The sequence below is a fragment of the Nyctereutes procyonoides genome, unplaced genomic scaffold (genome assembly GCF_905146905.1).
Source record: "Nyctereutes procyonoides isolate TBG_1078 unplaced genomic scaffold, NYPRO_anot_genome, whole genome shotgun sequence".
NCBI classification, from domain to species: Eukaryota; Metazoa; Chordata; class Mammalia; order Carnivora; family Canidae; genus Nyctereutes; species Nyctereutes procyonoides.
The window spans coordinates 4,567,428-4,681,244 of NW_026575040.1; the positions used below are offsets into that span (position 1 = coordinate 4,567,428).

The window sequence follows — 113,817 nt, forward strand, 5'->3', positions numbered from 1 at the left end:
GAGCTGGACTTCAATACACATCTGTTCTTGTAATCAGACAAAAGCTCAGAAATAGCCTGAGGAGCCTCTGAAATAAAGCCCCTTGAAGTAAGGAAGCATCAGTCATTTTGCTATAACTAAGATCCCCTGGTAGAAAGAGGAGCCAACATGAAGAGTTTTCTAAGGTAGGGTCAAAGTGAAATGCATATATATGTGTGTGTTTGTATTTGTGTCCCCATGGATGGGTGCACACATGCATGTGCTGTTAAAGTCCTATCCTTAGGAATAAAAACTAAAATATTGATCTAATAGGCTTTCAGTTACCACCTGGAAATGTTTGGGACTTCCTAATTAGGGAGCAGGATTATAAAAACTACATAAAATGTAAGAATCACTCAAATGCCTCTTAAAAAGACAGAAACGAAAACAAAAAACTACATAATTACTCCATGTTTGCTATGTTTTCCACAAAGGTTACCAGTAGATTTCTAAATTAAATACAAAGTACCAAAAAGCTTATCTTTAAGAGCAACAAGGGTGGAAGCTGGGCATTTTAGTCCATTCCATTGCTAGGTTTGCGGAGGAGAAGTATGGACCTCAACCAATAGAGTAGTGGTGGTAGCTTTTACAAGGAATAAAGGACAAAATGAATGTCAAGCATTTTCTGCATGGAATCTGGTTTGTTTTTTTTTTAATTGATTTATGATAGTCACACAGAGATAGAGAGGTAGAGACACAGGCAGAGGGAGAAGCAGGCTCCATGCACCGGGAGCCTGACATGGGATTCGATCTTGGGTCTCCAGGATTGCACCCTGGGCCAAAGGCAGGCGCCAAACCGCTGCACCACCCAGGGATCCCTCTGGTTTGGGTTTGAAAGGGATCTTTAGCCATCAAAATACTTAGGTGATGGCCTGAAATCACCACCACCCCCACTGCCACACTTACTTAGTTTTACAATGGTATAAATAGAAAAATCTTTAAACTTGGTTCACATATATATTTAGGTTGGAGAAAGTCCTTTGGTCTCATTTGGCTCATGAAAATGAAATTGATGCTTACGGAATCAAAAGAGTCAGAGGCCTATCAAGAATCTGATGGAGTCTGTGGCCCTCTTCACAGAAAAGTGCATACACAGATTTTGTGTAGAATTTCAGAGAGGCTATTGGAGGCCTGGTTAAGATATTTCCCCACCTAGGGAGAAGCAGTGGGTTCACATAATAAGACTGTAAAGGTTTCAAATGACCAATCCTCATAGGAAATGGGACCTCACGGATGCCCCAGGATACCTCACCCCCACTCCCGCACCTTTCAGCTGCTTTGGATGGTAGGTACTATCTCCACTAGTTGCTAGTAGTGATCTGAAATTCAGACACAACAATATTGGCCAAGTGCCTTCCACCCTGAGTGTGCCCAAGGCCACACATTAAAAGAAAATTTCAAGCAGAATTAGTTGATGTCTTTCTCCATGAATCACTCTGATCTGTAAGATCTCTGATGCCCAAAGAGATCTCTGATCCACACACTGCTTCTGTTGCTAGTTTCTTTCATTCATGACCCTAACCACTGATTTTTCCTTAGAAATTTTAAGTGAATTTTTATTATTTTCTTTATGACTATAATACATATTTTTGATCCAGTGCACACAAAAGGTATTTCAGCAGCTTTAATGCTTTCCCCCTCAGTAACATTGACATGATATTAGGACAGTTTCCTAGAATCTGCACCATCATTTCCAACTCAGCCTCTCCTCCATTTTTAAGACAAGCGCAGTTGGGTTTTCCTATTATCATCACAGTTCCATTCTTGAGTCTGTTTTCACTTCCTCAGTTGGAGATTCCTTTTCAGGGCTTAACTTTCCACCATCTTCATCAGGTAATACTGTAGTCACTGGACCAACCCCCAGCCTTGACTTCTCTGTGGGAATCGCACTGACATTTCGATCAAGGGAAGGAAAGCTGAAAGTCATGTAGTTGAGGAAGGAGATGATCCCTAGAGGAGAAGAATTTGAGGTCAGTTTCAGTAGATAGATAGTCTTTGGACTTTTAAATTTTTTACTCATGCTTCCTTCAGTTCTAAAGACCTCTTTTCAGTGAAGCCAACCCTCCACTCTCCCAGCAGTTGCTTTACCCTCCAATGCTTCCATTTCATTATAGTATTTCTCACATGGTGAGGACAAAGCTTGAACCTCCTGGATTCAAATGATATTTCTGTGACTTTCTATGTGGTTTTAGACAAGTCTCTCAACCTATGCACACCTCAGTTAATGGTAGAATAGATTGCTAAATCTAAGCTTCAAGACTCCAAAATCCATGCTTTCTTCACCATACCATGCTGCTTCTCCATATATGAATGTTCTAAATAGGAACAGTTAGTGCCTCTATTTCTCCTAGACTCTACCTCCCTTTTAAGAAGTGACTTCCTCTTCCATCTTTCTAGCATAAGGCAGGGGACTGACTCACCAGAAAACATGTATAAGAAGTCACTCCACCAATTAATATGATAGGTCCAGAGGAGATCTGGCTCCAAGGCATCCTTAGCATGCCAGTAAACCTGTGCCAGAAATAGGACGAGGCAGAGGAGCAAGGAGATGGCTAGGACCAGAAGAAAAGATGTTACAACCCATCAGTATCTTCCCTCTGCCTTGACCATCATCCCCAACTCTTCTTCTGCTTCCAGATGCCATATGTATGGCAGGATTAAAATTTAGGGATTAACCAAGACGGGAAAGAGAAAGTGGCCTCTACCTCTCCCCTGGGCTAAATGAGCTGAAGTGTATTTTATACAGTAAGGTAGGGCAGGCAGCTAGCCACCTGATGTGATAGTGAAGAAGAGGAAAAGAACAAGAAAAAGAGGATGAAAGCCCCATGGACAACTTGGTTCCCTTGACAATTTCACCCTGGTAGTACCCTGCCAATCTAGGTCTGTACCTGAGATGAAGCTGAGTATGGATACCTTCAGATCCAAGTTGGTGGTTATGCTTCCTCTTCTAGACAGGCAAGAACTGATGAGCCAGACAAGGGCAACAAGTGTGGCAAAGACAGAGATGAGGAAGAAAGCTCTGGAAAACTGAAGGTAATCTGCCAAGGAGAATGAGAAAGGGAAGGCTTGGTTAGTCCAGCAGGGGACCTCTCTTAAGAAAACCAAACAGAGTCTTAGAGAAGAGCATGAGGACTAAAGAGGATGAAGCAGAGCTTGACGTGTGGCATCCAGGGCACATATAAATATCTTATTTCCCAGCTTTTCATTGATAGTTGGAATTTATTTACTGTGAAGGCAAAGCCTTCACTGTAAAACTGAAGAGAATATACAGATAGTTTTGGATGCATTAACACATTTAACTCAGTTGTAAACTAGCCTATAAGACTTTAACATCACAACACAGATTAAAACATTTCCTTGTTCCTAATTCTAATTCTAAAAGTAATACATATTCAATATAAGCATTGGAAAAGCAAGAAAAGTACCAAGAAGCAGGGGAAAGTACCCAGAGGCAGCTACTGTTAGCCTTTTATATTATTTCTTCCCAGTATTTTTCTATCCTCTATACATAGCGAATATGATACTGAGTATCAAGTGAATTTTTTCTTAAGATTGTATGATGAGGGCACTTGGCTTGTTCAGTGGTTGAGCAACTGCCTTCAGTTCAGGGCATGATCCCGGGGTCCTGGGATTAAGTCTCACACTGGGCTCCCCTCAGGGAGCCTACTTCTGCTTCTGCCTGTGTCTTTGCCTCTCTGTGTGTCTCTCATGAATAAATAATAAAGTCTTTTAAAAAAAGATTATATGATGAGATTTTTTCCCCAAATTACCTGTTGTAAATACAATTTTTAATGGCTACCAGTTTACTATATTAACATATTTTGCTTAATGATTTAACCATTGTTGGACTTGTAGTTTGTTTCTATTTGTTTTTTCTCTTTCAATATATCTGGCGTGCATACGCTTTGCCAACCTGTGGCTACAAAATCAAGTCCCATCTACTTAAACTCCCACATTGTTATGATTTCAAGCCTGAGTTTACCGGATTGCAGGAATTTAATACCCTAAAAATATATTCTATTTGTTTGTTTGTTTGTTTGTTTCCTGAGAGTCCCTCAAGGCTCTGCCTCACATTTGCTCAGGGAGATGTCTTCTAATGTTCTTTAGCTCTAAAGCCCTTACCCAAGTACCATAACACTGCTTCTTCCCTCATCTCCTGGCTCAAGATCTCTGCTCTCTGCAGATTGGATGTTGGTAAGAGAGAAGAGGCATGCTAAAAATTACTTTTTGCTACCATCTGCAAAACATATCCTTCCCTTGACTTCCACAGCAATTCTTTAAGATATAAGCACCCCAATGTCCAGAGCAGCATTATCTACAATAGCCAAATTATGGCAACAGCCCATGTCCATCAGCTGATAAATGGATAAAGAAGACTATATATACATATATGTAAATATAAAATATAGTGGAATATTACTCAGCCATAAAAAACAATGAAATTTTGCCATCTGCAATTGCATGGATGGAGCTAGAGAGTACCATGTTAAGCAAAAAAGTCAGTCAGGAAAAGAGAAATACTATATGATTTCACTCATATGTGGAACTGAAGAGACAAATAAGCAAACAGAAAAAGAGAAAGAAAGAGGCAAACCAAGAAATGGACTCTTAACTCTATAGAACAAACCGATGGTTACTAGAGAGGAGGTAGGTGGGGGGATGGGTGAAATAGGTGATGGGAATTAAGGAGTGCAATTGTTGTAATGTATGGAAGTGCTGAATCACTATATTGTACACCTGAAACTAATATAACACTGTATGTTAACTAACTGGAATTTAAAACCTTAAAAAAAGAAATAAAGAATAATACACAACTGCAAGTAAATATAGCTCTTCTGAGATGCCACAGATCCTGCAGTCTCTTCAATACCATTTGCTTCGACGTGGATGGAACTGGAGGGTATGATGTTGAGTGAAGTAAGTCAATCGGAGAAGGACAAACATTATATGGTCTCATTCATTTGGGGGGAATATAAAAAATAGCGAAAGGGAATAAAGGGGAAAGGAGAAAAAAATGAGTGGGAAATATCAGAGAGGGAGACAGAACCTGAAAGACCCCTAACTCTGGGAAACGAACTAGGGGTAGTGGAAGGGGAGGTGGGCGGGGGGTTGGGGTGACTGGATGATGGGCCCTGAGGGGGGCACTTGACGGGATGAGCACTGAGTGATATGCTATATGTTGGCAAATTGAACTCCAATAAAAAATTAAAAAAATATATCCTTTAGAGGGTGCCTCCTAGTCTAGCTTTTTTCCTGTTTCAAGGTAGCAGGGGCCAACTCATCTCTACCACTGAAAATTCTCTAAGCACTTCCATGACTGAGATTCCAGTTCAGCTTCCAAGTAACCCAGAGAGAAGAAATTATGTCAAAGCCTATCCCAGTTTAAAATCTGCCTCTTAAGTCTTATTTTGTTCTCTAGAACTGACCACTTTCTAACATCACCAATAATATTAAAGCCTCTGAAGAGAAACCACACGCCTACCCACAGAGGTGAGTTGTCCTGTGGTCCAAACAAGTTAACCACATTAAAACACGATAACCCAAGAGCAACGTATTTCCTGAAACCTTGGTCATTCAGAATTAGCAGGATGTGTAGCCAGTTAGAACCATCAGCTCGCACTGAGCTTCATGAAGCCCAGTGTGATAGGTATCGTTCCTGGTATTTAGCCCACAATCCCCCACAGGACCTAGCAGCCCTTGCCTATAGTCCTGGACCTTTGCTTGTAGTCCCTTGATTAGAGCTAATTGGAAGAGGGAAGATCTGACCCATGTTGGACCAATTTTATTCTTATGCTTGGAAATTTGGATTCAAGACTGATTGATGCTCTTTTGTTTGCTTGAACCAAGAAGATACAAAGCTAGACTGGGATATCACTTTTTGAGTACTTGCATACTAATAAATAGGAAAACTGAGCAGAAGTGATGAAATATAAACAAAAATGAACTATAAAGCAACTGTAGAGTAACTGAGTGGCAGGCTTGATTTTCTTTGACTGAGATCTCTCAAGGTACAACAAACTTCTTGCCTTTGGGAATCCCTGAGATTCTTCTGAATCATTACAAATAGATTCACTCTTTAGTTTGTGCTAGTTCAAATGAAATAAAACACATAAATGTACAAAGATATGGATATCCAAGTCCTATCTAAGATATGTTACAGTCCAGTCTTTCTTTCACCATGATGGGAAGATTTGCCTTCATGTTCTTACAATCTTCTCTGTCTTAGTGACTCATCTCCTGAAATTACACAAACAAGAGCACTCACAATCCAAAGGAACAACTAAAGGTTTGCAGCATAGGATAGTCTCACCTCCAAAGGAAGCAAGTCTGCTAGTCATAGTCATACACAATTTATTATCTGACCAAACTAAACACTTAGCCCCATAGTATAAAATGATGGCATTTGGTTAATGTCATAGTTTTTTTTTCTAAATAATTGAACAAGACAAAACAAGCTTCCCAAAGCTGAGTTTGAGCCTCTATCTCCTGTAAGATCAAAGGCTATTTCACCTTTTACATGTCAGCTTTTACAGCAGCTTACTTGTCAAAGTTTCAAAGATCCTAGGACCTATGTTAGGTCTTAGGCCTGACGAGGCTCTGCTTGTCAGTAAGAAGCTTTGGTCCAGGAAAAGAGAAGTGCCCTAGATACAAGGAACGCCCACATGGGTCACCTATATCCAAACATTTCTGAAGATTTCCTTAGTAATATTTGGTGTGGCCTCCAGTTGGAGGAATAGCAAGGCAAACATCCCAGTTTACTGAAAGCCATGAAGCTAATGGCCTGGAAGAGAGAAGATATGACTCAATTTGGAGAGGAAGAAGTCCAAATCATTTGAAAAGTTTGGTAAGATCCTTAGTAGTGTTCTCGGGGTCATCCCAGTCAGTGATTCTATACCTCAGAGCACCATCAGGTGGGACATAAAAGCGACTGAGGCTGGAAGGGATACTACCCTACCAGAAAACAGTAATGATTCTCAGTGGATTGAACATTCATCACTTGGCAGTTTGTAATTGGTGGGCAAGATCTCCTTCTACTGTTATGAAAGTAAAACTTTGTCCTGGAAGTTTTGGACAGTGACGGGCAGGGCTAGAAGTCACCTTGCTCTTGTGAACAAATAAGCTTAGTTAACAATAGATATTCTTTTCTTTTACAGCTGTTGACACCCTGGAAGGAATCAGTGGGTGAAGCCAAGTGACATGAGAAGAAAGAAGCATAGGAGAGGATCCAGCCATAGGAAGAGCTAAGCACCTGATACTCAGGGGTCCCAAAGAGACTTGGGAGTGGGATTCCTCTCACTGTACCCCAGGTCCTTCAGCAAAAATCAAAGCCAGGATAGGAGGGCAGTGCTTCACAAGGATCTAGCTCCTTTGAATTATGAAGGAGCTAGACCGAGTGAGTTGAGGTGAGGTGTGGATATGGATTTAGAAAATGAAGAAGGTGCTGCTGAGGGATTGGCTCACTTATTTAGCCAAATCTAAACTTCCGTGCTGTTGCCACTGCACCTTCGTTCCAGCCACATAAGGCCGAGACAAACCTCTCCAGGCTCATGGAAGAGGCGGTGGTTTGGGAATGGAAAAGATCCTGGATGGAGACCTAGAACCCTAGAGAGGAGGCTGTGAAATCAGCCTAGGATTTAGGATCCCTGGTAACCCAGTTAGAGTGCCAGAGTTAAGCATCCCTATGCAACTTGGCTGTATTTCTCATGCAGTGGCTTCCACTGGAGGCTCCAGTGCTCCGACTAAAAGACCTACTCTTCTTCCCCACAGTCTCCAGGCAGTTCAAGTTACTCTGTGCAGCAATACATTCCTTTACACCATGGTCTGATCTCACCCATGCTACAGGGGAGTTAACAGAAGGGGCTGTTCCACTCTTGAGACCTAGCAATAAAAGTGAAGGATGGGGTCTGCTACTCCCCACTCCTCCATTTCATTAGCAACAGCCACAGCAGAGAGGCTCTCAGTCATCTTGAATGAGGTGAAGGCAGAGGCCAAGCAGAGAGGCTCAATGGCCTAATGTGAGTTCAGGACAGAGAATCATGAGCATACACATTATTGAATCCACCTGAGAGAGTCCCCATGAAACTCTCAGAAATGACAAGGGGTACCATGGGAAAGGGGGCTAAATAGGTAAAAAGTTTAAAGTTCTTGAATTTGGACAATAATAACATACTGTCACAGGTTGATGAGGTCATAGACACCTGACTTATAATTGAATACTTAGAGGACTCAGTTGACCTTCTCTAAATCATTAACAGTTGGCCTCTTAGGTGAATTGCAGGCCCCAAGAAAGAAACTATTTGCTACTATTAAGTGACAAAATTCCAAGATTCTGACTCACTAGATATTTAAATAATAATCCCAAGTCATGAATTTTAGGTTGGGGACAATTACATAAATATGACTGCAGTTTAATTTTTATATCTGTATCTTTAATTCCATTTCCCTAGAAATGGAATTTGTGAGTGTAAATCTCTGGATACCCATAATCATATTGCTTTAGTTATACCCATTTACATGGTGCTCAGTGTATATGAGGGTGTCTGGCGTTGTGCATTATCATTTTAAAAACTCTGCTAATGTCATGTTTGAAAAATCTTGTCTCACTGTTCGTTTGGTTTGCCTTTCTTTAGTGACTGATTAAGGTTAAAACAGTTTTTTCTTACATTTATTAGACATTTTTAGTTTCTGTTCTGTGAACTATCAAGAATTTATAATAAATAAGGGTATTTGCCTTTTTTATTAATGTTTTTTTAAATATTAAGGCTGTTAGTCTTTTATTTTTCTTATTTGTTGCAAATATTTTCCCTAGTTTTTCTCTTAAGTTGAAGATGCAGTTGAATTGTCGGCCTGCCTTTGTTTTTAGTTTCTTCCCAAGATCTGTATTAGGGTCCTGCCCCTTAATTCCATATGCCATAGGTGCTCCAGCTTAGGGTCGAGCCTCAGTGCAACCCCCAACCCCACTTCCAGCATCTGGGGCCCTTGCTTATCTGAGAAAAAGAAATAAATGCTTTATTACATGCATTTTTTCTTTCACAATACCTGTTTCTCCGTGTAAATGTATCTTTTGTGGATGATGGGGAAACTGTTTAGCGTAGTTATGTCTTTCCTCGAAGTCTTGGTCCTGATTGAAAAAAACTCATGCATATGGTATCTTCTAGCCCCAGAAAATTTTTTTTTCAGAAACTTATTTGTAAATGTATTATTTATGCATTTAAAATACTTATTTGTATTGCATTTTCAGATTTACCTAAATGCATTATTATACATTTAAAATACTTATTTGTATTGCATTTTCAGATTTACCTAAATTCACATAAAATTCGACGTTAAGAATTTACTCTAAGTAGCTGACATTTTTATAACATCTGTCTGACATGCATTTACATTCTCTTCAACTATTAGCCAAAGAATAAGTTGACCTTAAAAGTTAAATCTGGGGCAGCCCAGGTGGCGCAGCGGTTTAGCGCTGCCTTCGGCCCAGGGCGTGATCCTGGAGACCCGGAATCGAGTCCCAAGTTGGTCTCCCTGCATGGAGCCTGCTTTTCCCTCTGCCTGTGTCTCTGCCTCTCTCTGTCTCTCTCTCTTTCTCATGAATAAATAAATAAAATCTTAAAAAAAATAAAATAAAGTTAAATCTGATAGAGGCTGAGACACTTTGCTTTGTTTCCCAGTTCTGATCAATTACTTCTATTTCTGCAAGCCACATTAGAATACTAATCACAATGCTTCACAGTGACAGCTTATAAAGGCCCAACCAGTTCTTATCAGAAAGTAAAAAACTACTAATCTGGGAGATGAAACAACCAAGAAATGGTGGGGGTGGGGGAAAAAAGGTACACTGAGAACACCAAAGAAAAGCATGGCTATATTCACAATTTGGCTGAGATCCATCACTTCTCATGGAGAGGTGAGGGCAAAGAGATCTTGGAGGAAGAAAGATGAAGAGCCTATATGGCAGAAAGCTCTGGAACTGTGGGACCTGTGGTGTTTAGTTTGGTGGCACTCACAGGGTGACTTGGGTGTGTGGCTCCAGCACAGCTCATGGTTGCATGTGATCCAGAGTCCTGCGTAGAGCTCAAGGCCATTCTTGATCACCAGGAACTGCACCCAGTTCAGTGAGGATGTGCAGGTCAGCATTAGGAGACCAAAACCACACAGGCTGCCACAGAACATTCGGATGTAGATGTGTATCTGATCCACATGCTGCTGCTGCCTCTGGGGTGGCATCGAGTCACTCGGATGTTGGTTGATGGGGAGGGTAGGCTACAAGGATGAGGGAAATATTGCCGCCCAGAAAGACCCTTGATCCCCAGGGTCTCTTATTCATCTCTACCTTAAGCATCCCGTGTGGGTTTGATCTGTGGATGTCTGTCCCTACCCAGGGTGATCTCTTCTCTATCTCTAGAACACTGTCTAGGCCCACCTTTAAGTAAGTCCTCTTCCTCCCATCTGACCTAATTGTAATTAGGTACCTCCTTACCCTTTGGTAGTTCCGGTTCCCCTTAAGTTTGGGAACCTTAGGATTATAGAAGGTCAAGACTAATTGTTCCCTCTTCTCCATCTTGGCAGCCAGCTCGCTTTCTAACTGCCACGGAATTTGTCTCAGCCCCTCTCACACGTGCTGGCAGGACCAAAAGGGGCCAGATCCCATGGCCCAGATTCCATTTCTGTTTCATATTTTGGGTCTAATCAGATCAGGAACAAATCATCACATTTAATCAGGTGGGATGCTCCCCGCCTCCCTTCTCTGACTCCTTTCAACTCCCTCATTTAAATAAATCCATAAATACCTTGTCAGCAGTTGCTGTGTCAGGCTTTGTGTTAGGTCTGGGGGTATAAAGATGAATGAAACACAGCTCCCTAATGGCAAATAAAAAAGCTAACCGGATGTCTTCAGGACTCAATAGCTTGTGGTTAGAATTCAAGATTGCCAGTAGTCTGGATGGAATTCCCGCTCTTGCTCCAACGCCAGGTGGAAGGCTCCAGGTAAGTCTCCGCAGGCTCAGGAACCAATCTGCCAGCCACAGTTCGGCATGCAGCATCCGCCCTCTGCTTCCTTTCTTGCTCCATTTCCCTCTGCTCGTGAAGCCATCCCAGGCTGTTAGGCCCCTGGCCCTGCCAGTGCCCACGGGGCCCACTGCAAAGGTGCCAGGACCCCAGCGCAGGCGGCTGCCAGCCAGGGTGCTGAAAGCTACCATTCACGATAACGCAGCAGGGTCGGGTTCTGTGTGGAAGCGAGGAGAATGGCCTTTCCCTGGTTCCACAGCCAGCACAGCTTGTGCCCAGACCAGCTCCAAGTCTCCTTTTCAAACAACTCTCTCAGCGTTGGTCCTCACTCCTCCTCCCACAAGGGCTCAAAATTAGTCCAAGATGCTGAACAGATGCCATCCTGTTCCACATCACGGACATTTATTCCAATAAATGCCCAGCTGCGTTGCCAGCTCTTGTTTTCCATGAACAGATAAACTCTGATTCCTAAATTTGGGCTGAATCAGAATTCCCTATCACACTCTTCTCCTAGCCTACCCTCTCCTGGCCTGCCCCAACCTGTCGAAACCTATACTTTATGTCATCTGGTGGGAACAACCGGCAGTCAGTGAGTTTATGTCCCTGCCTTAGCGTGAAGTCCGCTTTCTCCAGAAGGGTTATTTGACTCTCGGTTTCCCAGTACTTAGCCTAGTGCCTGGAAAGAATAGTATTTAGTGTTAAGTGAATGAAAGGGCAATATATTTTTCTATAAAGGACAGAGGCTGGTACAGAGGACAGAATAGTTGATATTGTCAGAGGAAAATTAGGGGAGGCCTACTGGAAGAGGTGATGTATTGGCTGGATTTCAAAAGAATTTTCCAGGTAATAGAGGTGACAGGGCATTTGAGGTGAGGATAATAGTATGTCTCAAGGCAGGAAGCCATGGACAGCACGGGGCACTAGAAGCAGTGTGGTTCTACTAGGTATAAACCCAAAGTGGGGGCAGCCTGGGTGGCTCAGCAGTTTAGCGCCACCTTCAGCCCAGGGCCGGATCCTGGAGACCTGGGATTGAGTCCCACATCGGGCTCCCTGCATGGTGCCTGCTTCTCCCTCTGCCTGGGTCTCTGCCTCTCTGTCTCTCTCTGTCTCTCATGAATAAATAAATAAGAATCTTAAAAAAACAAACAAACTCAAAGTGGGAGGTTGAGGGTTGCAGATATAGGTTGCAGATACAGGCCAGAACTAGATCAAAAGAGTCCTTTAGGCCACGCTATGCAAATAAATTGTAAAGTTTCAATTAATGTAATACGCTCGCACTATTGGCATGGTGATAGGAAAAACTGTTCCATCTATAGCAAACTGGCTTGTATGGCATGACTATTAGATGCATTTGCATGCTTAATGAGCGAGACACAGGCATTGAATACACAGGCCTGCTTTTCAATCCCCGTTCTAGCACTTACTTAGTTCCAACACTCACTGGCTGGGTTCCTTGGGGACAATTTCCTTAACCTCACTAAACATCAGTTTCTTCATGTCTAAAACTGGGTCAATAATTATTCCTGTCTCATAAAATTTTGTGAGCATTAAATGAGATAACATGCATAAAACTCTTAGCACAGTGTCTTAATATGTGCTCAGTAAATACTATTACTTTTTAAATTTATTTTATTATTTTAAAGATCTTATTTATTCATCTGAGACAGAGGGATACCGAGAGAGAGAGAGCATGAGGAGGAGGAGAGGAAGAAGGAGGAGAAGCAGATTCCCCACTGAGCCAGGAGCCAGATGTGTGGCTCAACGCCAGGACCCTGAGATCATGACCTGAGCCAAAGGCAGATGCTTAACCATCTGAGCCACCCAGGCACCCCCTTTAATTTTTTTATGTTTATTTATTTTTATAATAATCTCTACACCCAATGTGGGGCTCAAACTCATGACCTTGGGATAAAGAGTCGCATGCTCTCTTGACTGAGCCAGCTAGGCATCCCTTATTATTATTTTTTAAACTGTCTTCCCAAGTTTGCTTGAGCATGACCTTGGCACAGGCCACGCTGAGACAGGTGGAATACTAATGTTGATGGTTAGAACATGTCACCCCTGCCTGGTTCACCAGTAGCACTGAACCGGAACACTTCCAAAGAGATGAAATTGATGCAATGTGGGCTAACAGGTCATTTTGTGAACAGTGGTAAATGATGCAACTCTCCAGGGATTGAAGGAACAGGTCAGACGCCGCTGGACTGTCAGGCCGACTGAAAGGTAGGATGCTCTGGCGAGCTGGGAACTTGCTGGGGCCTGCATGCCTATGACAAAACAAGCATTTGTCCTTAACTGGTGGCTGGGTATGTTGCCATTTCCCTACTTTATTTTTTCCTACTTTCTTTTCTTTTTTTAAGATTTATTTATTTATTCTATCACAGACATAGAGAGAGAGAGAGAAGCAGAGACATAGGAAGAGGGAGAAGCCAGTTCCCTGCAGGGAGCCCCATGCAGGACTTCATCCTGGATCCCAGATCCCAGGATCAAAGCTCAACCACTGAGCCACCCAAGAGTCCCACCATTTCCCCCACTTTAAAAAGCAGTTTGGGGTCCCCCACCTGTGTGGCAGCCACTGTCCTGGAGCCTGCGGGGTCCAGGAGGGGCATGGCTGAAACCGGTGGAACTTGAGCCTCTAGCATCAGCTTGACACAACGTGGAGCTGCTGCAGAAACCAGATTATGGGGGCTATTTATGCTCCCACACCCTCCCTGCAGAACCCTGGAGCTCTGCTCTTGCACTGATGCCCTTCGATGTGGAACTGGCTCAGGCTGGTTAAGGACTCAGACTCTCAGAAAACAATGGGACTGATGTGAATGCAGTTTTGGAAAAACATGTGGATGGTGTATAGTGTAACATTCCACCACAGTAGCCAGTGGCCAGTGAACTCGGGGAGGCACCAGCAGAGGCAGGCCCCACTCCTGGGCCCCAGACTGACCTCACAGAGCCCCAGGGTGAATGAAAAGTCAGATCCCCATCACAGGGGACTTAGAAGAAAAAGTGACTGGCAAGCTGCTATCAAAAGATATACTCTGACCAAAATATGGCTTATGAAAACCATTGGTAGAGGAGACAAAATTCGGATGACAAAACATATCATAACATCCAAGAACTGAAAAATTATGCTGAAAATGCACAAAACTCTCTCTTCATTTAACACTGGAAGTATGGGGTAAAAAGGAACTTCTTACAGACCATGCCCACGTCACACTGGAAAAGCACAGGGCATTGTCACATGCTTGAGAACAATGCCCTATCATGGTAGCAGAAGAAGGGTGTTCCTTCCCTTGGATATTTGCATGTTTGACAAACACAATACATGGTGTTTCTCTGGAAGAACCAAGATATAAATCTGGGAGATGAAATATTTATGTCCTTGCTGGCCCAGCATACTGGGCACTTAAAGCATGCTAGACCTTTCGACAAAAGTGTTCTCATGAAAATATTTCCTGCTTTTTTTTGAGTTGCTCTGGAGGACTGCTTAAAGAAAGTTCAACAGGGATCCCTGGGTGGCGCAGCGGTTTGGTGCCTGCCTTTGGCCCAGGGCGCGATCCTGGAGACCCGGGATCGAATCCCACGTCAGGCTCCCGGTGCATGGAGCCTGCTTCTCCCTCTGCCTGTGTCTCTGCCTCTCTCTCTCTCTCTGTATGACTATCGTAAATAAAAAAAAAAAAAGATTTAAAACCTGAAAAAAAAAGAAAGTTCAACAAAGAATTTTTATATATTCCATCCATCTTCACAGCAGAAGAATGCTTCCATTACTTCCATTATCTGTGTATGTTTCATCATGAAGAAAAAGGACTCAAAATAACTTCATAACTTTGAAAAAAAGCAGTGTTGTTAGGAGAAAACAGAGTTATATGTTTGTGACTTTGTAGTAAGCCAAGAATTGTTTTTATTTTTTATTTTTTAAAAGAGTTCATGTATTTATTTGATAGAAAGTGAGACAGAGCATAAGCAGTGGGGAGCAAAAAGGGGAGAGGAAGAAGCAGACTCCTCAATGAGCAGGGAGCCCCATTCAGGGCTTGATCCCAGGACCCCAGGATCACGACCTGAGCTGAAGGCAGACACTTCACCGACTGAGCCACCCAGGCGCCCTCAAGAATTTTTTTTAAACAGAACTTCTGTTCACTAGAAGACACCACTGAGAACGTAAAGAGGCAATCCAGAGTGGGGTAAAATCTTTTCAATATGTGTATCTAATAAAAAAAAACTCATAGTAGGAATATATAAAGAACATTTACAAATCAATGAGAGAGACAACCCAATAGAAAAAGGAGCAAAGTCCTTGATTGACATTTTGCCGGATATGACAATGGCCAATAAACATACAAAAAGGTGCTCAGAAAACAAAACAAAACAAAACAAAAAATAAAAAGGTGCTCAGGGTAATTTATTAGTCATGAGGGAAAAGCAAATTTAAACTATAACGCACTGGGACACCTGGGAATTTTGGATTGGCTTAACAATGAATGACTTTTGAGATACATGATTCTTAATAAGAATAGAGTAGTAGTTATGATTGTGCCTTGATTAAAATGGTGGTACTACTTGCTAGCTCTCTGATGTTGAACCCATTATCTAACCTTCCGTACACCAATTTCCTTATATGTGAAATGGGAGTAATGGTACCTTTCTCCCAGGGTAGTTATGAGATTTACATGAATTAATATTTGAAAAGCATTAGAATGGTGTTTAGTGCATAGTATATTTGGACTTCTTAGTCAAATAACACCTAAAATTAAGTAAATCATGATCATGAATACATAGAGAAAATAATACTTTAACTTATTCAAAATTTTATTTCATCCTTTTCGATATGTTGGCAAATTGAACTCCAATAAAAAATTATACAAAAAAAAATAATGGCTTTCGGCAAAGTCCTGGGATCAAGTCCCATATCAGGCTCTCTCCATGGAGCCTGCTTTTCCCTCTGCCTGTGTCTCTGCCTCTCTCTCTCTCTCTCTGTGTCTCTCATGAATAAATAAAATCTTTTTTAAAAAAAGACATAATGCAATATCACTACACATCCACCAGAATGGCTCAAATGAAAAAGTGTTGCCAAGTATGTAGACCAACTAGAACCCTCATACGTTCCTGTTGGGAGTGTAAATCTGTATAATCACTAAAAAACTACATGGCAATATCTGCTGGAGCTGAATAAACACATGACCTTCTTATTATAGGTAGGTAGGCAACAGAAAAGTGTCCACATGTCCACCAAAAGACATGTATTACAATGTTCAGAGCGGCACTTGTCATAATAGTCCAACTGGAAACTACTCAATTGGCCATCAACAGAAGAATGGAAAACTGTGGTACATACATACATAAAATAAATACTATATAGCAATATGAATAATTTACAAGCATACAAGCCATATGGATGAATCTCAGGAACACAATACTGAGCAAAAGAAACCAGATTGATCTGTGTTGTCAGAAGTCAGAAATACCCTTGGGAGGAAGATGACTAGGCATAGGAGGGAACACACAAGAGGATTTGGAGGAGCAGGAAATTGTTCTATTTCTTGATTTGGGCATTGATTACCAGAGTTCTGTATGTATAATACTTTAATAATTTAAAAGTTAAAATAATTATTTGCATATATAAAATCAAGAATCTTAAATTTAAATTTCTTCTCAGTATTTTTGCCTCTAGGAATCTGAAATCAATATTTATTTATTTATTTATTTATTTATTTATTTATTTATTTATTTATTTATTTTAAACAGAGAGAGAGAGAGAGAGGCAGAGAGACAGGAGGAGGGAGAAGCAGGCTCCATGCCGGGAGCCCCACGTGGGACTCGATCCTGGGACTCCAGGATCGCGCCCTGGGCCAAAGGCAGGTGCCAAACCACTGAGCCACCCAGGGATCCCCTCAATATTATTTTTATAGCTTGTTAATACAACCTCTTAACTACTAGTAGCCACGCTAAGTGTTTTACATACATTAGCCCATTTGCTCTTATGAATCACATTTTTCCTATTTCATCTTCTAATTTATTATCGCTAACATATAAATCAGCTACTTTTGTCTATGTATTTATCTTTATCAAGCCACTTGACTGAGTTATTTGGCTACTTCTCTAGGGTTTTCTAAGTAAACATTATTATTATTGTCAAATAGTAATAATTCTGTCTCTTCCTTTACAAAACTTGCCTTATTGAATTCATTGGACCTTCCAAAACAAAGTTCGTGAAGGATAGTGGACAACCTTCTTGTTTGTTTCAAGTTTTTATTTAAACTCTAGTTAGTTGGGACGCCTGGGTGGCTCAGTGGTTGAGTGTCTGCCTTCGGCTCAGGGTGTGATCCTGGGGTCCCGGGATCAAGTCCCACATGGGGTTCCCTGCAGGGAGCCTGCTTCTCCCTCTGCCTGTGTCTCTGCCTCTCTCTCTCTCTCTCTCTCTCTCTCTCTCGGTGTCTCTCATGAATAAATAAATAAATAAAATCTAAAAAAAAATCCTAGGTAGTTAATATATAGGGTAATATTGGATTCAAGAGTAGAATTTAGTGATTTATCACTTACATAGGATACCCAGTGCTCATCACAAGTGCCCTCCTTAATACCCACCACTCATTTAGCCCATGCCCCACTCCCCTCCCTCCATCAACCCTCAGTTTGTTCTCTGTAGTTAAGGGTCTCTTATGGTTTGGTTCCCCCCTCTTCTCTCTTTTTCCCCCCCGCTCTCCCTGTGTTCATCCATTTTGTTTCTTAAATCCCACGTAGCCCCCATATAGGGGGGCCCAGGTGGCTCAGTTGGTTAAGTGGCTGACTCTTGCTTTTGACTCAGGTCATGATCTCAAGGTCTTGGGATCAATTCCCACATGGGACTCCACACTCAGTAGGGACTCTGTTTGAGGATTTCTCTCCCTCTCCCTATCCCCCTCCCTCCGCTTGCATGCAACTTCTCCCACAAATAAATAAATATGTTTAAGAAATTCCACATATGAGTTAAATCAGATGGTATTTGTCTCTCTCTGACTTATTTCACTTAGCATAATATTCTCTAGCTCCATCCATGTTGTTGTAAATGACATTTCATTCTTTTTTATGGGTTAGGTGCTTGGGTTGTGAAGTTATGACAAAAAACTATCCTGGAAAACAAAATTGTAATTCTTGTATAGCTGAGTTTGTGATCAGAGAGTCATATCTTCTACCCACAATGTTGTGCTTTTTGAATTTTTATTTATTTTTATTTATTTATGATAGTCAGAGAGAGAGAGAGAGAGAGAGAGAGAGAGAGAGAGAGAGGCAGAGACATAGGCAGAGGGAGAAGCAGGCTCCATGCACCTGGAGCCCGATGTGGGATTCGATCCCGGGTCTCCAGGATCGCGCCCTGGGCCAAAGGCAGGCGCCAAACTGCTGCGCCACCCAGGGATCCCATGCTTTTTGAATTTTAAAAAACAAATATACATTGCTTTTGTAATAAAGAAATGACAGTCAGTACCTCTGCACATAGTCCCTTCTAAGTTAATCTATTCCCTCACTAGCATCTGCTCAAAGATGGAGCTTTGATCTTCTAGGGATTAGATAACTCTGTCACATCTTACCTACAGCTGCAGCTGTTTTGATCAAGAATGACATCTCTTTGTGGCTGAACCAATCACATTTTCTCTCTGGAGAACTTAAAACTGGAATACTAAGGGAGTAAAATAGGAAGAGAAGGAGAGTGAAACAGATGCAGGGACAGGAATGACAGGCTGGATTGGTCTTGAGAGACCAAAGGGTGACTTTGATTCCTGATAGATCTTACAACTCATTTGACCTTGGTATAACTAGCTTCTTTATGTCTAGATGCTTGTGAAGATAATAAATGACTCACTGTTGAGCTAGTTGGGGGTTCTCTTCCCTTGTAACTAAAAGATCTCTAGCAAAAATATCAAGTGTTAAACCTTTTGTACATAGAACATAAAACATCATTTTGATTTCTGAGGCATTCTTATGTTACATACAATCACTCATAGTAATTGCAAGGATCACTGTTTATTTGACCTTTATCTCCGTGGATAGAGCTCTAATTACTTCATAATTACCTGTGTGTTCGCTTGTTGACTCTGAACAATTCTTTATCCTTCCACTGGCCTCTTCTCACTATCTGGTTAATGTGGATTCAAGGAAGGTTAACAGATTTTATTATTTTCCTAAGCAAACTTTAGGAAGTCAGCTGTTGTCAAGGGAGAGAAGCACTGGCCACACCCAGGGATTTTGGCTTCTTTGTAGTTTTAAAGTTAATTTATTCCTGATAAACAAATGCCAAGAAAACTTATCACTGAAAGTTGCCATGCACATTCAAATCCAGTGATCATTCTTTTCTAGAATAAGGCTGACGGCTAAGAACAGGATGTAGGCTTAGTAGACTCCATGATTAAACCGCATTCAATTTCAAGGAGACTAGATGACTGCAGGCATTTCCAGAGGCACAATCAGGTGAGGTAGAGAGAGTTCCAACCAGGAAGCCCACACATTTGTGGTCTGGTTCCAGCCTTACCACTCTCTGGCTATATTTGCACCTGGTTGAATAATGGCAATATAAAAATGTATTGGTGTGCCTACCGCATGCAAAGCATTGTATTATGTGTAGCAAGGAATGGATTTAGCCATTTGACAAACTTTTACTGAGCACTTGCCATGTACGTGTCACTAGGTGCTGAAAGTTTCACTATGAACAATATCCCATTCTTGCTCTTGAGGAACAGCACTTCACCTCTGTGGTTCCCAGTTCTCTTAGCTCAAATGAGAAGTAAACTAGATAATTTCTAAGATCATACCTAAGTCTAAAACTTCTATGCCTCTTAGAATTTCCCCTAGATTTCTATACCCCTCCGGGGGGTGGCGGAGGCAAAGAGGTTGCTTTTTTGCTGTTTTAATTCAAGCAAAAATTTACAATAAAGGATTACTTTTCAGTCACACATTGCAAACTATATATATATTTTTTCAAATAGCATATAGTGATTGAGTTCAATAGTGTAGTGTTTCTCGCTAAATCTTTGTTAGAAGTTGAACCTATATCTGTGGATTTTCATAAATGGTTGATCTTTACTCATGATAGTATGAGGCCAGGAGGAGAATATTCAAATCATTGAATTTTGACCAAGTGCCTAATGTGGTTATAACCCTGCCAGGTCACTACGGAGGAGATATGCTGAGGATACTCCAGGCCAAGGAACACTGTAGCTGGGGCCTTGACCCAGATCTTGAATGAATACTTTATACAGGCAAGCTAGACATTACTACCCTGGTGCCACAGGTACTCCTGTCTAACCTATATCTGCATCATGCTCCCCTCTTGCTTCTGGACACTTCCTGACTCATCTCCCCAGTTCTCTCTCAAATGGGAAGAAGCCCCAGGGCATCTTCTGTGCCACCCACATAGCAGAAAAATTCTAAGAAGGGGGATTTATTTATTTATTTATAATAAATCCTGATATAAAAAAAAGAAATCCAAGAGAAAGATCCAAAAGGCACTCCCAACAGAAGACATTTGAACTGTGCTCTTATGACACAGAAGTCTACCCATAGCATCAGTGAAATTGAAACCTGAATCATAGTAATATGCCAGTAATATTTTCTGAAGTCAAATGTTAGTAGATGGCCAAAGAACAGAAATATTGAAGTGATCTGTGCTCTAGATTTCTCGGAGGCTATAGCCTGGCTCTAAACCAAGTAAGGAAAATAAGACATGGAGGACTCAAGCAGGAGAATGGTAAGAAGGCAAGGAAATAAGCGATAAATCTTTTAGAACTGATTGGGGAATCCAGTGGGAAAAGGGGGTAAATTATTTTCTGTAAGGGATTTACACAATCAGTTTAAGGTTTCATCAATGCCCCACCTCCCTGAAGCGGGTTGCAGATTACATCTGTGGGTTTGGCCAGCACGAGCATTTATAACCACTGAGGCCCTAGGCAGAAGGTTTAAGAGATTAGACTGGAGCCAAAATAATCCTAGTCCAGAGCAGCTCTCAGGTTGCCTGGAGCAGGATGTGGTTGAAGCAAAAGGGATCCCCATTGAAAGGGCCTTACATACCACATAAAGGTCTTAACTATATAAACTTGCCTTTTTTTTTTTTTTTTGGTCTAAAAAATCCCAATATCAGAGGCTGTTGCCCCAACGCTGGAGAGGATTTCTGATGTTTTTCCATGAATTTATCTGACTTAGATATAAGCTTAAAGTAGGCAAAAGCCTTAATCAAACCAGGGTAAAGGGGGAAGCTAACATATTTGTCAGTATTCCTCTTCATGCACTATTGATTCTAGACAAACAGAATTTTCTTTTTTTTTTTTTATAAATTAATTTTTATTGGTGTTCAATTTACCAACATACAGAATAACACCCAGTGCTCATCCCGTCAAGTGTCCCCCTCCGTGCCCGTCACCCATTCACCCCCACCCCCCGCCCTCCTCCCCTTCCACCACCCCTAGTTCATTTCCCAGAGTTAGAAGTCTTTATGTTCTGTGTCCCTTTCTGATATCTCCCACACATTTCTTCTCCCTTCCCTTATATTCCCCTTCACTATTATTCATATTCCCCAAATAAGTGAGAACATACACTGTTTGTCCTTCTCCGATTGACTTACTTCACTCAGCATAATACCCTCCAGTTCCATCCACGTTGAAGCAAATGGTGGGTATTTGTTGTTTCTAATGGCTGAGTAATATTCCATTGTATACATAAACCACATCTTCTTTATCCATTCATCTTTCGATGGGCACCGAGGCTCCTTCCACAGTTTGGCTATTGTGGACATGGCTGCTAGAAACATCGGGGTGCAGGTGCCCCGGCGTTTCATTGCATCTGAATCTTCGGGGTAAATCCCTAACAGTGCAATTGCTGGGTCGTAGGGCAGGTCTATTTTTAATTCTTTGAGGAACCTCCACACAGTTTTCCAGAGTGGCTGCACCAGTTCACATTCCCACCAACAGTGTAAGAGGGTTCCCTTTTCTCCGCATCCTCTCCAACATTTGTTGTTTCCTGCCTTGTTAATTTTCCCCATTCTCACTGGTGTGAGGTGGTATCTCATTGTGGTTTTGATGACAAACAGAATTTTCACCTCCCCCAAATCACTCCAGATTCTTTGGAGATCTCTGCCTAGATTCAGTACCATTTCATTCTATTCATTCAAAAATATCCATTAAATGTCTGTGTGCCAGATGCTGTTCTAGGACCTGCTGGATCCTAAATTAAACAAGTTAGGTGAAGTTCTCCTTCAAATGTGTAGTCCTCCATGGACTGCTCTTTTTGCCTACACACTGAAATTCTGTCTTTAAAATTTTTAATATGCAAGGCACCTGGGTGGCTCAGTTGGTTAAGCAGCTGACTTTGGCTTAGGTCATGCTCCCGAGGGCCTGGGATTGAGCTCCATGCGGTTCCCTGCTCAGGGAGGGAACTGCTTCTCCCTCTCCCTTTGCTGCTTCCCCTGCTTGTGCTTGCACTCTTGCTCTCTCTCTCTCAAATAAAATCTTTAAAAAATAAAATTTGAATACAAATGCTCCCTCATTCATATATTCTTTCAACAAACACTCGTTGAATACTTCCTATGTGCAGAGTCCTGGCTCCGGCAGTAAGGCTACAACTGTGAAAAAGATACCATTCACTCAGCATGTGGTCTGTGAGGCATACAAACAAGAAGCTAAAGTGAGGGTGCCACAAAGAAGTACCCAAAAAAAGAGTTAATGGCTAAGTGCTTCTCAAAGTTTCTCACAGCACATACAGTAGATTGCTCTTGGCTGGAGGTGACTGGCTAGGATGTCTAGCTGTCCCGAGCTCTGCCTGGCGGCCCTAAGGACTGAGAGGATCACTACCTCAGCCCACTTGTGTCCCATTCACAGCATACTTGTTGGTCTGGTCTAGGCTAAGGCCTGAAGGAGAAGTAGATGCTAAACTGGTGAAGAGGTATTCAGACCCCTGTGTGTGTTCATTTAACAAGTCTTTATTGAGCACCTGGGGCTAGGAATACAACAGGAGCTTACTCTAGTGGGGAAGACAGACAAACGTATGAGGAATTACAATGTTATGACCTAAATGCTCTAATGGAGATAAAATCAAGGGTTATAGGACTTCACCCAGGTCTGGGAAGTCAGACACTGATGGGGTGGTAAAAGAGAAGTTAAGACCTTCAAGTAGGTGAAGTGGGAGTGAGAGGTTAGGAAAGGCATTCCGGGGAGAAGAGGGGATAATAAGATAATCATGGCACATCTCCTTTTGCTATCCCCATAAACCCTATGCTCGATACAGATTCCTCGCTATCTAAAAGCAGAGCATTCTCCGACACCTTTCATAAATCAAAATAGTGTGTAAAGCAAAGAAGCAATTACCATTAATTTATATGGAAATTTTTTTGAGCATTTGCAGCCCCCAAAAATAACCTCTCTTAGGATTTTCTGAAACCTTAGGACACATCTTGCTAATGGATGCACAAAATACATTAAGATAAAACACCTGTTCACAGACACAGTTCAAAGCTATGGTGGCTGCGGGTAGTTCCCAAGGAAGGAGCTTGATGAGGCCACTGTTGCTGCTTGGGGCGCACACTGCCTCTATAATGGCTGGCTGCAAAACAAATGCTGAACACTATTTTTGTTTTTTGCTTTTTTTTTTTTTTTTTTTGTAAAAACAAAAGTCCTCCAGATCCTTCTCTGCTTGGCTAACTCATGCTTTAGAAGCCAGCTCAAAGGTCACCTCCTTTGTGAAAGACTTCCCCGGGCAAAATTAGTCATTCCCTCCTCTCTGCCTCTATAGTGATGATTGGACGAACTAAAAATCTGGACACAGCTGATAGTGAATTCTTTTTTTTTTTTAATGATTTTATTTACTCATGAGAGACAGAGAGAGGCAGAGACACAGGCAGAGGGAGAAGCAGGCTCCATGCATGGAGCCCAACTTGGGACTCAATCCCCGGACTCCAGGATCAGGCCCTGGGCTGAAGGCGGCACCAAACCGCTGAGCCACCCAGGTGTCCCATGATAGTGAATTCTTTTTCTGATATGTAAGCTAGTTTTATAAGAAGCCACGGATAAAAAATAAAGTTCAAAAAAATTTTAAAAAGAAGCCATAGGGACGCCTGGGTGGCTCAGCGGTTGAGCATCCGCCTTGGGCTCAGGGCATGATCCCAGGGTTAGGAGATCAAGTCCCATATCGGGCTCCCTGCATGGAGCCTGCTTCTCCCTCTGCCTGTGTCTCTGCCTCTCTCTGTCTCTCATGAGTAAATAAATAAATAAATATTTTTATTTTATTATTTTTTAAAGATTTATTTATCTATTTATGATAGAGAGAGAGAGAGGCAGAGACACAGGAGGAGGGAGATGCAGGCTCTATGCCAGGAGCCCGACGTGGGACTCGATCCCGGGACCCCAGGATCACGCCCTAGGCCAAAGGCAGGCGCTAAACCGCTGAGCCACCCAGGGATCCCCAATAAATATTTTTTTAAAAAAGAAGCCATAGGTACAAATTTAAATCGTGTTTTATCCATTTAACCAGCTCTCTTCAATAAAAAGAAAAATAGAGGGGTGCCTGGGTGGCTCAGGTCATGATCCCACAGTCCTGGGATCAAGCCCCACATCCGCCTCCCTGAAGAAACAGTCTCCTTCTCCCTCTCCATCTGCCCTCCTGACCCCCCACCTCATCCCCCGACTGTCCCATTCTTTGGAAAAATAGAGAAAGCAGCTAAATATCACATATTATCTGTGTCATCAGTCTTGCTAGCCCTCTGTTAAAATTAATGGCAATGTTGAATATGTACTAACTTAAAGAATTCATATTGTCAAATAATTGTCCAATTTTAACCTTGGCCCCTACCTCTACGCTAGGCTCTAAACATTTATATGGATTATAATGGTGTGTTTTTTTTTAAACTTTTATTGGTTGCCCATTACTTTTCTGATTGTCTGATACACAGGCCAGAGAGCGGGTCATTGGAACAATATGTTTGCAACATTCTCTCAACAAAAGTCTCTGTATTTTCATTAGTAATTTTCAGAGTCTTTATCCAGGGTCCAGCGCCTTCATTCTGTAAGTTAAGTAAATGACTCCTCTCCCTTAGGTGCAGCGGGATATCACACACAGGGGGGCCTTGGCGCAGGCAGAGTCCTGAAATCATACCTGACATTGTATTACCCCGAGGCTTCTGGATGCCCACTCTCTCCTGGGCCTGCAGGCCTCTTCCTTCCCCCACTGCTGCAGCTCAGCCTCTCCTTACCTTCCACCCCCAATAAAATAGGGCCCCTTAGCTGGTTCATCCACCCAGCCCTTCCACGTGTGCTGCGTAAAATGCAAGCTCTGGGGATGCTTCTCAGCTGCCCAGGGAGTAAAGCGGGGACCCCCGGGCTCGCTGCTACGTGAGCAGGTGCAAGGGCCGGTCTCATTTCTGGGCGTTCTCCTCCCTGCACCCAAAGCCCAAGCAATGGCTGAGCGCTCGCAGTACGAACAGACTTTTGCTTCGGGGGGAGGGGACCTGGGGGCGATTCCCAGGAGATGACCAAGCATCAGCGGAGGCGGGAAATGGGAGGAGGAGGCCGCCGGCTGGCTCTGGCAGCACACCTCCCACCTGCGCCATCCTGTGATGCGTCGCGGCGGAACCAGACCACCCGGCCCCCCCCCGCCCGCGGAGAGCTCCCCATCCTCCCCGCCCTCCTCGCCCTCCCCGCGGCCGCCCAGGGGGCGTGGCCTCCCCGCGCGGCGGCCGCAGGGGGCGGGGCCTCGGCGGTCACGTGCCGCGCCGGTAGTCACGCGGGCGCCGGTCAGCTGACCGGGGGCTCACGTGGCCCGGCCGGCCGGAGCGGGGAGAGCGGCGGCCCATGGCGGCCTCGGGGCTCTGCCTTCCGCTGCTGCTGGCGGCAGCGCTCGCCGGCCGGGCGGCGGCCCTGTGGCCCTGGCCGCAGTACATCCAGACCTCCGAGGCGCACTACGCCATCTTCCCGCACGACTTCCAGTTCCGGTACCACAGCAGTTCGGCCGCGCAGCCAGGCTGCTCCGTCCTGGACGAGGCTTTCCAGCGCTACCGCGACCTGCTCTTCAGCTCCCGCGCTTGGTACCCTCCTGAGCCCACAAGTGAGTCGGACCTGCCCCGGCTCCGAGGGAGCCCGCCCGAGCCTCCCGCGACGCCCTTCCTTGGGCTTCGGCCCCCCACCCCCGTGGCCCAGCCCCCGGCCCCTGGTCTTCCCCTGTCTGCAGCTGCCGTCGCGGCCTCCCCGGCGTTTAGTCCCCAGCTCCGTGCTCCGCCGCTCGGAGCCGCCTGCTGGAGCCAGGATTTCCCCGGAATCCTGCCCCCGGGCGCTGTGCCGCCAAGAATCCCTGCTGCGGGACTGTAGTTCAACCAGGATGTCCAATTGCCGCGAATTCCGTGCCGGGAGACCTCGAAGGGGATCCCCCTGCCTGTGCGCAGGTGTCGCAGGGCCCCGGTGAGGCTGCGACCCGGGGGCGGCTAGAGGACACCAGGGCGGACAGCGAACACTGGCAAGACGAGACATTACAAGTGACGTGACCCACGCAGAGTTACACAAGCGTGTCTGACACGTGGCGTGTCCAGTAAATGCTTAAAACAGAGAGAGATCCGAGAAGGCTGCCGTAGGAGAATGGATTCTGGAGCAGCCGCTTCAAGTGGGGGTGGTGGGTGTAATTGGCCAGGACTGAACAAGGAGAGTATTCCAGGGAGAAGCAAGGCCACGCTTGAGCTCAGGGTGCCTTAGGGTGTATGTGATGAGGGTGGGGGAGTAGGGAAGAAAGAGGTCGGGGAGGGGCGCGGGGGTGCGGCGTTGAAGGAAGTCAGGAGTGCTTTGGGTGTTGGTTTCCTCTAAGACAGGGGCGGGCAGTTTGCTTTAAGGCCGTTGCTGAAAATTGTGTTTTGAGGGTTGTTTCACGGCAAATTGGTTAAGTAGAGTCAGCAACACAAAGGAATGACATTCTGCTTTCTGGGCTCAAAATTTAGGGTTTTCTTCACCCTGTTTTGGAATCTGGTTCTCCGGTTACGGTGTACGGGTACTTAGCGGGAGAAGCCACGCTCATGATTGGGCCATATGGTAACATCATCTTGTACTATGTTTTAGGCGTGATTAAATTACTCTCACAAATGTTCTCGTTTGATTTATAGACTTAACGGCATTTCATTAAACAGATGGTACTTAGGGAGTGATAGATAATTTAGGGAAAGAAAGGGAGTCTCAGCATCAGGGTCGTTCTGGCAAGGTGGATCAGGCTGGGGAGGATGAAAGGCCTGCTATTGCGTGTGGGGCAGATCACCGATTTCTCCGAATCTTTAATGACAAGTAATGCCTTAGACAAGATTGGCACTCAGAATGTATTTATTTTGGTATAGAACAGTTAGGGCTTGACTTGCAGGTGGAAAAAAAAAATCTGTCATCTAATTGGTATATACCTATTCCAGTACTGGGCACTCTGGAGATTACAAGAAAAGTTTGCTCAAAAGTAGACTCAGGGAGCATAGGTGGTGCAGTTAGCTAAGTCTGACTCTTGGTTTCAGCCTAGGTGGTGATCTCAGGGTGGTGAGATCACCCCTTGCTCAGCGCCAAGTCTGCTTGAGCTTCTCTCCCCCCCCCCACTCCTCGCATTTGTGCTTTCTCTCTCTCTCTTTCCCTCTCTAAAATAAATCTTTAAAAAAAAAAAGTAGGCTTAAAAAAAAAGTAGGCTTAAGCTTTGCAGCCCAATTAAAGAAATAGAAGCAAAAGGACACACTGTGTTATAAAATGCTCAAAAGATAATTAGAACGTTTGCTACTATTGTATAAATTAGGATAATTCCTATACTTCTAAATCAAGCTGTTACCTCCGTTGCTATAGGTCTACAGTTTAATGAAGGAAATAGAAACGGATGGATATGTGGCAATGGTGTCCTGTAAATTCCCTAATGAAAGATTTAGAGACATAAAAAAAACTAAATAAGATGTTTATTTCAATTTGTTACCTTACTGTGAATTAATTTGCTGTATTTGAGGGTTCTTCTTCATTAAGAGAACGAAAACTGGTTTGGATCAACATAACCAAAGACACAGAAATAACTTCCTTCTCTGTTGTTCTTCCATGGAGCCTTCCATTTGGAACATTCGTTTCCTGGAAGGCTTTCAGATGAACTGTAATCTTCTTTCTGCAAAAACGAGGATGAATCTCTGGAGGAAAAAGCAACGCCTGCACAACCCAAACCAGACTGTATTTCTCTGTGGGGCTGATTATAGTAAAGAAAACACGTGCAGTTTAAATCTTAGCTTTAAACAGCTTTGCATCTCCTCCATAGGTTCTGGGCCAGTGTACTTCTTAATATAACACAACTTCTGGTTTTGATCTGAACCTAGAATTCAGTGGAATCTATACTTCCTTGAAAAACAAATCTGTTATTGAGGTTTGATTTAATTCTGAATTCACCTTCAAGGATTAGCTGTGGTCTACCACCATTTGCTGAATGGTCAATGAAGGTGTTGACTATTTGCTACCTGTCTATGTCGTTGAGAGGTGTTTCTGCCAACCGGAGGGTGTGTGTTGCATGTTGTTAAGCCTGTTAAATGGAATTAGTTTAAGCTCTGGATACTTCAGTGAACCTAATTCTGTTTTGATTATTGAGCCACATCTTGTTTATGAATCAAAGATCTGATCTGATGTTGCCCCAGATACTTTTCTGGGTACCTGATGGAGTTGATAAAGCCTATATTTTTCAAGTAAAGTGGCTAAATCCGATTATGTCATTTGACTGAATTCTTCTTTGCTCTCCTGAAACTAGTTGATTGAAGCCATAGTGTTTAATGGCTTTTACAAAGTTTGCGTCCAGTTGTGATATTCACACACATTTCCCTATGAGTTACTTAGGATGCCATTGTCCCTAAATAGAATAACTCCTTTTATTTTAGAATGGAAGGAAGATTATTATGAGTATCTGGATCCTTCTGCAGCCCTTATCAATATTTGATTTGCTCATCCTCAGGTGTGAATCAAGTGACTGATAAGTGACATAGTTCATTACAATCTAAATCTCCTAAAATACCTCCTTTGGCCATTCCTTCTATTACAATGCCTGGAACATAAGAGATATTTAATTATTTGTTGGATATATTAACTTAAAAGGACTACTTCATATAAAAGTAAAAAGTCTTACGATTTTTGTCTAAGATTATCAAAAAAGGAGATGATTTGCAGGTTTCATTTAGAAATGATTGCCTTTTCAATTTCAAATTTGGGATGTTATGTGGATTCCAGAGAAAGGAGGATCACACTATGCAGTAGTCCCAGCTCAAATGCCTCTTATCTCATTACAAAATTGGAGATGCCTTGGGAATGCACCTAGGGAATGTAGGAGGGAAACGGATAAAAGTTGGGCACCTGGGCTGGGAAGAAGAAACAATGGTGATTCATGCTCCACTCTAATTGCATAGTGATTATGTATCTTTAACCTTTTCTGTGACAAGGACAAGTTATTCCAGAGAAAACTTGATTGCCACTAAATTTATTATTTGAAAGCAAACAGGAAGAAAACCATACAGGGAGAATGTTTTGTAGTAGGGTTACTTTTCTTGTGAAGGGGTATGTGGAGAACATACGTAAGGAGGTGAAATACAAGAATTTGGAAGGAGACAGGTAGCAGGAGCAAAGTTTGTAGTGAAGGCCAGAATAATTGTGCTCCATTTTGAATCCCAAGGCCTAGCTTAGCCTCCAATCCTCAACCAGGCTCTATTCCCACAGCCTTGTTTTTTCTTTCTGGTTAAATCATAACACTTTCCCAATAGCCCAGGATAGTACTGAGCCCAAGAAGGTCAGGTTGATGAGGGTGTATGTGGGTACCTTGGGCCTGGTTTATGAAAAATTCAAGTCTTACTTCCTTGAACTATCATTGCTACCTCTGCCCTGGATACTCTGCTTGAAAACCTGTACCGTGGAGGACTCAGGGTCTGGAACAAGATTTACTCTGGAGTCGGCCAGAGAATCACTTAACAATGTGCCTTCATGTAAATTGCCTAATTTCCAAGTAGCTGCTGCTGCTTTTTTAATCTGCCTCCATTTCAAGCATTTCTGAAGTTAACAGGGAGATAGTGATGACTATATCTTTACAATCTTTGAAGAAAGGTACAGTAGAAGGAAGAATTTGATGATTTTAAAATAAAACAATAAAATTAAGTCTGAGCCCCAGAGCTACTGTTCCTCCCATCTCCTTCCACCTCACTTCCTCATCTTCAAATAGAAGAGTGAAGCAAGGCATTGCAGGTTTTTTTGTTTGTTTGTTTGTTTTTGGCCAGTTGGTACTTTTGTTTTCAATAGCAATGGTGAACTATTTTTTTTCTTACAGTTACACAGTTTTTTGCTGGAGCACATTGTCAATTTCTTAGCAAGATAAAGGCATAAACTTCAATCCCTTTCCTGCCATTACACAGAAGGAAAGGAGTTTTACTGCCCAACCAACACTTTTAGAAATTAAAGAGGTTACTTTTATATTTCTGCATCTTCCTAAATTTCCCCTGCTGGCCCTGGTAATAATAAGAGAGACAATGTGCATCAACAGGAGAGTTAGCCAGTTGGATTAGGAGTTCTCTCCCTCCTTTGTGGAGCCACTGACTAGGAGGTCAGCTTAGGAGAGGAGGTTGGATCTGTAGAGGATAGAGTTTAATGTGTGACAGCTTTTCTGGGATCTGCTTCAAGGTTTATGGAGCTGTAATCCATCGTAATAGAGAAATGGATTTGCTTTTCTTCTCAATTCCTGGCTATAATGAGTAAGACCCAATACTGTATCAACTTCTCTCTTTTGTTTCCTTTGCTTTTGTTATTGCCAAAGTTTCCTTAGCCTTGCACTCGGCTGATCTCTAGCAAATATAATGTGCTATTGTTATGTCCACTTCTTCAAGGTGATTGGACTTGGGTATGGTGTAGAGTTCTTTCCTTTGGAAGTGTATGCTTGGATGCAGGAAGTTTGGGTGCTTATCACCTTGGGTATCAGTAAGCAGCCTCCTCTTCTTTTGTAAAGCTTTGAGAGCAAGGGAGATGGCTTACCAGGTACACTGTGTCCTAGGTGAAAAGTTTAACTATTGTCCTATTTGACCTTGCCCTGCTAGTAACTAGTACTAAGATCCCACATTAGTGGTTTTGGTCTTTGAACTAGAGCCATAGTCCTAGTTTGAGGCAGATTCAGAGTACCAAGCTTATGTCCTTTTTGTATATTGGAGTCTCAGCCTGTTTGCCATACAGGGTGCCATCAAACAGTAGTGGAGCCTTCAGGCTCCTGCGAGAAGCTCATGAAAAGCCCTCAGAGAAACTGTTCTCGTGGTGTGGTTATCTCACAAGGTACTCTGGGCTTCTCCAGCCAAGTGGCAAAACTGACTTTTTAAGAAAAAGTAGAAGGTGGAAGGAAACTAGCATTTATTGAGTGGCATTTGCTGTATATTACACCCTTTAGTCTTTATTATAGCTGTATGAGGTTGGTGTTACCCCATCTTTCAGAACTGAGGCTCACAGAAGCTAAGTAACATGTGCAGAGTTTCACAGCTAGTGGTAGAGCAGAATTTCCGGTCAGGTCTCTTTGTCTACAAAGATTTGCTCTTTTCAGTGTGCAATCTTGGGGCAATCTACTGCTCTTAAGTATTTTCACTAAGCATTATACAGATTAGTGATTTGGAAAACTACTGGCCTTTGCTAGGAGTAAGCCCTGATCATACTACAGTGTTAATTACCTCAGATAGTAACTTCTAACATCTCATTGCTTAATCATTAGCAGTCAAGTTATGAAAGTTTTGATCCTGGACCCATCATTATCAAATTCCAGTAGTATTTCTGGTCAGCTTCCTTCTTTCCATCCATCCTTAGTACAAGTAGTATTTATTAAGCAACTATAATTTGTCAGTAACATTTGTCCAAGAATATTGACTGAACTGTCCTTGTCCTTAAAGAATTTATAGTCTCTGGAAGTGGGAATACAGACATCCAGTAAAGTATCAGTAAAGTCATTTTTGCTGATAAGTACAAGGTACTCTGGGAACACCTGACCCACAAGGGTGTTTTGGGGTGGAGATGGCACATTTTGAGAAGGCTTCCGTAAAGAGCTGTCCAATCATATTTGAAAGTAGGAATTGGTGGAGATGCAGGTAGTACTCTGAATAGAAAGAACTGCATGTGAAAAAAGCCTTCAGGAAAGAAGCCTTCATGTCATATATTTAAGAAACTCATTGTCACTGTGTTTGAAGCACACAGATCTAGGATGGTTCAGTAGGTTAGTTGTATGGTACAGAAGCTTGAGAGAATGAGTTGGAATACCTCTAGGGGACAGGAAGGTCTAAAAGGTGACCACAGGAGGGTGATAAGGTATTGTTGGATAACTGCTAAGCTAGAATGTGGGTTAATTCTTCCTCTTGAATGTTGAAATCACCTAGGATGAAAGCCAGCCTTGGAATGGAGAGGAGGAAGACTGGGGACCAGGATCCAAAGTCTTGGGTAAATAAAGAGGTGACCAGTTGTTGCAGAGTGTTAGTAACAAGGAAAGGTTTGAGATTTTACAACTGAATGTCATAAGCCGCAGAAGAGAGGTGTTTTGTTCACTTGATGGTAGAGGATAATTGTCCTGGAAGCAACTGAGAAGAAGCTGCCTCTCAGAGCAAGTTGTAGGGAAAATAGTATTCCTAGGGACAGCCAGGTGTTGGTTAAGGAGGAAATAGAAGAGACTGAAGATGTTGGTAGTTCAATAATTGAATTCCAAAAAGCATTTGGGCGTGGGTGATGTTGTAGACCAGGTGGCTTGGTGGAGGAGAAGAAACAACATTTATAGGAATGAGAGTGTGGTTCCAGAACAGAAATGAACAGAAGTGTCTATATACTGGGCAGCATGACAAAAGATGATTGCAGTATGACATGATAGATCCTCCTGACTATAAGATAGCCGCGAAAATAAGCTCCAGAGACAAGCAAAGAGTTCATATACATGGAAGAATTTAATACATGGTAAAGGAAACATTTCTAATCAAAAGTGAAAAGCTGTTTAGTCAATAAATATAAAGGGATGATTGGTTATCCATTTGGGGAAAAACTTAAATCTGTATCTCATATCAAACACAAAAATAAATTCCAGGTAGTTAAAGATTTAAAGATAAAGACCATGCCATTAAACTATTAGAAGTACAGGAAACTGTTCATATGGTCTTAGAAGCAGAGGAGGCTTTTCTAAGCAAGCAGACAAAAGAAATCATAAAGGAAAAGATGAACAAATTTGACTACATAAAAGTCAAAGCAAGAGAATCATAAGGTTAAAAAAAATAAGGACAAAATGGGGGAATATTTGCAATCTTAAAAGACAGATTAAAATCTAAAAAGAGCTCTGTAAATCCATAAAAATAAAAATTTTTTAAAGTGCAAAGACTATGACCATTAAAGGGGCACCTGGGTGACTTAGTTGGTTAAGCATCTGATTCTTGATTTTGGCTCAGATCATGATTGCATGGTCATGGGATTGAGTCCAGTGTTGGCCTCTGTACTGGGCTTTGAGTCTGCTTAAGATTTCCCTCTCACTCTACCTCTCTCCACCCTGCTCACTCCCTTTCTCTCTCTCTCTCTCTTAAAAAACAAACAAAACACACACACACACACACACACACATATATATACACATATATATGTGTGTGTTTATATATTACATATATATAACTAGTAAATGCAAAGTGATTCTCAAATTCAGTCATTATACTTAAAATACAGATTAAAACAATGGTATATTTCTTTATCAGGCTGCCACAAATGAAAAAGAATCGAGAAGTCTAGTTTGGGAAGGATGTGGAGGGATGGGCCCATGTATGTTGGTTCAGATATAAATCAGTACAGTAATTTGGAAGAGTAAATTGGCAGTGTCAAAACCAAAAATTTTCCTATCTTTAGCTTACCTCTAGGAATTTTCCTATAGAAATCTCTCCAACAAATGTTTTCTCCATGCTGCTGTGAATGTTTACTGAAGCATTGTTTATAATATTAAAGCTTAGAAGCATTCTATAATGTCCATAAAGAGGAGAGAAGTTAGGACTTCCCACTTTTTAAAGTACATTTCAAAAATGGAATTTTATTCAGCATTTATAAGTAAAGATGTAGGTCTGTATATTTTGACATTAAAAGGTCTGCAAATCATTTGGTAAGTGGGAAAAAGTTACAAACTATTATGTATTAGGATTGCATTTTTGCTTTAGAAATAATCTGTGTATTTAGGAAAAAAATTGGAAGACTTCGCAAAAATGTTAACCTGAGTCATTTTTGGGGATCCAGAATTATAGGGAGGTGCTCTCTTGAGGGTGGGGAGAGAGAGGAAGAGAACAAGTTGAAACTTTAAAAGTAGGGGGGAAAAAAACTTTTAACCAGAACATTTACAAAGAAGATAGGCAAGAGAACATTCGTTTATGGGCTGGATCAATTGCATTCTGAGTGGGTATTAATAGCTAGAGGGTGAAAAATCTTGGGACTCATGAGGACTGAATGGTTCTCGAACAGTGAATTTAGCAGCACTGTAGAAGAGCTTCAGGCTCAGGAGCATTTGGGTTCTCAGACTCCTACTTTGCCGGGATAAGAAGTTTGACAGGGGCGGCCTCACCTCTTTGCCTAGCCACCACAGTGTACTTTTGCATCAGTTGCTTCCCAGGCTTCGAGTGCCTTTTCCCTTGTTGGTAGCCTGGCAAACACCATCTCAGGGTTGAAGGTTGTGCTCAGAAGTCCTCTCCTAGGAAGCATCCCTTTCTTTCTGGAGGTAGCTATAATATCCACCCTAGCCCTTATCACTCTGCTTTGTAATTGTTGTTTGTATTTGTCTCTCCTACTAGACTGTGAGCTCCTCAAGGGCAGGGACCAGGGCTTGTTTTTATTTTGAACTGCCCCAGCGCCTAGCACAGTTCCAGACGTACAGTAAGTGCTCAGTATATCCTGGTTGGAATAAAGAAATCATTGGTAAATGAGTGATTTCTAGGACTTTCATTGGACTGACTATGGGGAGAGAGAGCCTGGATGTGAAGATATAAAGGTGGGACGGGGCAGGGAACAATGTGGGCACGGAGAAGCAAAACGGCACCAACCTAGGAGAACACCAGGACAGAAAGGGGCAGGGTACACCTGAAGGAGCAGGAAGGTGCCTAAGCTGGCACCTTGACTTTCCTAGTGTGCACCCCAGAAGCCAAACCAAATGCCACTCTATACCTGAAATGAATGTTTTCTCCATGCTGCTAAAGTTCTGTGAATTAAAAACACATTGATAAGATGGAAATATTTTGGTTCAGGGAGGAGCAGGTTGTGTGCAAGGAGATGCTATTGTGCACTGAAATAAAGATACAGTTTCTGGGTACCCTGATGCAGGAATGATCTCTCCCTTCCAGAGTAGTTGAAAGATCCAAATCTTTGGATTAATGAAGCCAAGAGTCTTCATAGCAGTGTCTGAAGAGACACTTCCTCTATGCCTGGGTGTCTTCTTACCATTCCCCACCCTAATCCCAGGACTTCACAAATCCTAGGTTTAGGGGTATAAAAGTAAACTCTCCATTAACTACTTGCCCTTTATGCCTAATTATCATGTAGCACAATCATTATGCATACATAGCATTTAAATGTGCATTTTTTAATTCTAGCATCATTCATTTTTTCAGCAAACATTTATTGAATGACTACCGTGTGTCAGGCTCTGGAAATACAAAGGCCCTGAGATTGGCCCCTGCTGTTGAGGAACTTACAGCCTCGGTGAGGAGATAGACAAATAAACAGCATATATTAAGATAAGTGTTACAAAAAATGTATGTATACGTTGCTTCACAATCTCATAGGAAGATCTCTTAGGAAAGGGTGGGGGAATGACAGAAAAGTTTTATAAAAGGAAGAACCAGCTGTTTGATAATTAAGTGAGATGTGGAGGCAATGTGAAGTTTGCTTCACTTGGAGGGAAGCAAAATGTGCAAAGGAAAGTATGGAGAAAATGTGGCACTCTCAAGATTCTGTAGAGTTCATCGTGTTACCGTGAGAATTCCTGCACAGGAGCAGAGAAAAGACCTTCATATTCAAAGATCACAAAGGATGGTAGATTGAAATGGAGTATATGTGAAGGCAGGAAGAACAACTGGGAGATTTTTTAGTCCTTCAGGTGAGAATTTACAAGAGGCTGCTTAAGACATTGACTCAGTGGAGGTGGGAAGATGGTAATGATGTTGAGATAATAAGGCTTTTGTAATTATGAGACTTAACTTGGCTGTCTCTTTTTTAGTGTGGTACTCTCAGTGCTTAGCACAGTGCTTGACACAGAGTAGACCATCGATAAATATTATGGGTGTGTGAATTTTTAATCTAGTCAGAAAGGTGGAAGAAGGAGGAGGTTTCTGGTTTAGATAAATCAATACACGGTACAGTTACCAAACTGAGAGAGAAGATCAGCCAGCAAGAGGAATGAAGAGTTAGTTCAACTTAGTATTTAATATTTGAAGGACTTTTAAGCCATTTGAGTGTAGGCCTATGAGCCTAAAGTCTCAGAAGAAGAGTTGGTGTGGAAAGGTAGATTTGAGAATCATCAACCTACTATGGGGTAGGTGACATTATCCAAGGAGAGTATAAGTGAAGAGAAAAGGGGAAGCCTGGAAACCTTGGGGAATACTTGCATGTAGGGGCTGGTGAAGAAAGGGGAGAACAAGGAAGCATATTTAGAGAGTTTGAAGGAAAACCAAGAGAGAGCCATGTCCCCTAAGCTAAGGGAGTTTGGTTTCAGGAACATCAGGGATGTCTGATGCTGCTGAGGTCCCAGAAGAAGTGCATGGCCACCAGAATATTACCTCTGTCACAGCAGGGATTTTTGTCTGTTTTGATCATTGCTGTGTCCCCAGCACCTAGAACATCCTGGCACATAGTAAGCACTCAGTAAATAACTGTTTAATGAATGAATGAAGAATGAATTGAAAAGGGTCCCTTGAATTTAGTTATAGAACCACAGGACCTTGGTGAAGGCATTTGCAGAGGAGTGGTGGAAAGGGAAGCCATGTTGTTATAGAGGGCTAAGGAGTAGATAGGGTGTCAGAAGTAGCTACCAAGAGAGGACTGGGATGGCCAACTTCATGAGCACTTGTGTGCCAGGCATTGACGAAGTCCTTTACCTGTACGGACTCATTTAATCTTCCCAACAGCCCAGTAAGGTAGGGACTAATCACAATCCCCATTTTTTTGGATGAGGAAACTGCAGCACAGCGAGAAAATAACTTGCCCAGGGTCCCACAGCTAGAAAGTGTTGAAACCAAGGTTTGAACCCAGATCTGCCTGGCTTTGAAGTTCAGCACCTAACTACTTAGGCTGCATTTCCTCTGGGGTTCCTTTGGGACCAGAAGCAAGAGGAAGAATCTGTTGGAGATGACATAGAGGTGCAACCAAGAAGACTTGGAAATATTTGAATGCTGATGGGAAAGAACCAGTAGAAAGAAATAATTTGAAGATTTGGGGGAAAGGGGAAATTATTTATCGAAGAGGAGCCTAAGGAGAGATCCAGAGGACAGGTGAAACGAAACGCCTTCCACCAGGATAGGAGACGAAGATAAAGATTAGGCATGTGTTGCAAATGTTTTTGTCAGGGAGGAGAGGAGAAGTAAAGTAAAAATCTTTAAAGATTAAAGAGGAGTTCTCTTCTAATTGTCTACTTAGAGTAAAGGTGGGGGGGGTGATCAAGTTACAGACTTGAAGAAAGTGGCTCAAAATTGAAATAGCTGTCGCAGAGGGTAGAAGAACGCAGTGGTGGAAATGGGGGATTTTCAGGGCAACATCAAGGGCCCAGCCAAAATGAGAGACCATGATTGTACAGCAGCCAAATCCTGCCATTATATGACTTTCTGTCTTCCCTCCAGTAGGTTGCAGTAGCCAGGGTCAGTGCACAAAAGGTAGATGTTAGATTGATCCAGGGTTGAAGGTTTTGCCCACTGGATGAGCAGAAGAAAAGGACAGGTTGCTGAGAGTACTGGCTAGATTGTGTTTGAGGTGAGGGATATGCACACATAGGCCAGGAGGGAAGCAAGTGAAGGTGGGAGAGAACAGAAGAGTGATGGAGTTGATCCCTGGGTGGCTTAGCAGTTTCGTGCCTGCCTTTGGCCCAGGGCCTGATCCCGGATTCCCGGGATCGAGTCCCGTGTTGGGCTCCCGGCATGGAGCCTGCTTCTCCCTCTGCCTGTGTCTGTGCCCCCCCTCCATGTCTATCATAAATAAATACAAATAAATCTTAAAAAAAAAAAAAGACTGATGGAAGGGTCATAGCACTGGCATGTGGAGAAAGTTCCAACAGTGGGACTTGTAGAAAAAGGGTCTCAAGAGTTCCACATCCAGAGCTGGCCTGTCTGTGAGGCATAGGCTAAATTATGCTAAAAGGGGAGAGGTGCCAAAGGTAACTAATGTTTTCGTTGTAAACACTCCTGTACTGTGTGAAATTTTCCCCCTTTTTAAGTTTAGAAGATGCAAACTTTTACGGTGAACTAGAGGAAGAGAGCAGCTCTGCATGAAAGCAGGAGGACAACAGGGCTGTGGAGATAGGAGGTGATGGCCATGGCATGGGACCCTGAAGCACACTATCTGTGCGTGGAGTCACAAGGTGTCATCTCTTTGGAGGAGTAGCCAGGATGTGGCCCTGCCTTGCCATTACTTGCAGAGGAGAAAAATAGGAGCCCCGAGACGTGCTCAGCTTAGCAGCCACAGAACTGGAACCAGCCTTTCCTGATTTCCCAACTCAGTGCTCTGTTTGCCATGTTTTTTTCCTGAGCACCTGAGGCATCAGACTTTCCTGTTGTGCCAGCTGGGCTCACTGTGACTGTGCCATGCCATGCTTCCTACACACCTCCATTCTTCCCAGTGCAGAGCATGTGGGTGCATGGGAGGAAGCTGGCCTGTCCCCTGCCTATTTCCTGCTTGCTTCAGGGTAGCAACTTGGATACGGAAAACCGCAGTGGTGATATACTATTTACATCCTTTTAAATGATCCAGTGTCCCTCCTGTTTTGCCAGTTCTCACATTGCTGCCTCCCCTAGAACTTCCCCCTCATGGCTTGTTGAAATAGCAGCCATGATTCTGTACCTCCTTTATCAGCCTAAACCCAAATGAGTCCCTGAGAGCACTTAGGACAGGGATTCTTCACCTAAGATTAGAGGCAGGGGGTGGAGGGATGAGCCTTTAGTTAGGGCCATTATTCTAGGGGAAAAAAGTCTTTTCATTTTCATCAGATCTTGTAAGGAGTCTACAACCTGGATGGAATGAGAGTGTGTTCTAGAAAAATAAAAATACACTATCAACAACAACAAAAGTTACAGTTTTCTTATGCTCCAGGCAATAGTTCAGATAAACCTGCTGTTGGTGCTGCCCCTAAGTGTCATTTGGACAGTGACTGTGGCAGTTGCACGTGGATAGTTGTGGTTTCTCCTCAGTTTGGTAGGCTGAGGTCCAGGGAATTAATGCTCAAACTCAGGATGTTGCCCTTTTTTGGATGGCCACCTGGGTAGATATGCAAATGAACTCTCCACACATTGATATTGGGGCTCTGTGATATGGGGGATTGGAGTAGGGGCGAGGAGGCGAGGGATGAGGGCATAGTTTAAGGGGGAATATTCTCTTACAGTTTTATTCGCTCCTTCCTCTCTGTGAAGTCTTCCTCAGTCTTGGGGATTTGTAGAGATGGCCTCTCTGCTTGGAGAGCTTGGGAGGGCCTTATAGATTCTGCTTTGAGAGTAGTCTCTGTCCTGACAGTCTGGCTCTTCTCTGTTGCTGGAGATGAGTTTTCAGGGTTTAGAATGGAGTTGTGAATTGTTGTGGCCCAGAGTAGACTCAAAATTCCCTTTTCCCTATAGGATTTAGGTAGGTATTAGTGTGGATACAGAGTATTGACAGGAAGGGGAAAGGATACATTTTGTTCTTATGGTAGCAAAGGGCCCCTTACTGGCTTGCTTCTTGGCAAGCCCAAGAGCTGACATGAGACCATGTGGCATAGTGTTCGGAGGGTTGAGCAGGCTTCATTGAAATGGCTCAAGGCTCTTGGGTTACTTCTGCCTAGAGATTGGATAACATTTGGGATCCGGTTTGGTTCTAAATTCACTCTCCCTGCCTTTTCCCAGGCTATCCTATCCCTAACTCTGTGGTTCCATACGAAGTCATGGTTGTTGTGGAGCCAGTATAGATGCATATAGCTCCAAAAAAGAATAGAAAGTGCGAGTTCGGTGAGGTTCAGGCTTGGAGCTGTACAATCAGAACCACCTTGAAGGTCACAAAGAAGAACCATTAGGAGGATGGGAAGGGACAATGCATTAGTATTTTGGCTTTGGCTCTTTTGGATTTGGGAGGGGTGCTGGCATAGGGTGCATCTGTGGAACTGTGCTAGATGTTGGCCCACTGGGTGGCTTTCCGCTGTTGGGCAGAAGGCTGCCTCAGACAGAGAAGCCGTTTGGGAAGAGGGAAGGAAGCAGGATGGGAGAGTGACCATGTACCTTTGCGGGGGCAGCAGCTAGATGATCTCAGACCTCCTTTGCTGAGGAGATCCTCCTGTCATCTGCTTGCATCAGCTCCTGGGCTTTTACAAAATCGGAAACCTTTCACCTGGAGCCCTGAAGAACAGTGCTACTCCAAGTGACCGTCTGCAGTGAGAGGAGCAGTACACACACCAGAATGTAAAACTGTCCCTTTATCAAAAAATGTGTTATGAAAAAATGTTAGAACTAAATAATGCATTTATTCTGACATAATCGATTTATATTCTGGCATCATATAAGCTTCCTATCTATCAGTGTCTTTCCTTCCTTTCACCTGGTATTACAGATTGCAAGTCAGGTCAGGAGTTAATCTGCAGACCACACTTTGAGTAGAAATGCTCTCAAGCTGCCTCTAGTTTAGAAGCAGTTGTCCAGGTATTGGAATCGTGCTTACTGTACCAAACTAGAAATATAGAACCCTGGTTACAAGGAGCTGCTGCCAGACCTTTGGTACTTGGGTCAGGGCAGGTTACTGGGGAGAGAGGGGAGCACAACTGAAATGAGAAACAATTGAACAGGTGATGGGGGAGTGCCTGCGACAAGAGGGTAAATGCCCTCTTCTCCCTTGCCTCTTCCCACACACATTTGAGCCGTAAGGGACTAGAGCTAGGGACCTTTCTATAGGATTTTGGTTTTGCCTGTTCCTTCTGATGGCAGGTCAGCCACACTGAGATTACCCTGTCCTTTCAGGAAAACTGCATGCACTGGAAAAGAATTCATTGGTTGTCCTTGTGATCACTCCAGGATGTAACCAGCTTCCTTCTTTGGAGTCACTGGAAAATTGTAAGTATCACCCTGTTTCCTGTTGTAGAGAGCAAGTGGTTGTCTGGAGCTGTAACTCTGCTTGGCCTGGCCTAAGTTTCCTCATGCTAGGCCTAGAGCCCTCCATGATGTGGAAACCCAGGGTCACCAAAGGCTGAGAGCTGTAGAAGGTGAATTTGTCATGCACTCTAACCAGTGTCTTAAGGTTGGCTGTGGAACGTCACAGTGGCTTTTCACTGAGTCCCACAGGACATCTGCCTTCTGGACTACATATAGTTCCATTGCCATTGTACGAATTTGTACACTTGGCTGATTTTCTTTGAGAGACCCCACTCTGGGGAGAGAAGAAATGTTTGGTCATAATGTTTTTGGATATGACTGAAATGAAGCCAAGTCATTAGCCCTGTGCTGTGTGCTGTCCTCCCGGAGCAGCAGCATTTGGGAACTTCTCAGTCTCCAAAGTGAACATTATGGCTTGAACAGTCTTGGCTTCTTCCTCACATTCTTGGATGAAGTAGCGAATGAAGCCTAGAGACAAAGGGAAAGGAGGGGGATTACAAAGGCTTTGGGAACATCGTAACCTGGACACACCCTCCAACCATCCCTATCCCCCTCATACTTTCAGCTACAGGCTGGCAGGAACTCATGTTTCTGGAAGGGGGAGACAACCACAAGGCAAGTGGGCTTTTCTGTTCTAGTCTGACCCTCATCCGGCATTGTCTTCTAGGGCCTGCAGAGTCTCTGGGTGACCACCCTCCCACCCTGGCCCAAGACCTAGCTGACCTTCAGCTGCTCTGCTCTGGGGATGTCTTCTCTTTGAAAGGAAAAAAAGAATTTGATCTTGCTATTGTTTTTTGATTCAAGGATTTACACAGGACGTGGGATATGTAATCTGAGAGTAGAAGTCTTTAACCAGTGGGGTCATTTCTGTCATTTCAGACACTCTGACCATAAATGATGATCATTGTTTCCTCCTGTCTGAGACTGTCTGGGGAGCTCTCCGAGGTAACATGGGGACTGATCCTGGCGGGGGGTGGGGGGTGGCGGGAGAGAAAGACATGAAGTGCGAAGGTCAGTGTTGGTGGGTTGGGAGAACAAGACGGGGGCGGGGGGCAGCACATACCGCCACTTGAGGAAGCTTTCTTTATGGAGACCAATTGGAGTGTTTTCCCATGTCCCTAAAGGGAGTATTCTCCTTACACCTACCCTTCAAAGTTGACAGGTATCAGCACATGCAGTGGCAACAGCAGCTCGCCTGGGCAGGTGCTCTGGGGAAGCAGGGAGAGACCCTGCAGGCTGATGCTGAGGGTGCCAGCAGGGAACAGGCTGCTTGGGACTCTGCCACAAACACTGCCTGTTCAGCTCTCACTTAACACACATAATTGGAGAGGTTCTTTAAAAAGAAAAACTATATCACAAGAAATAGATAAATGTCAAAGAAGAAAAAGGAAGTAAATAATAAGATGTATAGAACTATAGTATTTCATGAGAAAATTAGCACTTAACTGGCTAACACGTGATGGGCCTGTACCCTTCCTCTTGGTTTACTGAAAAGTAACCAAGGTTGCTTGGTTACTGAAAAGGTATTTGATCATTAGATAAAGACTTAGTCAAGTACCTATACTACTTTTGCAAAACCCCTGCTGTTGAATGAGGAGGGAAATTCTCACAGGATTTCAAACCTTGTTTGGGTTCCTCTTTGTCCCCTTACCTGTCCTCTTCTCCTCTCTTGTATTTTGGAGAACAGGGGACTGACTCCCCTCTTTGCTCTCTTACACTTTTTGTACAGGTGCTATGATTAGGTTGGGGCTGGGGGAAATCTGAGGACTCCAGAATTCTGGATGTCAGAATCAGAGAAGAAAGAAGCCAAAGCAGTATAGGAATAGTCGACCTCGAAGCAGATGCTGAAAAAGATCTCAAATTCTTTCATTCTGAAATCTGGGGACTCTGGAAATCCTCCTAATGGGTTTTCAGAAAAGGGACTCCAGCTCTTGGGAACATATAATGCTCTGGACTCAGGATGCCTGCACTCAGGCCTTGCCAGAATCCAGTAGGAGTTTGTGTCCAGTGGACTAGGGCAGTCCTTCTGGGCCAGTTGCTGCTGGCTATACCTCAGCTCCCTATAGCTGGTTCCCTTCTCAAGGTCTCAAGAAGAAAGGTGGATGATTCTTTGTCTTCTGGATCCTGCTGTGGACCCAGGCTCCTTGGAAACTTAAGCTTACGATCACTTTTCCATAATTCAGTCTGGGATAATAGCAGGGGTAGTAGGTTGAGGATCTCTTTTTCTCAGCTCCTGATCAGTATTAATCATGGAAAGCCTTAACCCATGTGAGCTGGCTTGTCCCTGCATCTGTACTCACAAGTAGACATTTTGGCCTCTCTCAATGCTCTTGTGAGTTCAAGGCTTAGGGAATATGGATAAGAAGTATGTGGATTTTGAAGGTTAGTGTGTTCCTACAAGAGGCACTAAAACCCCTTACACTGCCACCTCCCAAAATAAGAGAGTAAAAATAAATACTGGCTTCGTAGTATCCCCTTTGCATCAGTGTTGAGACTCATCAAGCCCATACTATATCCACTTTTACTGTGTGCCCAAGCATTCTCCTCTGCCACATTGGGAACCTGCCAAATGGGTGCATCTCTTTTCCCACCTCCCTAAGCCTTTACCGTGCCTCTCTACTTCCCCATAGGTCTGGAGACTTTTAGCCAACTTGTTTGGAGATCTCCGGAGGGCATGGTAAGTGGGGGCCCTCAAAAAGGGTTCCTTTTAAATCTCTGGGATTTGCTCCCAGTGTTGAGAGTCCTAGGAATAATTTACTTTGCCTTAGACAGATTCCTGGTAGTTCAAAATGGCCCCAATAAGAATTAGAAGAAGACATGGGTGGAAACTGGTTTGGTAGATTTGGCCTGTTTGGAATCACTGTAATTTAGTTCCTCTGAGTCATTATTTAGTAATGATCTTGAGACCACACTGCTTTAAAGAAAACAGATTAACAGTTAAAATCCAGAAATTGTAGGCTGAGTGGTGTATGGGACAGCTATATCTAGCTAGCATGGGACTCTTGCCCTCTGACAGTGCCTGCTTGTGGTCCTTGAGATGTGGGGCATTTGGGGAGATAGTTGCTCTGCAGAACAGTCATAGATTGACTTTTGAAGGATCAGGAGACTTTTCCTCATCCCCCTCCACCCTCCATGGTGAGTTCCCATTGAATCCTGACATGTTCAATGTTTGGTCTGCACAGTTCCTTATCAACAAGACTGAGATTGAAGATTTCCCCCGCTTCTCCCACCGGGGGTTGTTGTTGGATACGTCTCGCCATTACCTGCCACTGACTACCATCATGGACACTCTGGTACCCGGGCCTTAAGGCCATCTTTGCCCTTAGTGTTCTGGGGTGATGCGGTAAGGGGTAGACCCATTGCCACATTCCTAAAGAGTTACAGAGGGAATATGTGTAACTTTACAAGCTCCTAGAGAAAATGGAAAAGATGATCCGCTGTAAGAAAAAAAGGAATGATTTAAAGCTACCTCACTGGCTACTCTGGACCAATGTCCTTGTCATCTTCAGGAATGCAGAAGGTGGTTTGAGGAATTGGCTTCTTTTGATCAAGCCGAGCTTATTTTTGTTTAGTTAAGGACAAGGTCATAGGAAACAGATGTTCAAAAGCCATAGCTCAGGATGTTCCTATCTTTCTTGAGTTTGGTGGCCAGTCTTATCTTACAGTTGCGATCCAGCTTGTGTCTACCTTTGCTCCTCTGGTGGAATCAAAGGAGTGGACACATTCATCAGTCCTGGCCTCTGAGATTTGTGGGTTATGGGGCTACTAAATTCAACAATAGACTTCACAGTTTGGATAAATGTTAGGCAACTCAGAACAAATGGTGGGAAGAAATATTAGTCTTTGAGGTATTGTGGTGCTTTTGGAAGACCAGGGTACCACATAGTTTCAGCTGTCCTCTCAATGTGGCTAAAACACATCTCAAAAAAGGGAAGTAATGCCTCTGTCAGACATCTTTGGATGTGCCCTGGGAGGAGAAATGTGCTAGGTCTTCCCTCTATGGGAAGATTTGATAGATAGACCCTATAAACATTTATCAGGAAGCTGGGGCAGATTGAGCCTATCGGGGTATGTGGAGCAGCCTGCCAGTCTGCCTACCTTCCCAAGTTTGAGGCCCAAACTGGAGAAGCTGTGATGAGTTCACAGTGTGTGCTCTGATCTACAGGACGCCATGGCATACAATAAATTCAATGTGTTCCACTGGCATCTGGTTGATGACTCTTCCTTCCCATATGACAGCTACACTTTTCCAGAGCTCACCAGAAAGGTATGTCTTAATTTCTCCAAGAGCAAGTTTATGGATTGATGTCTGAGCCTGGCTCTGGCCCTGCTGGCAAGGACACTGGCTCTCATCCTAACCAGCCAGATTCAGGAAGGGCCCTGGATTTGGAACCAGGAGACCTAAGTTTGAGTGTCCGAACTTTGCCATTAATTTTCTCTGTGAAAGATAATCTCACCTGGTCTCATTTTCTTTTTGTTTGTTTATATCCTGCTGTGTGCCTGCCTTATTGTCTCATTGGCATTATGATGCTCAGATAAAGCAATAGATGTGCTAGCTTGTGGGAAATTAAAAGATCCTAGGAGATGGTCCCTGATACCAAAGAGCTGTGGGTAGACTTTCTGAGGTGCAGGGAGTCCTGGATGCATTTTTAGTATCTTCTATTCTGCTAGCCTTCAAGAATTGATATTGTTAAGGGTGTCTTGTGCCTTTCAGGGATCCTACAATCCTGCCACCCATATCTACACAGCACAGGATGTAAAGATGGTGATTGAATATGCACGGCTTCGGGGTATCCGTGTGTTGGCAGAGTTTGACACTCCTGGCCACACTCTGTCCTGGGGACCAGGTAAGAATAATGTCGGATTGAGAGAATCTACTGATCCCCCTAGGTGGGCTTCAGGGCATTGGACTCTTGGATGTGCTATGCCCCTGCCCTGGTCCCTGGAAGAATGTTTCCCATCACCATCTTCCACCTGGGAATTTAGATAACCAGAACCTACTTTGGACAAAAGAGGCCACTGTTTACTATTAAACTATGGGCAGATTCTTCTCAGATGTCCTTGTGATGCTCTTGCACGTTGTGCCCTAGAGTGGAAGAAAGATCTTGCCAATTTGGCTGAATTGGGCAGTCTCCTTCCCGCCCAAAGGTGGTACGAGAGCCCCCTTAGGGAACAAGGGTGACCCCTGCTGGAAGCAGTGTGTCAGGGCCAAAGTATGTGATAGCTGTCTGGCTGTAACCCAACCTCTGATTATGATCGAGGATATATTTTTATTTCTTTGTGACTAAAGACTCATGATCACCAGTGTCTGTGTATGCCTGGTGGTCCCTCCCTACGTGCATGTAATGTTTATGAACACGATTATCTTACGTTGTACACCTTAATGTCCATAAGTGTATGACTGCTTGGGGGTCTATGTATTTGTGACACTTATGTGGGGTTCTCTGTCGGCTTAGGTGTCCCTGGATTATTGACTCCTTGCTACTCTGGGTCTCATCCTTCTGGCACCTTTGGACCAGTGAATCCCATTCTCAACAGTACCTATGAATTCATGAGCTCATTTTTCTTGGAGGTCAGCTCTGTCTTTCCAGATTTTTATCTTCACCTTGGAGGAGATGAGGTTGATTTCACCTGCTGGTATGATCCCTTTGATCTTCTCATCCCTGCCTCATGAGCTGCTCACTCAGCATAGAGGTTAGCGCCTAAGAGGCTACCTATCTCAGGTGCTCCTCAGGGGCTAACCTCTCTGAACAGTCTGTCTCAGTCCAGACAGCTCAGGTCTTGGGCTATTCCTCTGTCGACCTACATCGGGGCCCTACCTGATTTTGGCAAGGCTGTAAATGTGAAACTGTCCCTTCCTCCTTTCATATCCTCGATATACTTACAGAAGAACCAGGTCTGAGCAGAGAATTGTCTTGGGAAAGTCCAAGATAGAGAAAAATAATCCTCGCCTTTCTGAAATAGTCTGGTTAAAGAGTCAAAACACAGATGAATTTGAGACTAATATATGAAAGTGTCTAGTCAGTATTAAACTGTAAGGTCCAAACCATCAGATCTACTTAGCTCAAAGGAGGTTGATGGGCTTCTCTGAGAAGTGGACCATAGAGCTGGATCTGGGGAAATAGGCTTTTTGAGAAGTGGAGGGAGGGGGAAAACATTCCAGGAGGAAATGTGAGTGAAATGTAAACGTTCTTGGGAGAAGGAGCTGCAGCAGGTAACAGCAAGACTTGTGGCCAGCTGGAATAAAGAATAAATGGTAAGGGGGAAAAAAGCAGAATATGCCTGAGTAGAGAGTTAAACAGGGAAACCAGAATCTGGTGCCAGAGCCTCAAACCCACGACCACAGAGCAGTAGACCAGGCAGGTTAATATATGTTCTTGTTGAGAGTTTATATTTAAAGCTCTTGGGATCCAAACTCCTCCTTTCTCAGCCTGTGTCAGTGGCTCCCTTCACATAGCTTTGGTCGGCCACACCTGCATATTTGGGGCCTCTGAGATCCAAAGTTGATTGGTTTCTCAAGTGAAAAAAGAAGTTGTGGGAAGCCAGGTGACTAATCCCCAAGCTTTAGGCTTTGGGGATGTTGAAATAATTAATCTTCATTTTCTCTTGGGATTTAGGAAGTCCAACCCAGATATCCAGAACTTTATGAAGGAAAAAGGCTTTGGCAGTGACTTTAAGCAGCTGGAGTCCTACTACATCCAGACGTGAGGAAGGAAGGAGGGTGGGCAGGGTTTCTTGGTGTTATGTCTTGGGTCCTCACTTTCCATACCAGGGCCAGGTCCTGCTTGACCACTTTCTGGGCCCTTGAAGGGATACTTTGCCCTATATTTGCAGTTGTGGAGTAGTCAGTTCCCAACTAGGGAAGACACTGCTCAATCAGGAGTGGGCTCTTAGCCTCAACCCCTGGAGCACTGGCACCAACATCCTAGAACCTATTTGAGCTGAGCAGACCCTTTCTTTACTCTCTAGGCTGCTGAACATCGTCTCTGCCTATGACAAGGGCTATGTGGTGTGGCAGGAAGTGTTTGATAATAAAGTAAAGGTGAGCCAGGGGCAGAGAGAGAAGGAGCCACCTGTAGTACCTCCCTCTGGTCTCTCAGCCCTTTCCTGCCTCTGCACAGATCGATCCTTCCTGGCTTTGGATTAGGCTTTAATGTTTAGAGCACTGAGGGGCCATCTCTCCTTTCCCCCCAGAAAGGTCGCAGAGGTATGAGCCCTGGGTGTGAGTGTCAGAACATCTGTCCATCTTCCCTCACCACAAACTGAGGCTACTTAGGATTCCTGAGCCTGGCATGCTGGGTTAGGTTTTCCTTTCTGAGTCATAGACTAAGGTCTTCCAGATCTGGGAACAGGGCTGCTTCCCTTCATTGCTGATCACTTAGGTCCCAGCCTCTTGCCAGATACAGGAGCTCTGCAGGAACCTTGTCTCATCCTCAGAAACATCTGGAGATTCTTGGGCGTGTTAGTTCTTGATGAGTATGCTAGGCCCCACTGCTTGTCTCCCTTAGCTCATAGCCGGTATTACTGTCCCATTATGGCTGCAGAAGGACTGGGGGTGGAAGCAGCGGGGAGGACTCCTAGGGCCTACAGAATCCTTGGCCTCTGCACCGGGCTAGGAGCTCAATGGTTAGGAGTCACAGAGAAATACTTGCTGCATGAGAGCAGAGCGGGCACGTACCACTTGGCCTGGTTAGTTTGCATAAGCATGAGGGCCAGAAATACCCTCAGCTATGTGCCATTATCTTGTGACAGGTTCGGCCGGATACAATCATTCAGGTATGGCGAGAAGAGATGCCAGTACACTATGCGAAGGAGATGGAGCTGATCACCAAAGCTGGCTTCCGTGCCCTGCTCTCTGCCCCCTGGTACCTGAATCACATAACTTATGGCCCTGACTGGAGTGAAATCTACATGGTGGAGCCCCTGGAATTTAAAGGTGAAAGCAGGAAGCTCTCCTTGCTGACCAAAGGAGGCTGGGCTGGTGCACAGTGCAGGAGACGGAGGGTCTGGGCTAGACCTTTCAGGTTAGCTGAGACGACCAATCTGAAGAGAGGGCTACATTGGGAAGGTAGTTGAAGGGAAACCCTAGGGTTGCACCCTCCCAACCCCCTCCCGCCCCAGCAGCCTGTTGTTTTTTGTTTTCTCTCAGGAAGTCCTCAGCAGAAGGCTCTAGTGATTGGTGGAGAGGCCTGTATGTGGGGAGAGTATGTGGACAGCACAAATCTGGCCCCCAGACTCTGGTAAGGGTTTCCTGAGTATGTGGGTGGTTGTGTTTATGGATGTGGGTTCTCCCCTATAGACTCACTCCTGTCCAATCACCCCCAGACAAGTACCCTCCTTCCAGGCCTGAGAAAGAAGGAGCTGTACATTTTGAGAACACCTGCTGCTACTGTCAATAACAGTTCATGATGCCTTTACAACTTACTCTGGTTCCATATCTTTGGGAGAGGAGGAAAGTGTGATCACGACCCACATCTTAATGAAGTTGGAGCTGAGCCCTAGAAATCCCTAGGAGCCCCCTCCCCTGCCCCCCAGCCAGGTTGTCGCTGTGAATAACCTTGGCCCGGAATCCAGGGCACCTAAATAAGAGGCGGCAGCCTGTGGGTGTCCAGCACCCTTGCAGGGAATACAGAAGCTGACCTGGTGCGTGATCTTTCCCTCTAGGCCCAGAGCAGGGGCTGTGGCTGAGAGGCTGTGGAGCAACAAGTTGGTGACTAACCTGGACTCTGCCTTTAAACGTTTGACACAATTCCGCTGTGAGCTACTAAGGTAAGCAGGCAGGCTGTGGGGGGGCCCTTCCCGCAGTAGGGGGAGCCAGTTGGGGGCATACTGACTGGAAAAAAAATACCAATAAAAGCTGATGCTTACAGAGGCTGACTTTGTGGCAAGCACCGTGCTGAGCCCTTTATAGGCATTATTTCATTGAGTCTTGACCACAACTCTGGAAGGTAGGTAGTTTAGCCTCACTTTAGAGATAGGCATCTGAGGTGCCGAGAAGTTAAGCCCCAAATCACTCAGAACCAGAATTCGGTCCAAGTCAACTTCAAAGTCTATGCCCTTAGCCATCATGCGTTTATGGCCTCTCATGACGCCTGTGCCACTGTTGGGGTTGGGCCTGCATAAGATGGTCCATTTCCCTAATTTATTCGTTGACTAAGTGTTGAGAACCTGGAGGACTCAGCCTAGTGCAGAGCTGAGAGCCAGCATGGCAAGGTCTAGGCTTCAAGCGTGTGCACTTCAATGGGCAACTTTGAGCTAGTCCCTTACCATCTCTTAGCACGTTGCACATGTGAATAATGAAGCAGGCATGCCCAGAGGTCCCCTATGGAGATTGGTCACATCCTGGAACTTGCGCAGCTGAACTGGATTTCATGTCCACGCCCTGTGCATGAACAGGACAGCGCATTGGTCCCCCACCGCTGCTGCATTTATAGGATTTGAGCCATTAAAGGGGGGCTCTGGGCCTGGAGCACTAGGTACCCCTTAGACATGAGCTCTTTCTAACGGTATTGCATTGTTTGGGACTCAGGTACAGTGACTGGCAGGGTAGAAATAGAGAGGTGTTTCCCAAAATTCCTGGACATCCCTGTGTCGGAATCACCTCGGGGGCCTGTTCTTGCCAACATGTGACCCCAGGCCAAGTAAGACTCTCTGGAAATGAGAGTCCCTGAGTCCTTCTGGTGTACAGCCGCAGTTAGAGATCCACCGAAATAGGGAAAAAGGGAGACTGTTGGTTGTGACAGAGGTGTTGCTGGGGCCTTGGACTGACCCCATCTGAGTGGCTCATCTTGCCCTGTTTCTTCATGTCCTCTTGCAGGCGAGGTGTCCAGGCCCAGCCCCTCAATGTAGGCTACTGTGAACAGGAGTTTGAACAAACCTGAGCAAGCAGCCCCAGGCACTGAGGAGAGGGTGCTGGCCCTAGGAGAGCAGTAATGGGGCCAGGCTTCCACTGCATCCCGCCCGGGGAACGCAGCCCCTTGCTCACGTGCCCCTGTCCATGGAGAGAAGGGGGCCAGTGTTGGCACTAGCACCTAATAAAGAGTGATGTGGCATATTTCCATAATGAACGTGGATTACCTGTGTGAGAGAAATGTGAATGGCCCTGGGGTAGGGAGCTACCTGCACTGGCCTTCTGCTCCTGAAAGCGATAGGCACAGCAGCCCCGGGCACCAGGCTGGCCTCAGTGTCTGCCCCTGGACTGGGAATGAGACCCTGTGCAGCCTGAGTCCTGTGATGCTTCTCCCGCCCCCAGCCCGCAGTCTAAACACAAAATCTCATCCTCAGTCTGCTCACTTCCCTGTGAGTGTAGAGGTCCCATAGACCTCCAAGGCTTCTGTGTATGGAAGAAGGCATTAGAGTGGCCCAAGGAAGTTCTGGGGAGCGGCAAGGGCTCCAGACCCAAGCTAGTTATGGAGCAGCCCTCCCCCATGCATCCTTACACACTTCCTTCCTCTAGAACTTTTTTTTTTTCCTTTGGGTTTGGGTTTCTTGTTAATTCAGTTTCATGCAATCATTATTTCAATATTATTGAACATATGTTGTGGTCTTGACACTATGGTAGGTGCTGCGTTTGAAGGACTTGGTCCCCAGAGACCATAGTCCACTCCCTAGTATCCAGCAACTTCCACCCACCTCCTCCCGGCAGCCCAGTAGCATCTTCTCAAAGAATTGATGGCACAGCTGAAGCCAGGAGGAAAGCCCCTGAGGGCCAGGAGGTGGCTGTGTGGCTCTGAAAGAGGTCTTTGCGCATGTGGCCAGGTTTGCCTGAGAGGAAATGGCTCCTTGTTTGGCCAGATCGCCCCTTGGTGCTTTTGTGTTCAGAAGCAGTGACTCAGTCCGGAGTCTGAGGTCATGTAGCAACTGTTTTAGATGAGGATTTCTTTGACCCTTATTTAATTCTTTTACCTGGTCCTGGGCTGAAAGGGCAGTGGGGTCTCAGGCATTTCTTTCACGTTTCCAGTGTGGTAGATACAGAAATTTGGGGAAGGCAGGCTGAGAGGGGATCTGAGTAGTGTGGTCCTTAGCACCTTTAGTCTCTTTCTCATGCTCCCTTGGGGACCTGAGTGGAGGTGCACCAGGCGGGCCTTCCTGTGCTGCTTTTACAGGAACGGGGGTTAGAATCCTCCTGGGGACGAGGTCTCCACACAGCCCAGGTTAGCCACGCCCAGGGCTCTAGTGTAGAGAGGCCCAGGCTAAGCCTCTAGCATTTGCACCACCAAAGGAACCCCTTACCTGGGACCCTGAAATGCTGCTTACTTCAGACGCCCCTCCTTTCTTAACTAATCATAACTAATATCGTTACTTTTGAGATAATGTTAAATTAAAAAATTGGACACTTAGGTCGTTTCAAGTCAGTGAAGGAAAAGTCCAGGGAAACACTGTTGCAGCAGTAAGTTTCTATGATTTTTTTAAAATTATTATAAACATTTCTATAATGTTATTTTTACTATTAAAAAAAAATCCAATCCATGTGGCCCAGTCAAGACGTTGACTTGTGGGCTGTCCTGCTCCCCACCCTCCACCATTGCTCCTGTGGGCCCACTGACCCTGAGCGCGTTGACCTGAAGATCCTCATCAGACCTGGAACTGCTGAGAGGTGGGAGGCAGGGCCTGCAGCAGCCCCTGCTGTGGTGCACAGAATCACTGCTTCTCCATCTCCTCCGCCGCTGTGAATTGTGCCCCGCCCAGCACAGGGCCCCCTGCTGCGGCCTGCGGTGTTCCCTGCGCTCCACCAGGGGGCAGGCAAGTGCCTAGGCGGACTCTTCATCTACGTGCAGACTCCTCCCTGCTCTCCTGTGCTGCTTACTGAGGATGCAAAGCAGACCTAACAGGGATAAAAATAAAGGAGTGAACGGAGACCGGGAGGACATGCAGTGTCCCCTCTTCCGTTGGAGTTGAGATCGAGTGGCAGATAGCACCGCACCCCTCCTCTACCCCGCCCTTGGAATCTAGGGTTTTCAAGTGCCCGTTAGTGCACTAGCGTAGGGATAGGAAAGCAGAGGGCTTGAGGGCATCGGAGCTCCGCAGCACTAATGATGAGGATGGCAAGGTGTTAGTTAGGAAGGCCTAGTGATAATGTGGGAGGGGGGACTATTATGTGGATATAGACTGTACTTAATTTATATTGGGATGCTTGGGTGGCTCAGCAGTTGAACATCTGCCATTGGCTTGGGGCATGATCCCGGAGGCCCGGGATTGAGTCCTGCATAGGGCTCCCTGCATGGAGCCTGCTTCTCCCTCTGCCTGTGTCTCTGCCTCTCTCTATGTGTGTCTCATGAATAAATAAATAAAATCTTTTTTTAAAAAAATTCATACTAATGTACATATACACACGTGGTAACATTAATGCACTCTGAGGTTTAGATTTTTATAGTTTTTGTCAACATCACTTGTAAGATTAATGAATACAGGCCATGACAATTGTGTTTCCCCACTAAGAAAGAAAATAAATAGGAAGTGGATACTTTGTCTATTAAAATCATTCTGTATTTTTTCTTACAAATAAACTCTGAAAATTTGAAAAGTAGTCTTCTTTTATTCCAACTGTTAATAATAAGTGTAAAACATAAATGTATATTAACCAATTTCAGTGAAATGTTTACTTGTTGAATTTTCTCATTACTGTTCACTCTGTATATAAATCTTCACAGTCCAGTTTTTAAAAATCCTTTTTGTAGCAGTCCTTGTGTGTGTGTGTTCTCCATTTTTAAAGAGATTTTAAAAATGAAATGGTCCGTGAGTCTTGTTTATTTTCACAGTAATTACTATACTTTAACCACATCCATGTTATGTGTTCTCTATCAGTCACTACTTACATTTTTTCATGATTTCACATGTTTCGAACAAATGGAAAAATGTAGGTAATAAAATAATAAACACAGTATAACCACCACCCAAGTTTATCACATCTCGGTAGTTATATTTGCTTCGGATTTTTTTAAAGAGATGTTATGTATGTCCCCTTTCCCAGTCCCAGTTCCCTTCCCAAAATAACCGCTTTCTAGAATTTTAAATCTCATTTCCTTTGGAGTATCTGATACTTAGCTGTGATTTTTCTTCATTGTTAATAAATTTTTTTTACAGCTCACTTTGTAACAAATTAGGGATGTTTTAGAAGGCACCCCCAAAAGAGGAGACAGAGTGAATGTGTATGTTAGACCAGCTGGGCCGCAGACATGGCCTGAGAAGAGGGGCATCTCTGCAGTCCTGGTGTGCTGCTGAATGTAAGAGAAAGCATTTTGGAAGTGTCTGGATAATCTAATATAAAAGAGGAAATCCTGAACATAGGAATTTTAAGAAAACTGAACATTTATCTAGACTCACATAAATCAGAAATTTGAAGATGCTTGTGAAGATCTATCTAGGGGAACAGTGCTTCTTCATTTTTATGTGCTTTCTGTGTCCGGTAATGTTATAAGTACTTTATTGGATATTAACTTATTTAACCCTCATCCTAAGCAGTGACTTAGGTATCAATATTATCCTCACTTTTTATTTTTTATCATCATCAGACAAGGAAACAGATCAAATGGCTACACAGTTGGGCTCAGTCAGGATTTGTACTTAGGCAGTATGGATCGAGGCTCCCCTGGCTAACTGTACCTTACACTGTACCTGGCCGTTGGCCACTGGCCCACACTGCACTCGTCCTGCTCTTGGACACTACACTCAGCCACTCAGATAAAGCTGGGTACTCGGCTATATCTGGGATCGAGTTCATTTCCTCCCGCTTTGCTCTTCAAATCTTTTCCTTATGGATGACTTCTTTCTCTCTGCACACAAACAGGCATAATATGTCAGTTTTCTGCTTTTAATTTTTCAAAATCGCCCCATTGTCAAATTCACTTAGGGTATGCTAGTGCTCCCTTTCAAAATGATGTGTCTCTTGACCTCTCCATCATTCCCTGACATTCTACTTGTCATAGGACTCTAGTTGCAAGGGAAAAAAAGGTTTAAGCAAAATAATATTGCCTCATGTAACTGCATACTTCATGTAATAGGAGTCAACACGTAATAGGAGTCAACAATTATATGATCTAATGAAAGATACAACTTTATAGAGAGAACTATTACGTTTCTGAAGAATACAAGAAGACCCAGATGTAGATAGGTAACATGTTCATGAATAAGAAGACTCAAAATTGTAAGGATTTAAATATCTATCGATTCAATGTGATCCCAATTAAAATACAAATTTTACTTTTTATTCTAAATTGGTCTAACAGGTAATTGTTCAGAATGATACCAACAGGGCAGCCCAGGTGGCTCAGCGGTTTAGCGCCGCCTTCAGCCCAGGGTGTGATCCTGGAGACCTGGGATCTAGTCCCACATTGGGCTCCCTGCATGGAGCCTGCTTCTCCCTCTGCCTGTGTCTCTGCCTCTCTCTCTCTCTCTCTCTCTCTCTCTCTCTCTCTCTCTCTGTGTGTGTGTGTATCTCTCATGAATAAATAAATAAAATCTTTTAAAAAATGATACCAACAATGTATTTGATTATTGTATCCTATAAATGAAATAAATGACTAATGTTATTAAGGATGGGAGGGAAGAATTGGAAATACTCTGTTATAAGGCTCTTATACTACTTGTGAAGAAGTATAGTGTTATTTAAAAGTGGAATTGCATTAGTTACAAATGTATTTCACAAAATCTAGGGCAGCCACTAAAAAGGTTATAAAAGAAAGTGTAACTGATAAAGTGGCTAATAAAGGAGAGAAAATATAAAATGCCCAATTAAAACCATAAGAGGCAGGAAAAGAGTAAAATACCAAAAATAGAAACAACAAAGAAGGGCAACAAATGAAAAACAGTAACCAACATGTTAGTAATCTAACATCAATAATCACTTTAAATATGAATAGCCTAAACACACCAATTAAAAAGACAAATTGCCAGAGACGATTAAAAAAGGCTCAACTACACATTATAAGAAACTCACTTTTTTTTTTTTTAAAGATTTTATTTATTCATGAGAGACACAGGCAGAGGGAGGAGCGGGCAGGGAGCCCGTCGTGGGACTCTATCCCGGGACTCCAGGATCACGCCCTGGGCTGAAGGCGGCGCTAAACCACTGAGCCATCCAGGGATCCCCAGGAACTCACTTTAAATATAAAGACACAGGGATCCCTGGGTGGCGCAGCGGTTTGGCGCCTGCCTTTGGCCCAGGGCGCGATCCTGGAGACCCGGGATTGAGTCCCACGTCGGGCTCCCGGTGCATGGAGCCTGCTTCTCCCTCTGCCTGTGTCTCTGTGCCTCTCTCTCTCTCTGTGTGACTATCATAAATAAATAAAAATTAAAAATAAATAAATAAATATAAAGACACAGATGAATTACAAGTAAAGGAATGGGAAAAGATATACAAGGCTAACATTAATTGAAAGAAAAGCTGGAAAACTAATTTTAATTTCAGACAGAGCCAGCTTGAGAGCAAGGAATATTAGGAGGAAAAAGAAGGCATTACATGATGATAAAGGAGTCAGTTCCCCAAGAAGACATAATCCTTAATGTGTATGGCCTAACAATAAAGCATAAAAGTATATTAGGGGAATTTTTATGAAATTGCAAGAAGACACATGCACTATTATAGTTGGAGTCTTCAACTTTATCAACTGAAGACTCTCAGTAACTGACACATAGAAAATTAGTGACATCATTTAACATAATTTAGCATCCTCAGTCAACTGGATCTATACATTCCCCTTGAGTTCACATGGAACATTTACCAAGATATGCCACATTCTGGGACATAAAACACACCTTAACAAATTTCTAAAAGTTGAACTCATACAATGTATGCTCTCGGACCACAATGGAATTAAACTAGAATCCAGTAATGAATGTACCAAAAATCTGAAAATATTTGAGAAGCAACAGTTCTAAATAACACTGGTCAAGAGAAAATTTTAAAATATTTTAAACTAAATGAGGGGCTCAGTCAGTTAAGCACCCAACTCTTGACCTCAGCTCAAGTCTTGATCTCAGGGTTGTGAATTCATGTCCTCCATGCTGGGCATGGAGCCCATGTAAATATATATATGTATATTTTAATTAAATGAATATAAGAACTTATCAAAATTTGTGAGATGCAGGAAAAGCAGTACTTAGGAACTTACAACACTGAATATATATTAGAAAAAAAGAAAGCTAACCTCAATAAGCTTTCACCTCAGGAAACTAGAAAAAAATCCAAAGTAAGCAGAGAAAATAAATAATAAAAATTAGAGCAGAAATCAATGAAATAGGAAAAATAGAAGTAGAGAAAAATCAGTAAAACCAAAAGCTATTTCTTTCAAAACATCAATAAAATCAGTAAACCTCCAGCCAATCTAACCAAGAAAAAAAAAGACACAAATTATTCTTATCAGAAATGAAAGAGGTGCATCACTATTGGCTCCATGGACATTAAAAGGATAATAAAGGAACAGTATAGATAACTCTATGCCCACAAATTCGATAACCTAGTTGAAACGAACCAGTTACTTGAAAGACACAACCTACCAGAATCCTCACAAGGAAAATTAGATACCTGAATAGGCCTATATGTATTAAAGAAATTGAATCAATAATTAATATTGTTCCAAAATAGAAAGCACTAGGCCCAGATGGGTTCATCAGTGAATTTTAACTTCACTTATATTTGAAGAAGAAACTGACACCAGTTCTCTACAGTCTCTTCTTGAAAGTAAAGGGCACGGGATGCCTGGGTGGCTCAGTGGTTGAGCCTCTGCCTTTGGCTCAGGACATGATCCTGGGGTCCTGGGATCGAGTCCCACATCAGGCTCCCTGCATGGAGCCTGTTTCTCCCTCTGCCTGTATGTGTGTGTGTGTCATAAATAAATAAAATCTTTTAAAAAGTACAGGGCAAGCTTTATCCTAATACCAAAACCAGATAAATACATTACAAGAAAGGAAAACTACAAACCAATATCCCTCCTAAACATGGATACAAAATACTCAACAAAATATTAGCAAATCAAATCCAACAATGTATACAAAGAATTACAGAACATAATCAATGAGGTTAACTCCAGGATACAAAGGTAGCTCGACATTTGTAAATCAATGAATGTAATCCATTGCATCAACATGCTAAAGAAAAAAATTATATGATCATATCAACAGAAATACAAAAAGCATTTGACAAAATCCAAAACCTATTCATGATAAAAACTCTCAGTAAACTAGGAATTGAGGGAAACTTCCTCAACTTGATAAAGAACGTCTACAAAAAACCTACAGCTACCATCATACTTAATTGTGAAAAGCTAGATGTTTTCCCAAGAGGAACATGTTTTCCCCCTTTCACCACTCCTCTTCAACATTGTACTAGAAGTCCTTGCTAATGCAATAAGAACAAGTAAAGGAAATAGATACAGATATGGGGAAGGAAGGAATAAAACTGCAGATGACATGATTGTCTATGAAGGAAATTCCAAAGAATCAACAAACTCCTAGAACCAATAAGAAATTGGAGTAAGGTTTTAGGATGCAAGAATAATATACAAATGTCAGTTGCGGGGATCCCTGGGTGGCGCAGTGGTTTGGCACCTGCCTTTGGCCCAGGGCCCGATCCTGGAGACCCAGGATCGAATCCCACATCGGGCTCCCGGTGCATGGAGCCTGCTTCTCCCTCTGCCTGTGTCTCTGCCTCTCTCTCTCTCTCTCTCTATCATAAATAAAAAAAAAAAACAAATGTCAGTTGCTATCCTATATATCAACAATAAATAATTGGAATTTGACCTTGAAACACAACACAATTTATGTTAGCACCAAAAAATTAAATATTTAAGAATAAATATGTACAAAATCTATGTGAGGAAAACTACAAAACTTTGATGAAAGAAATCAAAGAAGATTTAAGAGGTATTCTATGTTCTTGGATAGGAAAATTGAATATTGTTATCAGTTCCTCCTCCCAATGTGATCTATAGATTCAATGTAATCCCAGTCAAAATCACATAAAGTTATTTTATGGACATTAACAAGATTTGAAGCTAAACAGAAATGCAAAAGACCTAGAACAGCTAACACTATATTGAAAGAGAAGAACAAAGTTGGAGGTCTGACAACATCTAATTTCAAGACTTACTACAGTCTCCATAATTAAGATAGTTTGGCATTTGGCGAAAGACTAGACAAATAAATCAATGGAACGGAACAGAGAACTCAGACATAGACTAACACAATATAATCAATTGATCTTTAACAAAGGAGTAAAGGTAACTTAATGGAGAAAGCATATTCTATTCAACAAATGGTCCTGGAACAATTGGACACCCACATGCAAAAAAGAAAAGAAACATCCAAAATTAGTTAGTATAGTACAGGGGATCCCTGGGTGGCGCAGCGGTTTGGCGCCTGCCTTTGGCCCAGGGCACGATCCTGGAGACCCGGGATCGAATCCCACATCGGGCTCCCGGTGCAGGAAGCCTGCTTCTCCCTCTGCCTATGTCTCTGCCTCTCTCTCTTTCTCTCTCTGTGACTATCATAAAATAAATAAAAATTAAAAAAAAAGAAGTTAGTATAGTACAGTATATTAATAGAATAAAAGACCCACATTCTAATCTCAACAGCCACAGAAAAAGCACTGGATAAAATAGAAAACATAATAAAAACTCTCAACGATATATTCATAGGAAGGAATTTCCACAACCTGACAAAAAAAATCTAAAAAAAAAAAAATCTACAGTTGACATCATACTTAATGATGAAAGACTAAATGTTTTCCCCTAATATCGGGAACAAAGCAAGGATTTCTGTTCTTGGCTCTTGTATTCAAGATTGTAGTGGAGGGGAACCAAATGTTCCAGTTTTATAAATTATATTACTTCAGTTTTGGTAATTCTTATTGCAGATGTGTGCTATAGACATTTATGTCATAGTAATATAGTGTATACTAAAAACAAAAGTGCCTAAGGAAGAGTTTATATATCATACATGATCTTATGAGTATTGCCACTATGTAGGAGAAAGAACTCCCTGCCAGAGATCTGGATTCCATCAGTATCTTATTTTTTAAATACATAAAAAGACGGGGACACCCAGGTGGCTCAGCGGTTGAGTGCCTGCCTTTGGCCCAGGGCGTGATCCTGAAGTCCCGGGACTGAGTCCCACATCGGGCTCCTTGCATGGAGCCTGCTTCTCCCTCTGCCTGTGCCTCTGCCTCTGCCTCTTCCTCTCTCTCTCTGTGTCTCTCATGAATAAATTAATAAAATCTTAAATAAATACATACATACATAAAAAGAGGAAACAACTAGATACAGCTAAACTTTGTTGGGTCCTTTAATTCTGTGATTATTCCTTGATAATTTATTTTGAAATACAACTAAAAAGAGAAATACTAAAACACCTTTTAAAAAAGATTGTACTGGAAGTTCTCATCAGTGCAATCAGGCAAGAAAAAGAAATTAAACGCATACAGATTAAACAGGAAGCCGTAAAACTGTCTTTATTTGCAGATTATGTGGTTGTTTATGGAGAATATCCAAACGAATCTATAAAAAAGCCACTAGAACTAATGTCTGAGTTTAGCAACACTGTAGGATATAGATCAATATCCAGAAATCAGTTACATTTTTACATACAAGCAACAAACTACTAGAAATTGCAGTTTTTTAAAAAAGATACCATTTCCAATTAAAAATTTGAAATTCGACAAAATATATAAAAAACCTTATACACTGAAAACTACAAAATACTTTTGAGAGAAAAGCCTAAATAAATAAAAAGACATATTTTCTTCAGGGAGCAAAAGTCTCAGTTTTGTTAAGATATGGATTCTTCTCCAGATTGATGTGTAGATCCGGGCAAAATCTTAGCAGGCTTTTTTTGTAGAAATTGAAAAGCTGATTCTAAAATTTATATGGAAATGCAAAGGTCCTAGGATAATCAAAACAACTCTGAAAAATAGCAAAGTTGGAGGTCTCACACTGATTTCAAAAATTACAGTAAAGCAATAGTAGTCAAAACCGTGTAGCATTGGCATAAAGATAGAAAAATAGATCAAGGGGGCCAAATAGTCCAGAAATAAATACACACATATTCATATAATTGATTTTTGACAAAGGCAATTCAGTGGAGAAAGGATAGCATTTTTCAACAAATAGTGCTAGAACAAATGGATATCCATATGCAAAAATACATGTGTATTTTTAATTAGCTCAATCTCTATCTCACACCATATACAAACTGACTAAAAATGATGCATAGACCTAAATGCAAAACTGAATGCTATAAAACTAGAAGAGAACATGGGAAATCTTTGTGTCCTGGCTTAGGCAAAGATGTCTTAGATATGCAGGCACCTGGGTGGCTCAGTGGGTTAAGCGTCGGCCTTTGACTCAGGTCCTGATCCCAGGGTCCTGGGATTGAGCCCCACATTGGGCTCCCTGCTCAGTGGGGAGCCTGCTTCTCCCTCTCCCTCTGCCTGCAGCTCCCCCTGCTTGTGCTCTCTGGCTCTATCTATCTCTCTGTCAGTTAAATAAGTAACATCTTTTTTTAAAAAAATATGTCGGGATCCCTGGGTGGCGCAGGGGTTTGGCGCCTGCCTTTGGCCCAGGGCGCAATCCTGGAGACCCGGGATCGAATCCCACGTCGGGCTCCCGGTGCGTGGAGCCTGCTTCTCCCTCTGCCTGTGTCTCTGCCTCTCTCTCTCTCTCTGTGACTATCATAAATAAATTTAAAAAAATAAAAAAAATATGTCTTAGATATGCTACCAAAAGCTCTATCCTTTAAATTATATATTGATAAATTGTTCATCATATAAATTAAAGTTAAAAACTGCTCTTCAAATGTTGCTGTTACAAGAATGAAAAAATAAGCCACAGCCTGGCAGAAAAGTCTTTGCAAAGCATAAATTTGACAAAGGACTGGAGCTGATTAAAGAATATCTAAGGAATCCCCAAAACATAACAAGAAGGAAACAATCCAGTTTTTCTTCCTGGGGAAAAGATTGTGGTAGATTGTAAATAAGCACATGAAAAGATTCTCAACATAGCAATCATTAGGGAAATGGAAATTAATGAAATATCACTACATGCCTATCAGAATGGCTAAAATTTTTAAAACTGACTATAAAAACCATTGACAAGAATGTTCCGGAAGAACTTGGATTCTCATACACTGTGAGAATGTAAAATGTAACAACCACTTTGGAAAACAGTTTGACATTTTCTTAAAAAGCTAACCATACACCTGTGACATGATTCAGCCATTCTAGTCCTTGGTATTGATGCAAGAGAAAAATAGATATATGTCTATAAGCAGTGTTCATAGCAACTTAGCTTATAATAGTTAAAAGCTGGAAATAATTCAAACATCCATCAAAAGGTGAATGAATAAACAAATAGTGGTATATACATACAATGAAATAGTACTCAGCAATAAAAAGGAGTGAACTATTGAATCACACAACAACATGGATGATTCTAAAAATAATTTGCTAAGTAAAGAACCCAGGAAAAAAAAGATACATACTGTATGGTTCCATTTATATAAAACAATAGCAAGTAAAAACTAATCTATATCGGCAACAAAAATGTGTCATTGATTGCTTGAGGATAGGATAGGCAGGAAGGAGCAGGAGGGGAAATAACAGCACAACTAAACCTTTGAATGTGATGGATCTATTCAGTATCTTGATCATAGTGACTTCATAGGTTTATATGTCACCGCTTATGAAATTATATATTCTAGGGGTGCCTAGCTGGCTCAGTCGGTAGAGAACGTGACTCTTGATCTTGGGGTTGTAAGTTGGAGCTCCACATTGGGTGTAGAGATTACTTAAATAAAATCTTTTGAAAAATTATATATTCTAAATATGTATTCAATCATACCTCAATAAAACTATTTTTTAAAACAAGTTATCACTCTACAATCCCCCAAAATACTAGCATTTGGGGATGAATAAATGCCTATACAACCAAAATGTATTCAGTATCTATGCAGGAAAAAGCAAGGGAAGGCAATGAGGAGTAAAATCTTTTTTAAAAATACTTTATTTATTCGTGAGAGACACACAGAGAGAGGCACAGACATAGGCAGAGGGAGAAGCAGGGGAGACTGATGTGAGACTTGATCTGGGGATTCCGGGATCACACCCTGAGCCAAAGGTAGACATCAACCACTGAGCCACCCAGGCGTACTGAGGGGTATAATAGTCTTGAGAATAAGAGAATCCACAAATCACTGACAGGAACTAAATGGTTAAGTACAATCTGAGAATTAGTCCAAAACTGGGAGAAAGTCATGCAGACTCAATTTGCAAGTGAATGCAAAAGGATCTTCAGTAATTTCTGGAGATGTTGAAGTGGTCTGAGCACTTAAACTATCTTGATAGTAACAAATAACAACTTCCTACCAGGACAAAGCCAAACTGTGGAGAAACTGATGACAGTGGAATCCAAATAGAGCTGGGTAGAGACTATCAAGGCAAAAGACAGACAAGGCCCTGATAAAAGTGGGTGGGATAGTGGAGGATGCAGATCTTAGAAGTCAGAAGCCATATTTTTATTAAAGAAAAATACAGAAAACTCTATAGCTTTGAAGCTAAAATATCTATTCTTCCCATTGTTCCTCATAACCAGAAAAGCTGCCTGAACTTAAATATGAGCAACTGAAACTGATCTCAGCTGAATCCCATACATAGTCATTATAAAAAAAGAAGAGAATATAGTAATGTCCCCATTGACAATGAAAACATGACAGAAGGATTTATCCAGAAAGAAATAAAGAAGAAAAGCATTAAGAAAATGAAAAAAGCAGTAAAAATCAGCACATAAGTAAGAATTAGAATATTTCAGAAATGTGATAATAGGGAAAAAATTGAGATTTTTAGAAGTCAGTTTACAGAACTCAGGAAAGAATGAACTGAAAATTATTTCTGAAATTAAACAAGAAGGAACACAAGAGAAAATGAAAATGTGTAATATTTTTAGACAAACAAGATAAAATAAAGGACATTTTTAAAAAGACAGAAACACCTGGGTGGCTCAGTGGTTGAGCATCTGCATTTGGCTCAGATCCTGATCCTGGGGGTCCTGGGATCAAGTCCCACATCGGGTTCCCTGCAAGGAGCCTGCTTCTCCCTCTACTTGTGTCTCTGCCTCTGTGTCTCTCATGAATAAATAAACTCTTTAAAAAATAAAATACAGAAGAATGAAAAATGAATTTGAGAGAAAGTAATAGAAAAAGAAGATAGTCAAAGAAGATCTAACACATGTATGACAGGATTTACTAAAAAGGAAAACCAAAGCAATGGAACAGAATATGTACTAAAAATGTACTTTAATAATATTTCTCTGATATAAAAAGACTTCAAATCAAACTACAGGTTGAAGAGACACACATGCACCTGGAAGAACAAACCCGGGTTGACCAACATAGAAGAAATGGTAATACCCATCTGCAGTGCCTGAGCTGGGACCCTTAACCAAAGACAGTCTCTGTTCACTAGCTGCTATGTTGTGTGATTCTTCAGACAGACGAGGACCTACTGGCCCCAAAGCCCACTGGCAACACTTTTACGTTAAATTATTTTATTTTTTTTTAAGATTTTATTTATTCATTCACGAGAGACACACAGAGTGAGGCAGAGACACAGGCAGAGGGAGAAGCAGGCTCCATGCAAGGAGCCTGATGTGAGACTCCATCCCGGGTCTCCAGGATCACGCCCTGGGCTGAAGGTGGCGCTAAACCACTGAACCACTGGGGCTGCCCTACATTGAATTATTTTAAAGAGCATTCACATAAGCAGATTTTTAGCCATTTACAACCTGCCCGCTTTAGGTAATGTTAACCTCAAAAAGAACTGCCTGTTATTTACCATCAAAATTGAGTTTATGCGGGAATAACAGAGAATTGCAGTTCAGGACAAGCAAACTACAGCAAGCCCATAGGCAAGTAACGGAAAACAAAGGAGAGGAAAGCTGTTTTGTAGAAGAAAGGGGGCAGTTGGGAGGGTGGTGGAGTAAAACTGGGAATTAAAAAAACAAAAACAAAAAACAACAACAACAGTGGAGTAAATGGGAGTTTGAAGTAAAGTGGAATTTCATTGGCTGAGTTGTGAACAGTCTTTTATTGGCTGGGCTGTTCCCCGAGAAAAGAAAAACCTTTTTTTCCTCCTTCTGGGGGTAATACAGTAGTAGCTAAAGTAGTATTGACTTGCAAAGCATGTCATTTCCTGTTGGATCTGCCAACATCTAGGAGCATGAGCACTCCCCCTCCTGGTCTCCTTACTCCATTCTAAGTGAGGTTTTATTTCACTGATCTTCATAATGCCTGTGAAACAGAAGCTGACACTAAAAAGCTTATTTATATAAGATAAACCCCAGGGCTACAAAGACCCCAAGCCACTGTTGACTTGTAAACCCCTTCTTTTGGTCTTCTTCTCAGGAGTTCTCTTGTTCTCCTTCCCCTTCTGGCTGGTGGCTCCCATGCAGTTGCCCTTGGAAGGTCTCCAGCTCTGAGAAGTATCACCCCCACCCCCCCAAATGCCCCTTGCAAACCTGTGAAAACTCCAGGCAAATAAAACTCATCGTGTGCTACTGCCACCCTGTGGTCACACCCTTTACATTGATCAAACTTTAAATCTTTCAAACGGGGACGCCTGGGTGGCTCAATGGTTGAGCATCTGCCTTTGGCTCAGGGCATGATCCCGGGGTCCTAGGATCAAGTCCCTCATCTGGCTCCCTGCATGGAGCCTGCTTCTCCCTCTGCCTATGTCGCTGCCTCTCTCTGTGTCTCTCATGAATAAATACATAAAATCTTTTAAAAAACAAAATCAAACTCATTATAGGCCAGCATCCCTGATTTTTTTTAAGATTCTATTTATTTATTCATGAGGGACACAGAGAGGCAGAGACATAGGCAGAGGGAGAAGCAGGCTTCCTGTGGAATCCCAATGAGGGACTTGATCCCAGGATCCCGGGATCACGACCTGAGCTAAAGGCAGATGCTCAACGACTGAGCCACCCAGGTGCCCCAGCACCCCCGATTATTGAGCGAACTAGGTCCTACAGAAACCCTACTGCATTCCCTGGGGTTTGATTGGAGACATTACCAATTGGATTACAGATTCCTCCACCTGATTCTCAGGCTACCTCCTTGGAGACAAGCTGTCCTCTTCATCATAAGACCTTACTCAATAATTACATTTACTGGGTTTTGTTTTTGTTTTTGTTTTTTTGACACATGGTTATTACCACAACAGAAATAGATGGGGAAGCACAAAACTCCTCGCTCAGCTTGGGCCCTGTGGCTCATCACATCCCTTTCCTGTCTCAGGATTGATTCTCACTGTTACTGTTCAACGTCCACAGGTCAGTCACACTAATTTATGAACAGTGAGCTCTTACTACTATCTAGTCAATCTCAGTGTTTCATTCCTTTTTAGGTCTGTAAAAGTAACAAAATGTTGGTCAAAGATATGTCTACCAAGTTCGAAGTAAAAGAGAGTGTGGATGGTGAAACAAATCAGAATTAAATGCAAATTATTTGAGACCTGATTGTGAGGATAATTTCATGTTGTAAGGGTACACTCTCAATGCAGACATACCTCTATAAATCTCAAAACTCTCCAACCATATAACACAAGAACTGGTTGAAAAATACACGTGTGCAAAATGGAAAGACATAAAGCTGTTAGGGGAGTTGCTGGGAGAATGTGACCTACCTTTTCCAAAATGATATTCCATGTAACGGATGTAGGATATAGAGGATATGCAAACTATAACTGAATTGCCACATATCTGTAGAACTTTACATCCCAGAAACAGAGAATCAATGTTTTATCAGGTTGACAAGCTAAATACAAGTTTCAGCTTCCCTCTGCGTCCCAAATTATATAAATATTATTACATATATTCCATAATTAGAGCACATAAAAGTATCAGATTAAATAAATAAATAAATAAATAAATAAAATAAAAGTATCAGATTAAAGTTATGTATGAGTAATTTCTCTAAGACAGAAATGAAATGGGTTAGGATTAAAGATGAAATCTCAAACCAGAAAAAATTACTGCAATAAGTGGGAATGGTTTCAGTGTATCTTACAGAGAAGATATGCAGGCATACATCATTTTACTCTTTAATTTCATGTGCTTCACAGCTTCACATATATTTCTTATGCTTTTTTTTTTTTTTTCCAAATTGAAGGTTTGTGGCACACTTGCCTTGAGGAGGTCTATTGGCACAATTTTTCCAACACCATTTGCTCACTTCATGTCTGTGTCACATTTTGGTAACTTTGATAATATTTAAAACTTTTTCTTTATTATTGTATTTGTTATCATGATCCATGATCAGTGATTATGACTTGCTGAAAGCTCGTATAGTGATTAGCATTTTTTAGCAATAAAGTACGCTTATGGGGATCCCTGGGTGGCGCAGCAGTTTAGCGCCTGCCTTTGGCCCAAGGCGCGATCCTGGAGATCCAGGATCGAATCCCACGTCGGGCTCCCGTTGCATGGAGCCTGCTTCTCCCTCTGCCTGTGTCTCTCTCTGTGTGTGACTATCTTAAATAAATAAATAAATAAATAAATAAATAAATAAATAAATAAATAAATATTTTTAAAAAATAAAGTATGCTTAATTATGCATTTTTAAAGATAATGCTATTGCACACTTAAGAGATTACAGTATAATCTCAAATATAACTTTCTTTTTTTTAAGATTGTATTTATTTATTCATAAGAGACACAGAGAGAAAGGCAGAGACATAGGCAGAGGGAGAAGCAGGCTCCCATGGGGAGCCCTATGCGGGACTTGATTCCCAGGACCCAGGGATCACGACCTGAGCCAAAGGCAGATGCTCAACTGAGATGCTCAACTGAGCCACCCAGGCGTCCCTTAAATATAACTTTCATATGACCTGGGAAACAAAAAAAATTATTTGGCTCACTTTATTGTGATATTCACTTCATTGCAGTGTTGTGGAATTGAACCTGCAGTGTCTCTAAGGTATGCGTGTATAGGGTAAAATCAGCATAATACCAGGTATATCAGTAAAATCAGAGTAGTTGCAACTAGCTGCTATAGAGAACCAATCCCTATCTTATGCCAAGCAGTAAGTAGTAAAAAATTCAGTAAAGATGAATATAGAAATCAATGAAAAATTTCAACAGAGTTAGTCAATAATACAAAAAGACCGTTGTTTGGACAATGCAAGCATTAGTAAACCATGATCAAGGGGGGAAAAAGAGAGGAGGGTACCTGGATGGCTCAGTCAGTTAAACATTCCACTCTTGATCTCAGGGTTGTGAATTCAAGTCTCATGTTGGGCTCCATGCTGGGCATGGAGTCTACTTAAAAAAAAAAAAAAGGAAAAAGAAAAAAACTTTAGGAATGAAAAACAAGATATAGCACAGGAAGAGAAGAGATTAAAAAATGATACATAAGGTTAAGTATTGTGCAAATAGGGACGCCTTGGTGGCTCAGCGGTTGAGCATCTGCCTTAGGCTCAGGGCATGATCCCAGGATCTGGGATCAAGTGCCACATCGGGCTCCCTATGGGGAGCCTGCTTCTCCCTCTGCCTGTGTGTCTCTGCCTCTCTCTCTGTGTCTCTCATGAGTAAATTAGTAAATCTTTTTTTTTTATAAAAGTATCGTGCAAATACATTTAGCACTGCAGCACAAGTTTTGAAAGGAATTATTAATTAACAAAATTGACTCATGAAGAAGTATGAGATATTTGTGTGGCACCAGATATTTGAATGGAAGCGATGTACCATACCAAAACATTAAGCCTTTTAAAAATCAGTTTTATGGGCAGCCTGGGTGGCTCAGCGGTTTAGCACCACCTTTGGCCCAGGGTGTGATCCTGGAGACCTGGGATCGAGTCCCATGTTGGGCTCCCTGCATGGAGCCTGCTTCTCCCTCTGCCTGTGTCTCTGCCTCTCTCTCTCTTTCTGTGTTTCTCATGAATAAATAAATAAAATCTTTTAAAAAATAAATTAAAAAAATAAAAATCAGTTTCATGCTTTTTTCCTAAAACACATTTTATTAAATTTTTCCAAGTCAATGTGCTAGAAACTTTTGTAAAGAAGTATCTTAAAATAATAATTCATAATAAAAATAGCTGAAAAGAAAATTAGTGAGCTAATCTAAAACAATAGTTCTTAGGAAATTGCCCAAAATGCATCAAAGAAAGTCAAGGTGATGGAAATTGTGAAAGACATAAAGAGTTAGGGAGAAAGAATGAGACCATCTGACATATCTAATCAGATTTTCTGAGAGAGTGACTAGAAAGAATGGAATATTGAAGGTTTGGTTCACTGGGAAGTGACCTCTTAGACCAAGTTTAGCATTCAGGATGTTTATTAAGGAGCATCATTGGAGTCAATTTCCATAAAAGGGAAAGTGAGAGGAAGCAGGAATCGATAGAGGGAGAAGATGAGCTATAATTCAGGGCCACAGATACAGATGACCCCACAGGAGAACTGTTGGCCTTCAGAATTGTTCTGATATGACCTGAGACATGTAGGCTCTTATAATCTTATGTTGATCAGTCACTGGGTGTGGATTGCCCTGGAAGGGACATGACTTGAAGCAATCTCTGAAGGTGCTGACAGCTGAAGGCTGCCTGCCCACAGCACTTCCAGGAACTATAACAACAGATTCTTCACCAAAGGGAAGGTAAGGAGGCCTGGACAGCAAATCATACCACAGGGGAGAAAGCCACTAATTAAGAAAACAATGACTGAGGATTCTCTAGAATTTAAGAAAAATATAAATATGCAGATTTAGGAAGCACAAGAAATTTAGGAAGTAATTTAAAGAAAAAGAATTATACACAAATGCATTTCAGAAGTAAAGATTATTAAAAAAAGAAAAAAGTAAAAAAGAGAAAAGATTTTAAGAGCAGCCATAAAGAACCCAATTACCTGCAGAGAAATGACAAGTTGACTGCTAGTTGACTTCTCGTAAGCAAAAAAAGAAACCAAAGGATGGTGAAATATCTTCAAAACATTGAGAGAAAATAACTGTACACTCATTAACCTATCATTCAAGACATGGGCCAAAATACAACATTTCCAGATAAGCATGACAAAGTTTACTACCAACAGACTCCTCACTAAAGGAAATTCTAAAGCAGTAGTTTTTAAACTTGTTTGCAAGCACATTGAAATTAACAGGGCAGGGATCCCTGGGTGGCGCAGCGGTTTGGCGCCTGCCTTTGGCCCAGGGCGCGATCCTGGAGACCCGGGATCGAATCCCACGTCGGGCTCCCGGTGCATGGAGCCTGCTTCTCCCTCTGCCTCTCTCTCTCTCTCTCTCTCTCTCTCTCTCTCTCTCTCTGACTATCATAAATAATAAAAAAAAGAAAAGAAATTAACAGGGCAGCTTTGAAACACCATGCCCATGTACCACCCCAGCAATTAGTACTACTAGACTAATTCAATTAGTCTAGCCTATGGCTGTAAAAAGGTACCCCTTCTCCTCCCACCTCCAGGGTGGTGTCAGAGGAGGTCAAAAGGGGAAGTAAGACTTTCAACCCTACCCAATATTAACAAGCTCCTTTTCCCTGGGTTCCTTGAAGACCAACTGGGACTCATCTCCCTCCTTGCTGGAATGGTGTCTAAGGGGCCTATTTGGGAGTTCCTACCTCCATCCAGTAGTAATAAGACCCCGTTCCCTCCCATTCAGGGTGGTTTCAGCTGAGAGCTAGTAGGAAACCTGAACTTAAACACCCACCTGTCAGTAACAAGGCTGTGTCCCTGTTTCTCAACTAGTGTAGGGTCAAAGGAGACCTGCTAAAAAAGAAATTGTAAATATTAAGAGTTTCATTAAAAAAATACCCAGAGTCTCATATTAGGAATCAACACTGAGATGAAATAGATACTGGAATTAACTGCCCAAAATTTTAAAACAGCCATCATAGAGATGCCTGGGTGGCTCAGTGGTTGAGCATCTGCCTTTGGCTCAGGGCATGATCCTGGAACCCCAGGATTGAGTCCCACATCGGGCTTCCTGCATGGAGCCTGCTTCTCCCTCTGCCTATGTCTCTGCCTCTCTCTCTCTCTCTGTGTGTCTCTCAAGGATAAATAAAATCTAAAAAAAAAAAAGCCATCATAAAATACTTGAACAAGCAATTACAAACACACTTGAAACAGATTTTTAAAAAATAAAAATTCTCAGCAAAGAAATAGAAGATATTAATAAGAACCACATGGAAAACTGAGAACTGAAAAAATACCACAACCAAAATGAATAACTCACCAGATGGGCTCAACATTGGAATGTAGATAAACAGAGGAAAAAATCAGTGAACTTGAAGGTGGAATAGAACTTACTCAATCTAGGGATGCCTGGGTTGCTCAGTGGTTGAGCGTCTGCCTTCAGCTCAGGGCGTGATCCTGGAGACCTGGGATCAAGTCCCACATCGGGCTCCCTGCATGGAGCCTGCTCCTTCCTCTGCCTGTGTCTCTGCCTCTCTCTGTCTCTGTCTCTCATGAATAAATAAATAAAATCTTAAAAAAAAGGACTTATCCAATCTGAATAACAGAGGGAAAAATAGACTTTTAAAATTCGACAGAGCCTCAGGGACCTATGGGATTATAACAAAAAAGCTAACATTCCCGTCATTGTAATCCTGGAGAAAATGGGGAAAGAGGAAGGGGCTGTAAAACTACTTGAAGAAATAATGGCTAAAGATGATCAAAATTTAGCAAAAGGCAAAAATCTATAGATTAAAGAATCAGAGCAAAGCCAAAGAGGATAAAGCCAAAGAAATGCACATCAAAACACATCATAGGGGTTACCTGGGTGGCTCAGTGGTTGAGCGTCTGCCTTCAGTTCAGGGCATGATCCCAGAGACCTGGGATTGAGTCCTGCATTGGGCTCCCCATAGGGAGCCTGCGTCTCCCTTTGCCTGTCTCTGTGGTCTCTCATGAAAAAAATGAAATCTTAAAAAGGAACAAAACACATCATAGTCAGGGGCACCTTGAGTGGTTCAGTTAGGTGTCAGACTTTTGGTTTCAGCTCAGGTCACCATCTCAGGGTCATGAGATCAAGTCCAGCACTGGGCTCTGCAGTGGACATGGAGCCTGCTTAAGATCCTCTCTCTTCCTCTGTCACCACCTACTCACGTTCTCGTTCTCTCTCTCTCTCTCTCTCTAAAGGAAAGGACTCATTACAATCAAACTTCTGAAAACTAAAGACAAAGATAGAATTGTGAAAGCAGGAAAAAAGAGATGACACCTTACCTATGGTGGTGGTGGTGGGAAACAATTTGAATGATAAAAGATTTCTCATGAGAAGCTATGGATGCCATTTTTTTTAAGTGGCACATTTGAAAAGTGTTGAAAGAAAAGAACTGTCAAACTAGAATTTATATCTGCAAAAATTTCCTTAAGGAAAAAAGAGATCAAAACATTTTCAGATTAAGGAAAATTTAGAGAATTTGTCACCAATACAACACCTTTCAAAGAATGGCTAAAGAAGTTTTATTTTTTATACATAAATTAAATGATAAAAGAATCTTGGGTTGTCTGGAAACAAGGAAAGAACAATGGAAAAAACAAAAGTATGGGTGTATACAAGAAGCTTTACTGCTCCTCTTGAGTTTTTCAAATTGTTCTTGAATAACATTGTCTTATGTGCCTCTCAAAGTATGAAGAGGGCATATTTAAGTCACTTATACCATAAATGAGAGAATATAAAAGGACTTAAAAGTAGGTAAGTTTTCTATACTTCACTCGAACTGATAAAATCTTAACACCAGCAAACTGTTATATTTATTATGTGTGATATACTAGAATAAGGAACAAATAACCTTAGGAAGGCAAAAGAAAAAAGAAAACAAAAAAAAAAAAAACTAAGTGGCAGACTTAAGCCCTAACTTATGGATATTTACATTAAACATAAATGGTCTAAATACAGCAGTTAAAAGATGAAGATTGGCAGCTTGGATTTTAAAATGACCCAATTATATGCTGTCTACAAGAAATTCTCTTCAAATGTAACAGTATAGGTAGGCTGAAAATAAAAGGATGGCAAAAGATATACTATGCGGACATTAAACAGAATAAATCAGGAGTGGACAGATAAAGCAGATCTCAGAGCAAGAAACTTATCTAGAACAGAAAATGACATTATGTAATGATCAAAGAGTCAGTTCACTAAGAAGACATAACAATTCTAAATTTGTATGAACCAATAAACAAAACTGTAAGATATGTGAAGCAAAAACTAACGGAACTGAAAGGAGAAATAGTTAAATTCACAAGTAAAATTGGATACATCAACAACATCCCTCTCTTAAGAGTTTATGAAGCATCTGCCCATAAAGTCAGCAAAGATACAGAACTCCACATCATCAAGCAACAGGTTCTAATGATCACTTATAGAACACTCCACCCAACTACAACAGAATGTACATTCTTTTCAAGCACCAACAAATCATTTACCAAGTTTGATCATATTCTGAGGGTCACAGAACCTCAACAAACGTAAAAGAATTGAAATCATACCGATTATTTCTGACCAAAATGAACTCAAACTAGAAATTAATGACAGAACGATAACAGGAAAGTCTCCAAACACTTGGAAACTAAACAATACGCTTTATAAATAATCCATGGCGTCAAAGAGGAAGTTTTGAGGAAGTTAAAAAATACATCGGGGGATCCCTGGGTGGCGCAGCGGTTTGGCGCCTGCCTTTGGCCCAGGGCGCGATCCTGGAGACCCGGGATCGAATCCCACGTCGGGCTCCCGGTGCATGGAGCCTACTTCTCCCTCTGCCTATGTCTCTGCCTATCTCTCTCTCTCTCTCTCTCATGTGACTATCATAAATAAATAAAAATTAAAAAAAAATTTTTTTTTTAAAAATACGTCGAACTGAGTGAAAGTGAAATGTTCTGATAATGCATTTCAAAATTAGGTAACTAAAAGGTGTAGCTTTTATTAAAAGTCAAAAAAATACAAAAATCACAATTTATTTCTGAATTTGAATGTTTCTGTAAGAATATTTTGTTAATTCCGATTGCTACTGCTGCTAAGTTTCTTGGAGTGGTCGATCGGCAGAGGGTAGCTATTTTATTGAAAGAAAGCAGAGCAAAGTTTTATGAAATAATTATAGAATTTATAAACTATTTATCCCTATTGATTCTTCCGTTCAAACATCACTAGCCTATCAAGAGAACATTCAGACATAAACAAGAAAATGGAATTCCATCAGCTCTGATATTTTTGCCAACTTTTAGCCATATAAAAAACACCTTTACACATACTTTTCATTTTTTAAAGGTTTTAGTTATTTAATCATGGAAGACACACAGAGAGAGGCGGAGACACAGGGAGAGGGAGAAGCAGGCTCCCTGCAGGGGAGCCCACTGGGGACTCGGGACCAGAGCCTCCCCGGTGCTCTTTTTTTCATTTTCACTGTGAACGTGTATTTGTGAAAATAAGAGGCGAAAAGATGCAACAAACTGTAGCTTGATTTGTATCTTTTCAATATTTAGATACACGGTGTGTCTATTTCCCTTTCTCCTCTTACCCTGGGCCCAGCCCACGTTAGGGCCCCTCCCCCCCCCCCCATCCTAACCATCCTGACCCTCAGACCCGCAGCTCCCTTTTCCGGCAAAGGAGCTCACGGAATCGGGGTGGAAGAGGCCACCGAGCCAATACGGCTACTCTAAGAAGTTGCCTCGCTCTCCGCGTCCGAGGAGTGGTCGGGAGTTCTGTTTTATTCTTCCGTGTCTCGTTATAGAATTCATTTTCACTTTTACTTTGGGGGGGCAGGGGGGAACGAACGTGCTTGAGGTTCGGGGCTCAGGAAGCGCAGACGCGGAGGGGACGGATGCTGCGGGGCGGGTGGGAGCGGCTCGGGAGCTGGCTCGGGAGCTGGCTGGGGCGGGGGGGCGGGGGGGCGACGGACGGGATCCCCGCGCGGCCCCGCAGGAAGCGCTCGGGCGGCTGGGGGCGCGCGAGGCTGCGCGGGGGCCCGGGCGCCAGGCGGGGCAGCTCGGCCCCCGCAGACGGCCGCTCGCATGACGAAGCTCCTTCCCCCCGCGGCCACGCCCGCACACCCCGGGCGCACTCGGGGCGTCCGAGGGTCCGGTTGCCATGGCGAACGCGAGCGCGTGAGCCCCGCCGCCCCTCCCGCCCCCGGCCGAGCCCGGGCAGCTCCGACGCTGATTGGTCGCTGCGTCCTCATTATGCAAATCACTTGCGTGGCCTCGGCGGCCGGCTGCCTGACGTCACCAAGCACGGGGGCTGGGGCGCGGGGCTCGGCTCCGGGAGAGCTCGGGCGGGAGCCCGCGGAGCGCCGCGCGGGGACCTCGGCCCAGACCCCAGCGTCCCGCCGCCGCCGCCGCCGCCGCCGCCGCCGCCGCCCGGCCCCGCCCCCGGCCCCGCCCCCTCCCGGGCCGCCCCACCCCCCTCTACGCCCCCGGCCCGGACCCCGCCCCCTCCCCCCTGGCCCTCGCCACCGGTCCGGGGAGGGGACGGCGGGCCCGGCGGGAGGGCGGACCGGGCGGGGACATGGCCGCGGCGCCCGGAGGGTCTGCGCCGCCCGCCGGCCCCGGCCCGCGCCTGGGCTTCAGCACCGCGGACAGCGGCCTCGGCATGAGCGGGCTGAACGCGGGTCCGGCCGTGCCCATGAAGGACCACGACGCCATCAAGCTCTTCGTGGGGCAGATCCCGCGGGGCTTGGACGAGCAGGACCTCAAGCCGCTGTTCGAGGAATTCGGCCGCATCTACGAGCTGACGGTGCTGAAGGACCGGCTCACCGGCCTCCACAAAGGTGCGCGGGGTCAGCCCAGCCCAGCCCAGCCCAGCCCAGCCCAGCCTTGCCCTGCCCTGCCCCAATCCGATGAGAGCGGGCCCGGCCCGAACCCCAGCCTCCACCTGCAGCCCCAGCCTCAGCCCTGCCTAGAGTCAGTCCAGCAGCAGCAGTCCGGTACCAGCCCCGCTCCAGCCCAACCTCCTCCCCGGGTCACAGAAGCCCCCAACCCAGAATTTTCTCTCTCACATCCTCCCACTGATCATCACTCTCATCCCCTGACACGTTCAACACTCTAACCTCTAACTCCCCCCTTCACCTCTCACATCCCAACAGTCCTGACCTTTCAGTTGGACCTCCTTCCATCCCTCTCGTCAGACATCCCAAATCCTCGGATTTGGAAACTTGTTTGACCTTTGGGTCTCCAACACCCTCAATCTCCCAAGCCCCGGACCCAATCATTTCTGACCTCCTGCCCCAGTCTGGTGCCAGCCCACTCAGGCCTCACCACCTGCACACACGTCTTGGACTCGTACCCCTCATTCTAGCCTCCAAGCCCAGCCAACCTCACAGAGCCTTCCTTTGATGCAGACTGCTAACCTAACCACCACCCCCTCAAGCCCAAATTCTTCCTTTCCTAAGAATCCAGGCCTGGCTAACTCACAAAATCCAATCCCCCCCCCCCCCCCCGCCCAGGAGGCTCTCGGCTCCAAATTCTACCCTTATATTCAACAATAACCCAATCTCTCCAGCCCCCTGCTAGAATTCCAACACTGCTTCTTCTGACTTGAGTCCAGAGCGCTGGACTGAGCTGGTAAAAAGTTGCCACCATGTTGCCCCCTCATTTCAGGCTTCCTGTCAGCTGAACCCACACTTCTTTTATCCTCTAATCTTCCCCACTCTGGTGCCTCATCTTTACCCCTCCCCAATCCTTTTTATGGCCGCCTGCTTTCCTTCCTTCACAGGCTGGTCCTGGAGCAGAGCCTGTGGACCAGAGCCTCAGGATGGGTCAGGTCGAGGAGGCGGAAGGGATTTTCTCCCTGCCCTTGCTAGAGAGACAGGCACCACAGTCCTGTCCAGCCACACCCCTTTCTTCCTGTAGAGAGAGGGAGGAGGCTTGTTTACATGCAGAAAAGTCTGTCCAGGCTGGGCTGGAGTAAGAGAGCCAGAGTCACATGTCATACATGGGCAGGGGAAGGAAATTATTTGAGGAGAAACACCTCTACCGCTCCCCATCTTCACCATGCTTTGGTTTCAGGATTTGAGGGGGAAGGGTCACCAACTATCCTCCATGATTTTCCTGGGAGAAAAGTGCTAGGCCCTGGGTAGCAGCTAAAGATACTTTCCCAGGGGCTGAGAGCAGGAATCAGGCTGCCACCTCTTTTCAACTGGGAGGCCGTGGGAAATTCCTAGGCACACTTACACAGGGGCTTCACGAAAATGCCCATAGACGATCTGGGACCAGCGAGGTAGTGGTGCATCTTCCACACTTTGGGGTGGGGTTACTTTCAAGGGAGCATGAAAGAGTAAGACTGTACCATCCAGATTCCTTCTAATGCGGTCCAACTGCCTGGCTGTCCATCCATCCGTAGCTACTTGCTTTCTTATTTTCTAGACATTTATTTCCATATGTAAGCACAAGCTAGTCTTTCTGGGCCATCTGTACAATAAGGGAAGCATATAAGATACCTTTAATCCTCATTCTTCTCATTCGAATACCATCAGAGTCTCTGGACTATTCCCTCATCCTTTTTCTCCCTCTCCATTTAGCACTAATTCTTCCTATTTTATATTTTCATTTGTCTCTCCCTCAAGCCATGCTCCTCTGTCTTTCCATTCCCCCCCTCCCTTCTTCCACCCGCTATCCCGGGTAGTCCACGTGGGGCTCCTTTGGGCAGAACTGGGCCCTTGAGTCTTTCAGATGGGGCCCAGGCCCTGCCCAGTTCTGACGTCAACTGATATGACTTAGTGGCAGAAGATGGAGCAGAGATGTAAGCAAAATCAGGTGTTTGGTGATTTATCCCCAAACCAACCCGAAGTTCTCCCAGGCAAAGTTGCTTGCAAGATGATTGGGGAGGGTCTCCACATCAACATCTTCCTCACTTTCTTCCCAACAACAGTGATATCCAAAAGCCAGAGTAATTCATTTTCCTTTTGATGGCAGGGTACTGAGGGTGTCAGCCGCAGTGCTTTGAAAGCAACATCAGCCTAGGAATTAGAAGATTCCAACCCCTATTCTGCTACTGACACACTCTCTGGGTTCAGTTTCCCTAGTGATACAATGAGAGTTTGTCCCAGGTGTTCTCTAAGGTCCTTTTAATTCAATGACTACTAGGGAGCCATATACCTTAAGGGGGCAGCCACACAGAAGACATCAGAGAAAAAGTTCCCATTTGCCTCACTAGTCTGTTGAGGTCTAAATGGAAAACTTCACGAAGTTCCTAATAGCTTCTCACATCCACTTTCTCTTCCTCCTTTCTCCTTTCTACACTCAGAAGGGTCTTTTTGAAAGCATAGATCTTACCATGTCAGATCCCCGCTTAAAATCCTTTAGTGGTTCTTCATTGCTCTTAGGGGAAAGTTCAAAATCCAACTGAGGTGTACACAGTTATAGGTGACCTGATCCCTGCACACCTCACTGCCCACTCTGCCTCCTTTCACCAGTCTCCAACCAAACTAGTCTTCCACCCATTTCCCCAAGACACCAAATTCTTGCCTCAGTCTTTATACGGACTATTCCCTCAGCCTTAAATAATCACCACACTTCTTGTCACCTGGTTAAGCCCTATTTGTTATTGAGGACTCCGTGTGTTCTTTGAAGCATTCCACAACCGTTTGGACTCAAATTATTGCCCCTCATGATTCTTCACATAATCCCCGTGATAGCAGGGAATGTGTCTGTCTTATTATCACTTCATTCCCAAGCCCATTATAATGCCCCACCATAATAAGTAAGTATTCAACAAATATTTTCTGAATGAGTGAGTGCTCAATGGCTGTTGGAAAGGAGGAGATCCTTGCCTCAGTGCTTCCTAGCAGGCTACAGTTTCTGAGGCTGAACCTAAAGAGAAGTAGGACTGATCCTTTGATTCAACCCAGTCTCCTTCTCTGTCCCAGAACTACTGGCTGTTTTAGAGAAGTAAGATTTGGGGGCACAATAACCCTTTAACAGGCCCTATCTTGAAGCACTGGGAGCACTGGGAGATGGAACAGATCAAGCTCCTTGGATAGGATTGGAGGTCCCTGAAAGGTCCTCTCTACAGAAAGTCCTTAAAGTAGCCTCATCATACAAGCCTCAAATTAACCCATTCCTCAGCTTCAAACTTGGAGGAGGGAGGCCTTAAGAAGAAGTTGTGGAGTCCTGGGCTTGGCTCCCAACCCTCCTCCTCCTTTTTGCTTCCTCCCATCTGAAACTGAGTTGGGAAGGAATTGAGGCTGACTCTGGGAGAGTCTGTGAGTATGAATTCAAAAAGGAAGGGGGGGGGGGTCAGGGTTAAAGCTAAAGGCAAAGCCGCTTAGGAAGGTTTAACCTCAACTAGACTTAGGGCTGGAGTGGGGAGGGGAGATGTGGGATTGTATGAACATGTGGCTGGATGTGGGTACACATGTTCCCTAGGCAAGAAGCCAGAAGCAAATGAGAGAGAGCCAGAGTCTAGGACTCAGACACATGAAGCCTCTCCCTTCAGAGAAGGTGGGAGGCAGAAAAGGCTTCTCAGAGCAGTGCCCTTGTTAACGGAGAGTGGCCTTGAGTTTGTCACTTAATGGGGTCTTTCCAGGAAGAGTATTTAGGGGTTTCAGGAAACCCCCTGAGCCAGCCTCTTCCTCCCCAGGCTGTGCCTTCCTCACCTACTGCGCCCGGGACTCTGCTCTCAAGGCCCAGAGTGCACTGCACGAGCAGAAGACCCTGCCAGGGGTAAGTCCACCCGGGTCGGGGGGTGGGGATCACCTCAGGCTGGGAACATGCCCTGTGTGCATGCCAAAGTAGCATGTAGGGGCTGGGTTGGGACAAGGAACTAGAAGCAGAACCACCTCTCTAGGAGGGAGCTTCACTGTGCCCTGGACAGCTAGCTGTAGGTTCTTTGTTATATTTAGTCTTCTGACTCAAAGAAATGGACTTAACACTTGGGCCAAGTATTCACCCTATCTTTTCAGAGAGGCATCAGTGTTGTGGGCTACGCTAGAATTTGTCAGCCTTGGCTAAAATCATGGCTTAATGTGTCATTTGTCCCTGGTGTGAGAATATAAGCAGATACATGGGGTTGAGACTCTGCTGGGCTGGCATTCTATTTTTTCCTGTTCTAGGGTCCTTAAGAGCACTTCCCTCTGTCCTCTTCCTGTAATGTTTTTTTGGGTGCCTTGACTCATCAAGATTGCTTTCCCTCCTTTCCTCACAAACACGTGGTTAAAGCTAAGAGGGCCTGATTTTAAGCCATTATATATCAATGGCCCCTAGTATGGCCTTAGCTAATGGGCTAATCAGTGGACAAAAAAGCAAAGTGGGACCTACAGACCATGTGGCAAAAAGGGAGTGGTGATTGTTAGGAACTAGAGTGGGTTCACCAAGAGCAAATCATATGACAGAGTCAAAGGAGTGATGTGTCTACAACAAGAGCACTATTCAAATGCCCTGGATGGGCCAAGCCTGAGACTATATCCAGTTTTAAGCCTCAGACTTAAGAGGATCACTAGCCTATCAGAAAGAGACCAGGATGGGATAGGGACATAAAATATATGTCATGGATGATGGTTTGAAGAAATTGGAGATATTTGGCTGGAGAAGATAGGTTTAATGGGGACTTTAGTAGGGAGGCATCATAAAAATAATTATTTAAAAGATTACTTTTTGAGTATCACAGACCTAGATTTGAATCCCAGATTTGTCATTTACCAGTTCTGTGTCTCTAGATACACTACTTAGATTCTTGAGCTTCAATTTCCTCATCTATAAGGAGTGGGTTATACTAACACTTAGCTCAACTGTGCTATCATGAAGATTAATTGAGGCTTAGGGAATACCTGACACAGAGTAAGAGCTCAATAAATATTACTGTCGAGGTAGGGGCAACCATCTTCAGTTTCTGAAGAGGGATTTGGTTTTCTATGGGTGGCTTTAGAGGGCAGGATCAGGATCAGTGGTAAAAAGAACAAGCACTCTAATTTCAGCTCCGTATAAAGAATCACTTCTCTGAATTGGAGCTGTCCAGCAACGGCACCAGCTTTACCTAGAGCTGATCAAGTTGTTAGTGGACCATCAGGCAGTAGGACCAATCCCAGTAACTGAAGCGACATGAGGCTCACTCTTGAAGACCTAGCGTCAAGTAACACCAATATATTACCCTCACCAAGACTCTTGTGTGTAGACTCTGGAGTCAGAACGACCTGGGTGTGGATCCAGGCCCTACCACTCCCTAATTCTGTGTGTGACCTTGGGAAAGTCTTTACTTCTAAGCCTGAGCATCCTCATATGTAAAACTAAATTAATAGAATTGTTATAATAATTAAGTGAACAAACTCATGTAAAGTACTTAGCACAGTTCTTTTTTTTTTTAAAGATTTTATTTATTTATGAGAGACAGAGAGAGAGAGAGGCAGAGACACAGGCAGAGGAAGAAGCAGGCTCCATGCAGGAAGCCCGATGTGGGACTCGATCCCGGGACTCCAGCATCACGCCCTGGGCCAAAGGCAGACGCTAAACCACTGAGCCACCCAGGGATCCCCCAGCACAGTTCTTGATATATAACAAGCACTCAATACAGGTTAGCTGGTGGTGGTAGTAGTAGTAATAGTAACAGCAGCATTTGTAGGGGTAGTAGTAGAAGTTATTACTCATCCAGCCATGAGAGTAAATGACTTCTGCTGCTAAAATTGAAAGTCACTGAGACAAACTGTAACATTCCATGTGGGAAACCGCATGGTAAAGGTGCAGAGACAGAAGGAACAAGACGGGTGTGAAATGGGGTTGGGAGTGTGGAGGAGGGCCCATGTGAGCATGGGCCAGGCCAGAGAGAAGATCCACCAGAGGGCAGTGGTGGAAGAGAAAACTTTGGATACCAGGCTGAGGGATTTGGACTTTATCCTAAAAGCAAATGGGAGCACTGAAAAAATTAAGATGAACTTGGGATTTAAAAAAACAGAACAAAACAAAAAAACAACCCTCTTCAACCAGCCACATGGCTCCATGAAGGGAGGACCATATAAGGCTGGGGGCACCTGAGATAAGACCTACGACGCTCTAGCCTAGTGGAATAATTTCTGAAGGAGAAAAGAGACATAATAATAGTAATAGCATTTGTTGATTCCAGACAGTGTTCCTAGCATTTTGCCTGTTCAGAGTCATTTAATCCTCTATGAAGAAGGTATTATTGGCCTTCCCATTTTACAGATGAGGAAACTCAGTCAAAGGAAACAATTGACTTGCCCAAGGTTATGTAGCTACTCGGAGGAAGATCTGGGAAGATCTAGGTAGTCTGGCTTCAGAACTCATTCACTTAACCACACTACACTATTACCTACGCCAAGCTGGTGGTAGACGGGGTCTAAGGTTCTGGGGGGGATGGTGACTGGGTACATCTGCCCTCTCCTACCCTTTTATCTGGATGCTTCCAACATGGCCTTGGCTTTGTACTGCCAGGATTGGCTTTATTCACCTTCTCCAGCTTAACAAAGTGAAAATTAATATTTAATTATTCTCCTAAATGAAAATCGATGGCTCTGTTGGCCAGCCCAAGCAATGTCCGTGCCATCAATCTTTCCTCTGGGCCTGCCAGGGGCAGCAGCAGCTTTAGTCACCTGGCCTCAGGCCCACTAGCATGAAGGGAGGAGGGTGTCCAGCTCTCTGTAGGCCCCGGGTCCTGGGCACAGCTGCCATCTGCTGGAGAAGCAGGGAAAGACTTCAATCTGGGCTCCTACTAAAGACAGGCAGGACTGTCACTATGGGAGCAGGAAAGGTTGGGTCTTCCCAAATAAAAAGCCTGAACCCCTAAGGAACATTTCATAGTATCTACAGGACTGGGACCTCCCTTTGGCTCCCTTCCACATGCCCCTGCTAATTTCTATTACCTATCAAAACTCGACTCCCTATTCAGGACTTCCTTGAAACCTCAGTGGTCTGTCCCATCTTCTGTAGCTTCTTTTCCATAAAGCTGAAGCTACTTCCTACAGCCTCATTCTAGGCTCCAAAATATACCTAAAGAAGGAGAGACCAACCTTAGCCCAGAAGGTGCCCCTCTACTTCTCCCTCCCTGCTCATGACCTCCTTTCCCTTGGGCATTCATCCCTTCAAACATTGTGAAGGAGACAGACATAACTGAGTTCATTTGCTTTTGCAGGTTGTGCCCTGCACAAAACAGCTTGAGTGGAAAGGGCAAGTGGGAGCTAAAATTCAGCCATGCTCTGTTGACCAAGCCATGCATATTATCACAACGCTGTGTCAGCCCAAAAGAAGAGGCGCATTTTTTTTCTAATTCATCCGCAAAGTTGGGGGAGTGCCTTTTTGTAACTCACACAAAGGCACTGTATGTGCTAGCATGAGCCTAGTGAGTAAATCAGAACCTTTGCCCTCAAGTAGCTTTTCCAGCCCAGAAATAAGTCATTGCATTTCAGTGTGGTTTGCATCTGGGCACATATAGGAAGCATCAGAAGTGGAGAGAGAGAGGAAATGCTACCTGAGCCCAATTATGACCATATTTCATCACACTTGAGGGTCTAGAAAGCTAAAAGACAAGGCAACTTCTGGAATTCTGGGTACAGTCTGAGAACTGGCAGGAAAGGTGTTCAATGAAGATGGCCAAGGCTCTACGTGAGTGGAGAGTATTGTGTATTTGGGGCAGCAAGGGAGGCAGGACTCACAAGTTTGGACTGTCAATCTTAAGATCTTGGGCTTGTTGGGAGATTTGCAATGGGGAACCACGGGTGGATTTTAATCATGGAAGAGTAAGGGACTGGTTTTATTTTATTTTATTTTATTTTTTCGAGGGACTGGTTTTAAAAGCTCAGTCCAGCTACAGTATGACAGTTGGGTTAGAGAGGAAGCAACATCGGAGGCAGATGATCCTCTAGGACATTGTTGCTTGAGTGCAGCTGAATGATGATGCTGGCCTAGAGCTGAGGATAGGGCAAAAATGGGGAGGAGAAGATAGACTTGAGAGCTATTTTGGGTAATCATATAAATCCTAGAACTAGTGGGACTTGGCAGTGGATTGAATTAGAAGAGGGGGTGAGGTAAAACAAGGAGCTGAAAATGGTGAAGTTTGCTTTTTCTCTGCTTCTCTCTTCCCTGCATCTATAAACCTCTCTGTAGACCCACCAGTAATCCTAATAAATTCTTCCCATGGTGGGGGCTCTCAAGAGGTTGAGAGCGCAAGTGCTCAGCGTAAGAAATAGTTGGCATCAAGACATAAGTGTCTGAAGAGGGTAATGCTGAGCCCAAGGCAGGAATTGTAGGCATATCAAGCAGGGAAAGAGTGTAGGGCTTTGCCTTCCCTTCTGCTGGCAGGGGCCAAAGTACCAGGGCCTCATATATGTCTGTGCTGCGTCCAATCTTCCCCACTCTAATGCCTGGAATAGATTGTTCTCTCTTCTTTCTGACATTCTCTCCCTTGATTTCCCCTCTAGGGCTGGGCCCTGAAGCAGATGTGGGCCTGGACTCTATCTACATGGGAAACTCTCAAGGGAATAGGTACTCAGCCAAGGGCAGGAGCTCACTTGAGGTCCCATGACAAATTCTTGGCCAAGAAGGCAATGCCCTCTTTTCCTCAAAGGGGAGCCGGGTTACCTCACCCTACTTCCACATCTCTCCCCTGGCTGTGGCAAGAATGAGGCAGGATAGAGCTGCTCAGGTAGTTCATGCAGACAGCTCTCTTTCTCCTCCAGTCACACAGAGCAGACGTAAATCCCAGGTGTCCTCCCCAACCACTTCCCAGTGGCGACTGAAGAACCACCACTCTTCCCAACTCTGTCCTTGTCCTCTCGGGCTCCTCCCCTGGGATTTTCCCTGAATCTCCAAACTCCCAAACTGCCAACTTCCTCAACACCTAAGCCATAAACCAAGAAGTCAGCCAATATTTCCTTCTCTCCCTCAGTTCCCACATCCAATAGGATTTTAGTCCTGTTAATTCACCCTAACCACCTCTTGAATCTGTCCATATTCCTCTGCCCTGGTCCAGGTCACCCTCACCCCTTACCTGTATCATTGATCTTCCCACCTTCGATCTTTCCCTTTCCAATCTTTTTTCTGCATAGTGACAGCTCATGGGATCTTTCCCTACTTAATATCCTTCCCTGGATCCCTGTTGCCTTTGAAATATAATAGAGTCAAAATTCCTTATTGTGGTTTTCACAATCTGCCCCAGTCTGGCCATTGGCTACCTTTTAGTTTCACACCCTTCGATTAAAAGCAAACACAACACTGCAAGGTAGGATCATGATTCCCCCTTTTACTAATGTGGGTGCTGAGGCTCAAAGACCTTAGAGAAGTTGCTAGTGACGGAGCCACAGACTCCTTCAGACTTGCAGCTCTCTTTCCATCCCCCAGCCATCTGGAGCGCTCAGCCTCCAGCTCTATCTCTTCCATTATTGCCACAGGACCCAATGACCCCAGTCCTGCAAGGCCCAGGTCAAACTTTGCCTCCTCTGTGAAGCTTTCCCTGTGTCAACCTCTCCAGCTGGAGTCAGCCTCTCCTACAGCACTCTCCCTTGCACTCCTCCTAAGGCCCTGGTCACTCTGTGCCTTGTTACTTGTGTTCATGTCTTAAGAATGGAGTTGAGCAGACAATGTAAAATCATGGACTTCAGCAGCAGACATACCTGGGGACAAATCCCAGCTCAACCACTTACCCACCACGTGAACTTGGACAAGTGATTTAACTCCCTCAGCCTCAGCTTTCCTAGCTATACGATGGGGACAGTGGTATTACCTTGCAGAGCAGTTGGAAGGAATTTAGAGGCGATGTATGTAAAGTGTCCCAGAAAGGGCCTGGTACATAGTGGGCTCTTAGGAAATGGTGGCATCATCTTCCCCTCTATGAGTCACTGAGGACAGTCCTAGGGGTCATTGCTGTCTCCCATGAAGGGCCCAGCCCGGTGCTCTTCCCAGGAAATGCTGGCAGCATGCCCGAGTGGTGGAAAGCCTAGGTGCCCAGATTCTCGGAGGCTGGAGTCTTTCAGGTCTATGGGACATGTATATACCACCTGAGGCCCACGCTCCATTCAAGAGTGGGGGAGTGGGGGAGGGGGAAAGGGGCGTCCCCCAGAGCACGGATGAGCTCCATCTCTCCAGAAACCCAGCCGAGGAGGCAGCTGCCATGGAAACCACTGCTGTCACATGTGCTTGTCACTCTAGGTTCCAGAGAGAAATTCTCAGGATCTATTTAAGAACTAATAAAATAATGATGGTCTTGCTCACGCTCACTGCGCCCCACCCCAGGCTTCTACCCGTTTCTCTTCCCCTGCCATACTCCTCCCTGCCTTCCCTGTGTTTCCTTCCTGACCCCGTATCCCTTCGTTTCCTTCCTGTATCCACCAGTATATCTCTCTTTCCTTGCCCCTTTCTGGGTCTGTCTCTTTCTCTCATCATCTCTGTCTTCTTGTGTTTCTTCATCCTCCTTGTTTCTCTGCTCTCCATGGCTCTGTCTCTTGGTCTCTCCTCCACAATCACAGGTGGCCATGCCCAGGGACGGTTCCCGTTCCTCCTGGTCCCTGGTCCCGGCCAATCCAGACCTGTCCAGCTCGCCCTGATCTGCTTGGATTGATCTGTCATCCCCTCTAGACTGCAGCCTGAGTCCTGTCGGTGTCTCGGCCCCCACCCACAACCTGGTACACTGCAGGGGCTCCACCACCAGCGGGTGGGTGTGTCAGAGCGTATAAGAACTTGAGCCCTGGGTGGGAGGGGGATTGTGCTGGTACAGGCCTGGCCTGTTTTCCTTTCCTCTTTTTTTTTTTTTAAATAAGCCCTCCCCACTCCCCCACCCCCAAATTTGATCCAAAGGAAATTGCTCAACTGTGACTGCCAGGGCGTTACCATGGTTACTAGGTAGCACTTGTGGCTATGGTAACAGGAAGCTGCCTGTTGTCTCGGCAACGAGCACATTGGTAGAGGATGGAGTGGCCCTGATTGGTGCAGAAACAGTGCATTTCCTGAAGGGAGGGGGTCAGATCATCACCTTCTCAGGCCAGATGGGCATCAGTACCCCTTCCTCCATGAACGGGAAGGCCGCTGTTCTTTCCTCCCGGCACTCAGCTGTCTGCCCCCAACAATAATTCCTCACATCCTACGCACCCAGCTCTTGGCAGTTTACAAAGACCTTTTGCATCCCCATTATCTCATGTGATCCCCACAACACCCATGAGAGGAAGGTGAGATGGGGATTCAATCATGAATTCTCTCAGGGTGGTTGGGGGATGGGAATGTGTGGGGGTGTATGTCGAAATCACCTAGGAGCTTTTACAAATTATACAGTCCCCCAACTTGAGAGTCTGGTATGGTTCTCAGGTGATTCTTATCCAGCCCTGATCAGGGAACCCCTGAATTAGAAGGCGAAATCGGTTGGTGGGGGAGGGGATAAAGGGAAGAGTCAAGCTGCTTTCCAGGTTTCTAGCTTGGATGACTGGAAGGATCAGGTCCCGGCAAAAAGATAGGCTCTGGTGCGGGTGTGTTGAGTGGAAGATGCCAGTGGGACTTTCTAGTCAGGATGTCCAGCAAGTAGCTGGTACATGGGTCTGAAGCCCAGGAGGGAGGTGTGGGCTGGGGATGCAGAGCTCTGAGTCAGCCCTGCGAGGATGGTAGCTGAGGCTGTGGGTGTGGGCGAGACTATCCAGGAAGAATGGGAACAGCGGGATGAGCAGGGCCGAGGATGGTGCCCTGGAGAATGCCAGCATCTTCAAGGGAAGGGGGGCCCAGGGAGGGACCTGAGTAGGTGAGTGTAGAAACTGTAGTGACACAGAGGCTGGGGAAGGTTTTCCCTCATTTAACAAGCTGAATCCGAGAGAGGATGGCTTGCTTGAAGTCATACAACCATTAAAAGGCAGAGTTGGGGTAGACAGCACAAAGTCGGATTCCCAGATTGTTTAATCTAAATGACACATAAAATTATAGTCTCAGTTTTAACAAAACACAAATCTTCAGTGTCAATTCTACCCTCCCACCCAACTCCTCTCACCCAAAGCCTTTAAGGAGGCCCAGGAGCCAGAGGGACAGGGCTCACGTAGTCCTAGCCCAGAGCCCAGAGCAGGATCTCTTGCCACCACGGTCCATCCTGCTTGCCACCAAGCTTCCTATCACCCCACCCTTCAGGTTTCAGCACCTTCTGAATTCCCCAGTTTAAGGAAGAATCTTGGAGAAAATCTATAGTCCATTGTAAGAGTGGTGGGGTACAGAGTTCAAAGGGGCCAGGGCTTAGATCCTGAGGCATCCAGGGGAGGAGAAGCTGGGTGCCAGAGCCAGGTAGTCATGCTGACTGGGTGTCTTGGTCCAATGTCTTTCAGATGAATCGTCCGATCCAAGTGAAGCCGGCTGCCAGTGAGGGCCGAGGAGGTAACTTCCCTGTGTGACAAACCTCAGGGTGTCACCCACATAGGGGGTGGGGGGCCTACTCCTCGAGTCAGTCTTGCCCATGGTTTATTACCAGAGCTTCCTTGGGTCAGGGGGTAAGTGGGGCCCAGAGTTGCTCAGCACCAGAAACAGCTCAGTCTTCCCAGCTCTTCCCTTCCCTGAGAAGGAACGGGGTCCCAGGGTCCCTACCCACAAAAAAGGCGGGAAGAGCCTAGGAAGATACTGGAGGTAGAGGATGGGAGCTCTTGCCACCTTGCCCTGGAGAGAGCTCATTCTCGTTTTTTCAGGTGGAACTTCCAGATTTGTTTGAAAAACCAGGCTGGAATGATTCTCTTTTTTTCATATTCTTCTGATCATAGAGGACCCAGTCCACTCTGGATTGGAGCCGTTCATTTCTTCACTGCAATTGCCTAGTTACTTATGGTAAAAGATGAGTCTGGTAAGACAGACTTTGCAAGCCATATGAAGGAATTGACTCTGTACTGGTGAGGAGCATGGCAAGTCTTCGAAGGTCTTTTTTTTTTTTTTTTTTTTTTTTTTTTAGCAGCACTGTTTCCCGGTGCAGAAAGACCGATGCTCCTTAAGAAGAGGAGGGGGGAAAAAAAAGAACAGGAGGGGTAGAAAGCTTGTGCCTTTTGACAACCAGCTACATTCCAGGCAGCTTCCATACTGGAAAAGTGATGCTGGCTTCTGGTGTCAGTTCTTTGGCGTCTTTCTCACCCTTGGGTCTTATATCATTCCAGGATATCTGCCTATTGCCCTGATGTCTGCTGACTCTCTCCCTTGAATGAGACTCTCTCCCTGCCTTACCTAAGATCAGTCATGGTGTTGTTAGATGGAAGAAGCTGCCCATGGTCTGGGAGAGAATGGAACCCAATTGACAGGTCTTCATTGATTCCTAATTCTGCACATCCTCTCAGACTTCATGTTCACTGGCTACACCCACAAGGGGCTCTGGAAGCTTTGTGGGCCTCTTGTGGAGTTCTTTCTTCCATGAAATTCTTCCTTTATCTTGATAGATTATCTGACCTCTGGTCTCTGATTCTCAATTTCAGGTCAAGATGTTATCATTTCTACTTTGCCTTGAAGAGATATTTCCAAGTTTCCTCCTCCCCTTCTCAGATGTAGCCTACTTTCCCACCTCATTCTTTGCAGACAGGTTTTTGAGAAGTTCCAGCCTCCATACAGAACCTCTGGTTCACTTGTCCCGAGATTTTCTGCCTTTTGGGAAGCTCCGTTAGGCATCAGGGTCATTGTTGGCCATTGCTGGCCATCTTCTAGGCCTTGTCCACAAACATTAACTACTCCCATAGTTCAGAGTCCAACTTAGAGTACCTGAGTGAGCTAAGAAGCAGACAGTTTGAGCTGTAGTTTATTCAACCATCCAACCAACATCTTCTGAGTAACTTTTTTATATATAAATTTATTTTTTATTGGTGTTTAGTTTGCCAACATATAGAAAAACACCCAGTGCTCATCCTGTCTTCTGAGTAACTTACTCCACATTAGGAATAGAGATGTGAGCAAGGCAGACCTGGCATCTGGCCTCATTGGGCTCTGGAGCTATGAAGGATAGTACATGGGGTTACAATTCAGTGTGATCAGTGCTTTTCAAGTTCTGGAGAGATTGTGGGCATAATAACAAGGCGCATCTATCTTAGTCTGGGAGATCAATGTGGCCTCCCAGAGGTAGTAATATTCAAGCTGAGATCTCAAGGATGAACAGGAAGTAGTCAAATAGAGAAAAGAGGGGAGAGGGAGCAGGTGTTTAGGCAAAGGGGATAGCATGCACAGAGTTCAGAACATAATGCAACTTGGATCTGGTTCAAGAACTAAGTTCACAATACTGGGGGCACTCTTGCTGTTTGGAGTCCAACACATCTCATTGGGGTGAGGGCAGCTGTACAAAGGAGGCTTCGGATGATGTTTCTGCTTGGCCTGGTCCGTATGTCCTCATCATCTGAGCCCGATGCAGTGGCATCAGCCTGAGTTTTATCATTTTCCTCCCCTTTTTGCACAGATTTTACAGGTGTCACATCATTGACAAATTCTGTATTCTGTGGCAGCCCACCTATATACACCTGTTCAGATTCAGAGCAGCTCAAGAGAGCAGGAAAAGCAAATCTAGTTGAATAGAGGTCTGCCTGGCAGTAGGATTCATAATTTTAGTAGTTATGTGTTACACGGGTATTTCTTGACAAGTGATGGCTCTTAACGAGCATATACTCCAAATGCATCCATGATTAATCCTTCTTGCAGGTTTAGATGGCCAGATCTCTCAAGTCCTCCCTCCTCCCACTCAGAGTCACCAAACATTCCCTGCTACATTTTCAGGAGAGAGGAGACATACGTACTAAGTCTTGCAAAACAGTTGGGCCTTTACAATTTGTAAGTATTTGACTACCAACTGATCTGTGTTAGATAATCTTGTTACTAATCAAAATGTGTTCCTTTTCTTCAGTGTTACATATTTCTTCTGAGTTTAGCTCTCTGTTGAATTTAAACACAAACTAATGCTTTAGAAACAGAGCTTTTCGAATGGTATTGGATTTTGCTTTTGAAACGGAACATTTGACACCAGTGTGGTACAGCTTGCCCTATTCAAGTCTTATCTTTGTGATCCCAAAAATCACATTGAGAATACTGGTATCAATGCAGACATAGTCTAAAGGGTATCGAGGCAAATAGTATAACCTTCTAAGATTCCACCATTTTCTTCTGGAAGGGGTTATTTGATCCCCCACGCCCTGCCAAAACAGGGATCTCCAACTCAAATGCTACAGGAGCCAGGTAGAGAACTTTAAACGAATGAGATTGACACGACTTCATTACAATTTACATTTTAGTTATATTAAATGTTGGCAACTGATTCAATTTTTAAAAGTTTACCAGCACTGTGAGAACTCAACCAAACCTATCAGTTTTGCTTCTTTGGCCCAACGACTTCCCTTTCTTCCCATCTACGTATAGGAGCACTCTGTTGTACACACGAGCTTTTTTTTTAAATTTTTTAAATTTTTATTTATTTATGATAGTCACAGAGAGAGAGAGAGAGAGGCAGAGGGAGAAGCAGGCTCCATGCACCGGGAACCCGATGTGGGATTCGATCCCGGGTCTCCAGGATCGCGCCCTGAGCTAAAGGCAGGCGCCAAACCGCTGCGCCACCCAGGGATCCCTTTTTTTAAATTTTTAATATTTTTTTTAAATTTTTATTTACTTATGATAGTCACACACAGAGAGAGAGATTGGCAGAGACACAGGCAGAGGGAGAAGCAGGCTCCATGCACCTGAAGCCCGACGTGGGACTCGATCCCGGGTTTCCAGGATCGCGCCCTGGGCCAAAGGCAGGCGCCAAACCGCTGCGCCACCCAGGGATCCCCACACATGAGCTTTTTAACAAAAACAGTTACTTTACATTCTCTCTCTTGAGTTTTGGTGCCAATGCAACAGAGTAGTATTTCTTATTTTTGATCAATAGACATGAAGTTTATGGTTGAAATAACCTATGTTTTAAACACACTGCATGTCGTATTACTTTCAGAAGTTATTAGTAACCCTTGTACATTCAATGCTTACAATGCAATAATAGTAGCATCACAACAGGATCTGCCTGATGGAAGGTACTGGAGTCCTCTTCTTCCATGGCCATTCTATTTATTTGAGAGAGAAAGAGAGAGCATGAGCATGAGGGAAGGGGCAGAGCAGGGAGCCTGATGCGGTGCTCTATCCCAGGTCCCTAAGATCATGACCTGAGCCAAAGGCAGACATTTAACCAACCACACAAGTGCCCCTTATAGCAGCCTTTTATTTATTTTTTTTTAAATTTTTATTTATTTATGATAGTCACAGAGAGAGAGAGAGAGGCACAGAGACACAGGCAGAGGGAGAAGCAGGCTCCATGCACCAGGAGCCCGATGTGGGACTCGATCCGGGGTCTCCAGAATCGCGCCCTGGGCCAAAGGCAGGCGCCAAACCGCTGCGCCACCCAGGGATCCCATAGCAGCCTTTTAATGATCTCAGCCAATTCCCATAAATTCTGCAGCTAATTTCCATGCTGTTCATGTGCTCCATACTCGGTGCCTATATTTTGCATCCTGTGGTATTGAGCAGTATTCTTAAAAGAAAATGCACCGAACTTTCCAAAACTAAATGATATCTTAATTATAATAAAGGCACCCATTTCTACATCAAACAAACATAGTGCCAGAAAGTTTTCTCCTCAGCATTTGACTTAAACTTAAAGTCACTTTAACTTTGACTTAAAGTTAAATTTTGAGGTGGAATTTTCAGAATCTCATAATACCGGGACATATTTTCTGACCTAATCAGATTTATTTGAATATAAACATTAAAATGTTTGGATAAAAATTAAAGGGTCATGTATTTCAAAATGTTAACATCAAATTATATGAGGTCAGGGCTAGGGATCCCCAAATCCTTCAGACAGTGGTAACTAAATAAGCCTGTTTTACTTGCTGTTCAGCATGGAGGCTGTGGTTGATTTTTCCTAACTTACATTATTTCTGCAATGGAGGCACAAAAAATAAGTTTAGTTGTAGGTACCAATTGTATAGGAAAACCTTAGTCCTAAGGCAAAAATCTTCAAAATCATTGAAATTCTTTATATATTTTTTCCTCTCTTCAAATTTCATAACATAAAATCAATAAATTCATAAATCACAGTAGAAATTGCTTTGCTTGTTCCATTCTCCAACTTTGGTGGTATTTTTTTTTTTTTTACCTAGCACATATTTGTGTTTCCAGGATGCCTGAGGTACAGATACAGGTTAAGTAATCAACCCAAATACTCTTTCTACTTTAGCTTTTTTTAAACTTTTAAATTTAAAACATTCTCTGAAGGGAGGCATCTCTTTTTAAATCTTGAAATTTGGCTTAACTGAAGAGACCAATTATCTGTTATCACATCAACTCTCCTATCACCATCCTATAATTAGTTGTTTAGGTAATTTCTAACTGAATTTATATGGTTTTATTTAAATATCAGCCTGGGTTCTGAATAATAAATATATATAATTATCTAACTAGGTGAGCCATTTTTCCAAATTTTATCCAGGATTCTACTTCATTCGGTGTTTAACAACTAAACTTTGAGTTAAAGTTAAATTTTGAGCTGGAATTTTCAGAATCGCATAATACCGGGACATATTTTCTGACCTAATCAGATACGGATCTTAGCTACAACTGTTATGCCGGTCAGTTGACACTCGTATCTGTCTTTGATCCTTATACTTATTTAATTCCTAAAAGTATTCCTCCAGTGAAGACCCGACTGGGTAGGTTTCACAGTAGAGTTTGAGACTACTCAAGTTAACGTTTCACTTCCTGAAATTAATTCTACCTCTGAAGGTAAAGGGAGGTGCTTGCCCTTCAGCTTGACTCCGAGCGGATCACCCAAAGCTGATCATGAACACTTTTAGGTCGTGGCAATGGCTTTAATCCTCTGACAAGCCCTTCAGGTACAGGTATACAGCCTACACAAGGAAAACGCAATCTGGAGGCTGAGATTCTTCTCTCTCAGGAGAACCTGGAATCTCAGGCTTGTCTGTCTTTCTTCCCTACTTCCTGGTTCTCCTGGGTTAGGACAAAGGGACAATAGAGTCTCTGTTCTTTCTTGGTCTATGTACCTATTTTTCAGTTCTCCTTGAAGCACTTCTTCATTTTTAAAAATTATAGTAAAATAGGTATATCATAAACTTTATCACCTTTACCACTTTTAAGTGTACAGCTCAGTATGTTAAGTATATTCATATTTATTGTGCAACTTATCACCAGAATTTCTTCCTCTTGCAAAGCTCTAAATCTGTACCTATTGTAACAATATCTCCGTTTCCCCCTCCAGCCCCTGGTAACCATCATTCAACTTTCTTTATCTATGAATTTTATTTCTCTAAGATACCTCATATAAGCGAAGTCATGCAGTATTTGTCTTTTTGTGACTGGCTGATTTCACTTAGCACGATCTCTTCAAGGTTCATCCCCGTTGTAGCATGTGTCAGGTTTTCCTGCCTCTTAAAGGCTGAATAGTATCCCACTGTAGGAATACACCACAGTTTGTTTATCCATTCATTGGTTGAAAGACATTTGGGTTGCTTCCACCTTTTAACTGTTGTGGATAATGCTACTGTGAACATGAGTGTACAAATACATCTTTGAGACTCAGCTTTCAATTCTTTTGTTTTTTTTATAAACTTATTTTTTATTGGTGTTCAATTTGCCAACATAAAGAATAACACCCAGTGCTCATCCCATCAAGTGCCCCCCTCAGTGCCCGTCACCCAGTCACCTCCACCCCCCGCTCACCTCCTCTTCCCCCACCCCTAGTTCGTTTCCCAGAGTTAGGAGTCTCTCATGTTCTGTCTCCCTTTCTGGTATTTCCCACTCATTTTTTCTCCTTTCCCCTTTATTCCCTGTCACTATTTTTTATATTCCCCAAATGAATGAGACCATATGATGTTTGTCCTTCTCCGATTGACTTATTTCACTCAGCTTTCAATTATTTTGGTTATAATACCCAAAACTGGTATTGTCAGATCATATGGTAATCCTACTTTTAATTTTGGAGGGAACTGCCTGCTGTTTTCCATAGTGGCTGTACATTCCCACCAGCAGTGCACAGAGGTTTCAGTTTCTCCACACTCTTTCCAACACTTGCTATTTTCTTCTCCTTCAATGTCTCCTCCTCCTCCTCCTGCTTCTACCTCTTCTTCTCCTCCTCTTCCATCTTCTCCTTCTCTTTCTTCTTCTACTCTTTCTCCTCCTTCTCCTTCCCCTCCACCTCCACCTCCTCCATCTTCTCCTTCTTCTTCTCCTTTTCCTTCCTCTCCTCTTCCTTCTTTTTCTCCTTCAACAGTCATCCCTTTTTTTAAAAAAAGATTTTATTTATTTATTCATAGAGATGCAGAGAGAGAGAGAGAGAGAGGCAGAGACCCAGGCAGAGGGAGAAGCAGGCTCCATGCAGAGAGCCTGACGTGGGACTCGATCCAGGGTCTCCAGGATCACGCCCTGGGCTGCAGGCGGCGCTAAACCACTGCGCCACCGGGGCTGCCCCTCAACAGTCATCCTAATAGGTGTTAGGTGATATTACATTGTGGCTTTATTTTTTTAAGATTTATTTATGTTTGTTTGTTTATATATTTAATAGATAGAGAGCATAAGCAGACAGAGCAGTAGGGAGAGGGAGAGCAGGCTCCCTGCTGAGCAGAGAGCCTGATATGGGGCTCAATCCCAGGACCCCAGGATCATGACCTAAGTTGAAAGCAGATGCTTAATTGCTGAGGCACCCAGGGACCCCTACATTGTGGTTTTAATTTGTACTTCTTTAATAATTAGTAATGTTGAGCATCTTTGCATATGCTTACTGGCCATTTTTATATCTTCTTTGGGGAAATGCTTATTTAAGCTCTTTGCTCACTTTTTAATAGGATTATGTGGGGGTGTTTGTTGTCGAGTTGTAGGAACTCTTTATTCTGGATATTACCCCCTTATCAGATGTATGATTGGCAAATATTTTCTCCCATTCCATAGGTTGTCTTTTCACTCTGAGCGTGTCCTTTGATGCACAGAAGTTTTAAATTTTGATATAGTTCACTTTATCTATTTTTACTTTTGTTGCCTGTGCATTTGGTGTCACATCTAAGAAATCATTGCCAAATGCAAGATCATAAAGCTTTTCCCAGAGATCCCTGGGTGGCGCAGCGGTTTGGCACCTGCCTTTGGCCCAGGGCACGATCCTGGAGACCCAGGATCGAATCCCACGTTGGGCTCCCAGTGCATGGAGCCTGCTTCTCCCTCTGCCTGTGTCTCTGCCTCTCTCTCTCTCTCTGTGACAATCATAAATAAATTAATTAATTTAAAAAAAAGCTTTTCCCATTTCTTCTAAGAGTGTTATAGTTTTAGCACTGGTGTTTAGGTCTTTGGTTCATTTTCAATTAATTTTTCTATATGGTGCAAAGGGTCCAATGTCATTCGTTTGCATGTATATATCCACTTTTCTCAGCACCATTTGTTGAAGACTGGCACTCTTGTCAAAAACCGTTTGACCATATATGTGAGGGTTTATTTCTGGCCTCTCTATTCTATTCCATTGATTTGCAGGTCTTTCTGCCAGTGTCACACTGCTTGATTACTGTAGCTTTGTAGTAACTTTTGAAATCAGAAAATGTGAGATCTCCAACTTTCTTCTTTTTCAAGATTGTCTTGACTATTCAAGGTTTCTTGAGATTCATATGAATTTTAGGAGGGACTTCTCTATTTCTGCCATTTTCTAATGGCAAAAAAAAAGGCCATTGGGATTTTAATGGAAATTTTTGAATAGAAATTGCATTAAATCTGTAGATCTCTTTTGGGTAGTAGTGATATCTAATAATATTAAGTCTTAAAAAAATATTAAGTCTTGTGTGAACACAAGATGTCTTCCATTTATTTGTGTCTTTAATATCTTTTAGCAATGTTTTATAGTTTTCAGGATACCAGTGTTCTGCCTCCTTAAGTTTATTCTTAAGTATTTTATTCTTTTTGTTGCTATTATAAGTGAAACTGCTTTCTTAATTTCCTTTTCAGATTGTTCATTGCTAGTGTATAGAAACACAACCAATTTTGTTTGTTGGTTTTGTATTCTACAACTTTGCTGGATTTATTAGTTCTAACAGGGGTTTTTTTTTGTTGTTGTTGTTCTTGCTTTGTTTTATTTTATTTTATTTTTTTTTGAAATTAAAGCTCTTCTTGACACTTATCAGATCAGGCCAGAAGACTCTGCCCTGGATATTTCCTCACTGACTTTCCCAGGCTTCCTTGACTCCTTATGCTGGAGTCATTACTAAGAACATCAGGGGAAAGATGCTTTGCTCCATGTGCTGCCACCAGGAGTATCCTCTGGGTTGGTATTTGGACTGAAAGGTGGCCAAGTATTTTTAGGATGTATTTGGTGGTTGGTACCCCAATGCTGAAACCTTGTTCCTACACAGTCCCTACAATCACAACATCCCACCAACAGGAAGGTAAATGAGTACGAGGCCCATAAACCAGAAACTCGGGCACCTCAGGAATTCACTTGGGCCAGCTTGAGGCAGAGCCTCCTTTCTTGAACAGTATCTTAGTGCCTTTCCTGAGGAAGTGGGAATGGACTGACTTGGACTCTGGGTCTCAACCTCATCATTTGCTGCATTAGAATCCCTGACCTATAAGACCAGTTGCACAAAGCAACTTTATGGAGCTGGGCCTCTGGGGCTCATACAACTTGGTTTGGGTTCAAAAAAGAATTTGGTAGAAGAGCAAGGAGTACACATTAGTTGACAACAGGAGAATGCAGTTATACCACTCCACTGTGTTTTTGTCCAGCTATATCTCAACTCCACACTAATGCTGTCTTCCAATTCCATCCACTCCAGGAAGGCTGAGCCTCCTTATTTGATATTCCCATCTTCCTGAGGACCCAGCTACCACCCATGGGATGATTTTATTCAGACATTTCTGACCCACCTCGTATAGAATCCTCTCTTTACCAAACTGGTAGAGTTTGAACTAGAGGAGATTGAATTACCTGGGCTAAATTCCATCATCATCTCTCTCTGGGGGCATTGATCAGCCCTTAGCACCTTCAGGGCTGTGTATTTGGGGGCTATACTTAGGAGGTCTAGCCTATTACTCTCTTAGGTCTCCTGAGAAACTTATCTCACCATTTAGGATCACCTGAAACTCATGGTTATTGTGACCTTGATCATCTGCTATCAAAAATCATCAAGCTCCCTGTAAAGTAGCATAAAGAACACCAGCATTCAAGGTGATACATTTGAAACAGGCAGTATAGAGTCCAGCCTAGAGCCCAGCCTACAACCCAGCTTCATTTCAATTTAAAATTCTGTATAGCCCAGTAGTCCAGGACAATGGGGTCAGTGCCTTCTCATGAAAATTAAAATTCTTGACTTGGCACTGCAAAAGAAGGTTCAGAGAATTTCATGGTCTGTGGCATGGGCTTGAACTAATGACTATCAGCAGCAAAGAGCACCAAGAGGAAGAGCAGATAAAGATCAAACCACTGTACACACAATCCTATTTCCTGTTTTGGGGGCTCCATCTCAGCCTTGACGTTTCTCTTCCTACCTAGGGCTGCTTGGATGTCAGTCCCTGTGCCATGATATCTTAGCTGTGTGCCATCACCATCTTGCAGACCCTATCCACACAGCTGCACTATAAATTAGTACATCATGAAGCCCTGTTAAAGCCTTGGGACTCTGGAGGCCATAGGATCTTCTCTAGCCCCTCTTGGGCCTCAGACAGACACAGGGGCATTCCTTAGTGTCATAGCTCACAACAGTGACAGTCTTCTGAGGTTTGATTCCCTGACCGAATCAGGCCTGTCTTCCAATGTCAAGGCAAAACCAATAGCAGACTGATCAAACAATTCTTTGTCTTCTTGGTTTCCTGAAGAGGATAATCTCATGTCCCTCTTTCATATATCATGTGGAATTCTATTTACACTCTTTTAGATCAGTGGTTTTTAAAGGACTTTCCTTGGAGCCCCCTTTAGGGGGTACTAGGAGAAGATGAAGCAAGAGGAACTTCAGACCCACCCCCCCACTCCCCACCTTTCTAGTTTCCGTCAGAGCAGTTCCACTTGTCTTTCATTTTTTAGCTTCATCCTAACATTTTTGTTAGAAGAACAGATTCCGCAGCTTTTTGAAAAGGTTGAGAAACCAGTGATCTGGTCCAAAAGCACTCCTCTGCGGCTAACATTCCCAGAAGTGAAGCACATTCACCAGATTGTATTCTCACCGCAGAAGGTCTGCACTTCCTCTAGGATCCCAGCCACAAGTACATTTTATATCCCTTCCCCCTTGGGATCACTGGGCAGTAATACCCTGGAGAGGGGCAGGATCTGCTGAAGCACACTCTGCATGTCCCATTTAAGCACAGCCCCCACTCTCTACACAGACACAGCATCGACTGATACTTCAGGGTCTCAGGGCAGCCTCGGCTGAACCCCACACCTGCCAGGTAAAATATGGACACACACATCACCCTACTGGAGACTGCCTCCCCTGTTGGTGCCAGGCAGTCTGTTCTTCTTTTTCTTTGCCCCCCAGGCTTCAGTCTTTGAGCCTTCCCAGCCTTGTGTCCCTTGCACTCAGGATCCGAGGCTCCCCATTGGACTAGCCAAGTTTATCAAGGAATAAAAGAGTTTGGGATGGGTTTTCTTGGGCTCCGGGATCTGAAGGTGAAACCTAAATCCAGATTCTCACCCGCTCCTTCTCTCCTAACTTGCGTTGCCTGCATGAAGCCACATGCTATTTCAGAGAGTTATGTTAGTGCAGAAAGGAGCAGGGCTTTGACAGCAGGCCCTGTGGTCTGGACCCCTCTACTGTGGGTTCCTGGGCAGTGCTCCTGAGGCCTTGACTGGCTAGATGTGCAACTAAGCCCTGGTTTCCAGCCCCAGTTCTCCAGCTTTCTCCATGGAACATACTCCCAGAGGAAGAGAGAACACAGGGAGGGATCAGACATGATCTCAGGTGGCCATCCAAGTCTACAGAATCTGTACTTCTATAGTGTGAATGCCTGGGGAAAGATCAGGGCAAGAGCACAGGGAAGGTGGAAAGTAGGCAGCAGGTCTCAGTGAGGGCCCTGGAAGCTCGGCATGGGAGTTTAGGAAAGGGGTCAAGGGCTTAGCAGGTGTAGGGGGTAATGCTAACCTTAGAGGCTCAGGAACCCAAGCTTCCTGCCCTCTTTAGGCCTTCGGGAGAGGCACCCAAACTGAGTTTGGTGCTAGGCTTGGAGATTCATCATTGCAGTGCTCAACATCCGGGGACAAGGCAGTACGACGAGACAACCATTTTCTGTGCTGTTTGTTTTTGGCCCAGAAACCTCCTTGATTTGAGCAGGAAGGGGGCACTCATGGCACTGCCCTCCAGCTGACTAGCAAGGGCGTACTTTCTTTTGTCCTAATTCAAATCTGAATACAAAGGCCTTCTCTGAGGACACTCCCCCTCCCCATCCTTAGGGCTGAGGCTGAAAGGGCCCCAAACTGCCTTTCCCAAACTCTCAGAACAGAAAGGTCAAGCATAAATAAGATGCATACAGGGCTGTACCCAACCCAAGATATCGATTGAATCACTTTCCACAAAAGCGAAATCAGTCTTGTTTTTTTCCCAGGACCCAGGTTTTCCTGGTGGATCTGGGCTGAGTTCTTTTCCTCCAGATCGATCTGCAGATTATCCTGCTCCTTAAGGAAACCCAAGCTTATAGCTCAGGGCATGCTCACTCCCTAAACCTCCTCCCAGAGTTGGACTGTGGTGAGCTGCCTTCTTAAGCTCCTCTGGCTACTCTGGGGAGCCCAAGAGGACTTAGGGTCTCCAGGTCACTCCTGGATTTGTCCCCAGAGGACCGAAAGCTGTTTGTGGGGATGCTGGGGAAGCAGCAGGGTGAGGAGGACGTCAGGCGCCTGTTCCAGCCCTTTGGCCATATCGAGGAGTGCACCGTCTTGCGGAGCCCTGACGGCACCAGCAAAGGTGACTTGAGCTGACCCTGGGATTCCCTGACTCGTTGGGCCGCGCGAGCCTTTGGCCTCCGTGGCCTGAGCCGCCCAATTCTTCTCCTCCGCCCCAGGCTGTGCCTTTGTGAAGTTCGGGAGTCAGGGCGAAGCTCAGGCAGCCATCCAGAGCCTGCACGGCAGCCGGACCATGGCGGTGAGGGCGGGCGCCCGGGGCCAGGGCGAGGCCGGCGGGGTGGGGCCGGGCTTCTCCTCCCCACGTGCCATCGGTGCCCAGCAGGGCCTGATGGGCACAGCGCTTGGCCTAGGGCCGGGGCTGGGGTCTGGACTGGTCACGGCGGCCTCCCCTGCCCTACCCAGGGCGCCTCGTCCAGCCTCGTGGTCAAGCTGGCGGACACCGACCGGGAGCGCGCGCTGCGGCGGATGCAGCAGATGGCCGGCCAGCTGGGCGCCTTCCACCCCGCGCCGCTGCCGCTGGGGGCGTGCGGAGCCTACACCACCGCGGTGGGTGCCCGCCCGGGCGGGGGGGGGGGGCGGGGGCGCAGCCCGCCACTGAGGTCCACCCCCGCCCTTCTTCCCTCCCAAAGATCCTGCAGCACCAGGCGGCCCTGCTGGCGGCGGCCCAGGGCCCGGGCCTAGGCCCGGTGGCCGCGGTGGCGGCCCAGATGCAGCACGTGGCGGCCTTCAGCCTGGTGGCGGCGCCGCTGTTGCCTGCGGCAGGTACTGCGCGCGGGGCGGGCGGGGCGGGGCCCCGGGGGCGGGGTGGGACGGGGCGGGGCCCCGGGGGCGGGCCAGGGCGGGGCCCGGGGGCGGGGTAGGACGGGGCGGGACGGGACGGGACGGCGCCGGGGGGGGGGGGGGGCGGGGGGGGCGGGCCAGGGCCGCGTCCTGACTCTCCCACCCCCTCCGCCCCCAGCAGCCACCTCCCAGCCAGGCGGCGGCCCCGGCTCCCTTCCCGGTCTGCCAGCGCCCATCGGGGTCAATGGATTCGGCCCCCTGACTCCCCAGACCAACGGGCAGCCGGGCTCCGACACGCTCTACAATAACGGGCTCTCCCCTTACCCAGGTGGGCCCTCCGCTCCGCCCAAATCTCCCCGAAACGGAGTGGGATGCGGAGGGGGGCGGCGACCGTCTGGGGAAGGGACTTCTCTTTGCCTGCGGCCTCTCACAGCGCCCCTCCACGTCCCGCCCGTCCGCCCACCTTCACCGTGGGCCTCCTGCCCCTCTCTCCCCAGCCCAGAGCCCCGGTGTGGCTGACCCCCTGCAGCAGGCCTACGCCGGGATGCACCACTACGCAGGTTTCACTTGGCGCTACGCGGCCTGGGGGGTTGGAAGGGCCCCAGAAAGGAATAGGGAGACTGGGGGGGCCGGGCTAGGCTCTCTTCTGAGGAGTCGACCCTCCCATCCCCCTACCCCTGGGCCCAGAACGACCTAAGGGGTGAGGGTTCCCTGGACTGGGCCGAATCAAAGGTGGCCAGGCAGATGGGGCCATACTTGGGGGATGGCTTCCCGGGGTCACTGCCTACTACCTCTGTCTCCAGCAGCCTACCCATCGGCCTATGCCCCAGTGAGCACAGCTTTTCCCCAGCAGTCTTCAGCCCTGCCCCAGCAGCAAAGAGAAGGTGAGGGACAGGGGACTGGAGATCAGGGCCGGTGGGGCTCCACTCAGGGTCCCTCCCCTGAACCAGCCTGCTGCTGTTCCTGCAGGCCCCGAAGGCTGTAACCTCTTCATCTATCACCTGCCTCAGGAGTTTGGTGATGCAGAACTCATACAGACATTCCTGCCCTTTGGAGCTGTTGTCTCTGCCAAAGTCTTTGTGGACCGAGCCACCAACCAGAGCAAATGTTTCGGTGAGCTGAACCCCATCCACGGGCCTCTCCCACTCCGAATTTGGAGATGGACTGCAGTCCCCAAGCTTGTCCCTCCATAAGTCGATGGCTCCCAGAGATGGAGTGTATGGCACGAAGCAGGCTCACAGACCAGTGACTAGGCTAAGCCCAGACCAGGAACTAAGTCCATTTTGAGGTTCACCTGGGGGGAAGTCAGGTGTCTTAAAGATGTTTGACCAGGTCAGGCTTAAGAGTCTAGCAGAGCAGGAAGAATTTGGGTCTGAGGCCAGAGAGCTCCTCCCACCCCAGCCACAGTTTAGAGGATCAGAATGGGAGCTGGAGAGGGAGAGAATCAACCCTTGCCAAGGAAAGACAGGGAAACAGCTCAACCAGCACACTCCCTGCCCCCAACACACGCTCTCAGAAATGCCTCCTGTCCTTCCAAGAATTACACCTTTAGGAGACTTAGGCTGTTCGCCTATCTAAGTATGAGTGTGTGTTTGTGTGCATGTGCACGTGCACGTGCAAACATGGAGGATGGAGGGGTATTTGATGGAACTGGCCTGAGGGGGCTGGTCAGAGAGCAGGGAGGCTCTGCCAGGCTGAGATTCCAGCTGACCTCTCTGTCCACACCTCCCAGGGTTTGTTAGCTTTGACAATCCAACCAGTGCCCAGACGGCTATTCAGGCCATGAATGGCTTTCAAATTGGCATGAAGAGGCTCAAGGTCCAGCTAAAGAGGCCCAAGGATGCCAATCGGCCTTACTGATCTTCTCTCACTGACCAGCCAACAAAAGGTGAGTCCATGGTGGATCCCGGGCGGATGCAGCCTGAGTGATGGAGGCCATGTCAGCTGTGATGTTCCTTTGGAGATGTTAGAAGCACCCACCTTCTGTATGGGAGACAAGGGGCAGAAGTTAAGGAGGAACCCTCAGTTGGAGAGTTTGGGTTTCTCCCTCGGTCCAAGGATGGAGATAAATTAGACAATGTCTGGCCCCCACAGTCTTGGAGAGGCTGTTATGGCAAGATCTAACCAGTTAGTTCTCCTCCAGGGACAGTAGTAGGGGGCCATGGGAGTAGAGAAGCTGTGTTGGGGGGGATGGCAGGGAGGTGGAGAATGAGTCTAGAAAAGTTGTGAAGGCTCGAGTTTGGACTTTATCCTGAAGACTGTAGGTAGGGAACCACTGGGAAGTTTAAGCAAAGAGGGAATGAGATGCAGGGGCCGGGCCAATGATGGAGGGCCTAGAGATAACAGGACAAGCAAAGAAGCTAAAGAAGCAGAATCCGCAGGGCCTGGTGGGTGATGGGGAGAACAATGACAAGCTCCCTTAGGTTTCTGGCAGGGCCAGCTGCCTGCACCTCTAGAGATCTGCTGCCTCAGGAGGTCCACGTGGCCCGGCCTCACTTGTGTTACCCTAGGGAGCCCTTTGGAGAGGGTGTGGGGCTAGAGTCACCTTGCTAGGAGGCCCCAAAGTCACTTCAGTGGACCAGGCTGCTGCCTTGCCCTTGTGGCAGCTCTGCTCCTCAGGAAGAGATGTCACTGCTGGAGCAAGCCGCTCTTCTGATCTTGTCCTCCAGGATGATTTTTGCTTTTTTTTTTTTTTTTTTTAATTTTCTGTTTCCTTTCTCCTTATCAACAAATACCCAACAACTGCAACTGAAGAGTGAGAAGAAAGGAAAGGAAAAGCACAGAAATGCTTGAGCGGCCCTTCCTGAAGGAGCAGCCACAGATGGAGGTGGATCAGACCCAAGGCCAGTGCCTGGGGCTCAGGCCAAGTTAAGGATTGTTTTCATCAAGTGGGTTGTCCTGGGCCTGCAGCATAGAGCGCAGGCTGGCAAGGCGGCTGGGGCTGGCTGAGGATTGGCTGTCTAGGGGGACCAGCAGAGGGCCTTGGGGGTGCCAAGGGCTTCTCCGCGAGGGAAGCCCAGATTTACTTCTTTCAAAATCATATCATTCCTTAGAGTTTAGGGACCAAAGGACTATTGCTTTTTAAAGAATATATATATCTATATAAATTAAAAGAAAGAAACAAAAAACACAAAGAAAAGAAAAAAAAAAACACAGGAGAAACGAAAAGACAATATAGAGTCTCATACAAGCTGCCTTTAACTATCCCTAGGAGACAGGGTGAAGGAGACCCGTAAAAGCCCCAGCCTAGGCAGAGGGAGGCTGTGGAAAGATTGTTCTGTGTCTCATTCCCTCTTAATTGTCCCCCTCTCCCCACCTTTTTAAAATAATTAAGGACTTAAGGTCTAAGCTCCCATGCAGGCAACAAAGAGAGTTATGGAAGCAGTGAACCCCACAATCCCCCAACTCAGAGGGAATCCCCAAAGAGGTCCCAGGAAGTCTTTCCCATCCTGCGGGACCCACTAGCCAGCAGGAGTGTCCTTCTTGACAGCCTTGCCCGTGGAACCACTGCTTCCACAGATAGGAAAAAAGAGGGAGTTTGAACCACCCCAGCCTTTCCCTTCCCCATCCAGATAGACAGAGGCCCTGCCTTTGGCTGAGCCGAGACATCTCCTGTTTCCCCTCACCTGGAGCCAGCCCCGGTGTCCCCTTGCTCCAGGCCACCTTCTGTCTCCAAGTCTATGTTTGCCCACCGGTAAAGTAGGTTCAGGATATACATAGAGGGCTGTGACAACAGACTTGGAAGGTTTGCTACTGTATATACTGCCATTGAGAAGGGGATAATTTTCAATATGTAGAAGCTTCAGAATTTAGAGGTTCCTCTTTACCCAGGACCTGGGAGGGAAGTAGATGTTTTGCCAAAATACTTCTTCATTCCTTTACAAAGTACATCTTTCCTATGCAAGAGTGTCTCACATGTGCTTATCCAAGGTGCTTCTAGATGGTGAGCAGTGTTCAGCTTAGAAGTGGTGTGTGCTCTGTCTGTCTGTCTTTGTCTATCTGTTGTATTCAGTGGGTGCCATATAAAGCTGATCAATGGTGGTGCTTCCTGCCTGCTTCTGTGAGATGGGCAAAAGATTCAGCTTAGAACACCATGACTCATCTTGCCTTGGTCAGCCTGTCCTGGGCCTGCAGGGCCTTGCACATATTTTTTCCCAGGAGGTTAATTTCCCCTCCACCTCATAGACATGCACCAAACTTGTGTGGGGCCCTGGCTGTGTGGGGGGCACTCTGATCCCCAGATGTCGCTGAGGCTGGAGGCCTCTGATCTGATATCACATCAGACAGTAAAGGATGTGGGGGAGTGGGGTTGGAGGGTTCCTCCTTCATAACAGTTTCTAAGAAAACTTGTTCCACCTGTTCCTCTGTCTTTGACTCATTTTTTGAGGGAATGGGATGAAAAATAGATACGGTAATCACATGAGCAGGTAAGCTGTAATGTGTATCAACAAACTATTTCCAATCAAGAGAGGAAATGGCGTTGAAGGCATCATTACACCAGCAAAACGGTGACACACAGACTGATCACCCTGGACCCAGGCGGATGTACGGAGCACCTGTGCCTTCAAACATATTCTCATGGTGGCAGAGAGGCTGTTCACTGCCAGGTGCTGAGCCCTGTGCTAGGAGCTAGGGCTCAGCCGCGTTCTATGCGCTCAGAGTCAGTGGGAAAGACAGACCAATTCATGTTATGATGGAAGGTCACACAGGGTCTATGATCACCAGCAGAAGAGTATCTAATTCAGACTTGATTAGGAAGGGAGGTCAGAGAAAGATTTCTTAAAGGAGTTGAAGAAGAGAAGGGTCTTCAAGGATGAACTGGGATTTTGAACAAAGCTGTTTGGACAGCTGCATCACTTTGATAAATTCTTACTGAGAAATAATAATGATTACCCTGTATTCAGTGCCGATTAGGTGGGAGACCGTAGGCACCAAGACAAGACCCTCTTCCTATTCTCATCTCTACCCTGAACCTTAACTCATCCCCGAGTCATATCGAGACACTTGAATCAAAATGGCACTTGGTTAGGGACTGGCAGACTGTGATGCTGCAGAGGTTGGCAGGGTCTAGATCAGGCTTGGCAAAGTCTGGCCTGTGGGCAAATCTGGCCTGCAGCCTGGTTTTGTATGGCCTACAAACAGAATGGTTTTATATTTTTAAAAGGTTATAAAAATAAAACATACATTGAGTATGAGGCAGAGGCCATATGTGCCTCCACAAAACAAATATTTATCTGATCCTTTAGACAAAAAGTTTGCTGACCCTTTAAGATCATTCAAGACTTGTACAATATCCAATGAGTTTGAACAACATGGTGTGTGTGTCTCTGTTGTGTGTGCATGTATTAGTCTGGACTCTTTCAGTTGCAAACATGTTTAATCCAGTAGGAAATTAAGTGGCTTACACAACTGATAAACTAACTGAAGGATGGGTCTACCCTCATGCATGGCTGGATCTAGAGGTTCAATTGATGACGTCTCCCATGTCTCGGATCTGCTTCCTTTTGTATGTCAGCCTCACTGGTTCTAGCTCTAAAGTCCTAGGGAAGACTGGCTGCAATGGACATGTGCCTACCTCTAGGGTGAAAGAGTAGGCCACCGTAATTGACAACCTCATCAGGATCATGTGGAGAGAAGAAATGGGTCCTTAAAGGAAGGAATGATGGGTAGTTAAGCAGCACTCATCCACTGTATTCCACCCCTTTATTACTCAGCAGCCACCTATATTTTTCTTGACAAACATACAATTTCAAAAATGTGCCTGCCCAACAGTGAAATGATCCTCAGCCCAATAAAAATGGGAGACAAAGCAGAATCATGTCTAATTGCTTTAGGGAACCCTCAGTTCGGGGTCCCTTTGTGATGTGCAGTTCTTGATCAGGTCTGGATGTAACTTATGATTTTAAAATCTATGGCTAAAAAGATTGATTTAGCCTTCCATTTGGAACAGGGGAGAAGAAAAAACAATGGTCACTAACCTATAGCATACAGTACATTTTTCTGGACAGTGGAGTGAATTTCTTGGTTAACAAAACTGATTGCTCTTAGCCCTTTCCACTGGGAAATACCTTCTATTATCTATTGTCCTTTATGAGAATCCCTCAGAAGATGTTTCTTCTGGAACTGAAGCATCCTTCTTTCCTTTGGACATGGCTTCAGACCCAAAGATTACCTTAGAGGTTATGCATTTTCAGAGCCCTCTATGCCAGGGCTGAGGATTCTCTGGTGATATAATTCCTTTAAAACCAATTGATTTGATTTCTGGACCCTCTGTAAGCTAGTAACCATCATCAAGAATCTTGCTGGGTCTTCGTCCTTGAACCTGGATCAGGCCCTTGTGGTTTCTGTTTCTTAGCAATTGGTCACACTTTGCCTGTTCCCTTCCCCATCAACTTCATGGTTTCCACAATGGTCTGTCTATGGTGATAGGTAAATCTTAATCTGCTCATGCCCCCAAAGAAACATTATCTATTCAACACTTGGCTGGCTCATGCTCCAGTAGCCCTGACCAGATGGTCAAAATCCCTGAGTGGTACTGGCTTCTATGCCTCAGCCCCAAGGAGATGCTTAGGGTAGGAGGGAGGCAACCATACAAGCATTCATTTGGGCCAACCTGCAGCTTGCTCTATTCCTCGCCCTCTGGCCATGGTCCATTATTACGCTGAGGCCATATCACCAAAGCAGTCCTAGGAGGAGTCTGTCAGTGGATGTTGAATTTGCGGGCCCTCTGGGAACTTGTGTCACTTGGGGACTATGAGGTTTTACAGCCTTTGGCAGGGCCTCTGGAATTTCTTTCTCCCGGGTGTCTTAGATGTAGGAAGAAAAGACCTCTAGTCTGAGATGATGAATGATCTCTAACATTGGAAGCAGCTCTGGATCTTCTGTGTGCTCTGACCAGAACTGGAGTCTCGCCTCTGCCTCAGTGGAGCATAAGATGCATGGAATACTTTCCCAAAAAAGGTGCTAAGGACATGGAGATCACAGGATCGCTCTTCATAATTTCTAGCTTCGGCTGTGATCTTTGGGCAACCACTGTTCTGAGCGCACCTGCCTGCATTGTGTCACAGCCAAATCCAGCAGGGACCCAGAGGCTGTTTTTGGCCTCTGGGCCTCCCCTCATGGCCAGCACATGTATATAATTATGTCACACAACCTTATGTTTTTGGGAAAACCAGTGAAGGAAGAAACCTCATAGACTCAGGGAGTTCAAAGCCAATGGAGCCTAAGTAGCTGCTTTTCCAGGCTGAGCCATGTGGGGTCCACAAAGAGGTGACCAAATCTGTGCCAAGCGCAAACTCAGAAAGGGCGGAGAGCCACCGTTTCTCTCCGTAGCCCCAGTTTTACACACTGCTATCAGTGTTCTCCACCCTCCAGCAGCCTGGGTTGATGAGAACCTTTAACTGCCTGGCTATCTGTAGAGGGGACTTTGAACTTCCAGGCTCTGGCCTCCTGCCTTCTAGATGTCTAAAAGCAGAGACCCAGAAGGCAGAGCATCTGCAAGCCTGGGTCTGACTTTTCCCAAGAGAAGTATAAGGTGCCCAGAAGAAAATTCAGGGAAACACAAAGATAGCCTGTGAAATGAGCCTCAGCTTCTCCTATGGATAGGCTAGAAATGGCCTGGCCCCTCCACCCCCATCCCCATTCCCATTCCGACCTTGGCCCTGGGCTCTGGACAGGAAGCCCACAGTCTGGGCTAGATTCTCTGCATTTGAACAGGAAATCTGCCATGTCTACACAGCAAGGATCTTCTTGCTATCTCACTGTTGGGACTTAATGTTGGGACGGGAACTCTGATTATGGCTCCATGTCTTAGCCAAAGTACTCTGGAAACAGATCTGAAGGAGGGGTTACAGTGCTCACACTGTTTGGGGAGATGGAAGTCCAGGATGATGAGAGGGGAGGAGAGACATGAGTCAGGAAAGATGAAGCTTCTCATCTTTCCCGACAAGAAATGCAAAATAATGCATTACATGTTGGTGACATCATATGAGCCATGAGGAGAGAACAGGTCACTTGACAGTGTTGTTTTCGAAGCACATGGTATTTGCAAGGAGAAACCACCTGGGAACAGTTCACTAAGTGGAGAATTGAGAGGGGGTGTATCCATATGTTCTTCCTCTCTCCTTTCCCTCTGGTCAAATTGTATCCCACAGAGAGCTACCTCCACTGTACTTCTGAGATGCATCATTTTTTTTTAAGATGTTGTTTATTCATGGGAGACAGAGAGGCAGAGACACAGGCAGAGGGAGAAGCAGGCTCCATGCGGGGAGCCTGATGTGGGACTCGATTCCCAGACTCCAGGATCGCGCCCTGGGCTGAAGGGAGATGCTAAACCGCTGAGCCACCCAGGTGTCCCATGAGATGCATCATTTGCCCCCAGATGGCTGTTTGGGAAGTCAGATTCCATGGCCTGCTACGTGGCATTTCTACACAGATGTGGAAGTGGAGGGGATATTTGTCATAGGTGGGCACTTAAATTCAAGAAGGCACGAGGTTTGTGACCAGTATATCTTACATTTTCCTACAGGATTCACAGCCAATATCCCAGGCACCAGAATCCCTAGCACTGGCTGAATTTTAAGTGAAATAAATAAATAAATAAATAAATAAATATTAATTTGGGGGAAAAAAAGATGCATTCAGGTGTAGTATGGAGGATCAGACTTTTTCTCTGGAATTCCTTAGGCTGTAAGCTCAAGCTTCTCCTGTTGGATATCCCGTATCTATGCCTTTGTTTTCACTCACTTTCGCTTGAGGAAGAGGATCTGACTTTTATAATCTGTAGGAGACATGATGACCCTTGGCAGTCTAGCTTGCTGGCCACAGGCAGAAAAGGTAACTCTGAACAAAACTGGTTCTGGTTCGGGCAGCACAGAGGCAAGCGGAACTGCAGGATCCTAATGAAAATCTTAAGAGGCCAGCACATTTCAACATCCAGACTTTTTTTTCCAGTGTGGCCCCGAGATCTCCATCAAGGATGGATGCATGACCCAAATCTTAAGATCAAATAGAAGATCATTTAACTAGCTAATTTGATATTACCTAACATGGATTTCCAACCTCCCAGCCAAGGATCATTAGATCCCCGCTGGCCCCATTTCACTTTGGTTTACCACTTTAGAGTCTGCACACCCCATTCCTTTTTAGTGTTAGAAGTGGTTGAGTGGCAGGTGATAAAAAGTAGCATAAACCAGCTTAATCAAGAAGGAACTGAGAAAAAAAAAAAAGAAGGAACTGAGAGGTGTAGTGTATTGCTGGAATTAGGCAAGGCTGAATTCAAGGGTTCAAATAAGTGTCATGGGCTATCTCTCTCTCCATCTCTCAGGGCTCTGCTTCTCTTTGTGCTTTGGTCCCATTCCTTTTCCTGCCACAGACACACTTTTCTTTTCTTTTTTTTTTTAATTTTTATTTATTTATGATAGTCACACACACACACACAGAGAGAGAGAGAGAGAGAGAGAGGCAGAGACATAGGCAGAGGGAGAAGCAGGCTCCACGCACCGGGAGCCCGACGCGGGATTCGATCCCGGGTCTCCAGGATCGCGCCCTTGGCCAAAGGCAGGCGCCAAACCGCTGCGCCACCCAGGGATCCCCAGACACACTTTTCTTCATGTGATAGAGAGAGCTGGGTGGCAGCAGCTTCAGTCTCATATGTTCCTAGCACTGTGGCCTCCAAAGCAAGAGAGTTTTGAAGAGAACATTGATTGGCTCTACCTAGGCCACGAACTCATGCCTGACCTAATCACTTTGGGCAAGGTGATGGAGTCCCCTGCCTGGCCCAATGGGTCATGGATCCATCTCTGGGGGGAGGAGGGGAAGACAGAGGGGCAGAAATGGCGTTGTGACTCTCAGCCCCAATGAGGATTTATGAAGTATAAAGACATGTCCTGCAGGGTCTGTAAGAATGTGTGCTTTGACCTGGCTGGAGTTTCGAATGCAGGTGAAGAAGTAGTGAGAGCCAGGTGAGAGCCAGATCCATAGAAAGGGTATCAGTTTTATCACAGAGGTAGGAGGGAGCCATTGAAGGGGTTTAATAGAGGAGTGCCATGATCAGATTTGGGTTTTAAGAAGACTCTGCTGGAAGAAGAGAGTTAATTAAAATTTGAGCAGAACTCAACGAAATTGAGACCAGAAGAACTGTGGAACAGATCAATAGAACCAAGAGTTGGTTCTTTGAAAGAATTAATAAGATAGATAAACCATTAGCCAGCCTTATTAAAAAGAAGAGAGAGAAGACTCAAATTAATAAAATCATGAATGAGAAAGGAGAGATCACTACCAACACCAAGGAAATACAAACGATTTTAAAAACATATTATGAACAGCTCTACGCCAATAAATTAGGCAATCTAGAAGAAATGGACGCATTCCTGGAAAGCCACAAACTACCAAAACTGGAACAGGAAGAAATAGAAAACCTGAACAGGCCAATAACCAGGGAGGAAATTGAAGCAGTCATCAAAAACCTCCCAAGACACAAGAGTCCAGGGTCAGATGGCTTCCCAGGGGAATTCTATCAAACGTTTAAAGAAGAAATCATACCTATTCTACTAAAGCTGTTTGGAAAGATAGAAAGAGATGGAGTCCTTCCAAATTCATTCTATGAGGCCAGCATCACCTTAATTCCAAAACCAGACAAAGACCCCACCAAAAAGGAGAATTACAGACCAACATCCCTGATGAACATGGATGCAAAAATTCTCAACAAGATACTAGCCAATAGGATCCAACAACACATTAAGAAAATTATTCACCATGACCAAGTAGGATTTATCCCTGGGACACAAGGCTGGTTCAACACTCGTAAAACAATCAGTGTGATTCATCATATCAGCAAGAGAAAAACCAAGAACCATATGATCCTCTCATTAGATGCAGAGAAAGCATTTGACAAAATACAGCATCCATTCCTGATCAAAACTCTTCAGAGTGTAGGGATAGAGGGAACTTTCCTCGACATCTTAAAAGCCATCTACGAAAAGCCCACAGCAAATATCATTCTCAATGGGGAAGCACTGGGAGCCTTTCCCCTAAGATCAGGAACAAGACAGGGATGTCCACTCTCACCACTGCTATTCAACATAGTACTGGAAGTCCTAGCCTCAGCAATCAGACAACAAAAAGACATTAAAGGCATTCAAATTGGCAAAGAAGAAGTCAAACTCTCCCTCTTCGCCGATGACATGATACTCTACATAGAAAACCCAAAAGCCTCCACCCCAAGATTGCTAGAACTCATACAGCAATTTGGTAGCGTGGCAGGACACAAAATCAATGCCCAGAAGTCAGTGGCATTTCTATACACTAACAATGAGACTGAAGAAAGAGAAATTAAGGAGTCAATCCCATTTACAATTGCACCCAAAAGCATAAGATACCTAGGAATAAACCTAACCAAAGAGGTAAAGGATCTATACCCTAAAAACTATAGAACACTTCTGAAAGAAATTGAGGAAGACACAAAGAGATGGAAAAATATTCCTTGCTCATGGATCGGCAGAATTAATATTGTGAAAATGTCAATGTTACCCAGGGCAATGTACACGTTTAATGCAATCCCTATCAAAATACCATTTACTTTCTTCAGAGAGTTAGAACAAATTATTTTAAGATTTGTGTGGAATCAGAAAAGACCCCGAATAGCCAGGGGAATTTTAAAAAAGAAAACCATATCTGGGGGCATCACAATGCCAGATTTCAGGTTGTACTACAAAGCTGTGATCATCAAGACAGTGTGATACTGGCACAAAAACAGACACATAGATCAATGGAACAGAATAGAGAACCCAGAAGTGGACCCTGAACTTTATGGTCAACTAATATTCGATAAAGGAGGAAAGACGATCCACTGGAAGAAAGACAGTCTCTTCAATAAATGGTGCTGGGAAAATTGGACATCCACATGCAGAAGAATGAAACTAGACCACTCTCTTGCACCACACACAAAGATAAACTCAAAATGGATGAAAGATCTAAATGTGAGACAAGAGTCTATCAAAATCCTA

At 44.4% G+C, this 113,817-nt stretch overlaps 3 protein-coding genes and 1 pseudogene across 6 annotated transcripts; 3 read left to right on the top strand and 1 right to left on the bottom strand.

Annotated features, from left to right (window-relative positions):
- Positions 1–1,768: 1,768 nt before the first annotated feature.
- On the bottom strand, positions 1,769–10,579 carry TMEM202 (transmembrane protein 202). The gene is made up of 5 exons (XM_055319620.1): positions 10,499–10,579; positions 10,026–10,281; positions 2,907–3,056; positions 2,439–2,570; positions 1,769–1,968 (listed from the first exon to the last, which is right to left on the bottom strand). Exons 1-5 carry the CDS (start codon positions 10,577–10,579, stop codon positions 1,769–1,771), a joined length of 819 nt encoding a protein of 272 aa, XP_055175595.1.
- A 326-nt stretch (positions 10,580–10,905) lies between these two features.
- LOC129506171 (NADH dehydrogenase (ubiquinone) complex I, assembly factor 6-like) lies at positions 10,906–25,501 on the top strand (annotated as a pseudogene).
- A 280-nt stretch (positions 25,502–25,781) lies between these two features.
- HEXA (hexosaminidase subunit alpha) lies at positions 25,782–51,371 on the top strand. Of its 2 annotated transcripts, XM_055319969.1 has the most exons (14): positions 25,782–26,073; positions 41,177–41,269; positions 42,188–42,253; positions 43,939–43,985; positions 44,491–44,601; positions 45,474–45,575; positions 46,023–46,155; positions 46,765–46,945; positions 47,926–48,012; positions 48,278–48,350; positions 49,061–49,244; positions 49,458–49,548; positions 49,973–50,077; positions 51,126–51,371. In XM_055319969.1, exons 1-14 carry the CDS (start codon positions 25,821–25,823, stop codon positions 51,187–51,189), a joined length of 1,590 nt encoding a protein of 529 aa, XP_055175944.1. In that variant the 5' UTR covers positions 25,782–25,820; the 3' UTR covers positions 51,190–51,371. The 2 variants fall into 2 exon arrangements, with proteins under 2 accessions (XP_055175944.1, XP_055175945.1); XM_055319970.1 differs by lacking the exon at positions 47,926–48,012.
- Positions 51,372–75,784: 24,413 nt separating this feature from the next.
- Positions 75,785–106,171, top strand: CELF6 (CUGBP Elav-like family member 6). Of its 3 annotated transcripts, none has more exons than XM_055320242.1 (13): positions 75,785–76,046; positions 79,856–79,938; positions 88,506–88,554; positions 100,965–101,093; positions 101,191–101,270; positions 101,435–101,578; positions 101,662–101,794; positions 101,991–102,140; positions 102,310–102,372; positions 102,616–102,696; positions 102,782–102,925; positions 103,545–103,700; positions 104,567–106,171. In XM_055320242.1, the coding sequence occupies exons 1-12, from the start codon at positions 75,785–75,787 to the stop codon at positions 103,670–103,672; spliced, it is 1,446 nt and encodes a 481-aa protein (XP_055176217.1). In that variant the 3' UTR covers positions 103,673–103,700; positions 104,567–106,171. The 3 variants fall into 3 exon arrangements, with proteins under 3 accessions (XP_055176217.1, XP_055176218.1, XP_055176219.1); XM_055320243.1 differs by having other exon boundaries at positions 101,994–102,140; XM_055320244.1 differs by having other exon boundaries at positions 75,902–76,046; positions 102,619–102,696.
- The last annotated feature ends 7,646 nt before the right edge of the window (positions 106,172–113,817 follow it).

Bases quoted from the DNA above. Each gene is read 5' to 3' on its own strand.
- TMEM202 (XM_055319620.1), bottom strand. From the start codon at position 10,579: ATGGAGAAGAGGGAACAATTAGTCTTGACCTTCTATAATCCTAAGGTT. The intron at 3,057-10,025 runs GTGAGTGCCACC...TCTCCTTGGCAG, and splicing joins CCACACACCCAAGTCACCCT to ATTACCTTCAGTTTTCCAGA. The intron at 2,571-2,906 runs GTACAGACCTAG...TTCTGGTCCTAG, and splicing joins CATACTCAGCTTCATCTCAG to CCATCTCCTTGCTCCTCTGC.
- HEXA (XM_055319969.1), top strand. From the start codon at position 25,821: ATGGCGGCCTCGGGGCTCTGCCTTCCGCTGCTGCTGGCGGCAGCGCTC. The intron at 46,156-46,764 runs GTAAGAATAATG...CTGTCGGCTTAG, and splicing joins CACTCTGTCCTGGGGACCAG to GTGTCCCTGGATTATTGACT. The intron at 49,549-49,972 runs GTAAGGGTTTCC...CTTTCCCTCTAG, and splicing joins AATCTGGCCCCCAGACTCTG to GCCCAGAGCAGGGGCTGTGG.
- CELF6 (XM_055320242.1), top strand. From the start codon at position 75,785: ATGGCCGCGGCGCCCGGAGGGTCTGCGCCGCCCGCCGGCCCCGGCCCG. The intron at 101,271-101,434 runs GTGAGGGCGGGC...TGCCCTACCCAG, and splicing joins ACGGCAGCCGGACCATGGCG to GGCGCCTCGTCCAGCCTCGT. The intron at 101,795-101,990 runs GTACTGCGCGCG...CTCCGCCCCCAG, and splicing joins GCCGCTGTTGCCTGCGGCAG to CAGCCACCTCCCAGCCAGGC.